General features: G+C 35.6%; 2 protein-coding genes across 2 annotated transcripts; one reads left to right on the forward strand and one right to left on the reverse strand.

Annotated features, from left to right (window-relative positions):
* The first annotated feature begins 50,247 nt into the window (after positions 1-50,247).
* Positions 50,248-68,145, forward strand: LOC129262244 (RNA-binding protein 8A-like). The gene is made up of 6 exons (XM_054900330.2): positions 50,248-50,349; positions 57,255-57,314; positions 58,938-59,012; positions 59,839-59,975; positions 63,256-63,398; positions 64,845-68,145. The coding sequence occupies exons 1-6, from the start codon at positions 50,280-50,282 to the stop codon at positions 64,861-64,863; spliced, it is 504 nt and encodes a 167-aa protein (XP_054756305.1). The 5' UTR covers positions 50,248-50,279; the 3' UTR covers positions 64,864-68,145.
* Positions 68,146-78,717: 10,572 nt separating this feature from the next.
* Positions 78,718-112,486, reverse strand: LOC129262242 (DNA polymerase subunit gamma-1-like). The gene is made up of 23 exons (XM_064100065.1): positions 112,401-112,486; positions 108,009-108,741; positions 107,409-107,537; positions 105,273-105,468; positions 104,452-104,613; positions 102,996-103,139; positions 102,294-102,373; positions 101,493-101,675; positions 100,535-100,777; positions 99,888-100,109; positions 98,890-98,980; positions 98,251-98,340; positions 97,469-97,626; positions 96,659-96,830; positions 92,919-93,054; positions 90,338-90,444; positions 89,657-89,796; positions 88,669-88,791; positions 87,899-87,961; positions 86,653-86,767; positions 84,388-84,639; positions 82,969-83,086; positions 78,718-82,649 (listed from the first exon to the last, which is right to left on the reverse strand). The coding sequence occupies exons 2-23, from the start codon at positions 108,701-108,703 to the stop codon at positions 82,516-82,518; spliced, it is 3,753 nt and encodes a 1,250-aa protein (XP_063956135.1). The 5' UTR covers positions 108,704-108,741; positions 112,401-112,486; the 3' UTR covers positions 78,718-82,515.
* Positions 112,487-120,098: the final 7,612 nt, after the last annotated feature.

Here is a 120,098-nt window from a genome sequence, read left to right on the forward strand (position 1 = left end):
ACAATAATTTATTCTTTCACCCACTAAAATGAAATAAACATTTTCTTTACACCATCACACTAAAAATTTGAGTGTGACTTAAGTGGGACTTTAATTCCAGTTGTGTGTTGTATATTACGTAACGCATTACTGCGGGCTAATGACATTGTGCAATCAATATTATGTGCACGTGGACATATAAAGCGTGAGGTTGAGTCGCACTTAAATCTTTGTGATACACACCACAGGTTGTAGAATCAAATCACAGGGAAAACGGAGATGATTCAAGACTAATGTAAAAAGTAAAAAACTTACAATATATTTGTGTGTATATATATAAAGATATATTTTCGACTTCACTATCTTTCTTTTCGACTTAACATAAGTAATTCTGATAGGTCCAATGTTTCACTCATCTTGTCAATATTTTGCATGTACATGTACATCTGTCTGAAGTCTTGCGAAAAACGGTCCTAAAATTAAAAGAAAATAAATATTTTCTTTACACCATCACACTAAAGTAAAGAAAAACAAAAAAGAGAAGTCATTTCTTCTTATCTTTAAAAGTTTTATGATCACATATTAACCTTACACTTATTACCCTTGTAAGGGATGACAGATACATTAAAAAACAAACAAATAAATAGATAAATGAATAAAGAAATAAATAAATAAGTAAGCAAATAGACAAAAAAACATTGTATATTTGTCATTTCATGAATACAAAAGTGGGTTCGTGGCACTGTCGCATCGGCTTTAAACTTTGTATACCTATTCTGATAAATATATCTTTGTTTTTTTTAACATTAAAAACTTTCTAAAGTCTTAAATATCGTATCTTGTATCATATTTCAATGTCTTAACCGTTTTGATCGTTTTCTCTTTCGTTTAAATGAACTTGTTGTTGGAGTGGACTTGGCCTTTAATAAAACATATACACAAGATTGAGAATTCGCATATGACGTTAATTTCATGCATATTGATATCTTGGCGTACTTTAAGCAGTGTGTCCAATTCTGATTTTTTTTTTATTCCTTTTGGTAGTTTTGTGGTAATATTTTCATCGGTGCATAAATTTGTATGGCGCTTTAACATAATTGCATTTCAAGAGGGACGTCTTTAGTCATTGAACATGTAACAAACAAACTAAAGAGAGCTTTAATAATTACGAAAGGTAATAAGAAAGAAAATTATAACTATCATTTGATTACTTTAACAAGAGAACATTATGTACATCCAACTCCGTAAGAACTTAATTCGAACATACATTTCATTTTGCATTTTTAACACACAACAGTCAATGGATTGATTGGCCCATTTATCTAATTTAATTGCTTTTGTGTGCCCTTTTCTATTTATTCATTGGATTATTTCTCTCTTCATTTGCATTCTGTTCTCAAGTATAATTATGTAGCAATAAATGTTTTCTATCATTATGTACATGAGAAAATGAATCGTACTAGGATAGTAGAAAAGCTATAAAGGTGTGTGGAGTGCGTGAGGAGGCGTAGGATATCGTGCGTTTGGGTCCATCCTCTCATTTTCCCCATCTCCCTCTTTCCCACCCCTCCCCCTCTCCCTCTCTCTGTTTCTATTATGTCCCTCCATTCTCTATACCTCTCGTTTTCTCTCCATCTTTTGCACCCACACTCTCTTTCATATCTAACCCTCGCTGGCTCTTCAAGTCAATGGATTTATGAATTTCATATCTCCTTATAAATGTACAATGGGAGCGCCAGATAAGGTAATGCAATGCAGCATGCAATATTTCTGGTGAGTATGAGTCGTTCATTAATATTTGTTTGTTAGAGTAATAAGATATCCTTCCAAAATAGTTTCGATCATCGCTGGCCTTTGAAGTGGCCGAGGGAACATCTCCCTCTTTCTAGTATAGGAGAGATTTCCAATCCAATAGACTACCAAGTATATACTGAAAGATGAGCACACGAGGTCACACGCAATCAAGATCAAAATAAAGGATAATTCGCTGGTCGTGTCTCTTGCCCGATAGGATTAAAGTTACAAACGTTACCGTATTTTACACCTATTTTCCATTCATTTTCATTGAATTTCTAATATTAGAATTTAATACCTCTGCCGAAAGCTTTAATTCTTATAACGGGGCTAGTACACTTTATTCTCATTGAGCAGATCAAGACCAGAATCGGTAAATATTCCATATCACTCTGCTGCTGTTTAAAAGGGTTTTGGTGTTTCATTCAGCATAAAGAATACTTACGCTCACTTTCTCGACTTTGCACAAATTTACATCTTTTAAGTAACTGGTAGTGCATAGAATTCTAAAGAGCAAGTCAATGGTTTCAATTATTTTTTATATCATTTTCTTTTTTTCGCCCTTTCCATGTTTACTAAATTTATATAGTAATCTGTTTCTTATCCATAAATTTCCCGTCAGTAATATAAACATATGTTCTCTAAGGTAAAATAGGTAGGTAGACGCAATAAAATGTCAATATTGATACAAACCTGTAATTAACTTTCTTCCTTAATCTTGTATGTTGTTCAAAAGGTTTGGAGTTGTTTAATGTATAAAATGTATCCCCTTAATTTGGAGATATTCACTTAAAATAAACAATTAGAATTTTTGCAGAAGTAAGCAAGTGAGAGAAAGAAATTGTTATCTATCGTAATATTCAGAGACTATCTTGAAATCGACAAACAGGTGGCTGGCTAGCTGTCATTGTTTTATCGCGAGATTTAGCTGGAAAATTTCCGAACAAATTCAATCAAAACGTGTGCGATAAGTATATCACAAGCAAGATTTGTACATTTTAAGTTAATGAAAATGTATATCAACCATCATGGTATAACTTTCAATTTCAAGAGTATTTTATCTCTTATTACGTCAAGCTGAATCTTAAACTACTGCTGTCGTCGTTGCTTTTAATAGGACTAATATATTTCTTCTTCTTCTTCTTCTTCTACTACTACTACTACTACTACTACTACTTCTACTGCTGCTGCTGCTGCTGCTGCTTCTACTACTACTACTACGACTACTACTAGTAATTCTAATACTACTATACTACTTCTACTATTGCTACTACACTACGACTGCTGCTGCTAATTGGACTACACGGACCTACTACTTTTACTATTTATATACTACAACTTCTACTACTATTACTCCTCCTCCTCCTACGTCTACTACTACTATACTACTAATAAAACCATCATTAGAACCATCACTACTAATGGTATTATTGCTTCCCTTCTATTTGTATTTTTTCCGATGCTAGTGCACTTAAATGCAGCTACTAGAATCATTATTATATTACCATTGTTTTACTTTCTAAACTCCTTAAGGATTTTTCATAAACTCCTTATTTCAATTTCAGTAAAAACAGAAAATAAAGTGTCTTTCTCCCAACCAGCTACGTAATTTTCCTACGGAATAACTTTTTTTTGTTCCAAATGTTCGTTATTCCTAAACACGCGAATATTGCAAACATTATATACATGATGATCAATAATCATCTCACTATCTGAACATGTTGTTCAAGAGTCTTTCCGATACAATATTTTTCTCGCAGGAATGTTCAATAATCTCCCGCAATGACATGATTCGACCTCAATGAAAACAATGAAGGTGAAACTATCAACTATCTCATTGAAAATTCTGGGAAACATGTTTATATCCTTCTCAATGAATAATGCTGAAAATATAAGACTGTATAATCCTTTTCATCGTTAAAGCTAAATTTTTTAGTTTTCATTCTGATATGACCTTTCCTCCCATGCACATTTTCAAAAGCTGACAGGAATATTTCTCATGCACGGAAGTCCCAGAAGTTCTGATATTTATGAGGGTCCTCTGTGTAAAGCAGAAAGGATCTTCCCCGAAGAAAAATGAATATGATGGGAAAGCACAGGGAACGCACTACAAAGGGACAGGAGGCGACAGTCCCCCCCCCCCCCCCCCCCATCCACATGAGTTTTTAGCAGTGAAAAGGGAAAAGGGGATGGAGGAAATTAAAACAAATGGGAAGCAAGAAGAAAGAAAAATTGAGAATAAAAAAATAAAGGAATGAGTCGTGTAACTGTATTTACCCTCTAATTCAATGGGAGGGAGAAATATATTATGTTCAGGTTGACTTGTTCTCCCACCTCTTCTAAAAAATACCCTAGCACCGCCCCTTGAAATGCAATTATAAAATCACTATCAAGTTCTTGAATAGAAAAGTGATAAGAAATGCCCTACCCCCTTCACAACACACACATATTCTAGCACCCTCTCTCACCCGTACACCTAATCATGCACCCACACACACCTTAACATTATGTGCTCGTATCACGTAAACATGGTGAATTGCGATGTTCTAGTTTAGAACGATATACACGTAATCCCTGAAAAAAAAAATCAAATTACAAGATAAAATATGTATTAATTACAATTAGCTTTTTAAAAATTGTTATAAAGACCATTCAGAAAGCGAATTCAGTGCTTCACAGGGGCGGATTCAATTTTTTAAGGGGGTGTGCATTTTTGTTCAGAAAAATCTGACAAGCAAAAAAAATTAATGTCTCCACTCTTTCATGTATTTGTCACGAAAAAAAAATTATTGGCAAACAAATTGGTCTTCACTTGCGTATGCCCGATATTTTTTTTCTATTACAAATATGTGGGCTGGATGTGCCTTCCCCATTAGATCCTTCACTTCTGCTTCATATTCGTCTTGCACAAGACCAAATAATTCTTCCAAGACTATATACTAACGAATCCACACAACTAAATTATAAAGAACATATCAATTGGTGATACAGGGATAGGAGGGCCTCCAGTTAATACTGATTGAATTCGCTGCCTAGGCATCAGAGATTACCAAATAATAAAGAATTAATGAAAATATTTTTAAAGCATTCATTATAAAGAAGGCAGGGGACATTACCATGGTATAATCAGGATACGAAAAGGTTGTTCTGGATATATATAGTTCTTGTGGTATCTCTTGCACACGAATGAAAGGAAGGGGGTAACATGGAATTAAGAAACGGAAATGTAATCATTTTGAAGATTTAAGTAGGAAAATGTTAAAGTGAAAGTTGTTTTTAAGCATTGAGGTTTTTGTGTAGCGGGATGGTCGTACAAACCACTATTAACGACGGGAGGATGCGACCCACTTCCCTTCGAATTTTTATATACCGGTATACGGCAAGCTATGGGGGTGAGTTATCTTATCCCTCACTCCATCTAGCCCCCCCCCCCTTAAGGGACGAAATTTTCGCTATATTGCCGCGCATGCTAACATCGCAAAAGGTTAGAATTGGAGATCGAGGACTTATAATCCCATGTTGAACACCCCCCCCCCCCCCGATTCTTTTTTTTTTTTCGTTTTTAGCAAAGTGTTATATTGGGTTTAATGTCCTCTTTTCGCTTATGTTTCCTTTTTGAGAGAGGAACCACAATCCCGGGACAATGGTAACAACATGTGAGGGGTTAATCTTAGTGGCATCCTTGAGTGTATATCTTACTTTCCATTTGTTGGGTGACTCCCTGCCCACCCACCCCCCCCCCCCCCTTCTCCAAAGATCCTTGCGAAGGCGAAGGTCTGACTTTATCAGATTAAGAATTGGAGATTATACATTGTGTAATGGATTCAGAGCGATTAGTGTATAACTTAGCATTTAATGACATTTTTTGTGGGGAAATCTATGTCATTTTCATTTAGCAACAGTCTTATTAAGTAGAAAGTTCAGACTTGAAATAATAAGTAGGCGTATTTCACATTCTCGCTTTATCTTCTATAAAAGGCATTCTTGGACAACCGTTTATGTGAAGAATATACTGAACAAACCAAATTCAAGCAAGAAATTAAACTCATTTCACAAATGAAATTCACTTAAAATTATATTCCGGAATCCGAAATTCCGAACTCTCTCTCTCTATATATATATATATATATATTAAGAACGTGATAGGATACGGTAGGCATCCTACTTTACTGCCACAATAGTCTGTAATTACAGACCGCTTCTGACGAAGTCTTAATAAAGACGAAAGCTAAAGCTAAGAATGGTTTCATTCGTTATCTTGTATCTATTATCTATTAATGACCTCATGTCATTATATATAAATATATATATATATAGCCCACATCCGTGAAAGATTTTCCTATATGTTCTTGATGAATAAAGATTCATTTTTAGATAGGTACACCATTTCTCTATACCATTGCTGACAACAATTATTAAACTGTTATCATAATTGGCAATAAGTGTCTTATATAAAATGGAAAATTTGTTCATTATTATTTTTCGAATAATGATTACAATTTTTGATGCATTTTCAAATCAAAGATAGCATAACGATCTGCCTAGGTTAAGTTTCTTTTATCAGCAACCATGCAGTATACCAAACTGAAAGTTATGTCAATATTCTTAGAACATTTTATTCTAATTGGTTAATTGCTTGTATTAAAAAATAATGGATGGGTACAAAAGTATCTACTGAGTAGATTATTTTTTCCACCATGCTTTGAAATTTATGAAGGTAGACGTGTGTTGATATATTACAGGTAGGTAATGTGGGGTGCGAGAAGAAGATGCTACTTATGAGAAAATGTCAAGAGTCCGGTAAGGAGAACTCTGCTCTGAATAGCTGCACTATATAGATTCCTAAGTATTCCAGTCTCATCCATCTTTCATTGAAATGTTTTAGCAAAACAATGAAGCCAACTATTTAGTTTTTCCCCATTTTACATAACATCTCTTTCCTAATTATTTTGCCATTTTACCATTTTTGGCTCCCAATTTTTCTTTTCCCTTTCTTATGTTTTTGTTGTTAATGTTTTTGAAGTGTTCTCACTTTTCTGCTGACACAGATTTTTAAAATGACTTTTTGTCCCCTCTCCAAGAATCTGAAATTTAATTACTTTCTATTATGTAAATACCAAGTCATCGGGTCACCATAGTAAGCTGCGGTAAATGAACACTCTAGACACGTCACCCCCATTATTCTTTCACAGCTCACATTCTCTTCATGAAGAAAGACCAAAATTATATGTAAATGCCAACCAAAACTCCCGGCATTATGATCCAGTTGGTTGAAAATGTGGTCAGGAAATACAATGATCCGGGGTTGAAGCAAATAATGCTAGATCCCTCATAGAAGACGAAAATCGTCGACCATCATGTTATATGATATATATAATATAAACATTCATGATGATTCGTGAGCCATAATGTATAACATTGGCAAACAAAAAATAATTAGATCTATATCCTCATTAATTGAGGTAACACCGCCCCCAACACACACACACACACCCGCGCATCCACACGTGCATCCCCATTTATATTCACCGCGCACTCACGCACACCCTCACCACCCCTCCCCACACGCACACAACACACACACTAATCCATACATGCGTACCATGGTCCATGGAGCTATTGTTAGTAGCTCCATGCGCGTACATTGTGATGATAGTTGTTATTATAAAAACACCTACTCCAAAAGACTGCATTTGTTTTGAAGGGTTTTTTAAGATGGGATAGAAGAAAATGAGACGATGATAGAGGATGGGAGAAAAATAGCTTATTATCTTACCCCTTTTTGTCTTGAAGTAACTTGTATGATTCTCTCGCAATATTGGAAACATCGCATCATGCAAGGGAGAATGTTCATGATTTTCATTTTTGCCGAAAGGACTCGAAGAGACATGAGAGAGGTGGCGCCCTTGCGGATGAGTGTTATCTCGGCAATAGGATCTTTCTAGCAGGTGTTTCTACATCTATTGGCAAATAATGATTCCAAGTTCACAATAATGATAACAAAATGAAATTACGAACGTCAGGTTTACATGATAAAAACAATAGATAATAGATATGATTCCTATCAAACAAATGCAAATAATTTGAAGGCAATGGCAAGCTATCGTTAGCAAAAATCGTGAATGAATAACAGTCAAGGGAAAAGGCTACATGAAAACCATATGAAACAATACACGAATCTCTATTACAAAATTGGTGTCATTTGTATATATTACTTAAACATAACCACACACAAATGTATGTTGAGCTTTTGTCTTGGTGGAAACCGTTAGTGACTATGGAAAGATTTTGCCTTAAAAAAAACACAAACATGACCATGACGGATCGGATACAATTTTATAAGAGAAAATGTTTAATAAGACCTTGCATTAAATAAAGCGATTCGCATTCTTTTCCTTTGAATATTGATACATAAAAAGTGGTCAGTCTATTTCTTATAAATATTCATTATAAACATGTCCGCTTTGACGATAACTTAGATTTAGGACATATCTTACCACTTAAGAAGGGATATTCTTCACTTGTTCCTTCGACCCCCCCCCCCCCTGAATTTGGAAGGATTTGTTTTTATTTCTTTCTCTTCGTCTCGCTCACTATTTTACCCTCTGATCGGTCGTCTTTTGGGGAGATTTATTAATATCCGGGAGCGCGAGAGGAGAGAAAGATGAATGTCTTAGTTTGGCCTTTTCCAGCCACCGTGTCTTCCTTCGCCACTCGCAATATAGCAATAAGATGAGGAATATCTCCGAGAATAAGTAATAGCCAGAGAATGATTGCGTGACACTGATCAAGATATATGGAGGAAATACACTTGCTTTCAAGGTTCCAGTGATTCTTCACTCTCCCGATGCATGGTCTTACATCTCCAATTCTAACTTATTCCCATTATTTGAACATGCTGTATCAATTTTTACGTTCTGCTCTTCTCTTTGCCATTCTAGGAGGCTTTCGTCGTCGATTTAATTCATTTTTTTTCATTGGCAATTGGAGTTTAAGTTGGTACTTTAGTTGTTGGTTTGCTAGATGAAGTTTGTTGGCAAGGTGGTTCATTATTTATTTCGTTAGTGAATTGGTTATTTAGTTTGATAATTCATTTATTATAGTAAGTTGGGGAGTATAGGATATTTAAATAATAAAATGGTTACTTTTACTAACTATACTTCTTTCTTACATAATTACTTTCATACTTAAATGTTTACCTTTTAGTACTTAGCTTGTCAGTTAGTTCGTTGTACTTACAATACTTTCAAATGTATTTGTAATGTAATTGTTAAGCAGTTGTTTAGATAGTTAGTTAGTTAATTGACTACTTAGCAGGTTAGTTTCATGGTATGCTGGTTAATTCTTTGTATTCTTTTTTTTTCGTTTTGACCATTTCAAGTATGGTATTGGATATCGCAATTGTCTTCCATCATGTCTTCATCCTGAGGCTTCTTCGAGTTTTACACTGCTTTCAGACCAGGCCCGCGTTAACCCGTAAAACTTTGAGCTTATGAATGGCGCCTGCTAAAAGAGCCAGCACAATTCCGGGGCTATTTTGGCGCTGCTAGGCACCATCATAAAAAGTGGCATGGCTATACTACTGTTACTAAACGCTTGTGGTGCGGATTATTAGTGCGGGCCTGGTGCGGACCAAAAAAATCATGATTTAATACTGAAAACGGTATCAGGTACCTAAATCAATTTAGATGCGTCTTTCATGGAGAATTCTGGTCCGAATCTTTTGATTCATAATGCTCCAGTTTTTTTCAATAAAATTTTGGGGATCAGGGAAGCCGCTGTGGCATGTAGCGAGACAAAGGGTTAAGCCTTTTCGGGCATGTCGGGAGTACTAGTACATTAAATCTTGGTTTGTTCATTACTTACATCCCTGCATGCATCTATTATCATGATAATGAACAGATGACAATGAGTGAATAGTTTTTCGAAAGGGAAAGATTTTTTATTATTATTTTATGAATAATTGTATAAGTCTTAGTATTCATAACGAAGGTGGAAAAAGTTATGCGCATGTAATATTGATGATTGATATGAATGTATATCAAGGGGGTTTCTTATTTGATCCTTTTGTGCAGTTTTATTTTGTTTTCAAATTATAAATTGATTTATATGTATTGCCTCTCTGAAAAGAAAGCAATCAATATCACTTCCTTTGGCCGAGACAGTGCGATTTAACTTGACCTATCCTTAGAAACCACAACAAACACTGACAAAGTTTTAGATCTACATCTGAACCCCCCCCCCCCCACCACCACCACCAAAAAATCCTTCTGGTTTTCCCTTAGCCATATTTTACAATTACATAACCTAAATATTTCGATAAATTCTAATAAAACCTGTGTTGCAAAGGCCTATATTGGTAAACATGAACCTATGGATATTTCAAATGCCACATAATTATATTCCCCAAAGTTGTCATCTACCTGTGTGTGCAATAGCTCGGTTACAAATTACGACAATCAATTCAATATATCATTCGGTGTCGAGACGCAGCTATTCATATAATTCCCCGGCGTGCAGGTTTGGTTAACCATTAATCTATATTTGTTCTTTTCTATGCTGAGAATATAGGTTCCAATAATATCAAAACAATGTATGAATTAATCAGATTTGTCAAAATTGTTTCGGAGCACGTTGCCAGTATTTGGAAATGACTCGAATCTGTTAAGAAAACGCTGGAATGGCAAAAAAAAATGTTTGGAAAAAATAAGGGAAAAAGTAATAAGTGCAGAATTGTGCGAATTGATTTTCTGTTCGGTTAAGCTCGGACGGTTTGCGGCCGATGGGGGGGATACCTTAGATCTGAAAGAGGTTGCATTGTTAGACAAATTAACCGATGTGTAAGAGATTGTGTTAGACCTAAAACGTCGTCAAAATCAACAAAAAAGTTTTCACCAGTAAATGCAGTAATAATTACCACTATCTTTACCTAATTTTTTTGTGGGGCACAATCATATTCACCAGCAAATTTTAACCAATATAGTTTTTTAAAGATGGTATATTCAGTTTAAAATTTGTATCACTTTTAAAGATGTGGTCATAAGATTTCTAATGAATTCGTTTTTATTTTGATTTGTCTTTCTATCTGTCTTTCTGACTGTGATTAAAAGCTCCCTAGCAGCTACATATTTGTTTTTTGTTTTTTCAGGACCTCACACATTCTCTTTCCTCCAGTGCTGAATATCAATACGTGTGTTCTTAATTTTGTAGCTCATAAAATATATTCAGTTACTCTTGGATGGAAATTTATAATATCCCGATTCTTGGTACTGATGTATCCACTGGAGATAGGTGAATCTATTTTAAAATAAGCTTGGTGTTCCTCAAATATGGTTGATCTGCCCCCTGAAATTGCACATTCAAATAAGCAGAGCTGATAAATTATGCACCCCCCCCCCCCCCACCCAAAAAAAAGGTGCATTTACAACACGTGTCCTCACCTACTTGAACATGGTGAATAAAAAACATCTGAACTGTCTTAGCCTGTGATTACATTAACTAGAGAGCTAGGGCGTAAGGTAATAGAGATGATATCTCCCAGTAGAATAGAATGAAAACAATACGTTCGAGTCCTTGGGAGTACCCTTGACCATGGCCTATATCTTGGGAGTATTTAGAAAGAGCGTCGGAACCCTAGGTAGTGTTTCCTTTTAAGTACTCTATTTATAGGAAACTGAGAGCTCTCCTGACACTGATATTGCCTGGGACTCACCACATAGGACGACATTTGGTTATTTTCATGATTAATGTTGGCGGGATATCTTGGTTGGTGTTAGTTATGAATGATGATTTCGGGTCTTTCGTTTCTTTATGATGATTCAGAAATGTCAGGATCATGCATCTTCTCCCCTCTTTTTTAGTAACAGGCTTGCAATGCAGCAGGCAGCGAGCAGTACGAAAGGGAGATACAGACAAAGTGGACGATTGGAGAGGAAGTGGGGAGAGCGGGGAGGTTAGATGGACAATACTCAAGTAGGAAGGGTAACCTAGAACGTGCGAAGGGGTTATGCGGAAAGCATCGGGCAAGGACAATAAAGTAAGAAAGAAACCAAGATCTTATAAGAAAGAATCAGAGCAACAAAGAAATGAAGAAACATATGGAGCGACAAGAATAAAAATGTATAGGAAATACAGAAAAAAGGAACAGAAAATCTTCAGGGAGATAGCAGTTCATTCAAGGTAGGGAAATGACATAGAAAAGTGACCTATAAATAATTATATTTTCATATTTTGTCTAAAAAGAATCCCTCAATGCATGATTGATTAACTGTAAACATAAGCAAAGCAGAACAAACAATATATCTCTTTTCTTACATTTTTATGCTCAGCAATTTCGTTTGAAATGCAGCAAAAAATACAAATGAAATGAAGCTTAATATATTTCGATCAATTTTAGTTCAAATTGGTGACGCCATCAGTGGTCATAGTTTTGAAAGCGACTTATCAAACGCAAATCACTTGACAGAAACCGATTGAAGTGCACAGATTAAAAGGCACTTCTAGAATAAATTGTTTGAAATATATCCCTGGCTCTGTATATTTCCTATTTGGACAGGCGTTACGCGTTGATTTCTAATCACTATAATGGAGGGAAAAGAAGAACTGGTTGACTTGAGATGGACCTTAATTGAAAGAAAGACGGATGAGACGGAACAGAAGGGGACCTCTTGGCGCTGGTATTGATCGGTGGTGAGGGGTTGAGAGAGGGACGGAGAAACAAACAAAAGTGTCGCCGGAGTGAAGAGAAAAATCGAAGGGTTGATTGGCTTGAAGAATTAGCCTACAAACATTGGCGAAGATTATGACAAAGATGGCTGCAGGGTAAAACCGTGAACCCTTTTTTACCTGATGGCCTACCTTGCACAAACACAACACGCAGAGTCCCATTTTAAGGGTAAACTAGGGTAGGATTCTGCAATGGTATCATATTTGACTTTGATTGAACTTTGAATGTTTCACGGAGGTAACCAGGACTGTGTAATCAGCAAAAGGTATACCTGACAAGCAGTTTGATCATATAGGATAATACCCCCTGCCTGCCCGGCCGTAGCCTTTCCAAAGTGAAATGATTAATTGTTCTTAGTTGAACCTTTGCCTCAGATCTGTCTCAAAGATCTGAGATCTGACTACAAGATCAAAGATGTAGGGGAAGAAAATAATCTGGTAACTAAGTTAAGTGCGTAGGAAATTCATCCTGATCTTCTTTTTTAGATAAAATCCAGTTTGTGAACTATAAACATGTTCAGTCAGTGTATTTGATATCATTATTATTCTTAATCACATTGTTACTGTCAAACGATAAATTTCTCTTAGACTGATGAAGTGGTCCTATTCTGAAGTGTGGTATAATATAATCCATGGTCAATGTATTTAAATTATGGGAAGCCAAAAGTTTCATAATTACATTTACACTGTATGTTTCCTATTTTCACTTGGCTCTTTTCCGATGTAAATTATGAAGTTAACAATTTCAGTAATTATTCTCAGTCAGTTATGAATGATTTTCGGTGGGTAATGAGCTGACAAATTGAACTTGTACAGTGTGAGAGACACCTGTCATGATTGGCTATCCATAGTTAAACCAAAATTTTAGACCAGAGTTTAAATTAAATCCGAGTTCAGAATACGGGATAAATCAAATTAACAAGTGGAACGCCTCTGGCAGTCTCGCCTGCATTACGCAATTCGATATAGCAGAAGTGCTGCCTTTGAAAACAGCTAATGAATTGTTATTCACATAAGAAAACACTAATATGATAATAAAATATTATGTCCATTGTCCCAAAATGACCTTTGACCATGATCATGTGACCTAAGACATGCGCAAAGCAGTCATTCATACGTGATTACCCTCATGTCGATGTTTCATGAGCTACATCCATAAACTTTAGAAATTATGATGCCAATTCAACACATACTCCCAACACGGCCAGAGTTTATTGACCTTTAAATGACCTTTCATCTTGGCCATGTTCTTGAAACGCGCACAGGGTATTCAGTGATACATTTCTGCTCTTATGTCCAAGTTTCATAAACTAGATCCATAGAATTTCAAAGTTATGATGGCAATTCCTCAAATACCCGCAAACATGGCAAAAGTTCGTTGACCCTATTAAAAGTGACCTTTTACCTTAATCATGTGACCTGAAACTCAGGAAAGATCTTTAGTGATACGCTATTACCCTTATGTCTCAGTTTTATGAAATAGGTCCATATACTTTCGAAGTTATGAAAACAATTCAAAAAATTAACCTTGGTTAAGATTTCGATATTTATTCCCAAACATTGTCTAAGTTCATTGACGCTAAAAGACCTTTGACATTGATCATGTGACCTGAAACTCAGAAACTCAGGATGTTAAGTAATACTTGATTTCCCTTATGTCTATGTTTCCTGAACTAGGTTTCTATACTTTCTAAGCTATGATGACATTTCAAAAACTTAACCTTGGTTAAGATTTCAATGTTGACGACGCCGCCGCCGTCGGAAAAGCGGAGCCTATACTATAGTCTCGTCTGCTATGCAGGCGAGACAAAAAAAATAGCTTATAATATTGGAACAAGAGTTACACGCAAGGCTGTGCAAAATACATTAGTGTGGGTGGGGTGTATGTGTGTTTCTTGGTTACAATTACACAATCCGGTTGCAATTGAGTAAATAACGCTCATTATCATTCGATCACTGGACAAAACGAAATTCACTTTTTATAGCATAGATTTTTCACTTCAATTTCAATTCCTTTATTTATTCAACCATCAAGAGGATAAAAACAGTACAATATACAGTAATAACAAAGTATAAAAAAAAGTCGCAAAGAATAATGCAGAAAATTCAGTGTAAACAATCAGTCATTAAATTGTTTCCTCAATAAATGATTCACTGTTATGTAAAAAAAATATCAGTAACTGTTATTGTTATTATTTTTGGAACTATAAATGTAAATATATAAATATATTGAGAGTTATATCGAGCAGAGATATTGACTTGTATAATAAATGTAAGATGTATGACGTCCTAGAAAACTGGTTGGGATGCTCCCTAAGAATTATTTATGATGATTATATCAGAAATTAAAGTTTTCTCAAAGATTCTATCAAAAAATGGTCATAACCTATATATTGAAGAGTAATTACATAAATGCTTAGGAAAAGAGTATTTATTATTTGACCCTATGGCTAGAGATAAATCTGGGGATCGAGCCTTTGCTCATGCCGGACCAGCCCTGTGGAATTCACTACCACAGGAGCTGAAGAACCCAAACTCTGCAACAACCTTTAAGGGCAACCTTAAATTGCATTTGTTCACCAGCAGGTATTGAAGACAGACATTTATTTGTAATTTACCATTTCTTGTACATCTCTAAGTTATCTTTACTTTTATGTTTTGCTTTCTTCTAAGCGCCTTGAGCATTTAATCAAAATGGAAATGACGCTAAATCATATGTATTATTTATTATTAGGTGGTCTGTCATGAATATGACAGATCACCTTTTATATTCGTCAGAATTTTCTTTATTTTTATTGCCAAATCTTTGTCCCACTTTATCTCAAAAATCGGGCATGTCAATTTTCTTGATTTTCATGTCATGTATGGACATCATTATGGACATGGGAAACGAAACTTTTCAAGGTTATCAAATTATGATGACGTCATCTAGGCGCCATTTTGTAAAATTAAATGATTGATCATATCATCGCAACTAATCATCAAAAATCATTCATATTTGCATCATATCAAGTTCAGGTGACAGGTCATCAGGACATGTCATCAGAGGTCATGCACAGGTCACGACGCGCACGTATGCGCGCGTCAAAATTTTAAAATTCCCCAAATCGACCGTGGTCAAATTTGGGTACGTTTCAGGTCATTTTGAGCATGTCAAGAATTTGCGCGCGCACAGGTATGCGTGCGCGTTCTTGCACCTACCATCGGCATGCATCTACGAGTCACCATCTATTTTATGTCTGTCCATTGTCCATTATCTTCTGATTAATTTGATACCTCACTCAGCCTCTTCCAACCAATAATACGGGAATGCGCGTCCATTCAAATTTGCATTACTCGCGCGTGCAAACTCGCAAAATAAGTCATAAATGGGCAAAAATATACCTATATAAAATTCACTGTAGCTCTTCAGGGAGTCCGTTGACCCCCCAATTTTTTTTCATATTTGAATAGACTATGAATAGGACATATGATTTCATGCCACATTTGACCCTTAAAAACATCGTGACGTCATCAAAATGGCGTCGGAACTAAAAATTAGCGTTTTCTGTTTCATGATGTCACCACACTCATGTAAATTGATTCTAATTCCGTAGATATTGGTCCTTTCTCGCCAAATTTTCATTATGTTTTAGCTTAGAATGTACCCTTTAGACAATATGTCCATTGCTTCATTTTAAAGTTTGTACTATTCTTAAAACGAGAACTTTTAGAGGTTTGTCATCATGTCAACTTTGCCTTTGCAAAAATTTACATTGACAATGTTTCCTGTTTTGCTCTTGCTGTCTGTCGGAAAAATTGTGGTCGACTGGATAACGCAACCTGACTGGTAAAGCGGGGATCGGTGGTACAAACCTCGTATGACTTCTTTTTTTTTCCTTTTTAGGTGGTCTGTCATGAATATGACAGATCACCTTTTATATTCGTCAGAATTTTCTTTATTTTTATTGCCAAATCTTTGTCCCACTTTATCTCAAAAATCGGGCATGTCAATTTTCTTGATTTTCATGTCATGTATGGACATCATTATGGACATGGGAAACGAAACTTTTCAAGGTTATCAAATTATGATGACGTCATCTAGGCGCCATTTTGTAAAATTAAATGATTGATCATATCATCGCAACTAATCATCAAAAATCATTCATATTTGCATCATATCAAGTTCAGGTGACAGGTCATCAGGACATGTCATCAGAGGTCATGCAAAGGTCACGACGCGCACGTACGCGCGCGTCAAAATTTTAAAAATTCCCCAAATCGACCGTGGTCAAGTTTGGGTACGTTTCAGGTCATTTTGAGCATGTCAAGAATTTGCACGCGCACAGGTATGCGTGCGCGTTCTTGCACCTACCATCGGCATGCATCTTCGAGTCACCATCTATTTTATGTCTGTCCATTGTCCATTATCTTCTGATTAATTTGATACCTCACTCAGCCTCTTCCAACCAATAATACGGGAATGCGCGTCTATTCAAATTTGCATTACTCGCGCGTGCAAACTCGCAAAATAAGTCATAAATGGGCAAATATATGCCTATATAAAATTCACTGTAGCTCTTCAGGGAGTCCGTTGACCCCCAATTTTTCCTCACTCTTGGATATAGTCAATATCTCATTTGGAGATTTCGTAATTACGTCAAAATTAAGTTATTAGTGAAAATTACATATTTTTGCAACATACGTCAACGTATTTGATTGTATCTTCGTTATTACTGGACAGTTTTCTCCCAAATTTTGATATGATGTAGTGAAGACATTTCTCTACAATAACGTGGGAATAATTTTCACTTTTGATCACAGCATTAATGTCATGACTTGTTTAAGTTTTTTCAAATTTTTTCTGGACCTAATTTTTGAGAAATTTTTAAAGGACATTTTTTATTGATCAATTGTACGGTCTTGCTGAAAATTTCAAACCCCCTTGCTTTGCGGTTTTTTATGTAGGACATTTTTTGAAATTTTGCCTGAACTTTTTAAGGGGTAATTTTAACATTGTAAAACATTATTTATGCATTTTTTAGGAAACACTGCTATATTGAGACGTTATTGGGATGAAAAATTTCATTTTTACTAACTTTTACGTATAACAAATTTTCAGGTACCTTCTGTGAAATGAAAAATTTTGCAATTTCGTTAATTACACATTTTCCCGAAATTTTACGGGAAAATCGCTAGTATTTGAATCTTTTACCTTACGTTTTTTAGCAAAAATCATCAAGAAATAATTTTCAAGTAAATGCCGAAGTCTTACACAATTAATATATGGATATTGAAAATTCTTGACGGACAATATTATGTGAAATGTTTAGAAATTTGCAGAAATTTTGCAAACATTTACCCAAAAAAATTATACTTAATTCTTTTATCAAATACATCACTGATTTGTAATGAAGTGAATGCTGTGAAATTGTAGCATTGTAAAACTTCTCATTAAAGATTATTGAAATTTAGCAGAAATTTTGAATGAAAATATTAAAGATATTTTAGTTTTCAAAAAGTATCACCTATGAATTTTCAAATATTCTGTGAAATTCATACCCACTGATATTGTAAAAATTCTTGCTTGAAATCTTTTTTAAAAAATTGCTGACAGTACAAAGAATTTTTCAAAAGATTTTGCATAAAAAACATTAAGTACTGTCGATTAAAAATTAGCTGCTGTGAAAATGAAGGCGCCTTTCATTGCGCAATTTTGAAAAACAAATTTTGGTAAAATCGTCTGAAAATTTTAAGGAGTTTTTAAGGCGTTTTACGTGCTCCAAACTTCATTTCGTATTTACCGTTTTGCATTATCACCACCATCATTATAATCATCCGCGATTGTCATCACCATATTAATAATCACATTAAGCAATGGTCAAAATTTATTCCTATGATGTCTATGATCAAGATTATCAATCATATCTAAGTGATTCATTCCATTCAACATTAGCCGACACTGAATGAAAAATCATGACAGACCACCTAATTCGTCCGCATGACGAATTAAAATCTAGATATTATTTATTTATTTATTTCATCAACTTTTTCGCCTGTCAGGGGGGCGTTTCAACATTTTTGTCCGACAAGTTGTCAGATCTGACAACTTTCCTTGATTTTGATTGGCTGAGGAGCACTGTTACTATGGTAACTGTCGGATAAAACGTCCGACAAGTCCTTTCATGAAACGCCCCCCAGTTCTGAAAACTTTTCTTAATTTTGATTGGCTGAGGAGCACTGTTAGTTACAATGGTAACTGTCGGATAAAACTTCCGACTAATCCTTTCATGAAACGCTCTCCAGTTATTACAATTGATACCTTTTTTCGTTTCAATGTAACAGATAAAATTATACAAAATCTTTCTATACGAATTCATATAAATTCACAACTTTTTGTTTTTATTCAAACTAACTATTCATTTTTACTTCGTGCATCCAAGCTTCATATTGTCTAATAACTCTATATATTTTATCCAAAACAGAATCAACTTTTGTTTCTAATTCTGACAAAAAAAAATCTTTTGTATCTTTTTTTATGAACTAAGGATGGCTTGATCTTCTTTACCACAAACATGTATTTTTTTTAATATCCAATCAGCATGGATCGCACTATTATTTTCTTTAAAAAAGGATACTTTGTGTCTTGTGACTCCGTTTGTGTATTAGGCCTACAAATTCAGCCACAACAGATTTTCGTTACTTCAATATGCTACAATAAGTACATCGCATGCAACACGGCAAAATAAATTATTTCGAAACACTGCCCTCTTTGTAGCATACCGGTACGCAACACCTCAAATTGCGGGCAATTCAAAGACACATGACACTGGATTTTGCACTCATAGCTCAACATTTAACTAATTACACAAATAAATACTTCAGAATATGAATAATGAATATTTCTGGATTTAAACTCACTCTTATGGCTGCGTGAATACTGGACGGGAATGCATAATGGAAACTTTTTGTCCCACTGGACTGTATTTCTGACTTGGCTTCCGAATGAATGAAAAATGTGTGATGTGGTGTCTTCAAAAAATCAAATTGGCATGGAAGATAAATCTAAGACAATCCTATAGAAACTTATGTTTCAACGGAAAGTCACTATAGGTCACTTAGTAATTATTTGATGATGACGATGATGATAATGATGATGATGATGATGATGATGATGGTGGTGGTGGTGGTAGTGGTAGTGGTGGTGATGGTGGCGGTGGTTGTGGTGGTGATGTTAGTGGTGGTTGTGGTAGTGACAATGGTGAAATGATACTGATGACATGGATGATAAATCTAAAACAGTCCTACAGAAACTTATGTTTCAATGAAAAGTCACTGTACTTAGTAATTTATTGATGATGACGAAATGATGATGATGAAGTAGTAATGGAGGTGGTCTTAAAATATTCGAAGAGCATTTTGAAATCTTTTACATGGCTTGGTTTGTTTCATTCGATTTAAATGGAGCGGCAGGTGGAATTACAGTCTTTTTTAGGAAAATCGCGAAATTTAAGGGCACATTTTCTAGTATATGAAATATGAAATGAATGTCATTTTTTCATTTGATCTGGACTATGGGCAAAAGCAAGCGTGTGATTTTCTTTAATCAAATCAGTTAGGCTGACCTAATTCAATACGATTCATTCAAGCAATAATTCGTTATTCGTTCATCTGTCTCTCTCTCTCTCCCAATATGTCGCTCTGTAAGTCATTTTCTGTCTCTCTATAGCACGATATTTTCCTTACTTCACTTTCATCTTGCCTCTCAATAATGGTCATTCCTATACCGCTACAAAGCCTTCTTATCTATTGGAGAAAAATGACACAAAAGAGATTAATTTTATGTACAGTAGTTGTTTATCTAAAAGGTTTCACATTTCAGATTTTGCAGATATAAGTTTTGTTCCTAGAAAGTCATACTCTTTCTTTTAAAAAAAGTCAAAATTGTTTAGTTGTGCATTTTGATAATTTTGGGTTGGTAATGGAGAAAAAGGCTTTATAATGGGACCAACGAAATTGAATCACATAACTATATAGTGAGCAACTTCGCATATCAAAAGGCACGTCGTTAGATGGCGTTCTGTCATTGTACATCTTTGTCAAATAGTATAGCGACAGCTCACAATTTGCACTCCAAATATCAATATCGCTGTTATTACGTCAATACAAGTAATTTTAAGGATAAATCGCAATATAGCCATGATATAAAAAAAAAATTCCCACCCCTTCACAGTGCCATAACTTTCTAATAAATGAATTATTATGAAAAAAAATATTCGATGGAGTGCTCCATCACCAATCAACTTACTTCTTGATTTGATTTGCTAAGTCATGCATGAGAAGAACATGTGTCTCTTTTCAAAAGACACATCGGTCATTACTTATGCTGAATTAACAGTATATGAAAGCATTTCGCGCTTAAAACTCATCTGTGGTCTATACTATGGCCATACATGAAAATTTAGTTATTAAAAAAATATATATTTTTCGTGTTTTATAAGTAATAAATTACAAAATCTGAATGGTAGGAGGGAATTTATAATAACTTAACGGTAAAGTGACAAAAGTGTTAGAAAATGTATTAAAGGGGCTCATTAGTATACGACTTACATTTATATCTGCTCAATCATACTTCAGAAAGCTTTGCCATTTATGATTCACTCATACATGACTTGACAGATACTGACCATATTTTTATTCAGAAGTTAATGATGTTGCTGTGAACAGGGATTTTTTTTTCTTTCTTGGGTTTTAGTGTTCGGTTCTAGTAGCACTTGCTCACCCTCAATAGAACTATTTCATAATGCTCTGATTCAGAAATATCTGAAACTCATCCAACGATTTTTTTTTCTACAACACCGTAGAGGGACTCTAGAACATCCCAGATCCTTTAGTAATACTATTATAAACTCAAATTCAAAATAGACTAAAAGAGAGAAGGAAAGAAAATGATGAAAAATAAGAGGAAGAGAGAAGATAGTATGGTTAGTGTAACTCTATATTAACCCTGGTACATAATTGCAAATAAAATGACGCCATAATGATATTCAGGTCGAGTTAATCCCTCCCCATCAAAATATACTAGGCCCCCCCCCCCCCCTTGGATATAGAGCTCGGATGTAGATCGTCTAAAAGTTTAGAATTTATCTTCTGAGACAGACATAATAGATATTCGAAAGAACCGGGGAGTGGGAAAGGACATGGTGGCTTACCTTCCAAAACCCATCCATACATTCATCTTCATTCATTTAGTGTCATGACTAGACTGTGTTACATGAAAATGATCATCATCCCGTCCTTCAGTCCCCCTGTTATAAATCTAATTCCCATCTCATTCGTATATCCCAACTTTGATTACAAACAAACACATGATGCTTGATTGCATATCACATTATTAATGCATGGTTCAAATCCCTGTTTTCAAGGACACAAATTTCGTTTCGAAGGTGTCATCTTATCGCATGTGACCGACCCTTTGGGATTTCAGAAGGGTTACGAATTAACATCGGGCCGTGGGCAATGCTCTTCTCCCCTTTCGGTCTAAATTACATTATGCATCCATGTTTCTTAATGTCATAGGATCAAACTATAGGTATCCTCACACATAATGTTATCAATCTAAAGGGTGTCTTGTCCGATCTCTCTCTTTTCCCACGCCCATGGCGTATTATGAAACAGAAAATAAAGCGTCTTCTTACAACATGTAAATGTGTAGACCTAAAAGTTAATCCGGACCTTTCGTTTGAGGACGCGCACGCTTATTTACGACGTTAGTTGATTTTGGAAGAGACTTTTTGGGCCCGTCATCATGGTCGTCCTGCAATGCAAATTGTGTGACATGAGATTTTTTTTTCGTTTCGCATCTGCGACGGAAACATTCAATATGCGTTTCGTGTGCAAAATTTTGGTTGCTACTATGGTAACAGCGATATATCTCATTGAGGACGACTTTCCAAAGCCACATTTGACTCCTCCTAGAGCTCGAGAGGCCGCCCGGGGGGCCCACTTCCATTGATTAGTGGATCCCAGGAGCGACCACGCGTAAAAGGGGACAGAGTGGGCAGGTACGTTACGTATAGGCCTATGTAACGTTATAAGGGTGTCAAAACGATGTTTAAAATGCTGACAAAAAAGGGATATCCAATACTTGTAGGGTTTCACAAGCCAAATTCTTGTTAAGAGATGCATTTTCATAATCTGGAAAAGAATTACTTCCCAGCTTGTTTAGGGTATTTTTCGAAACCCCATGGTCGTGCCTGGTATCCACTCATTAATGGAAGTGGTCCCCCCGGAATTTGAATCTAATCCCCATTTCTGGGGGAAGTAAAACATAATGCCCATTACATCGTGTGCGAGAGGCATATCGTTTGTGTAGAAGGAATAAACAAAAGAAACAAAAGAAACAAAAAGAAACGAGTTCAAATGTATTACATAATGGTGTGCACATATCAACTCACGCGAAATGTTCGACTGGAGAGGTTGATCTGACCCATGAAATCAATTGCCAGTGATACACCAATAATCCACATTAAATGTAATATCGATTCGATGGACTGTAATGATCTATATCTAAGCCTTCATTCAGTAAGTTTTTCCTCACTCAATATGTACTCGATTTGTTTGAAAAACCACTTTCTTATCCATGTCATAATCTATTTTAGGTCTTCATTTCGAATATCTCAAACCATCAGTCGTAATATACATGCTATGTATGGTGCGAGTGTCGCAGAAAAGGATTTTGCACACGAAAAGCAGATCTGTAGGGCCTGTAACCCCCCTGTAACACAAAGTTTAGCATTGATTGTAGAGCAGTTTTCTACATTTGATTCTATTGACTATAATGCACATTCAATCTTAAAAATCAAGTGTATGATTAAGCGTTAACTTTTGTGTTAGGGGACCCTAATATTAGCGTCCGTGAGGATTGCGAAAGGTCCCAATTGTCTCGCCTGACGAAGTTCGGAAGAGACCTTACTTTTCCTGTCGGTCTGTTAGTCTGTTGGTCTGTTCGAAAATGTTAATTTCTCCCATTTCTTCATTTCTACATCATTTTTTTTATAAATTCTGGATCAATTTTGTTTACACTTGTACAATGACCCTCGGGTAATACCACATGTGTGACCATGAGGACGATGGGTTCAGAGGTCATCTAGGGTCAAAAGGTCAACTTCCTCTCATTTCTTTATTTCTACATCAATTATGTTTACACTTGGTACAAACGATCCTTGGGTAATACCACATGTGTGTCCATGAGGACGATGGGGTCAGAGGTCATCTAGGGGTCAAAAGGTCAAATGATAAGAGGTCATGTTCATCCTTTTTAGTTTTTGTTCAACTTGCTATATTTCTTTATTTCAGCATCAATTTTTATCATACTTGGCTAAAATGATTCTAGAGTAATGCCACATGTGTGTTGTTGAGGAAGATGGGGTCAAAGGTCATCTAGGGGTCAAAAGGTCAAGTTTTTTTCAAATTGCTCTCATAATATATGCATTTATGTTCATACTTGTTACAAATGATCTTTGGGTAATACCACATATTTTTATGATTTTATATTGGGAATTTTTTATCAGTACTTCCTCATTTGTGAATATTCATATAAATTCATTTGCTTTGGCTCATGTTCAAAAGAAAGATACAAATTGCACATCGACTGTCCATCATTTGGTTGATAAAAGTAACAAAGCAATCCCCATCCCCACTGAAAAAGCGCTCGCACACCCACGCATACACTCACATCCTTAAATAATATCAGTATCACCTATATTCATAGTCCCATACAGACCTTCGCGCACACACACCGCCCTAAGCGTTTCCGAGCACAGTTTTACAAACACATATTTTCATGCATACCCTCACTCACACGGAAAAGAACTACACACACCCACACGCACGCCCTAACACAAGCTTTGCTTTTGAAAAACAAAATAAACGCAGACCCACCCACACCATACCTTAAAAATAAACATCTTCAATACGCGTACACACCCTTACGCTCACACTGATGCTGCCATATCCGGTCCTACCCCCCCCCCTCACACACACACACTTCCACACACCCACACGCACACCCGCACACATATTCGACACACACTGTTTAGATTACTTATCTTTGTTATTTTCTTACAAATAAGAAAATTCGATATCATCCGGTCAATATTCACCGCGAGGCTCAAAAACTTCAAGAGTGATATTTAAGAAGCATTGTGAAGGTCGCAATATAACCTTGAACAATAATCGTTTTATTCCCACGCAAAGTTTATGCATTCAAATACGAAGTGGGTTTCCGATCCCATGTCTAGAATAGAAAATGCGAAACTGAATATATATAAGTCAAGAAATCGAAATAGTGCTTTTCTTGCAAGGAAACTTTTCTTAACTTATGTGATTTTATAAACTCAATTCAACTTCTGAAAAAAAAGAGAAAATACGTGTCTATACATCAGATTGCCACTCCATACAATGCCATGTAAGATAGAAAGGCCAAGAGGCCAAACATGTCGCATGGTGGGGGGGCAAGGGCGGAAATCTCTCCCCAAAGGTAGGGGGACCAAAGGCTGGAAAATTTGACAAGGAAAAAAAGGGTTATCTCCCCAAAATGTAAGGTCATTTCGACCATAATAAATTTGACAAGCAAAAAAAAAGGTTATCACCAAAAAAGTAAGGTCATCTCGTCCAAAATACATGTTTTATTACGATTTGGAATGATGTATTTCTTTCCATCTTCAAAGACCAAAAATAATAGGGGGACATCTGATATTGTGTCCCCCTTACTAGTTTGGGTAGGGGGACGGGTACCCACTGTCCCCCCTGGGATTTCCGCCCATGTCGGAGGTGGGACAATTTTTGATCAAGTAAGCACAATCTGTTGAAGGGGGTTGTATCTTTTGAAACATTATTTAGAAAAAAATGTATCATATCATCTTTGTCCATTTCTTTGGGTTTGTTTGGGTTTTTTTTTTTTTTTTTTTTGCTTTTTTTGGGGGGTGGTCGTTTTCTTTATTTTCTTGATCGTGGACCTTTGGCATGTTTGGAGGCTCAGGTGCTTTTAGTTAATACACACTATATATGTGGTGTCATCGAAGTCATTGGTTAAAAATGAGTCTGATCAGCCTTCCAACTGTGGGTGATATGGCAAGTAATCTTTTTTGGAAATACACAAAACAAATATAGGTCGGTTTCTGCGTGGCTGAGAGAGAAAGAGGTAAGTCACGCACCTCACGCATCCTTAAAATGAAACTGAGTGGCATCAGCTCACCTTCCTCTTTTACCTAAGGTTGGAGCAAAATATATCACGAAATATGGTGTTCATCACCCTTAAGTAGGAAAGATAATAAGAAGGTGACAAATCTGCCCTTTTTGTGATGCACCAATCAATGGAGGCTTTAATCTAGAACTCTATTCAACGTTCGGGGGGCAACTGGCATAGAAGGCATCGGAAGGAGCAAAACTGCACTCTTTTGTTCATTTGTGGGATTCTGATGTTATTTTATCAAACTGCTTGAAAACCAGTAAGACACACGACCAATAGAATGATTCAGGAGCTAGAATTATTCAGTGTTCTTTTGGTAAAAAGACTTTTAATACCACTTCACTATTTATCCATCATACTGTAATGTTGGAGAGTCGAAGACTTTACTCGCATCCATCTTATTTCCCTGAATCTGCTCCTTATGAGAGGTGAGGGACAATAAATTGGATTACAAATTCGATTGAAACCCGAATTAGTAGTATTTCTCTAAGGAGAACACCTTATCTCGGTTTGTAGGTCTTGTGTATCCACAGGCGCCATTCTCAGTCACTAGACACAATACCATGGCCTAATTCACTGGGTAACCAGTGTGGAATTGTTTTCATTTAAAGTTAATCTAAATTTACCGATAGATGAGCAGGAATTTCCCTCGAAAGAACAGAAAGGATTCCTACTTTGACCCCTTTCGCCTCTAATCTCATCTCCTTTATCTTTACTCGATTCCCCCTCTTTCATCCCTTCTCTCATTCTTCTTGAACGCTTTTAATTCGACTTATTATATTTAAACTTCTTCTTATCGTACTCACAACTCTTCTGGGGTCTGTTTATAGGGGCGTTATGCTCGGCTGTCTACCATGCAGTTAATATTCCAAGATTTTAATGATTATCCGAAATACATATCAGACAGCGTTTGGCTCATTGCGCCATAACCAAAGAAGATGATTGGTTCTCCAAATCTGTTCTCTTTTACATCTGAATTCTAAAAAGTAGCATTCCCCACCCAGCAAACTTTGTGGCCTCTCATACCCTATCAGCCTTCTACTGACTCCAAATAAGAGATGACGATTGATATCCCCAATCGTTATGCATGTCGCCATTCAATACTGGTCCACAGCTAACATTTGTCTTTCCTCTCCATGCTCTTTCTAAAGGGTCGTGTGCGCTGGTCCCAGGTGCTTCTCCCTTTTTATCGATAGGTGATTACGTTTCCCCCTCGATGCTCAAGGCGTCAGCAAGTTCGCCATTCAACTCTAAATTCCTTTCTTTATTTTTGAACCACATGTCCTTTCTCAATTTGAAAAAAACATTCAGAATTCGAAAAGGAAAAGAATATTCAGTCAGTGGCACTATATGGCAGATAAGATTTCACATGAAGGTGTCATCCAATTATGACGTGCATTGTAATCCGAACTGCTGTGTTACTCAGGTGGTAACATATTTGTACTTGGACCCCTTCCCCCTCCTTTTTTCTCTCTCTTTCTCTATTTTATCTGATTATCTCTTTCAATCTCTCTCTATAAATATCTAAATATATATATATATATATATATATATATATATATATATATATATATATATATATAAATGTATAAAGTCATACATGTACAACAGCTTTGGCAACTCTTTTATTTAAATATTGTAAAGAAATGGATGAAGAGAACAATATATATATCTCTCTCTCTCTCTATATATATATATATATATATATATATCTCTCTATATATATATATATGTATATATATATATATATATAATATATATATAAATTAAATACATACATATATATATATACATACATATATATATATATATAGAGAGAGAGAGAGAGAGAGAGAGGGAGATATATATGTATATGTATATTTGTATATATTACGATTCCCTTTTGTCATCGGGAGATTCCTTTAAAGAATTAATCTTTCCCTCTGTGTTTTTTTTTATTCAATATTGTTTTTTGTGCAATCTGTGGCAGTGACTGTAGATCTATTTCAGATTCCCGCCTTACTTTGAAAAAACGAAATGTACTCCAAAGTATGTGTTTTTATGTCTTTACAGAAATCCATCTCTGCATATCGACTTCATTACCCATGAAATCAGTATAATCAGTGCATCGTGAAATGTTCACCAGTCAATTGGAAAATGTTATCTAAAATATCGTTGACCTAAAAGTGGTTGCTAGATGTAGATGTTGCACACGGTGAGCACCGCTCAAGAAAATGCTTCGCAAGAAAAAGGAAAGATTAAAGATCTGTTATCCATACCATCAAAGGTGCATTTCCGAAACTAGGGCTACTGTTTGCCCACTGTCGCTCTGTAATAACACGGCTAGAAGACCGAGTCTTCATCTGTTTGTTCTCTCCTTAACGTAGGATCTGAAATCAATATCACTCCTAACTTGATGCGCATTTTCACTGTCACTGCGATCTATTTCACTGAGATGGTCTATATGAAAGGATGTCACTCAGTGCCATTGAACGAAATACCTTAGTCCCCATCCCTTCTAGATTTGTAATGAATTCATCTACATTTTACTAAAGAGAACATCCTTGAGTTAACAAAATGCTCTACCCTAGATGAAAAATAATAACTTATATCATATTTCTTCTGTGTTTTAGGGTAGGTTTCTGTTTTTGTTTATCTCTATGTGTCAGTTAAGTTGTTTCGCTATGCTCTAGGCCTAAGGATTATTTATATTCATGGGGGCTTTGCAGATGAATGTTGAATTAAAGCTTCGAATTTGTGTATGCCATTCAAATTGAAATGGACAAACTACAAACATTTTTCGATAGTTTTCAAGAATAATTGTTTATATAACATTCATCAAGGATAAACTATCAATAAAACAATAATTTTCATTCAATCCTGAGAGAGTTTTTTTTTCTTCAATATTCATATTTACTCAGGTTACAAATTAGTCAACTTATCAAAAAAGAAATATTATGAAGTGAGATTATGAATACAGGAGCATAGACAAAATAGGAATGTTCGCGCAAACGCGACATACAACATAAACGCCATAAACTACATAAATCAAATAGATTATAACAAATTGCGCCAAGCTGAGTGGTGAAACTAGTAAAACTAAGGACCTTGTCGCTGCTATCTTCGATTAATTTACATATTTTCATGAATTTTGCACTTTTTTCGAGGAGAGAAACAGATTTTTTTTTTAAGTCATTCAGAAAAAAAAATTAGATAAAAATCAAAATATGTTTACCAAAGATCTTTATTCATATCATACAATATATATATATATATATATATATATATGGGCATATAGCTCTGGGGAACCTTGATATAAGCTACGCCTACCATTGTTCTCTTCATCCATTTCTTTCACAAAATATTTAAATAAAGTTGCCAAAGCTGTTGTACATGTAAAATTTCACACATTTATATACTTTCTCTCATACGTGTATTGTATCAAAGCAATAGCTTTGATCCAGCGGCGGATCCAGCTGAGGCATGGCGGCTTGCCATTGTTCAAAACCCACCTACACCCGACAAAGGAAATTGTAATTGGTATAGTGTCGAAAATTTGTCTATCTGTCGGTCAATCGGATCGGGATCGCCCTAGCCACTAACCCGTCTCTGTGGTCTAGTGGTTAAGGCACCGGCGTTCAAAGCTGGGGGCCCGGGTTCAATTCCCGGCAGAGACATTTTTTCGGCATTACCAATTTTTCCAAAGGGCAGATAGCTCTGGGGAACCTTGATTTAAGCTACGCCTACCATTGTTCTCTTCATCCATTATTTCACAAAATATTTAAATAAAAGAGTTGCCAAAACTGTTGTACATGTAAATTTTCATATATATATATATATATATAATGTGATGACAAGTTTACTTGTACCAAACGCTCTTGAGGTGTGAGTATGAAACATATTGTGATGAGGCCAACTCAAAAGATGACGCAGGACACCAAATGATGTCCTGCGTCATCTTTTGAGTTGGCCTCATCACAATATATACAGTGCGCTTCCTCCATCTTCAGCGCATTGATTTCTTTGAAAGGTGAGTTTCACAATCCGTATGCTCATGAACAGACGTGTTTTTCACGACTGTTTCAGAAACGGATTTTGAATTCTCTTTTTTTTGTCACATCATGGGCACTGACGAAGAGTGTGACTTTACCTTTCATTTTTGAGAGCTATGCTCCTTTTAAAATCTACGATTTTATTTTTACGGCATTTACTAAACCTTTTGTGATTATTTTATTCCTTATGCCGAAGCAGACTATTTCTATTTTACTCATATATATATATATATATATATATATATATACCAAGAATTCTTAAAATGTGGGCAACATACTGTCCACACAGCACTTGGTTAAAACTTTATCCAATTATGGGGAGTTTTAAACCAATAATTTGTGCTCTGGGTGAAAACTACAAAGTAATGGTTGATAACTACTCAGATTTTACATGTACAACAGCTTTGGCAACTTTATTTAAATATTTTGTGAAAGAAATGGATGAAGAGAACAATGGTTGGCGTAGCTTAAATCAAGGTTCCCCAGAGCTATCTGCCCATATATATATATATATATATATATATAAATATAAATATTTATATATATATATATATATATAATGTGATGACAAGTTTACTTATACCAAACGCTCTTGAGGTGTGAGTATGAAACATATTTTGATGAGGCCAACTCAAAAGATGACGCAGGACACCAATGTCCTGCGTCATCTTTTGAGTTGGCCTCATCACAATATATATATATATATATATATATATATATATATATATATATATATATACCAAGAACTCTTAAAATGTGGGCAATACTGTCCACACAGCACTTGGTTAAAACTTTATCCAATTATGGGGAGTTTTAAACCAATAATTTGTGCTCTGGGTGAAAACTACACATTAATGGTTGATAACTACTCAGAGTTGGATAATTTTTATAACCAATTGTTGTGTGGACAGTACTATGTTGCCCAACATTTTATGAGTGTGGGAAGCTTAACATATACAAACACTGATTGATTATGCAATCACATACCTGAATAAACATCTTAGTTTGAAACCCTGACAAATTTTAGTCGGGGAGATCCTGGTTGGCTTGAAAAGGGGCCTCTTCACACGTGAATCTTGAATTGTAATGATGATTGTTATTGTAATCGTGACTGTGATTAGGGTTCGTGATTCTAATCATGTTTAAGTTTGGTTTCACACGTGCTTAATATTTGTCATTAGCTTTATTTTTCACTGGAATCATTCATTCAAATTACCAAAAAAAAATCGTGTGAAAGGGCGGCTAGTCTTTTATACCTCAGCCAAATTTGCTCTATGGCGCGGCGGCTGTACGGCGAGTCGAAAACAGCCATTTAACTTTTTTTGTAATAGCTACATAATAGGTGGTTTGAATAAAAAATGAATAAAACGGCTTTTTCGACTCGCCTTATACGGCCGCCGTAGAGCAAATGTGACTGAGGTATAAACGTTTAGATATCATCAATTGGTGTGATGGTACTATTTATGAATGGTGTGATATGGACGTATTAAATAAATCCAATATCCATATCAGCTCGGGTTTGAATTAATCAAATCATCCCCTGTGTCAAAAAAAAAACGAATCGGAAGTATTGAAGGTCGAGTCCACAAAAAGAAATGTTGATCTTAATCAATAGAGAAAATAAAACGAGCATAACACTGAAAATTTTATCAAAATCGGATGTAAAATAGGAAAGTTATAACTCAGTGATGTACAAATGAGAGAGTCGCTGATTGATGTCTCTCACCATGGACCTACTTCTTTTGTTAAAACGGTTGAATTATACAATATTCCAATTTTTACAGATTTAACAATAAGGACCACTTGACTACTAATGTTAAAGTAATAGGGTCCTGCCACATGTTCAGGGAGGAATACTTGTTTGCACAGGACAACGGGATGAAATTTGAATATTTCATATTTTATATACATGTAATAAAATTCAAAATAAATACTGAGTGGGTGATGTCACCAGTCCCCTAAATTGCAAACCGACCAGAATAACTGTTTTGTGAAATTAAGCGAAACTTAAAAATTTCATAACTTTCTTATTTTACATCCGATTTTGATGTGAAAGTTTTAGCGTTACGCTTGTTCTCTTTTATTAAAATCAACTTTTTATTGGGTTGGACTTGTCCTTTAAAGATCACAGTGAAACTGGTCATTGGCAATGATGGTCTGGTGATTCCGATTTTGAAAACGAAAATGGCAAAAACACATTTTTAAGAACATGAATAGTGTACAAAACTTACCTGTTTAGCTCATTTTATCAATGATTTCTGTGTTCGTTTGCTATTTTGTTTCCTCCTTCTTTTCACATGAGCACTTTGAGAATCCCTAACGAGATGGATATGGCGCCTAATGAATTGCATTTATTATTGTTATTAAAATGTACACATGCAAAAAACAGCATCAATAAAAGGAAATAAGCAAAAAAATAAGAAAATCATGCAAACAGTAACCATATAGGGGCAAAGGTAAAATCGAACTCATATGCAGAAATCGGAAATAGAAAATGATCACAAGTCAGAATTTGATTCCACAAGATTGAAACCATGATACTGGTAGAAATGATTCCATAAAATGCCGAAAATCCAAGACCATTATCAAGAGCTTTATAAAAGGAAATATCTTAATAGTAGAGCGGATTAGCCGAACAATTGTGCAAATTATGACTAAAGCATGAAACTTTCACAAGTATTAGTATATGCCGTAAGATTTATTTTAAAGATGGGAGGTAAATTTATAAATGCCATTTTCGGCCGTTGCCATGGCAACGGATTAATTTCTCCAAAATAACATACATTCCCATGTAAATGGTAAATAAACATGATATAGATGACCAAAATGATCATTTTCAGGTCCCAATTGAATACATATGAAATTTAGAAATATTCAAGATCATCAAGAAAGTTCCAATTGGTCCGTTGCCATGGCAACGGCTTGTTTTTCCCCAGAAAAGTAAAAAATTTGATTTAAAAAACGTTGTAGAATATGATTTATCTTTAATTTCCCCTAACTTTACAGTGCTTATCGAAGATATTTTGGTTGCTAAATGTGTAAATTACATCTCAAGCCATTGCCATGGCAACCAAATAACATCTAATTTACAAAAATAACATGTTTGACAAGACAATGGACAGGTGGAAAATACAAGTGGAATTAACTTAATCTGTATGCTTAAGATTTGACCCCCTCATTTGAACAAAAAATACAGAAAGTGTTCTGCAGGAGTTCTTTATAAAGATAAAAATTAATGTTGCCTTGGTAAAGCTTGAATTAAATTTAAAAATAAACAATTTTGCAAAGGACCCGTTGCCATGGCAACATCTTATTTCCCTCTAGAAAAGTAAAAATATTGATAAAAATGTAAAATACATGTACAGTAAGATCATCATTCCATTTTCCCTAATTTCAAGGTACTAATCGAGATATGTTTGTGACTAAATTTTATAAATATAACATCTTAAGCCATTGCCATGGCAACCAAATAACATCTAATTTTTTTAAAAAGTGGATGATAAGGTTAAAAACAGGTGAAAGATACAATGAATATTAACTTAATGTGCATACGTAAGGTCTGACCTACTCAATTAATTTAGGGGAAAATAATACAGTCAGTGTTCTGCATGAACTAAATTAGAATGATAAACATTGATGTTGCCTTGGTAATACTTGAATTCAACAATAAATATCAATATTCAAAATGGCCTGTTGCCATAGCAACAGATCATTTAGTATCAGTTTTGATTAAAAAAGGGACTGTAGAATCTGATTTTTCTTGCATTTCCCCTAATCTTTGTGTGCTAAACATCGATATGTTTGATGCAAAATGTATAAATAACATCTGAAGCTATTGCCATGGCAACCAGATAATATTTAATACTAAAAAATAATGATTTGGATGACAAGATTTTGGACAGGTGGAAAATACAAATACAAATAACTCAATATGCGAAAGGTTTGGCCGGTCATTTAATTTCGAACAAAAATTTCAGTAAGAGTTCTGTATGAGTTCATCAGAATAATAAAATTATGTTGCCTCGGTAATACTTGAATTTAATGATAAATATTAGTGTTTCAAATGTCCCGTTGCCATGGCAACAGCTCATTCCCCCAGAAAAGTATCATGTTTGATAAACAAAAAAATTGTAAAATCTGATTTTTATTTCATTTGCCCCAATTTTAGGGAGCTAAGCATATATATGCTTGCTGTTAATAAATAAATAACATCTTCAGCCATTGCCATGGCAACCAATTAGGATATAATTTTTAAAACAAACTAACACAGTTGTAATGATAATGGACAGGTGGAATGTAAAGTAAAGATTTACTTAATCTACATAAGGTTTGACTTTGACCAGTCATTAAGTTTTGAACAAAAAATAAATACAGTAAGTGTTCCGCATGAGTTCATTAGCATGATAAAAACTGATGTTGCCTTGGTAATGCTTGAATTCATTGATATCAATGTTTACAAATGTATGTTCTGTTCCCATGGCAACGGGTCATTTTATTCCCCCTAAAATACCATCTTTGATAAAAAATACCTTGTAGAATCTTATTTTTCATTCAATTCTACTAAATTTAGGGTGCCAAACATACACGTATATGTCTGTTGTTTAATGTATAAATAACATCTTAAGGCATTACCATGGCAATAAAATAACATTTAATTTACCAAAAAATAACATGGCTGACAAGATAATGGACAGGTGGAAAATACAATAAAATTAACTTAATATGCGTAAGGTTTGACCTACTCTTTTAATTTTAAAATCACATTAAGTGTTATGCATGATTTCTTACGATATGTTGATTTGGTAATGCTTGAACATAATGATAAATATCAATGTTGCCAATGGTCCCTTAAAAGTACAAATTTTGATAAAAATAATATGTTTATTTTATTTCCTTGTCCCTTATTTGAGGGTGCTGAACATAAATATGCTAAATGATAAGCACCATCTTATTTCATTATACATGGCATCGAAATAAGACCTACAAAAATCATATCAGACTTTTTTGGGCTCAAATAAATTCCCGAAACTCTAATTTCGAGGCTGGTCAATTTCGTTCAAAGTATTCGCAGGCTGCCATTTTGAAGAAAGCGTCTTGGTGTGATTTGTGCTTTAAGGCCGTTCATCATATCAATATATAAGGGGATAATAGGCGTTGATAAATCAAAATCAAAAGTCTATCTGAGGAGTTGACATGGTCTTGAGCTCCTAATCAATGTAAATACAGTAAATCAACTTTTACATGGAAATCATTAAAATTTTGCTTCGTCTGACTGTTTTAGCATAATACTTGGCTCGAAATTTGATGACAAAGAATTATCAAGTATCATCTGCTAGTACGCATTTTAATTTCTGCATATATCAGAAAATTGTTACTTTTTGAAAATTCCCATCATTTCTTGAAAATTGCCGAAAATTCAAAAAATTCCCACCAATTTCCCGTTTATTCCCATGAAAAGATTCCATCAAGAAAATTCCCGGAAATTCTGCAACCCTACTCCCCCAAAAAAAAAATCATTACCAAGAAAAAAATAAAGAGAACCTGAAAGAGAGATGGATAAAATATGATTATTTTACGAATACTATACCCAAAGTCTTTTACAAAATTTTATTTTTGTAAAAAAAATGAAAAATTTCGAAAGTTTTACTCTTTCGCTGGGCTAGCTGACAACTTTTAAAATAAATTTTACTCAATACATCATATTTGGACCCCTCAAAATTACACTACAGATTTTGACGAAGAAGATTTTGAAATACTGTGATAATTTTTAAATTAACATAATTATGAATCTAATCAACATGAAGTATAATCTATTCACTGCTAATTTTGCATGATAAGTAGACTTATTAAAATATTTAAATCTTTAAAAATACCCTTACTGGTTGAAAGGTTGAAAAGAAAAATTAAGTACTCCAGGGTAACAGGAAAATCCAAGATGGTGCCCTCACTGGCTGCCGTAGGCTAAAAATCCACAACTCATCCATTACTTGATAAAATGGCTTTAATTTGTTTTTTATTCATTGGTTATTAAGGATCAATAGTACATAGGGCCAAGTTACAGGGACAGCCAGTGGTCTGGAATGTCCAAAAACATAAGTTGGCTTCAAAAAATTGAATCTAAAATGGTTGCTGATACCTAAAGTGGACGTAGCTCATTTCATATTGGCCTAGGGGAAGTGATTTTGACTTTAAATCATCGGTTTCAAGAGTCTAATAATATTAGGACAAGTTACAACGACAGTCAAGTATGTCCGAAAATCCAATATGGCTTCCGAAAATAATTATAAAATGGCTGCTGATACTTAAAAGTGGAATAGCTCATTTTATATTCACATGTGAGATATGATTTTGGTGTCTAAATTATGATTTCAAAGGCGAATAATACATTAGGACAAGCTACGCGGACAGTCGGTGGTCTTGTATGTCCAAAATTCCAAGATGGCTTCCAAAAAAGATATAAAACAATGTCTAATGTTGCTTACAAATAAACATAGTTTGTTCAATATCTGTCTGGGGAATATGATTTTGGTGTCTAAACCATATTTTAAAGGGTCAAGTAATGCATTAGGACAAGTTACAAGGACAGTCGGTGGTTTGGTATGTTAAAAAACGCAAGATGGCTTACAAAATGGGGTCTAAAATTGACTGTTGTTACTTAAAAATTGGCAGAGCTCATTCTATATCCGCCTGTGAGATGTGATTCTGGTGTCTAAACCATATTTTCAAGAGTCAAATAATAAATTAGGACATAGTTTGTTCAATATCTGTCTGGGGAATATGATTTTGATGTCTAAACCATAATCATAAAACCATAGTTTAATGCATTAGAACAAGTTACGAGGACAGTCAGTGGACTGGTATGTTAAAAAATCCAAGATGGCCTCCAAAATGGGGTCTAAATTGACTGTTGGTACTTCAATATGGACATAATATAGTTCATTAATAATATACATTGGGGATATGATTTTGGTGTCTACACTAGTATTTAAAGGGTCAAGTAATACTGTACATTTGGTCAAGTTGAAAGGACAGTCAGGTGTCATTATTGTGTCAAAAAATTCAAAGATGGCTTGAAAAATGGGGGTTATAATGTTACTAAAAAATGGACATAGTACATCAAAAATACACCTGGTGATATTATTTTGGTGTCTACACTAGGGTTTCAAGGATCAAATTATACTTTGGGACTGGTTACAATTGTCCATTTTGCCTGAAAATCCAAGATGGCTTCCATAAATGGGTTCTAAAATAACAACTGTTACTTTGAAGTGGATGTAATATCCACTTGTGAGAAATAATTTTGGTGCCTACACTATGATACAAAATGCAAGCAGGTAAGAGTTGGCAACAGCACCCATTGATGTAATTTTAGAATCTACCTTGGATTTTGGACAAAATTGATAACTAACCATCCTTGTTACTTGTCCTAATGTAATAGTGGACCCTTCATACCACAGTGTAGACACCAAAAATGTTTCTCACCTGTTGATGTTGTATGAACTCAGATAATTTCTGAGTGATATAAGTCATTTTAGATGCCATTTTGAAAATCCTCTTGGATTTTTAGGAAAAAATGGACAACTGGATATCATTGTAACCAGTCTAAACATATTTTTAAAACCTTGAAACCAAAGTGTGAACACCAAAATAATTTTTTCTTGGTGGATTTTAAATGAACTATGTCAATTTTTAAGTAACAGACTCCGATTAGACTCCAATTGTCGGAAGCCATCTTGGATTTTTAGACACACTGGATTACGGACTGTCCTTGTAACTTGTTCAAATGTACATGATGTATTTACTGACATATATTTTACGAAATATGTCCATTTGTTAGTAACAGGAGCTATTCCATTTTTGGAAGCCACCTTGGATTTTTGGACAAACTTGACCACTGACTGTCCTTGTTACTTGTCCTAATGTATTATTTGACCCATTTAACCATGACATAAACATATTCCAGGATATCAAACAAACTACTTTTTTAATGCAGCAACAGCAATTTTAGACTCCATTTTTGGAAGCCATCTTGGATTTTTTTATATAATGGACAACTGACTGTCCATTCAACTTGTGATAGTGTATTATTTGACCATTGAAACCATGGTCTAGACACCAAAATCATATATCTCAGATTGATAGGAAATGACCTATATGTCCATTTATATATCAACAGCCATTTCAAACTCCATTTTTGGAAGCCGTCTTAGGGTTTTGGACACGTCAGGCCACTGGCTGTCCTTGTAACTAGCCACTGAAATTAGATGTTATTTGGTTGTCATGGCAATGGCTGAAGGTATTTGTACATCAACAGCAAACATATCTATGCTTTGCATCCTAAAATTAGGGGAAATTTATGACAAAATGCAGATTTTAAACTGTTTTTCGATCAAATTTGGTGCTTTTCTTGGGAAAAAAGAGTCGTTGCCATGGCAACGGCCCATTTGCAACATTGATATTTATCATTAACTTCAAGCATTACCAAGGAAACCTCAAATTTCATCATTCTAATGAACTAATGCGAAACATTGTAATCTTTGTTCAAAATTAAATGACTGGGTCAAACCTTGAGTTAATTGTTATAAATTGCATTTTCCACCTGTCCATTATCATGTCAACCATGTTATATTTTTTTTCAAATTAGATGTTACTTGGTTGCCATGACAATGGATTTATATGTTATTTGCATGTTAACAGCAAACATATCTATTCTTACCCTAAAGTTAAGGGAAATGAAAGAAAAATCAGATTATACATTCCTTTTAAAAAATCAAAACTGCTACTGTTCTTGGGTAAATGATCCGTTGCTATGGCAACAGGCCATTTGGAACATTGATATTTATCGTTGAATTCAAGTATTACCAAGGCAACATCAATGTTTATTATTTTAATTAGTTCATGCAGAACACTGACTGTATTATTTTCCCCTAAATTAGTTGAGTAGGTCAGGCCTTACGAATGCACATTAAGTTAATATTCATTGTATCTTTCACCTGTTTTTAACCTTATCATCCACTTTCTTAAAAAATTAGATGTTATTTGGTTGCCATGGCAATGGCTTAAGATGTTATATTTATAAATTTAGTCACGAACATATCTCGATTAGTACCTTGAAATTAGGGAAAATGGAATGATGATCATACCGTACATGTATTCTACATTTTTATCAATATTTTTACCTTTCTAGAGGGAAATAAGCTGTTGCCATGGCAACGGGCCCTTTGTAAAATTGTTCCTTTTTAAATTCAATTCAAGCATTTCCAAAGCAACATAATATTTTATCTTTATAAAGAACTCCTGCAGAACAATTTTGTATTTTTTGTTCAAATGAGGGGGTCAAAACTTAAGCATACAGATTAAGTCAATTCCAATTGTATTTTCCACCTATCCATTGTCTTGACAACCATGTTATTTTTGTAAATTAGATGTTATTTGGTTGCCATGGCAATGGCTTGAGATGTAATTTACACATTTAGCCACCAAAATATCTTTGTTAAGCACTGTAAAATTAGGGGAAATTAAAGATATATCATATTCTACAACTTTTTTTAATCAAAATTTTTATTTTTCTGGGGAAAAACAAGTCGTTGCCATGGCAACGGACCAATTGGAACTATCTTCAAGATCTTGAATATTTCTAAATTTCATATGTTTTCAATCGGGAGCCTGAAAATGATCATTTTGGTCATCTATATCATGTTTATTTACCATTTATCTGGGAATGTATGTTGTTTTGGAGAAATTAATCCGTTGCCATGGCAACGGCCGAAAATGGCATTTATAAATTTACCTCCCATCTTTAAAATAAATCTTATGGCATATACTAATACTTGTGAAAGTTTTATGCTTTAGTCAAAATTTGCACAATTGTTGTGATTTTTGGAGCTAATCCGCTCTACTATAAGGACGTTCCACAGTTATGTTTGTGCGCATTATAATCTGCGCATATTTTACACTCTGCGCGCTGACGTCACAATGGATGAACAGGTGATTGATTAGCTGTGGGTACGAGCTGATTTTTCTCATCATCTGCACTGTAACTGCAGATCCGATGCGTTATTTTATGAAGCTAAAAAATTTGAATTATTCCATGGACCATTTTAAAAATATCTCTACAATTCCAAAATACTTTACTCTGCAGTGCTGCCAAAAATCACGAATATAACCCCGAGTTTGAATAAATGGTAGAGTGGTTTTGATTTTTTTCTTCACATAGATACAAAGCATTTGGCGCATTTTTTGTGTTTTAAAAAGCACATTTGCTCAAATAAAAATGCTGATAGTTTGAGAACAAGCACATGAACCCCTGTTTTTTAATGTTTGTACCTCTTAGGTATACCTTCCTCTACAACTTCGCAAATTTTGGTGAAAATGACATGGATTTTGAATAAAGTGCAGCATTTATTGTACTTTTGTAGTTTGTTACTGAAATTTCACATTTTTGAGATTGGGTTTTTGTTATCTTTTACGTCATTTTTAAGAACTGACAGTGCTGTTAGACTTAAAATTGCAAACAAATAGCACTATAAATAAATTCTCCATTCTAACGATACAATTATTAACTCTCTTGCGAAATTTGATGACTCTTTCATGTATTTTGACTGAGTAATAGAGGTTTAAACTCGTTGTAGTGATCTTGCGAGGTCTAAAAATGCCAAATTCTTTTGAATGCGCAATTCTTAAGAACATCAATTTGGGTGAACTTTGAAGCTCCATAGCAAAAAATCAAGCACATGGACCTATGTTAATTTTTGCCTATTTCAAATATTAAGGTTCTAAAGTATCTATGTGCAAAGTTTGGTGAAAATGACATGGATTTCACTTTAACTGTGGAACGTCCTTAAGTGATCAGAATTACCAGATACCTCGATCCCCACCCCTTCAATATAATAACAATAACGACTTCAGTTTCGGCTATACACCCGCTGATGGTTTCGTAAAATTAATGTTATGTCAGGACCAGAATAGGTTACACTTCGTAATTCCGAAGGTTCGTATTTCCGAAGGTTCTTTATTCCGAAGGTTCGTAATTCTGAAACACGTAAATTGCCTATACCTCGATGTTCGTTAATCCGAAAACGAAAAAGGGTTCGTTAATCCGAACATTTGTGGCGTTATTCCGAAAACGAAATAAGGTTCGTTGTTCCGAAGGTTCGTTAATCCGAAAACGAAATAAGGTTCGTTGTTCTGAAGGTTCGACAATCCGAAAACTATATAAGGTTCGTTGTTCCAAAGATTCGTTAATCCGAAAACGAAATAAGGTTCGTTGTTCCGAAGGTTCGTTAATCCGAAAACTATATAAGGTTCGTTGTTCCAAAGATTCGTTAATCCGAAAACGAAATAAGGTTCGTTGTTCTGAAGGTTCGACAATCCGAAAACTATATAAGGTTCGTTGTTCCGAAGATTCGTTAATCCGAAAACGAAATAAGGTTCGTTGTTCCGAAGGTTCGTTAATCCGAAAACGAAATAAGGTTCTTTATTCCGAAGGTTCGTTATTCCGAAAAATGAAAACCGGGAAAGCAGAGGAAGGGCATGTGTGGTGGTGGGGGGGGAGGGGGAGAAACACCATTGCTGTTCAATTGTTATGAGGATGGGAAGGCAAGGGCGGCCGAATGAATTTTCGCTTGGGGAGCAAAGCCATAAATGACACTCGTACGTCAAAATGGGCACTTTGGTGATATTTTCACAATGAAGTCATTGTTTGTTTTATAGTAATTAAGTAGAGAAAGGCCTTTTTTAAGTGACTTCTAATTATGGAAAAATGTATGTGTAGGCTTTATTTTTCGCGAGAGAGTATAATGAGCGAGCGGTTTTGAAAAAAAATCAAAGCTGAAGTTGTAAAACTCGATTTTGGGGTCAATTACTGTTAAAATGTCATTATTGCGAGCGAGAATCACAAGCTCAAAATTTAGGGCATTTCAAAAAAGAAATTAAAAAAAAACATGGGCCCTAGGGTCCATGATCTAACTAAAGAATTAACACGAGCGCAAAGCGCGAGCTTAAATATACTGACCAGAAAAGGAACCTGTTAAGGACTGCATTTAGTGACCTCTTTAAGATACATAATTATTTTACCAATCGAATAATGCGAGTGCGAAGCGCGAGCTGAAAAATTATAATATTCCAGCCTGAAAATTAATCTAAAATGTATACTCTAAAAAGAGTATTTATTTTGAAAAAAGTGAATTTCCCATTTTGGAAAAATAGCGTTTTCCTGTTATTTATTTTGGGGTGCAAGTGCCCCCTACCCCCCCCCCCCCCCACCCCCCGGCGGATCCAACTTTCGCCAATAGGGGGGGTAATTTCCCCGATCGGCAGCTCAAAGTTTATTTTTGTTTCTTTGTTTCTTTGAAAGGGTAGTCCTAACAGCCAATAATTAGCTTTATTATTATAAAATAAAGTAAATATGTAATAATATCATAAGCCCTTTTGAATAATGCTAGCGCGAAGCGCGAGCTATATTTTTTGTTAAAAATATGATGGGCAATATGTTTGTGATCTTCAAAACAAGATGCCTATGTAACTCGATAACAACTGCGAGCAAGAAGCGCGAGCAGAAATTTTTAAATATAAGCTCTCATCTTATCCAAAGGGACATGTTAAGGAATTTTTGCAGTTAGCCATGAAGACGATACATGTTTCAACCAGGGGCGGCGGAACGTATTTTCCTTGGGGGGGGCAAAGCCAAAAAAGGTGGACTTATATGCCAAAACGGTCATTTTGGTGCAAACGGATATTTTCACCATGAGATTATCATCTGTGTAAAGTTGTGTGTTTTGTCGTAATTAAGTTGAGCAAAGTTTTATTACTTAATTTTTGATTGATAAGATAAATATTTAGGTTTTATTTTCAGGAGCAAGCGGTTTGGAAAAAATCAAATCTGAAGTTGTAAAACTCGCTTTTGGGTCAAGTATGGACCTAATTACTGTTAAAAGGGCATCCTTGTGAGATATTGCGAGCGAATCACGAGCTCAAACTTTGGAAATTTCATGTAGGCCTAATAAGACATAATAATAATAATAATAATAATGGTATTATCTACCAAGGGAAGCCACTTCAGTTCTAAAAACTGTTCTCCCAGCGGGCCCTGCTATTATTATTACCCCGGCTTTAGCTGGGCTGCCTAGGCGCCCAAAGGAAGGCATTTAATTAATTTCTTCCTACCGGGTACCCATTCACCATTCAAAAGGGATGAACATTGTTAACACTAGGCGTAACGATCAATAAAATTTTATTAACATTTATATTCTTTATCACAATTTTTATAATAATCGTTTGGGATTATCATGATCATCATTAGTATTATTTTTATTACCAGCAGAAGCTCTTATTAAAATGACATCCCCTCCAATACAAATCATATCATCTGGAGGTTACTCGCACGCGACCAACACACTTTAAACCATTTGCTTGGGCAGCAATTGCTCAGATAAAATCAAAATTATGCGTATGCTTGATCCGGCCGCCTATTCTTAATGCAGTACATGCTTTGGCCACAACACACACATGTATCATCGTTCGTTATTTTATTATTGCATAATATCATGTTATCTTGTAAGGACAATTAATTAATTTTATTTTCGGAAATACGAACCTTATTTAATTTTCGGATTACGAACCTTATTTCGTTTTCGGACTAACGAACCTTCGGAATAACGAACCTTCGGAACTACGAATGTATGCGATATCACCGTACCACAAAAGTTTGTCATAAATATCAATGGCCAATCAACGCGAGAAAGATCATTGCTTCATACTGCATTCTGTCAAATTACTTTACATTTATAAAACAATTCAGACGTTAGTTTTCTCACTTGTATGCGAATTCATGTTTAATATCAAATCAAACAAACTTATATGCAATTTATCATGACAAACTGATGTGTAACTATGACCCAAACATTTTCAAGACCCCATCGTCTACAGCGAATTAATTTTCATCCTAGAAATTCACCCAGACATCAATATCTACCAACTTAATAAAGCAAGCATCTGTAAGGCTACCAATTCCCTTTAAATCAAAGATCAATCGAATGCAATCATGAATTTGATAAGCAATCTATTCCTGGTGAGCAGTCCTCTCCTCTCACCGCCAATTTATACCAGTGCCCTATTTAGCTGCCCGAATGGATCCTTCTCTTTCTCGGAAAGAAATCCGTCGATATGTCTTCTTCGCTTGCATGTGAAATACGATATTCAAACTAATCCTTCTTCTTCCTCTTAATGTGATTACGTTACTATTCCAACGGGTCTGTGATTTCATGTTAAAAGTGGTTGGTGTTAATTTCATACCAATCTTTTCACATATGCAGAATGTCCATAATGTATATGACTCAGTACGGGGCTTAGCTATAGATGTTATTGTTTCTTGATTTGTATTTTAAAAAGGGAAATTGTTGTTTACATGTATTCTCTACTTGGACCAACTCCATCCATTCTCTGCATGTCTTCATCTCTATACAGTAGACTTAATATTGGACATTGTTAACGATATTTTTTAGACATTCATTTCATCTCAAAGGCTTTTTGTTGTTGCGTATTTCCATCGTTTTCAAAGTAGATAAACATTCTTTAATTTTGAAAAGATTTTTATCAAAATGCCATTCCATTTCAAATCTTGATTTAAATCAGAAATTTAAGCAAACAAATTCAGTGTAAATAGCGTGATCTCATTTTAACTGCCAATATAATTGACTGAATCTTATTACGTAAATGAAAATGTGAAGGTAAAAAATAAGTGTTTGAAGAAACGTAAGCCTATCGGTCGCAGATATACACAAGACAGCCCGTATAATTTTTACACAGAACATATTTATATAAATGTCATGTTAAGGTAGTAAGTTATGAAATGATAGATTAACAAAGAAAATATTAATATACCTCACTAGCTCAACACAGAATCATGTACAACTGTACACATTTTAATTGAATTACTAATAATGAAAAATGGTTGCTTAAAAGCAGTCAATCGGTCTTTGTGTTTCAAACTGATTGCATGGATCCTGGCACTGAAATGCACAATGCGGGAAAATACTTGTTTATAATGATGCCAAGATGTTTACCATAATCTGATATAATGCATGAAATTTTCAGTGTTTTGCTTGTTGGATTTTTCTCCTTTTTTTCAAATCAACTTTTTGTTGGGGTGGACTTGTCCTTTGAGTTGACATGGCAAGATAAAAGTATCTCGCCATGTCTTCAAATCGATGGCATTTTAAAGGCTCCGTACTAGGGGTATATTATCCGGGGTAATTGTCTGGAGGGTAAATTTCCGGGGGGCCGGGGTAACAGTAAAAATATGGGGATAATATTTTCCTTGAAGTAGTTGTAAGGGGCGATTGCCTTAATTGGGTTATTGTTAGAACCCTGGCGCGGATCCAGGATTTCGTGAAATTAAAAAAATAATAATAATATTAAAATTGGGGGTGGGTAGAAGTTTAAGAAAATCTGAGATTTTTTCTTAAAAACACATTGAAGTATGTCACAAGGCATTAATAAATAATGCAAACGCGAAGCGCGATCTGATTTATTTTAATTTTTCATGGATTTTATCCTGAAAGCTTAAGTAGTTATGATGAACACGATGCCTATCTAATTTTAAGAAATGAATGCGAGCGCGAAGCGCTAGCTGAAAACTTTGAAAATGATGAAATGAAAAGGACACTTTCAGTTGTCAGGTAAGAATATCAAATATTTTCAGCTCGCGCTTCTCGTTCGCATAAAAACTGTGAGGACGGGATGCATATATAACTTAACAATTGATGCGAGGGCGAAGCACGAGCTTATAATTAACAATATAAATGCGAGCGCGAGCTGAATTTTTTTATTTTCCAACTTTTAGACCCGAAATTTTTTAGCACTTTTTGTAACCATGAACAGAATAGGTATCTCACTAATTTTCCGACTGGAAAACTAAAAATGTGCTTCTCGTAATCATTAAAAAGGTAAGTATCAAAGTCAACAATTTATGCAAAACGATTGAAATGAAGCGTGGTGTGACTTATTTTTTTAATTTTCCGACCTGAAAATCGGATAATCTGAGCACTTTTGACAGGATTGATACCTAATTAACAATTTGTGCGAGAACAAATCACGAGCTAAACTTGGGAAAATGGGACATCTATGCACTTTTCATGCTTTTTCTAACAATGGAAAGGAAGAGGTATTTTCACTAAATAAGTGACGCGAGCTCGAAGAGCGAACCCAAAAAAAATTATATTCCGATATTAAAAAATGACATTTAAATCGTTTTTTACTAAAGTACACAAAGTGTAACCCATCCCGGAAAAACGGGATATTTTAATTCAGCCGCATGCATTTAACCTTTTTTGGCAGGACATGTAATTCACTATAAACAGGCAATACGAGCAATGTTGCGCCCCCGGTCGAACATGAATAGGCATGGAGCCCCCAAAGTTTAAGGTCAATTTGGCGCCTCGGTTGAACATGAATTTAGCGCCCCTATGTGAAATATAACTTGAAATATATTTGTCGCCTCTTGTCAAACATCAAAATGGCGCTCCCCTAATTCGAACATCAATTTGGCGCCCCCTAGTTCAAACATCAATTTGGCGGACACCCCCTCCCCCCACCAATTTCGAACATCAATTGGGCGCCCTCCTTAGTTCGAACATCAATTTGGCACCCCTAGTTCGAACATCAATTTGATACCCCCTAGTTCATGTAGTTCGAACATCAATTTGACACCCCCTAGTTCGAACATCAATTGGACGTCTCCTCCTAGTTCGAACATTAATTCGCCCCCTATACTTCAAACCAATTCGGCGCCCCATAGTTCGAACATCAAATCTACGCCCCGGTCAATATCTCCCTCTTTCTTTTCCCATCTCATTTTCTTTCTTTTTTCTTTCTCTTTTCCTCATTCCCCTTCTCTCTTTCTTTCACCCTCTTCCTCTCTTTTTTTCTCTCTTCTTTCCCACTTTTCCTCTCTGTTTTATTCTCTTTCTTTCCCCCTCTTCCTCCCTCTTTTTTCGGGGGGGGGCATGGATTCGTGCCTGATAGAACCCCATGGTCTCGTATCATTTGACCTTTTGACCTCTCGATGACATTTGATCTCACTATATCCTGATCATAATTTTACACACACTGCGGACTATCGGACCCGCGGACTATCGGACCTGCGGACTATCGGACCCGCGGACTAACGGACCTGCGGACTATCGGACCTGCGGACTATCGGACCCGCGGACTAACGGACCCACGGACTATCGGGATGTATAAAGTATTTAAAAAATTGTTTCAAATTATGATATCTATATTTTGATGTTAATTGATGCTCTGAAATCTTATCTTTGAAATGCAATTTTAAAAAATAAATTTTGTTCATGCTTGAGCGAACACGGGACGTTTTTGTCGGGGTTCAAAAAGAGGCTTGCGCCAGAATGGCAGAATACGAGTATGATGATCAGACTTCTTGCTAATCAGCAGACTTCCTCTTAACCTTTTTATTATCTGTGCCATAATTTTCGAATTATGCTGTCAAATTTTATTTACAAATTTATTTATTTAATTGAAAATATTTTGTTTGTTTTTTTCATTTAAACTTCTTTTACCTTTGAATTTTCCTTCATAAGAAAGAAAAGAAGACTTTTTTGTCAACCCAAGCAAGAAGATTTGCATTATTAATTGGGATAACTTGTAACTATTCAAATCTTTTTATCTTGTGAAACAAATTATGTTATGGTACCTTTAGAAGACATGAATCCATTTTTCAAGGGGTTATTGATTCCTTGACCAAGTTTAATTATATGCTCGACAGGACAAACAGGAAGGAATTCATGTATTTCAATGGCAATGGTGTATCGAGTCAATTTTGAAGAAGCTAGATATGGTAGATCAGGTAAAATGTATTAAAAAGTTGTGAGCGAGCGAAGCGAGCACGCAAATATTCCCACTTTTTTATTACAATATCAAATTTTGTGATAGATTTTGACATAATATTCAGAAAATAATATCATATTTTACTTTCTATCTTTCCTTTTATTTCCTTTCCACTTGTTTTCTTGGTCATGATTTTTTGTATTGAGCATCCCCGAGCCCCCGTCCATCTGTATGGCACTGATCAAAATGCACCATAACCTTAGTAGCACACAATGAAAAGATTTATAAAAAATACACGCTCTCCCATACTTCGGTTGGAAAAAAAATTGTTTTGCTTGAAGAAGGAATATTCAAAGCTAAAAGACAACACATTAAAAGGAAACAACAACAGAACAATTCAAGCAAATAAATAGATTTGAAAATGAATTTTGACCGCATAATTTGAAAATTATGGCAAAGATAATGAAAAGGTTAAGAGGAAGTCTGCTGATTAGCAAGAAGTCCGATCATTATCATTTTATGCCATTTTGGAGCAAGCCTCCTTTTTAACCCCGGACAAAAACATTCCGTGCTCGCTCAAGCATGAACAAAACTAAATTTTGTTAATGGCATTTAAAAGATAAGAATTCAGAGCACCTATTAAAACCAAAATATAGACATCATAATTTGAAACCAAAATTTTATAGACTTTTCAAATCTGTCCCGTTTTTTTATACGCACTGTATATTGTGATTAACCGATTTCTAAATGACAATGAGGTAGGGAAAATGCCACAAAGGTAGACATGGCCAGCTCCCCCCCCCCCCCCTTCAACCCCACTTTCAAAACCGTTCTGCGGCCCCTGCCACTATCTTCCGGTTTTCTCACGGTGCTACTTACTCGTACCAACTACGATGACTTTTACCCTTAGGCAAGGTGTTAATACACCATGGAGTTTCAACACAAATCAAATAGTGAAAGTGTTTTACTTTAATTGTGTTGATTCTACTTTGTGTTGAATTAACACCATGAATTTAACACCGATGTATTCTTGTACGGAATATATATATATTTTTTTTTTACATAGGCACAATGAAGCCTTCTCTTGTCAATGCTTAACCAGTCTGCAGTTTTCCGTGTTATAAAGAGAAAATTCCTCTTCGGTGTTCTTAAATTCAAGTTCCCTTTTCTTAGGTAAGGATTTTTTTGCAGCATATTTTATGTGACGCCACCCCCCCCCCCTCCCTTCCCCTAATCCAGGGTTTCTGCTGGATGGGCGTATGTGGGGTGGGGGCAAGAAAATTGTTCAAGCTAATAAAGTTTTTTAAAAAGTTATGTAAGGAAATGGTGTGGGTTTTCATAGTTTTTAAATAAATACTGGAAATCAAGACCATGAAAAGAAATTTCACTAATACTTGTAAGTTCCCTTCCTTTGCAGTTGGGTGAAATTGTGAAGCTTCTTAAATAGATAACTGGTCCTCTCCATAACACAGATAGAAAGAGGATGAGGAAGCTAAGGGAGGTTGAAAAGATAAGAGGGTCATCGTCCTTTACAGACGTTCCGCAGTTAAAATGAAATCCATGTAGCTTTCACCAAATTTTGCTCAGAGTTATTTTAGCACCTGAATATTTCAAATATACAAAAAAATGACGTGGGTTCATGTGCTTGATTTTTTTGCTATTGAGCTTTGAATTTCATCCAATTGAAGTTCTCGAGAATTGCGCATTCACTAAGAATTTTGCATTTTTATTAGACCCCACGAGATTACGAGGTTAAACCTGTATACCAAGTAAAATTTCAGTAAATTTCATCAAATTATTGAATACAGAGGATGGAGAATTCATTCATATTACTATTCGTTTGCCCTTTTAGGCAAGCAGCACCTTCATTTTCAAATGAAAGATGACAAAAACGTGAGTTCAAAAGGCTAAAATTTCTATAACAAATCTGAGAGGTACAATGAATGCTGCACTTTATTCTAAATCCATGTTATTTTCACCAAAATTTGCAATTAAGCTTGTAGCAGTGTAAAGGAAGGTGTAGCGGTGTAAACGTTAAAATATTGAGTATACCTACTCGGTATACTTGGTAGATTAGCCCTTAATTTCTAAGGGAAGGGCTCTCAATAGTTCATTGAAGGTAGCCACTGTAGGTGCAGATACACTTCGTCTGGAAGTTTGTTACACTGATGGACCCGACTCTCTTGCAGAAGTGGCCCGTTAGTCGGGTTCTGGAACGAATTTGGAACAATGATATAAGTTCAAGAATGACCTCTAAGAACTATTTAGGTTGAGAGAAGAAACTCTGGGCTGAATTTCCTTAATACCCATTTGAATATAAAATCTGCTTTAATTCTCCTCTCCTTCAAAGATTCAGATGGAATTCGCTTTTTTGCCAAGACGTAGACATTTATTTTCGATCTGTACCGGTGTACCTTATCTAGTTTTCGAGTTTTGAGGCGATGTTCCAAAAAAGATGGGGCAAGAGGTAAGGAGAGGAAGAGAGTTTTCCGCTCTTCAAAATTTGAAGAGTTTTTAGGGGCTTGATGATTTCATTCTGTACAACCCCTTGAACCCCCCCCCCCCCCCCACCCCCCTGGAAAATGCGGAGGATCGAAATTCATCAAACATTATTTTTGTAAAGCAATAATTTTTTCGGCGGCGCGACCTCTACGTCAGAGAGAAAAAAAACCCTTACGATGGCGGACGTTTTGGACATTCACGAAGCAGAAGGAGATGAAGAATTTCAGGTTGACGAGGAATCTGATCGTAAGTAATGAATGCTTGATGCTCCAATATCAATAAATTTCATTATATTTAATTATTATTCAATTTAAAATGACAGATCTAGAATTCTTTCGTAAATCATGATAGTTCACTTTGACCATGTTGACATGGTTGTTTTGATCAGTCCCACGTATGCGCTTCTGTGTCTGTAAACGGTAATTACGTGTGTCGGACGTCGGTCTTCAGTAACGTTAGAGGCGCTGGTCAGAAAATTGGGATCGTCCCAGTTTACAGGGACTGTCTCAATTTTCAAAGATTTCTCTACACAAGAAATCTAGGAAAGTTCATTCACCTGTCAAGTGCCGACACCGATCAAGTGTGCTAGTCAATGTAAACAAAAAGGTTTCACTTTCAAGTTTCATAACATCGATTAACAAGATGATTGGAAGACGGCAAGTCATGAAAAATAGATGGTGAACCGGGGGGAATTGAGGTCACTTAGAGGCTGTTCACACCGCAAGGGGGGACCGTGGGCGGACCGTGGATCGCGCTATCGTAGCGCGATCCACGGTCCGCCCATTGGCATTCGCCGGATTCACACCGCAGTGAGATAGCGCGGTCTATCGTAGCACCCCCTTTTTTGAGAGGTCCTGTTGCCATGACGCGTGACGTCATGAGGTCAGAGCGGTCAAAGATTTCGCGCGCTATTACGAACCCGTACTAGTTAGTTGAGAGCTCGATATCGCTGTGCCTATTATGCTAGCCGGCCTACGTTTATTTCATGGCGTTGTATACATTGTGCATGTATTTCTAATTTGAATGAGTATAAAATTCCCCGCGTGTAGAACGATGACTTCCGGCGTGCTATCATAGCTCGGGTTCACACCGGCAGAGATAGCGCGATCTAGCGCGCGCTAGACCGCGCTATCTCTCGTGGACCACCCCCAAGAGGTGCTCCAGTTGCACGCCGTTTTGGCTCGCCGTGGCTCGCTGTTGGGCGGACCGAAACGACGTTGTACCTTCCACACCGCAGAGATAGCGCGATCTAGCGCGCGCTAGATCGCGCTATCTCTGCCGGTCTGAACAGGCTCTGAATCTATTTTTAGCACTCTCAATTTCCCTAATTGCCGTCTCTGACCGCTGATTGGTCTATCGCGCAGATCACGTCATGACCACATGGTCACCAAAATAATTTGTTAACTTTAGGCCGTGTGTGCGGAAGTATCATTAGTGATAACGATATCTATGATATCCGGTCACATTGTCTACACATGAAATGGTCTTGGTTCGTGAGCGGATCGCTAAGTATCGATCGAAAGTTATCAAGATTCAGAAATTTTCATATTCATGCGACGCTCCGAAACCCGGAATCGATTGACTTTGAGCACGTTGAGATAGATTCTACGAACTCTAAACACGATGCAATATCGACGCTACTTCGTAAGATTTTGATGGAAAAAAAAAAGAAGTAATCAAAATTCGCTCACTTGTGCGGTACCGGTAAGAAAACAGATCCTCCGAAAATACATTTCATAATTCATATAAAATATAGGAAAAAAGTGAAACTCCAGGTCGATTTTGGTACGAGATGATGAGAATTGCAGACTTGTTTTGATGGAATACGGTGTGGGGCACTGGGAGGCTTGCACTGCGCTTGCTTAATATATTTTCATTCATGAATTGGCTTGCGGCAGTGGCTTGATGACATTACGTAACCAAAGTGTTGTTGCCCCCTCGCGGTGAACGCGATGCTGTCTTTTCTATACAATTTGCCGATGTGCCCCCTCTCCGCGAAGTTTTCGATGTCCCATCAAATTCAATTCAAAAGAAGATGTCTCTAGCGTATGAAAACATGTTATTCCTCTTACCGCGTGGAAGCTAAATATTTTTAATCTTTAAAACAGAAAAGAGCATTCATTGTGTGGTATAAAATGCCTACCTTGGTCACATTAGCCACATTATTTATCATTAAAGTAAAAGTAGGCACCTGAAGAATCAAAAGTATTTTATAATGATTATTTTCTTTCATCACTGTAATTGTAAAGGGGAAGTATTACTATTCACATAAGTAACTTTCCTTTTCCAAATAGTGCACGAGGCTTGCAGAAATCAGCTGTCAAAGATTATATATTTTCAGTCCATATTTCTGCCTTCATCGGTTTTCCATCGAGGTACTTCATGAGTGAAGTCACACCGTACAAAGCTGACAGCAGAGCTCTAATAATTGTATCATTCACATTTTACATATTCGCATCTAATCTCAAGCAGTGTCTGTAAGATAGGGTGTCCAAACTTTAGACATTTAAAACATACTTGTATTCATTATGCTACATGCAAAATTCACTGAGAAAATATTTACATTTTATACAAAACCAGTTCAATTGATACTTACCAAATTGATGGCAAGACTGTAAACTAAACAAATTTGACAAGTAGATCAAGGTGGAGGGGTTTTGCAGGTATCGTAATCTAAAATCGTTTTGCAATCAACGAGTACGTGTGATGGATTACCATTCTGAAAAGTGTGATCTAACTTTGTGGACAAAAGTTTTGTGGGGATTTAAACTAAAACTCGGAAGACTGCAAAATTATATAGAATCAGTCAGTAAATCTCACTCAAGAGTTTGTGCAAGATTGGAGATGACACTGGCATGGCATGACCATGCACCACTCGATCAAGTCACAACATTCAATGCCATCTACATGTATTGCACAATGCACTGTAGTTGAATTACATGAGCTCTGATCATGGGCTGGAGAATGGAGGGAGAGAGCATACAACTTGTTATCATAGCAAAGTTGCAATAACAGTTTAAAGCTATGGAAATCATTCAATTTGATTGACTGATCTAGTAAAATTGTATTGGGAATCTGTTATAACAAGTCTTTATGAAATGGGACCCAGAGGGAAGAAAGTCATCAGTACAGGGAGAGAGCGAAAGAGACAGGACAAGTACAACGATACACCATCCCGGTGAATTGTACTTTCACAAATGGTGATAAGAGAAAAAGGATCCCTGACCTCTTTTTCAAATCTGGGATTCAGACACATGCTTTCTGTGCAGGCAACTGGCAGCAGCGTACATACCACAGGCACTTTTCAACAAACACTGCAGCACTGGTGGAAAATAACCAGTACTATCAAAGTCCAAACTCAGGATTTACACTTAATAATTCATTAAAAACTGGTAAAATAACACAATTGCTGCTCTTTATAGTGTGTGAAGATGTCAAAACTAAGAGTGAATATCCAATGACATGGAAGGAAAAACAAATCAGCAAGGGGAATGCATGCATGCATATGCCTTGAGTAGGTCGGTTGTAAATTGTATGATGTCATCATTGAGACTGTTTCCGATCATGTTTTGTCTGTATTTAGGGGGCTGAGAAGGGTCTCTAATAATTGCATTTCTTGCTTTTCCATGACATCTCTAAGACTTTTAAGTGACATATTTGTGAATAATAAGACAAGACCTTGTCATCCATATATAATTTGTCTATAATTATCATTTATCATGAATTTTCTTCAGGTGGATACTTTAACCCGCGAAACAGAATAGAAGATGGGTAGATCTAGTCCTTCCCACGAATAGCATTGAACGTTGAAGCTCTGAAATTTCAAAATTTCTCTGAAACTTTAACCTGCTCTAAATCATTTGATTTTTCTTAGATTATAAAACTCAATTTTGAAGAAAAGAGAAGTTTTCCTTTTCCATGCACGTGAAGCAAGGAAAACTCTGTGATGTATTTTGGAAAAAAATCTGTAAATTCACTTACATTAAGCGCTTCCTTCTGTTTGTATATGAAATTTGAGTGAAATTCAAAATTTCAAATTAATGGCACAAAACAAGACAGGAGATGGATGTGCAGCGATGTGGAATAAAGTTTCATCGTATATACTTTTGCATAAAAGCACAGTACAAATTTTGTGCCTGCCCCTTTGAGCAGATACTTGCCAAAAATTGCGTGCTAAAAAACTGAAGATATAGCATATTGGGACTTGGAAAGTGGCGGTACTGTTAACCCACTCTGATTGGAAGAGAATAAATTTTGTGTCAATGTAATTATTTTATTAAAAAAAATTGTAGCTTACACCAAACGTATACTAAAGTTATAATTTCTTACAAAAAAATGCACAAGTCCCATAGCCATGGAGGGAAAAAACGTAAGAAAAACTGGTAAGGAAAATAAATGGGAAAGTCAATTTTGATATTTCCCGCGCAGAGCATAGAAGCAAATTTTTGTATGAAGAGAGCTCTAGAAGAGCATCTCATTTAGGTTTTTATTCTTTTGACAAAAAAACAAGGATAAACAATATAAAGTCTATACCCTTCTTCCTATTTCTCCCTTCGCTTATTCTTTTTTCTCTATCAAGGAAACTCAATAATTTTGTTTTGAAATACACTACTCAAAAAAAGTTAAGGACCACTTTTTAATGTGTGTATACAATTTTCAAACCGGGTGTTGTATTTCTAGAAATACCCGAATATGGCTGTCTTGAATCTCCTCAAACACCCTGTAACAATTTCACACATGGGTGGTTTCAGTTGTTGCATGATGTCTCTCGCATTATTGCATATCCTGAAAAGTGGGCCCATTGTGAAGTGGTACAAATGTGGATTCAAATGCATTTTCTGTCTTTAGTCTCTACAATCAACAAATTGCTGACAACAGCAATGCCAAGATACAGCTGTCCAGGATGCCATCAAACACAATGAAATCAATTTCACACATGCAGTTCTTTCATGTCTCTTGCATCATTGCAATGTGCCCGTACAAAAGTGGCTTCCAAAGCATTTTCTGTCTTTAGTCTCTACAATCAACAACTTGCTGACAATAGCAATGCCAAGATACAGCTGTCCAGAATGCCATCAAACACAATGACATCAATTTCACACATGCAGTTCTTTCATGATGTCTCTGGCATCATTGCAGTGGGCCATAAGACAAGTGTCTTCCAAAGCATTTTCCGTCTTTAGTCTGTACAATCAACAACTTGCCTACAACAGCAATGCCAAGACACCACCTAAGTGAAACAGATGTAGCCAGAGCCCTAGGGATGCTGGAAGCTGGCCTCAGTCAGCGAAGAGTAGCCAGAATGATGGGCGTGTCACACAGTGTCATTAGCAGAGCAAATCAAAGACACCGAGAGACAGGGCTATACTCCGAGAGACCCCGCAGTGGCCGACCAGTTTCGACAACCCCTAGAGATGATCGCTACTTGACGAATCTCAGCCTCCGCAACCGCTTTCACAGTGCACGCCGCCTCAACAATGACTTCGCTGCAGCAACTGGAGTGATTGTTTCCACTCAAACAATCCGTAACCGACTTCACAGAGCCAATATGCATGCCAGACGGCCAGCTCAGTGTGTCCCACTCACCCCTGCTCACAGAAGAATTCGTCTCAACTGGGCCCGGGAGCATGTCAGATGGACCAGACAGCAATGGCGTAGAGTTCTGTTCACAGATGAGAGCAGATTTTCCCTTGACCACAATGATGGACGTTCGAGAGTCTGGAGGCGACCAGGAGAGAGATTTGCAGACCCCTGTATTGCAGAACATGACCGTTATGGGGGAGGCAGCGTCATGGTGTGGGGAGGCATCACCTACGCCAACCGTACTCATCTCTACGTGGTCCCAGGGGGAGCAATGACAGGAGTGAGGTACAGGGATGAGGTCCTTGAACCTATAGTGGTGCCATTTGCAGAAAATGTGGGACAAAACATCATTTTCATGGATGACAATGCCCGTGCCCACCGAGCTAGGGTGGTGACCGAGTTCCTTGAGGGCCAGGGGATTGAGCGTATGGAGTGGCCAGCGAGGTCCCCGGACTTAAACCCGATAGAGCACGTCTGGGACATGATGGGGAGGAGTCTCGAGCAGCTCGAAGCCCATCCACTTGGACTGCAGCAGCTGGGTGTGGCTCTGGAGGCTGCATGGGATGCACTGGACGTCAGAGACATCAATCGCCTCATCAGCTCCATGAGACAGCGCTGTGAAGCCGTTATTGCTGCAGGAGGTGGTCACACTCGTTACTGAACTGCCTGAAAAACACTCAGACATTCGTTTTTACCACTTCATGTCGGTAGCTGATACCCCTCGGGGCCCACTTTTCAGGATGTGCAGTGATGCGAGAGACATTGTGCAACAACTGAAACCACCCATGCGTGAAATTGATTACAGCGTGTTTAAGGACATTTAGGACAGTTGTACTGAGGTATTTCCAGAAATAAAACACCTTGTATAAAATCTTTGTGTACGTTTTAAAAAGTGGTCCTTAACTTTTTTTGAGTAGTGTATAACATTTCATAAGAAATATACCCAACAAAATAAATCATGAAAAATAATTAGGTTGATTATGTCATTATTGGACAATAAATCAATTTTTTCAATGTTAGCACTACAGATACTATTCCACACAATAAAAGAGAATGAAATATCAATTTAATTAAAAATTGGTGAGGAATTGTCTCGCACAATTGCTCTATTCTTTGCAATAAAACTTAAATTTAAGAATACAATCAGAGTACTACTACAAGCCAGTTCAAATGCTTCATATGGTCAGATTGGAATAATCTCAGAAGGAAATATCAGGCAATACCTTCTTAGCATGATTCAAGCAATGTGCTGAAATGATTGTAAAAATGCAGTGGAAGAAAGATAGCTTTGAAATTAGGAAATACAAATATATCCTTTCATTTCTTGATCCTTTTTTGTTCTTATTTCTTATCAATGCAATCTTATTACTGCAAAAAAATATGTGGATGAAGGCTGAGTGTCTTTTGGGGGAAATCATGTTATTGCCCAAAATTCAGATAGTTACATCACATACATGTTAGGCTGGCACAATTTGGATTAAGACCACTAATTCCCAGCTGGAATGATGCTTGTGGAGTTTCACCTAACTTCTTACTCATTCTTCTTTCTTTGTATTCTAAACTTGCAGAAAGTATTCAGAAGCTGAGGCAAAGCGTAAAAAAGAGGAAAGGGAGAGGATTTGGCGCTGGTAAGTACAATATCAAACTACAATTTTAACCAAGTTGTATTCTATAAGAAATGGTTTTAAAATACTAGAATGCTTTAATATTAGGTCAAGAGTCAAGTCTGTCAGTCAGCTGGTCCTGAACCAATGCACTGTCAGTCAAAAGTGAAATTTTGGGCACACTGGTGGACATATGAGATAAATAATATAACAGTTAAACACTTAAAGGACAAGTCCACCCCAATAAAAAGTTGATTTGAATAAAAAGAGAAAATCCAACAAGCATAACATTAAAAATTTCATCAATATCGGATGTAAAATAAGAAAATTATGACATTTTAAAGTTTTGCTTGATTTCACAAAACAGTTATATGCACATCCTGGCTGGTATGCAAATTAGGAGACTATGACGTCATCCACTCTTTTGTATTTCATTATATGAAATATGAAATATTCTAATTTTCTCCTCATTGTCAAGTGATACAACGATTAATTCCTCCCTTAGCATGTGGAATTAGCATTGTTGAATACTATATGGTTCAGTCAAGTTGGTCCTTATTGTCAAATCTATAAAAAATGAGATATTGTATAATTCAAACAATAAAATACAAAAGAAATAGTGAGTGATGGACATCATCGACTGACTCACCAAGTTTTGCATATCACTGTTTTGTGAAAAATAAGCGAAACTTTAAAATGTCATAACTTTCTTATTTTACATCCGATTTTGATGAAATTTTCAGCACTATGCTGGTTTGATTTTTCTCTATTTATTCAAGTCAGCATTTTCCTGGGGTGGAATTGACCTTTTAGATTTACATTTCCTGAAATTTCACAATATATTTCAAGCCACAAATCAACCATTTCGACTATTGGAAGTACAGTTTTCAATTTCCTTCCTTGAATTTTTATTATATTGTTGCACTCTGTGTAGCAAACGCTGCCATATTTCTTTTCAACTACTAGGAATCTTCACTTTCCTTAGATAGCAAGAACCCCAGTGAAGCAATAAAAGTTGCAAAAAACAGAATATATCTGGCCATGCTCTCACAATGCAAGAATATCACGTTGTTACTGGCTGATGAACTCAAGCAAGAAGATTGAGAAATCGCGATTGGTAGTCTCATTTCCAATAGTGCCATCTGTTTATTAAAGGTTTTGACCCTTTTTTTATGAGAAATTTTACATCCTTATCTGATTTTGAAATTTTCTGGTGATATTGAATTTCTTATCAGCAATTGCTGGTCTGTGCCAAAGATCATCAGTGAACAATAGTAAAAAAATATATAATACTTAGGCTTAATACTTATATTTTTAAAATTACAAGAAGTGCATACTGTATCACCGAATATTCAGTTTCTAGATAATATGTTTTTAATGCATGGAATTTATCAAACTTATGCTTCTTCTCTTTTAGTTGAGGTATGCAATGATTCTCTGATCCAGGAACTCATATCATAAAGGAATTTACAACTGTTGTAACTTTGCCATTATGGCAACGACCATGTTAACAGGACTCAGCAGCCAGTAACAATCAGAGTTTCCATGGTAGCTACCTTAATTGCAAAGTTACAATAATTCTAACTTTTAACGAAACGGGCACCAGATGATAGCGCAGTGAATTACATTTTTATTGTATATCTACAGAGGGAGGAATCCGTACTGCTGATGATGAATTCCAGGGTCTTGAGATTGATACAAGTGAAACAGGGCCTCAAAGATGTAAGTAAAAATAATACTTTTGAATAGTTTTATATACTTTTTTTCCATTATTGATGGAGGAATTATTTTCTCTTGTTGTTTGTCCATCCTGCTTTTGTTCTTACAACAACTAAAGAGGTTGTTTGATGGATCAGTTTCAAACATATAGGGGTGACAATGATGTGGTTTTGTTTGGGGGAGATAAAGGTCTAAGGTCATAGAATTCTTCATATAGTATATCAACTAACAGGATCCTAAATTTTTAATTAATTGTAAGAAAACTTTAAAATTAGTAACATTTTATGAAAATGATTGCTCTTAGCTTTCCAAAGATACATGCACCTGAATAGGTATTCTAGGACTAGACACCACTGAGTACCTTTGTTCTAAAAAGGCAATTTAAAAAATAATTGATCTTTCACATTCGCTGCTTATTAAATACATGTAAAAGTGAATTGTTTGTGTGATGCATGGCCATATCACTGCACTTTTATTCATTATTTTCAGTTTAATTCTTGTATTTTTGTCAAGGAATTCTATTTTTCATTAATTGATTAATGATTGGAGTGCTTTCTATTCATTCAATCAATTATTTATTTTTGTATTCATCCATTTATTCTCTGAGTTACTGTTTCCACTGTTTGTCAAATCAAGATTTGTGAGATTTTATGAATATTTATGATGATGTTGTGTGCCATTTTCTGTTCAACTGTACAGGGCTGGATATTACTTATATTATTGTATACATTCATTTATTCTCACAGTTATTCAATGTTTCCACAGATGTAAAATCATGATTTGTGAGATTATTTGTAATAACTATTTTGTCTACCATTGCATGTTTCAGCTGTAGAAGGCTGGATATTATTTGTGACCGGAGTGCATGAAGAGGCTACAGAGGAGGACGTAAGGGATAAATTTGCTGATTATGGAGAGATAAAGAACACACATGTCAACCTTGACAGGAGAACAGGTTACCTCAAGGTCAGTCATTAAAATATTGACCCCCCCCCACATCAAAATCCACAATAAGTCGTCCAAAATTGATTTTATTTTTTATTAAGTTTAGAAAAAGCAATTTAGTTTCTTTAATTCTTGCCCGTCAAAATTGATCACCAATTATCACATGCAACAACTTTATACAATGAAGAAGATTTTCAGTCATAGCTTCAAAAAATAAGGAGAAAACAGGGTTGAAATTTTTGGATCACTCAAGCATGGCACAAGCAAACTGGGTTAAACGTCCAGCACTACAGAAAAAGTGGTGTTTTTGAAACCCTTGAATCTTGTGTATAGTCTGACTTAACAACTTTGAATTATGACGTAATGATGAAAGGGAATTTATTCTTTCAGATCAATTTCTCGAGATCAATTTGCTATTTTGGCAAATTGCAGAAAAAACCTTGCCTGATGACTTTTTTTTTTTTTTTTTTTTTTTGGTGGAGTTCTCAAATTACACAACCAGTATCACTTTGAATATAAAATTTTACTATTTTGATGAATTCCCACTATGAATAGCTAATATTGAAACCTTTTTTTTTCTACTGCTGTTTAGATACCTTCATATCAAGTTTATTATGCAACTGAACTATTAGCTGTGTTACATAAAGTGTAGCAGTTGATACATGTATTTGCAATCAATAATTACTCATTTTTACATGGGTTTTTATTGACTTTACAATTAAAATATGTTGTATGATGGATTGTGTCTGTAATGATACAGGGTCCTGAGTCTCTCTGATTGTCATGGAGACTGTCTGAATATTACATGATTGTAAAATGAAAAACATCTCCGTGGTTCATACACTGATAACCTCAATTTGATTGTTCATATTTGAGAAGGACCTCCTTATTTGCTCAGTAAATTTTCCCCGAAACTAAGGTGAATAATGAAAGTTAAGACTCTGGATTCTTCAAGTTATTCTGACCCATGTATTTTGTAGCAATTATTGTTCCATTTTGGCATGGAAAACATGAGAAACTGGGAAGTTAGATATAGGTAAGATTAGGGCTATCCTGTTTTATATTACACCTAGATAGATCCTTGTCATTTTATTGGTTGTTTGATATCAATAATTCAGCCAATTTCACAATGACATCAACATTCATGCAATATGGGATCCCAACTATTTGTCCATTACACACTCGCAGAGATCACTGGCACTAAAGGTAAAAACACTTACGTTTGCAGCATGTAAAGCTGTTATGGAACAATCAGCAGACTGCACTCACTTTAGTACTTATGCATCCAAAGCAATAAATGTCAAATGAAAAGGATCTATTATTTGGGCTCCTAAAAAACAATGATTTTTTTTTTATTCGTGCAATGGATAGCATACTTCATTCGGTGAAAGATGAAATTTTCTGTCCATTGCACTCATAAGCATGCATTACTTATATTACATATTAGTTTTTGTCTCACCTGCATAGCAGAGTGAGACTATAGGCGCCGCTTTTCCGACGGCGGCGGCGACGGCGGCGGCGGCGGCGACGGCGGCGTCAACACCAAATCTTAACCTGAGGTTAAGTTTTTGAAATGACAGCATAACTTAGAAAGTATATGGACCTAGTTCATGAAACTTGGCCATAAGGTTAATCAAGTATTACTGAACATCCTGCCTGAGTTTCATGTCACATGACCAAGGTCAAAGGTCATTTAGGGTCAATGAACTTAGACCATGTTGGGGGAATCAACATCAAAATCTTAACCTAAGGTTAAGTTTTTGAAATGTCATCATAACTTAGAAAATATATGGACCTAGTTCATGAAACTTATACATAAGGTTAATCAAGTATCACTGAACATCCTGCATGAGTTTCACATCACATGACCAAGGTCAAAGGTCATTTAGGGTCAATGAACTTTGGCCGAATTGGGGGTATCTGTTGAATTACCATCATAACTTTGAAAGTTTATGGATCTGATTCATGAAACTTGGACATAATAGTAATCAAGTATTACTGAACATCCTGTGCAAGTTTCAGGTCACATGATCAAGGTCAAAGGTCATTTAGGGTCAATGAACTTTGGCCAAATTGGGGTATTTGTTGAATTACAGCCATAAATTTGAAAGTGTGTTGGTCTAGTTCATAAAACTTGGACATAATAGTAATCAAGTATCACTGAACATCCTGTGCGAGTTTCAGGTCACATGATCAAGGTCAAAGGTCATGTAAGGTCAAAGAACTTTGGCCACGTTGGGGGTATTTGTTGAATTGCCATCATATCTCTATAAGTGTATTGGTCTAGTTCATAAAACATGGAAATAAGAGTAACAAAGTATCACTGAACATCTTGTGCGAGTTATAGTAGTTTTCAAAATCAGCACTGCTGCTATATTGAATCGCGTGATGCAGGTGAGACGGCCAGAGGCATTCCACTTGTTGTTAGATTATATTGGAAGTTGACTAAACAGCAAGCCATCATTTTAATTTGTGTCTTGGGTTTGCTCATCTTTTTCACTATTTGAAAATATGTCCTGTAGGGCAATTCCATAAAATGATCAACCTTTTTGTACGTCCGACCCCCATTTTTCTCAAGTCTTACTTCACTTCATAAACTGACCAAGTTATGGTCCTTTGAGAACTTTACAGACTGTAAAAAGAGCAAGAAATCGAAGACAGAAAATTTCATTAAGGTCCCACATATAGGGGGTCGGACGTACATATTTTATGGAATTGCCCTGTAGATATATGAGACTCTTAAATTGCTATTTTCAATTGACAACTCATATTTACACCATTCTGAGATATCAACAAGAGCATGTTATGAATCTAAATACGGAACACTCTTGGTCACATGTGTGACAGAAATTATGACTAATCTTGACTTTAATTAATAATAAATCTAAAATTTTGAAATTCACAGGAATTTCCAAATGAAATTAAATTTTCAAAATCATGCTTCTGTTTGAAGTCGCACGTGTGACCCACTTCTTTTGACCTCTGACCTTGAACCTGCATATTGTAGAAAGCAAAAAACATTCTCAAATGATAGCTAACTTAAAACATGTTCATTTTACATAACCCCATCTCTAAAACTTTTAGATTTATAACTAATTAAAGTCAAGATTTGTCATAATTTCAGTCACACACATGGCCAAGAATGGCCCAAATGTTGACCAATCACTTTAAGCTCATTTCAGGATAGATTTGTTTTCTGTTGTTAAGATATAACTGTCTATTTTTTTTCTTCCGAATACTTTAACTCTCTTATGTTTGAACCTTCAGACAGAATAATGCATTATTAACTGTCCCATTTCAGGGCTACGTGTTGGTGGAATTTGAAACATTCAAAGAAGCACAGAAAGCTATGGATGCCTTAAACGGTGAAGAGATCTTAGGTCAAACAATCAACGTTGACTGGGCTTTCGTCAGGGGACCACATGAAGTAGGATCAAAGAAAAGGTATGTCTCTCATAGAATTTCATTATTGTGTATGGAGATGGATCCTTTAAGCTAGGGTTACATCGGAACCAAATCAACTGCAAATCCATCCGAATACACGTAGTCTGGTGGTTTTGGGAGTATTCTGTTCTCCCTCTGCGAATGCTAGAAAACTCGGGAGTGGTTCGTAACTGTCCGAGCTCGGCGCATTCGGCCATGTTAGTTTCGATTCGGGTCAAAATTTGGATCATCATTTGGCTGTAATCGGAACAATCTGGCCACATTCGGCACTATTCGGGTGGCATTCGGCTTTATTATGGATGGTCAGAATTGATTTGGGGCAATTCTTGGAGATTCTGCGCTAAATGGGGACCTATTCGGGACCCTTTTATCTCTATTCTGGGAGCTCCCTGAATCAGAGACGAATGAGTTCCGAGACCATCTGAATCAGGCCATATTCGGGCAGTATCGGTCCAAATTTATTCAGGAGAATACGGTTTTGGTGTAACCCTAGCTTCAGCCATAAAAGTTTTATATTCTTAATTCAAGAATATCAAATTAGCCATTTGATATTCACTCAACTTTTAAAATCATGAATAATTGTAGTCCTAAAGAAAGTGAAGCTTGAAAATTTGACAAAGTTATATAAGATGTGTGTATATCCTTCTGATATTGACTGCCTCTGTGTCTGTTGTATTCTGGTGACCAAGAAAAGGTAATTGTATTGTAGAAACGTTGTCGTTATAGGGAGAAAATATTATACAAAACAGAAATGTCACCATTCTACAATTTGATCCTTTTTTTTTTTGCATTTAAATAATGTGAACACTCCCCCCCCCCCCCATTTCCTTCTGATATTGGTTTTCTGAAATGCTATATACCCTAGTTTTACACATCAGGGCTCTGTTTCATAAAGACTTGTTATAATAACAAATGCAAGATTTCTATAACAAATTTAGTATCAGCCGATCAGATTGAAGGATTTCAGTGGCTTATAACTGTTATTGTATAAAATTTGTTATTGTAACAAGATTTATGAAACGGACCCCTGAACTTATATTCGGATGCATAAGTTATAGCGAAAGTAACTTTTTAAGCGGATACAGTACACCTCCTGTGAGTCAAAAAAATGTTTTAGATCCCACTCACTTGGACTGTGGCTTCCAGAAGGAAATAGTATTAATAAATTCATTTCATGATTTGTGCATCTCTTGATACATCCTGAAATACAACAAGTACAAACTTGCCTGACCTAATTTAACCACTATGTTTGTTATAGAAAGTAATGTTATTCATTATTTGAAGTGACTTTATTTCTCACTGTCGAGTTAGGTATTATTTCAAATAAATTATCAATTATTTGTAAACGTCTCTGTCCTGATGATTTTTTTTATTTCTATGATTGAATTAATCTATTGCTGTTTTCTGTATTGTTTTGTTTGTCTATATCTTTTTCTATGTATACAGGAGTGGGAGAAGGCGTTAACACACGTATTGAAGGAGTATAGGATCTTTGTAAAAAATTTCTTGTTGTATATGCCTCAACCATGTGACCCAGTGGAGAGGAAAAGCTGATCATCTGGGTTTTTGTAAAAAAATTTAGCAATCTTGAACCTACTGCATAAAAACTGGCATTGATAGTAACTTTCCCATCAGTGGTCACTATCATGGTGATAACGCTAGCCAAGTTAATGTGGACATCAAGAGTCTTTCTTAAGCTGTGATAAAGAGTCTATAATGTGACGTTTACTTGAGTATCATCCAATATTCCAATCTCACCAAAGTGTTGTGGTTTTGTTTTTTGTTTTGTTTTTAGAAATAATTTTTCTTACAAAATCAGTGATTTGATATAAGAAAGTTAATACAAATGGTTATATCGAAAGTAAAATACAAATGATTATATCCGAAATTTCAGCCCATTCCACGCTTGAGAAGTGATGTTTATAAAAAGGGAAAAAATGTTCAGATATTTTTGTTTTCATCAGGCACTTGATGAAAAATAGATATTTCTTCAAAATTGCAAATTTCAAGGGCTGAGTCGTTTTTTATATCATACCTTTCTTTCCATAATAGTTTTAGGACATGCACATTCATATTATGTTGTAATGGACTGGAACAATGATGTACACTCTTACCAAAACTCGAGAGAGACTTTAATTAACATTGATGGCAAAGCTACTTTCGATGTTTTGTTTCAAGCAATGCTCTCTTCCTGAACAGAACAGTTCTCTATTAATGCAGAGGTATTTCACAAAGAATTGCATTGGAATGGAATTGCTGCATGCACTACAAATGCATTACTGACTGCATTGGATACATTGTGCCCACGGTAAGTGTGTTGGCAATCCATCAAAGAAATCAATATTGCATGCATACTTTGTATTACACATTACTCAATATATTCTCTTGACTCTCTGTGAAACTCCTTTATCTTCTTCCAAGGCCAAGGTATTTGTACAGAACATGTTATTGTAATGCTGGGACTTCTAATCAATTCAGAAAGTGCAGTCACATTTGATGGATGCATGGTCCATTCATCACATTGAAAATCGGTTAAAAAAAAAAATATGAGAGATGCTAGCAAGTAAACAATGAATGCTCAGCAAATGCCTAACATTCTTTTAGTGCTGTACAAATGAGCAAAGAATGTTGAAAGTGAATATACAATGTACTTGACTTATTGGTATTTTTGTTTTCATTATGCTGGCTATGTCACTTTTGTGTGACTTCCATTTATTTCTACCTAATATTGGCAATTTGTATCAAATCTTTTATAATTAAAAGTATCAATTCTTCCTTTGCTGTCCGGTGCATATGGTCTTTGAAACCACTTGGCCACAAAAAAAAAACAATGTTAGAGACACAAGGGGTCAAGCCCTCAGGTAGCTTCATGAGTTTAATTTTGCATACTCTACACATCTTGAAAAAGCAAAATGTCTGCCGTTACCCAATCATGAATTTGAATCCACGGTATTCTCCCTGTAAGATTGATGCAGCTATAACTACTCCATCCCAGCTTGGTTCAATTTCAGATCATAGCCTGCTTTTTGGTGTATGAAGTAGATCATTTTACTACGAAGTAAATTATTGAAGGTTGCTATGGTTCGTTCTAAAAGGTATCAGCAATCTTACCCAAAAAAAAAGAGTTTTGTAATGGCTCCTTCGATTGTTCAGACACACAAATCATATTGGAAGCTTTTGTCATATTTTGTATGATCAGTGGTATTATTGAACATTAGAATTCCAAGTAAGATATTATATGTTTTGAAATGTTTCCTGTAAATACTTTGATACATGTATGCCAATATAGTTGGCTACATTTTGTTATTTGATTGTTCTACAAAGTCTGAAACAATTTACTTTCTTTTTTTAATTATTATTTTTGTGTATGAACTTCTGTATGAAAAGATTATTGGATCATATAAACTGGATGTGTTTCCATTGTGAGACATTTTATTGGCATTTACAGTGAACTCCTATCCCTGCCACAGCTTTGAAAACATGACAATTTTCTTGATTCTTCATATTAGGTTTCAAGTTTATTTACATCCATATTTCGAAGTATCAGTATCAAAGACACTATGTTATTGGTATGCACATGTATTTCTGTCCATATTAAAAAAATATAGGGCATATTTATCATGTTGCTTATGGCATTTTCACTTGTGTGTACATTCATCTTGTGGAAGGGCGTGAGTTAAAGAGAGATCTGGGCCTGGTATCACAAAGAGCTGTAATTGATCAAATTTTCACAACTATAGAAAGCCAGGAACGTCAACATCTAAATGCATGTCTGTTCAAAATATTTTTAGATATGCTGTGTATTTATGCATACATTATCTGTTGGAAATTTAGTGTGCTTCTTTGTTTGAAAAGGACATTGTGCAAATTTCCTGTAGAAAAACTTATATTGATAGATTTCCGTAAAATTGAGGCTGATCGGATCAATCATAGGTTATTCATAGCAGTTTGTAAAACAGGACCCTGGTGTATACTTGTATTGGTTTTTTCAAATGTTATTATGCAGATCATGAAATGGACGATGGTAATATTAGGGCAATTCCATAATATCTGATTCTCAATGTGTCAGAAACTCCTGAAATAATTTGACAATCTTTGCTGCTTCGTGTTGTCAAAGGATTATGGCTTGATTTGAACCATTCTTAAAGTAATGTTAGAATGGATTAAAATGGCGGCCGGAAGCTCAAAAAGGTTGATTAGTTTATGAAATTGCCCTAATAGTTAACTTATTTTTATCTTTTTCATGTTGTTGCTCTTTAATGTGTCGCAGAAAATCCATCCTTTTTCCATGTTAACTTGTTGATAGTATTAAGACTTTTTACACTTGTTTGCAAGTGGTCATTATGGGTAGGAGAATTTTTACACCATTTCTGACATTACTTTGGACTTTTCTATGTATTTAACAGTCTTTGATCATTCATGAGAGCTCTGAATATCATTTCCCCAGCATTGTTGATGTCTTTATCAATTATATAAAAAAAATCATTAAAATTCAAAATTTCCAACCAATGTTGTAATTAGTGTGATGTCAGCAAATCTTTTAGAAATCACCTGATCTCAGTATAATTGATTTCCTTGGGATAATGATCGGAATCACATTTGTAAAATATTTTGATGCCAAAAATGTGAAATGAAATCGCAGTACATGTTCACACATCCTTTCCAGTGGTTACAAATAATTTGTTCAACCTTTTTATGTAAAATTCAGATAAAAATAAAAAGAAATAAACACAATCTTTTTATCAGACAGTGCATTTTTTTTCTTTTTTGGTGGCTTGTAGAGGACCAAAGTATTCACTCTTTGAATATTATCACTAATTATCGTCAAATTCAGAACTCATAACTGAGGTTTACTTCAAAATCATTCAAGCGGAGGGCAAACTTGAAAAGTTTGTGGTTTATTGCGATTATCAGACCTCGTGTGTGTTGAGGAAAAAGAGCATGTGTGGAAAGGTAATTATGCTTGTGAGTGTTGGTACTTGGGATGTGTCCAATGTTTACTCCTTGTGTGTATTTTGTTTTTGGAGAGGTGCAAATTAAGACAGAGAGGGAGACATACGAGTGTTTGACCATTTTTTTAGTTTGTCCCAATACGCAACGAGCCCATTTTGTCTTCAGCATTTTAATATTTTACTCAAACTGATTATATTTGGTGAAACTGATCTGTGTTGCAAGTAAAAGAATTACATTTATAGCCAATCATAATCTATGAATAAATTGATGATCAACAAACTTGCAAATAATTGAGGCATACTGTTAAATAATGAAACACAGGAAAATATATAGAGATTGATGAGTAGATGAATAGATGGGTAGAAAGGTACGCAGATTGATAAAGAAAATTATAGTTATGCTAAAAAAGTTAGTGAACCCCACCAAAAAATTAACTCCATGCCGAGTGTTGAATATAGACAACACTACAATGTCTGGCAAGCCCAGAGAAACAAACGAATGTAATATTTTATCGCCTCACTTCATGACTAAATATCTAAAAACATGGCAGAACTTGAACACTTTCAATATGTATTTTCTGGTGGGGTTCACTAACTTTCAAGCACCAATGTAGTTGTAAAAATAGAGAGTGGATATATAGTATATACAGTTGAGGCCAAAAGTCTACATACGCCAATGGAATTCAGCGAAATTTGTTCGCTTGCCAAACATCGTACAATTTACTATATCCTAAGAAATATAAATACTACCATGACGAATTTGGTATCAAATAAAAGAGCATTTTAAGCTCTTTCACATGATTGGGATGCCGTTGGGATTAAAGTATATTTCAGGTGAAATTTTCTTTGAAGGCAAAAATTCATATTCATGCCAAATGTATTCTATTGTTTATCATATTTTCAAACATTTCATAGAAATGTCAAATCTATGATTCATATTACACTTTCTATCATGATACGTCACCACTGAAAAAAAATTATAATCTGAAATGTTTGTGTTGAGAAGTAACTAGCACAAATATGAAAGTTTTTTGTCAAATTTTTAATTTGTCTAAAATATGAAGATTCTTAGGGAAAAATTACACCTAAATATTTTTCAGCTCCTGATGATAAAGCAATGTAATGAAGGGGCATTACATACTCATTTGTTTGATATCAAATCAGTCATGATAGCACAAATATTTTATAAGATACAGTAAATTTTACGATGTTTGGCAAAAGTCAACTTTCGTTTGAATTTCCTGGGTTTATGCAAACTTCTGGCCTCAACTTTACATGTAGGTATACTGATGGGAGAGTTAAGATTGATACAAAGGTAGAAACACATAAAGTTAGAGAGGGAGATATGCATGGATGATAGAAAGATATACAAGTATGGATTGGTTGGTTGATTGAATGATTGATATAGATTTACAGTAAATAGTGGTAGTAAAATACGAGTTGTGATTGGCTAAGGTTGGTACCACGTGACCTCCCTTCAAAAAGTTATATTGTACATATGTACAACATAACTTTGGATATTTGGAGGGTAAAACCTGTGTTAAATGAATGGGGAAAATATCGAATAAAGGCAATGCACATTCAGCCAGTCAGTCCTGTGCGTCTGCATTTACTAAAAAGCGCATGTAATGCGTTGAATCATAATAATTTCTATAGTGATGTCTCCTTTTCCTGACTTGTGCAACTTAACATTATGGACGGTACATTTTGGATAGTACGTGTGCAAAGGTAAGAATGTTTGACATTCTTCAGCCTCCCATTTGCTCGCGTACAAGCTAAGTAGGCGTTGTACAATTTACTAGAATAAGCAGTGAATGTTCTATCATACAATATTACTGGACTACTGCTAGTATATGAACTCCAAGTACAGAATTATCCCTCGTGCATGTCTATTTCACTCGGCCTTCGTCCTCGGTGAAATAAACCTGCACTCGGGATAATTTTATATTTGTCTTACATATAAACCAGTATATTGTACAATAGGGAGAGGTACAGTTGAGGGAGACATGTAATTCTCTTCTTTCCTTGCTTTCTTTAACCCCCTCCCCCCTCTCTCTCCCTCTCTTTTCATTTCACTTGTCTCTTGCTCTTTCTCCATGACATTTGTCTATATTTGTTTGCTCAAGCCTTTCTCCTTTCTTGCTGGTCAATGTTTTTTTTCTCCTATACATTCTCCTCTCCACTTTTCCTTTTCAGCTAAAATCACACAGAGATCATTCAAACAACCGAGTTCTGACATATGGTATAGCACATTGCTTTAATAATATAGACATTTGGTAATCATACAGCTTAATGTACACAGCATTTACACTCATATATTAAAAAATAAAATAATCCTATCAACAATATTTGCATAATCATAAAGAATTTTAAAAAAATATTAGGCCCAAATATATTTTCTTAAAACTTCACAAAAAGAAATAACAAAAATAAGAGTTGCATACTTACATAAAATTACAAAATGCACTTTGTATCATGTGCTTGATATAAAACAGTTCAAAGAAGTAAATATGTCATCCTTCCATCCCAACAATGAATGCCCAAGAATGTAATTCAACTCCAATTTGTCTATTTCAATCATTTTAAATTATAAAAGGCACTACTGAATTAAGAGTTAATAAACTAGAAACATACTCTTAATGCATCTTTTTAATAAGGGTATTGTTTTAGAAAAAGAAGTCAAATTGTTTTGATCCCAAAGTCTCAACCACCCACTATTGACCAACTACTGTACCTCCAATTCCTTTAAACAGTTGTAGCTACCTCTGGCATCCCTCACCCCCTGCCCAACCCTTGTGGATAATCATTTGCAATAAATTGTGGCTAGTTTCATGCAAAGGGATGTTCGTACAGAGATTCTGATAAAGAAGAAAACACTATCGAAATCAACCTCATTCCAAGTCGTGATGGTTGGAGAGCACCTGGCTCTAGGAAGGGGTCCAGTTGCTTCATGTAGTCTAAAAGGATGAGGAGACTGAACCGGTATGGACGATTGATGGGAAGATTTATTGCACGCTTAAGAAGAACCCGAACGAGTAATACATGCTGACAACTCCGGATGAGCTCTTTCGCAAACTCGGTTGGGGAGAAGAAAATCTGAAAAAGGCTGGACTCTCCTAGAACTTAGTTCAGGATAGCTAGGAGGGTTTCGACTCCCTTTTGGATTTGGAATTTGGATATACCCATCCGACTTGGATTACCAGCTTGAATGTGAATGGACTATCCAGTAAGTTGAATGAAGGGATTTCGGAAGTTAACTGTAGTGATTATGACATTGTTTGCATTTTTAAAAAGCAAAGCAAAAATCTCAGCATCGGCAAACAGGAAAATATGGTGGTTATCACAGAATGTGTATTCTGGTGAAAAAGGAGATCTTTTAATTTTACAGAATTATTCCCTAATACCTGTTCTGACTCGGTACTTCGGGTCAAAGTAAAGAATAATATATTTGGTTTTGAATTCACTTTAGCAGCGGTTTATATTCCATGTGATGGGTTACTTCATTCAAGTAATGATGCTTTTGATAATCTGATTCAAGATTTGATAGATATGAAGAGTAGATTTGATTTATCTGTCTGTTTAATTGGTGACTTCAATGCTAGAACTGGTCTTCAAGATGACTTTGCAGTTTAAACACAACTGTGATTAATGAGCAATTTGACTTGAGCCCAAATGATATTGATTTACGTGAATTTTTAAGTAACAATGGGTTCGTTGTTGATAGGTACAATAGAGATACCACTCTGAATAAGTCTGGGAAATTGATTGACATTTGTCAGAGTTTTGATTTAAAAATTGTAAATGGTCGATTGAGGATGATGAAAATCAAGGTAACTTGACTTGCTATACTCGTGCATGATGTAGCACCATTGATATGCTATTGTATCTCATTCATTTTTTGAAATATTTATGATTTCAAAGTTGATATTTTTGACAAGTGTTTGTCTGATGTTCATTGTCCCATTCATTTGTTTTTATTGGGGTAGCCTTCCAATTCCTTTGTTTGTAACAAGAATGACTAACCAATTTAATTTAAAACCTGGTCATTTCGCTTTCAAATGGTCTTTAGATTGTGCAGGGGTTTTCAGTCAGCATGTGAGTAAATTGTTAGATGTGCTTTCTTTAGGTATAGATTGCCTGGAAGTTGATGTGACAAGTGAAAAAGTGGATAATATTTGTACTGAATTAAGGTTTTTTAGATTCAGTGAAGGAAGTTGGTGTGCGTACATATATGACAGAAGAGCAGTGGAAAGGAAAATAAAGTAAATAAATCATGGTTTGATAAAGAATGCCAGAAAGTTAGAAGGGAATATTTGAATAAAAAGAATAGGTATTAAAAAAATAAGAGCAAAGTTTCTCTTTTTTTCAGCAGAGGATGATTTTTGTGAAGCCAGCAAGTGTTATAGAAGATTATTGAGACGAATAAAGGAGGTTGTATTTTAAACAGCAAAATGAGTCAATGCGGGAATTAAGAAATAATTATTCAGCTCAATATTGGTCCTTTTTTAAGTCTGGCGAACACAATAATACAGTTTGAGGCTTCAGTTGAATTGTCTGATTTTGTTGAACACTTTAGAAAGATTGTCAATAGGAACATTTCATTATTTAAGATCCATTAATAGTGATGCAATTTTTTTTACAAGAATGTCATTCTTCTTCCAAGGATGAATCCTTTTGAAAGCAACAGTGGAGTCAGAGAGCTTTCTTTTCAAGCTAGACTAGGGGGGTCGCTATCTTTACACGTAATCATCTTTCTTTTGTTTAAACTCCTTATTTGCTGATCCAAATAGAACATATTTGATATTGTCATTGGTAATAAACAACCTCCCTTTAACCTTAACAAATATTTATGGTCCCAACAATGATGATCCTAACTTTTTTCTGGATGTCTTTGCCAAAGTTGAACAATTCAATCATTCTCTCTTGATTTGTGCTGGTGATTTCAATGCAGTCCTTTCCATTTAAGATTATCAGGGTGGTAGACAAGAGTCATACAAACTCTAAATCTGTCGACATGATCTCAACTTTAATGGAAGAATTCAACCTTCTTTATATTTGGCGGGAATTCCATCCTCACTTAAAAAAGTATACTAGACATCAAACAAATCCTAGGATCCTTTTAAGATTAGATTTTATTTTGTTTTTTGGTTCATAATTGTTTAAGTTCAAAGATTATTCCTGGTGTTCAATCTGATAATTCAATTGTCATGTTGAATTTCAAAGACTCGAAGCAAAAAAGGGGGTCCAGGGTTCTAGAAACTTAATTGCACAATGATTCAGAGTTCAACATATAGTAAAGAAGAAAATTGAAGATTTTAAATCAATTCAACTCGACACTGAATGTAATTCCAATATTGGTTGGGATGCCCAAAGTGTACAATTACAGCTGCTTGTATTGAATACAGTTCTAGGAAGAAAAAGGAAAGGAATTCAAAAAAGGAAATTGAGGAGCTTAACCTGAAAATAAGTCAAGATACAGATAAATACAAGATCTGATAATATGGTTAAATTATTTATAGAGCTCATACTTGATAATAGTGAGTTAATGAGAAATTATCTCAGGTCAGGCTAGCTGGTCAATGACATGTCCCCATCAGTATGCTATGATCTATAGTATCATCACTCAGGTGCTGACAGCCATCCAACCGTTGATTGTGCAGTCAATGACTGCTGCAGTGACGGCAGCCATAGAAGCATACATTTCTACTCAGCAAGTCAAGCCTGCACCAGCACCTAGCCGAGATTTGGAAGCGTTTTCGGAGATTGAGAGATTGGAGCAATATGGAAGGCGTGACAACGTTAGAATCTTTGGCCTGGAGGAAACCAGAGGTGAGCTAGGACATCAATACAAAAGTTGTCCAATTAGCTGCTGATGCTGGAGTCAAGATATCAACCAAAGACATCAGTATCAGCCATCGCCTGCCGATGTCCACTTCAGTGAATAAAGCTATCGGAAAAGCAGCAACAGCAAGGCCGATCATTGTCGAGTTCGTGCGCCGATCAACCAAGCAACTTCTGATGAGGAATAAGAAAGAGCTGAGAAAGGAGGAGGCTCGTAAAGGAGTTTATATAGAAGAGGATCTGACACCTATGAGAAGCAGGATCATCCATTCGCTATGGAGGCAAGACAACGTAAAGGCTACTTGGTCTATTGATTGATAAGTGTCTGCCAATCATCAAAATGAATCAGCCAGAGAGGTATGAGTTGATGAAGTCCAATAGAGCTTGTTTTAGCTGCCTGAAACGAGCTGGAAAAAAACATTGTATGACCACATGTAGGAGAAGGAAGAAGTGTGATCAATGTTCTTCGTTCCATCATCCTTTGCACCAATCAATAGAAATCAAGAAGGCCACGGTGGATGTTGCCAGTATTGGAACTAGTGAGACTCTTGTACAGATACTATCAGTGAAGGTTCAAGGTCCGAAAGAGGCACAGATTATTGGATTGTAGAATTATTGGATCAAATGCTTCTAACATGACTTGATTTTTTTCAAAAATACATAATAAAACCTTATCATATCCCTTCTATTTAGTTCTTGCATTTGGCTACAGCACACATGAAAAGTTTTCGTCACAAATCTGAGAGCAGGAGAATAATGACTATGGCTGTGATATACATGAAGTAATTATCATAATCCAGACCGCTGCCAGTCTGGATTAGCATAATGGTCTGTACATTAGCTGTGCCGGTGAATGCCAAGCAGCACAGCTTGTAATTGAAACTTAACTCAGAACTCAAAAGTCAATGTGTAATTTGGTTTTAGATATGGTTTATGATCACACAGGAGATACAATTTTAATCATATTACGGTAAGCTTTTGATCGAGGATTTTAGTCGGTTTATTCAGCAAATTATATATGATAATTGAATTGTGTAGCCTGCACGTTGTAATTTATCATCCTGATAGAAACTGCAGCACCTCTGAGTCCAGCGGAAGCCACACTTGGCCTGACCAGAAACAGTTATTTAGACCAAGACACTGGGTCTGGACCATCTACCAATATCCGCAAAAATAAATTTTTAAAATAAAATACAAGCTCTCGCTTAAATTACTTACCAACAATCTGAAAAAAAAACAGTGTGGAATCGGGTCTAGATCATTATGCAGAAAATTTAATTCCATAAGGGCCTTTCATACAGGATTATTCAAATTATACCTAACAAGTAACACGGTGAGTCAAGTTAGTTAGCCTGCGCGTTTACAATTTGATTTTGAGTACAACTGCAGCAGCGCAACGGACCTCTCGTTAACTGCAGTCAGGTAGAAGCCAACTCCTTCCCCCTAAAAAAAGGGGGAAAAAATCCACAAACATAAAACACAAAGACACAAGCACCAATTTTGCCAGTATGCCTCCATTGCAGGCATTGGTGCAGAGGTTAGACAATCCCCTTCACATTATGCACCAAGTTCCAGAAAATCATAAGAAATGACTCAACAATTGAAGGTGACGGAAAGCAACCCAACAGAATAGAGAGTTATAATAATCACACACAGACCAGTTGAGACAATTTTGTGTGTTTATTTTTTTTTGTATGGTGAACCAATATCCTGACAGGGGCAACCGCCAGTAACAAGAGCAATGTTATTCACAAGATAGCGAGGGTAGCCAAAGCCAACAAATGGTGTAACCTACTCTTTGAGGGTAGCTGCTGTTTCTCATCTATTTTTTTAGTTGGACATAATACATGGACATGTGATTTTAACAGGCATTACCTTTGTACCTCTGGGATGATTTTTGACTACATGTAAGTACTTTCGATTTCAATTTCTCCCCTCCTGCAACTCGACCATTCTGCATTCTACATTCCTCCTTTCCTCCACCTTCTTAACATAACACATTACTTTTGGTCATGGAAGGTCACAAGAATAGAAAGGTGGTCTGTGCTCGTACTTACACCACTACTAGTCTCAATTCAGACCTAGCTGTTTCACTGAAGGAGCTCTTAACTGAAGCTGAATTCGTCGAGGCTCTTGAGAAATGTGTTGCCAAAATCCTCAAAGCGAGGATTGAAAAGAATGAGGAAAGAATAGATAAGCAGGAGGGTGAGATCCAAGACTTGAGGGTTGACCTAGCTATGAAGGAGAAGGAGATCAAGTCTCTCAAGTAGTCTGTGGAAAAACTGGAGTCAAGGATGGTTTGTCAACAAAATAAAAAAGGAGGTGGTGTTGCGCTTTATATTAGAGAGGGTCTTGAATATAAAATTCGCGATGATCTGTCAAAAGTAACATTGGACTACGAATCTATATACATAGAATTTGTTGTGAATAATGTTAAGACTGTTGTTGGATGTGTATATCGAGCACCTGACAATGATGTGAGGTCATTTGTTTTTTACTTTGAACAAGACTTGAAAGTTCTTAGTAGCGCAAATAGTAATACTTATATTATGGGTGATTTTAATACTAATTTGTTGCGTTCAATGTATTGCAATATTGCTTGGGGGCATACATAAAGGACTCATGTACGTAAACTAGTTCTTCAAAAGAAAGCTATAAGATATGTAACAAATTCAATTTATCTGGCTCCGAGTTCCCCACTTTTTTTGCAGTTTAATATGTTACCATTTAATGAAATGGTCTCGCTGAATTGTGTTATTTTCATGTGTAAATACCAATCCCTGCATTGTTCTTTTTTACAAGAAACTTTTGTGGTTAATTCTAAGATTTATAATTGTAACACATATCAGAGACATCTTATTCACCAACCCTTTGCTAGAATTAATGCTACTTTAAAATCCTTCAGAACAATTTGCGTTAAAGAATGGAATATGTGTCCTGCTGATATAAGGAGTAGCAGTACCCTGTCTCGGTTTAAGAAATTATGTCATAAATACCTACTTGATAAATTTAAGACCAGTTGCTAGTTGCACCTGGGGGTGACATGTTTGGAGTGTGAATGTGTGTGTTTGTCTGTGTGAGTGAGTGTATGCTTGCATGTGGGTAATGTTTCTGTTGTGATCTTTAAACACCTTGTATTTTTTTTTATCATAGTTATTCCATGTTTGAGTAAAATATCATATGCAGGGGCCCCTGATTACAAGCTGTGCTTCTTTGGGGTCCCAAACCTGTCATTTTTCAGTTCTTTATTTTCGTAACCATTTATTTTCTTTGTACTTTGCTCTCCTTTTGACTGGTTTGAATAAATTCAATTCAATTCAATAAATTCAATTCAATTCAATTCAAATCAGATGAAATGACCACTCATATAAAGGCAACCAAAAACAACCCAACAGGTTAAAAGAGAATTATGATAAAAAGCTTAAGGGAAGATCAACCTCAACAAACAATTAGTTTGATTATATAGAGAATAAACATAACATAGAAATCTATGGAAAAAGGAAGTAGTTGCGAAAGACTTCAGAATGGATGGGGATTGGGCATGACCCCCTCCAACTCCTTCCCCCTAAAAAAGGGGGGGAAATCCACAAACATAAAACACAAAGACACAAGCACCAGTTTTGCAAGTATGCCTCCATTGCAGGCATTGGTGCAGAGGTTAGACAATCCCCTTCACATTATGCAACAAGTTAACGAAAATCAAAAGAAATGGCTCAACAACTGAAGGTGACGGAAAGCAACCCGACAGAATAAGAGAATAATAATAATCACACAGAGACCAGTTGAGACAGTTTTGTGTGTTTTATTTTTTTACTACGGTGAACCAATATCAGGAAAGAGGCAACCACCAGTAACAAGAGCATACCGGTATCTGCATTGTGGCGTAACATGCCAGAGACTTGACAACCATCTAAATGTTATTCATAAGGTAGCGAGGAAATCAGATGAAATGACCATCCATCTAAAGGCCAACAAATATCAACCCAACAGGTTAAAAGAGAATCATGATAATAAGCTTCAGGGATGATCAACCTCAACAAACAATTAGTTTGATTATATAAAGAGTAATCATACCGTAGAAATCTATGGAAAAGGAAGCAGTTGGGAAGATAGACCTTAACCCTCAATCTCCCGGGGTATTTTGATTCTTGTCAATCCCGGGGGGGGGCCATTATGGCCCCCCCTTAAGATCTCGGCCGCCGATTGCGCGAGCGACGCAAAAATTTGCACACTGGTAGTGTGCGATGTAATCTACAAGGCTGTATGGCAAAATTTTCCAAAATAATGAGATTTTATTTTATATGAATTAATTATGCTAATTTATGCATAAATCATACTTTTTGCTATAATTCACTAAATAAAGCTCCTAGAATGCTAATTTTTGGTAAAAAAATTCTTTGTAGCAATCTTAACAATCGCAATTAAAAAAACTTCGGTTCGGAAATCAATTTCTTATGTATTTTATTGTTTTATGAATTTCTTATGTATTTCTTTGTTTTTTTACTTTTTGTTTTTTATTGTTTTTTCAATGGAAATCATTCCAGACTTAGTTCTGATCATAAACAAGGCAAAATTAATTCAGTTTAATCAGTAAAAGTAGAAATAATGATACATTTATGAATTTTGGCTAAATACACAATTTGCATTGGATTTGTACATGAAATCACGTTTATGAGCAATTTTGGGTCTGACATGCACTTACATAATGTTGCGTAATGTCGTAACCGTGTACCCGGGCGTCACAAATTTGGTCTCAAAATTTGCGCGAGACTTGAAAGTAAAAAGTCAGTGAGCGGCGAGGTCAAAAAAATTTGCGCAGCAGATATATCGCGAAAATTGTCAAGGGGGGGAGAATTAGGGTTAAGGGACGATCAACCCCAACAAACATTTAGTTTGATAATATAGAGAATAATCAAACACCCATACGGCAGAAATTTATGAAAAAAAAAAAAAATAGCACATCAATGATGTGGAGCTCATCCGGCATCTCGCAACGAAATTTAACACAATTTTAATTTCAGCCAAGTTGACACTGTAGTGAATTATATTGGTGACATAAATTGAGGATATAGAATTGAAATTGATGAAAAAATAGAATAATAGAAACATAGAAGCATTTTTTGTGATCTATGAATAAATTTCATATAAATTAAACATAAATAATTTTCTAGTCAAAATTTCTAAACTCTGTGAAGAACCTTGGTAAACTTCATATAGCTCTCAGATGGAACAAAAATAATCAAAATCAATCAACAAATAAATAAGTACTTTTTGTGAGTTTTGAAAATATATGAATAAATTAGCATATTTAATGATTTTCAAAATTCTGTGTTGAAATTTTGTATCACCACCTCTAGCTATCATATAAAGCAAACAAAATTTTTGTGATTTATGAATAAATTTTGCATAAATCAGCATAAATAATTTTCTAGACAAAATTTCAAAATTTTGTGCACAAGTTTGATGAACCTCATGCAGCTCTATTAGATGGAAGGAAAAAAATCAAATCGGTCAACAAATAAGAAAAAGAGGCATTTTCTGTGATTTATGAATAAATTTAGAAGAAATTAGCATAAATAATTTTCTACCGAAAATTTCAAAATTCTGTGTAGAAGTTTGGTGAACCTCATGAAGTTCTACCAGATGTAAGAAAAAAATCATGATCGATCGACAATTAAAGAAGAAGCATTTTATGTGAATTTTTAAAAATAAGCATAAATTAGCATATTTAATGAGTTTCAAAATTCTGTGTAGAAGTTTTGAATCCCCCACCTAATGCTATCATATAAAGCAAACAGAATTAAAATCAGACTTGAAAAGACGAAGAAGAAGCATTTTGAAATTCAGTCAACAAATAAAGAGGCATATTCTATGATTTATGAATTTTGCATAAATTAGCATAAATAATTTTGTACTCCTATTCAAAAATTCTGTGTAGAAGTTTGGTGAACCTTATAAAGCTCTACCAGATGGAAGAAAAAAAATCAAAATCGGTCAACAGATAAAGAAGAAGCATTTTATGTAAATTTTTAAAAATATGCATGAATTAATTTTGCATAAAAATTGTTCTAGGCAAAATTTCAAAATTCTGTGTAGAAGTTTGGTGAACCTCAAGAAGCTCTACCAGATGGAAGCAAAAATTCAAAATCGGTCACCAAATAAAGAAGCATTATTTGTTAATTTTTAAAAAATGCGCATAAATTAGCATATTTAATGAGATTCAAAATTCTGTGTAGAAATTTTGAATCCCCCACCTAGTGCTATCATATAAAGCAAACAGACTTGAAATCGGGACTTGAAATGGCGAAGAAGCATTTTGAAATTGTGGACGGACGACGGACACTACGCTACGGCATAGGCTCATCTGGCCCAAAGGGCCAGATGAGCTAAAAAGTAGTTGCATCACCTAGCCCCTCTAACACCCTCACCACCCCCCCCCCCCCCCAAAAAAAAAAAAAAAATCCACAAACAAGAAAAGGAGAAACAGACAGGACACTTTAGTATGTAAAAACCATGACAGGGCTCAATTTAACATCTCTTCATGTGGGCAACATAAAAAGGAAAATGTGTTCAAATGGTAGAAGTAGAAACATGGTCAGCAAAGTTAACACTGTGACAAGTGTAGAGGAAAGTTGTTTGGAAATCAGAATTACAAAGAGGGAGTTACAGATGGTAAAGTGTGGAAAATGAAATCAAGAAAAAGTGGGATGGGAAGTTTTGTTGCTATTGAGTTGTATAGTTGGTCTAGAAAGCAAGGTTTGAGAATCAAGTATTTTTCATGGCTTCTCATACCCAATTATTTTGACGCTGGAAAAGTTGAGGGTGACAGAGCACAAGAAGTCTAGAAAGTAGATTAAAGAAGCAGTGGGTTGGCACTGAACAGTGGAATGAAAGGCCGGAGATTGCCCAAGATGTTTTTGTAGTTACTATGAAAAATACTGAAGAGGCCAAAGTGGATATAAAGCCCCATCAAAAAAAGAAGAAAGAATGCCTAAAAGAAAACAAGTTTAAAAGACTGGTGTGAAAGCAAATTATTAAAAAAATTTATTACGAAGTTTGAATCGGCCTGAAGCATTAAGCTACATGCCGTAAGCTTTGGCAGACTCAATTGTTTCTAAGGGTGACTGAAACCAAATAAAAAGGGAAAAGAATGACACTAAAAAACAAAGGAGAAATGATTTCACAAATTAATAAATATACTGATGCAAAAAAGAAAGCAATCTATTCATTAGAGACGAGATCAAAGAAAAATATGAATATAGAATGAAAGAGAAAAGAAATGAAAACAGGAGCAAAGATGTCTGTTACCTAAAAAAAAAGAGGAAGGATCTCCCCCAAAAAGAAGTTATCAGAATAAGGAACAGTTGAGAAAATAAATTTTAAAAAGTTGAAGAGGCTGAAAACATTACAACAAAAAGTAAAGAATGAGCAGATCAATTCATCGAAAATTTATCAAAATGGCTGAGGGACACAATCGTCATCTCCTGTGAGTGTGGATCCCTTTGTTGATTTTTTTCGAAATGCAATTTAAAAAAAGTTTAGATTCAAAAGAATGAAGTCAACAGGATAGCATATATGCTACATCATGCAGACATGGAGAGAAAGACAACAAGAAAAAGGGCTCGCCAAAGGAATGCCATGTGGACGGATGGACAAGTCTCCTCCGACCATGGTGAGCCAACACTGACAAACTGAAAGCGATGCTGAGAACAAAGGAGACAATGAGGGTGAAGGCAGCTAGGTAGCCGGGGCTGGAAGAGAAGTTTATCACCTGGGTTAGAGAGAAGCGCAATGAAGGCAATGCACTATCAACCATGGAGTTTTGCATCAAAGGTGCACATACATGTAGCTGAGGCAGAAATTGGGGGTGCAGTTAATCCATGGGTGCAGATAACAATTTGTTACTTTACAGTATTCTACTTTTTTACCTCTTTCATTACTGCGGACACCATATCAGAAGGAGAAATTTACCTCAATAACTTTTGATTAAGAACCTTAAAAAATATATGCAAGATACAAAGAAAAGTGATGAATAGGACTGACAACACATTAACATATCTCTTTTTGAATCATTTATAATTAATGTTTGGAGATGGGTAATCTGAAAATAAAAATAAGCCTTGAGATCCTTCACAAATTACACAAAAAAACAGAAAATAAAAATGGCATATTTCTATCAACATTTTGTTTCAACTTTTAAAAATTTGAACCACAAATAAAAGCTATATCAACTGTGATAAAGGCAGATGACACAATGTAGCATTGCCAATTTGAGGAGTACCACGACCAACTTTAGCCGTTAATATATCTTATGATGAAGGGGTTCAGCCAGCTGCCTTGACTGCATGTGGTCTACCATCCCTGTGTGTTTCTTGGTTCTTGTTGCTGGTTGATGATATTCTTGTCAGAGATCCATTGTTTGTTAGCTTCAAGATATCATAGATGTCCAAAGCTTCTCCTGACCAGACACATAGAGAAACATAACAAAGTATAAGATTAATCAAGAGCTCATAGAAGTGTCGAGGAAGAATTTTTACTCTTCTTTCTCTTTTTCTTGCTGGTATTAAAAGGGACCTTTGTGTGTCTACTGGATCTCCAAGATTTGCTGTCCAAGAAATGGTGACGTTGCAATTTAAAGCTTTTTTTTTTCTTTGCACAAGAACAAAAAGAAATTAAATACTATATACTACCCCTCCCAGCCCATCCCCCTCTCCCTCATTCTATCTCTGCCTCCTGTCCCCTCCCCTTCATCTCTTTAAGAGTGAAGCTTTTCTTACCTTTTGGTATACCATATCCCTTGTGTAGCCCATGAGGGTTAGATGGTGTCTTACAATCCATACTGACTTCTTTCCTCAATACAGTATCAATGTCCACAGCACTGAAGAATGCTACAGACTGTAAACAAGATCAAAGATGATTCTTACTCATTTTTTTATTAACTGTACCTCTTTTTTTTTAAGGATTTCTCAAAGTCTTCAATTTGGAATGAATTATCAAAGGTTTATTGAAATGTACAGTAAAGTTGCATTTAGATTTACACAAACATGGAGAAAAATTAATACACAAAATTTTTTACACCTCTCGAGAAGCAGAATGTCAGTCAGTGGTCAACGTTAGCTTTAAATTACAATGTTAATATTAGTCCGCTAAATTGGTCCACTGCTAAGCTGAAAAACAAGCTGAACACCTTCCTGAAGACTGTTGCATCTGTTGACGAGGCTCTTACGGTCCATTTATGTTGTGAATGAAATTTGACTGTTTTTTTATTGCTTAACTGGTCCCTTTTGAGATGTAAGAACTGTAGAATGGTAATGCATTGGGAGCCCACCTAAAAATACCTTGCTAGCTCCAAAGTTCTCCTACTACAGGCAGTGACCTGTATTCTGAAGTCTGTTTTAACTTTGGCCATGGTCTAACTCTGTGCTTAAATTATGGGAAGCCAAACTTGTCAAAATTTGGTTTGCATTGTATTTTTCTTTTCTTTATTGAGCCCTTTCCTCATACTTTTATGGTGGAGAAAACTATTTTAGATATCATTCCTGAACATTTATGAAAGATTTGAGTGTCAAATGTGCTAATAAACTGAACCTGTACCTTTAGAGATTTGTGTCAAAAGTGGCTATCCATAGTTAAACCACAACTTTAGACCAGAATATAAATCAAACCAGAGTTCAGAATACAAGGTTCTGAAGTGATTTTTCAGAAAAATCGAGTTGGATTCTTGATTGTCAAAGGATGTACACTCAGTGCCCTCTCCAGATCTAAGTCTTGTTAATTGTCCACTTAACCTCCCTCAAATACTAATGAACTTTTTTGCTGCATGAATGTGTTATTCATAGATGAGTGAAATAGTAACATATGTTTGTACTATTGATAAGTGTTATTTTTTTTGTTATATGGTGGCCCCTTTTATAGACCTTGCTTCTCTGGGGTCACCTTCCCATCATTGTACTTAATTTTGTTGTCAATTTGTTTGTATTGTTTTCATATTTGATGGAGGGTTGTGTGGTCTAGTACAGTCAGCCACTATTACTGATTAACCTATATGTAAAATGTTTCAGCTCTGTAATTGGTTATATGCCAGCTTGGCGTTGATGCAGCTGAAAGCTGCTTTGCAGAGTTCCTATGGGAGTTACCCAAACAGATTCAGAAACAATAAATTGGATTGAATAAATAATGACTGAATTATTAGTTACCTGCGGAAGATCATTCATGCCCATGTTATAAGCAAAGACAGCTCTGGTGAGGAGATTGGTGATTTGCAGGGCCAAGGCTGCCCGATATCTATCTTCACTCTTAACCAGATAACGCACTTCATCGTGGATACTGATGCAGAATCGGCCATCAATGTTGTACATTTCAAACAACCAACGCATGCACACCAGCATCAGATGGAGGTAGTCCACTGCTGAACTCTGTACAACCCAGTTCACTCGGCTTGTTAAAAACTGCAAAGAGATTAAAACAGTTGACATGATTGGTATGCTTTTGTCAGACTTTCTAACCTTAGGTACCTTCATAAACAAGCATACTAAGGTAATGTCTTATTACCACAGCAAGTACAGTCCGACCTCTCGTATCCGGCCTCCCCTTATCCGGATCTTTCTATTATCCGGACGCACACTTGCCAAGATGTTTTTATTCAATCTTGTATGTACAAGGGGAGATGAGATTTGAATCTAAAATCATAATTCCTACCCAAACTCACTTCCATTACATACATATTCAAATAGTCTACCTACAACCACATTATTTTTTATGAAAATATCTTACCCAAATCACCGAAAAAACTTAGACAGTATAATTTTCCAGTAAATCAGGGCACAGCGCAACCATTTTTATCACATTCTTTTTTTCTTTGCTGGGGGAAAAAACAACACATGTCTAGCTAGCTAGTGCTAGGCCTCGATACGAACATGCCATCTATCATATTTGAGCCTACAGTCTAACAATGGCTGACTTTGCCAAGCTGCGATGCCAGCTACGATGATCCAATTTTCAGACTTAGTTTCATCGAGTCATTCTCTTTTTTTCGAGGGCAACCAATCAATTTTATTTCAGTACAAAAACACCTACACTTTGCACTGACACTGCAGTGAATACTGCACACCCACTACAGAAGGCATTGGGGAGGCACAGCTGCGTGTATTGAAGATTGAGTCTTCCAGATCCGGATAAATCCTTATCCGGATTGGTGATGGTCCAAAGTGTCTGGATAAGAGTAGTCAGACTGTATGGGGATCTGGTTATGAAGACCACATTCTTTCAAGTTGAAGAAGGGTTACAAGAACAAGTGATTTTGCAGTTTTTCTTATGCTTTTGTGGTGGGACAGCTAATCTTTGAGGATGGAAGTGTTAATATGGTCTACAATGGTGAAGATTGGAAGTGCTTTTAAGGTAGTGGTTTTGACTCAAATACAATAGCACACATCCTGCTGTCCTGGGTGGGTCTTTTTGTAAAGTGTGATAATGGAACAATGAGCCATTGAACTCTTGTTCTAAGTGATAATCTCTCTATTATAGAGTTTCAGCAAAGTAGTTTCAATGGTTTCACTGTAAACCATTTATTCTTTTGTTGGTCCAGAAATGGACCAGCCAAATTCTTTGAGAATGGTGTAGGTGGAGTGTAGAGTTTGGGTGGTCCTTTTCAGGACCAACACACGTCCACAAAAGAATACATGGTATTCTGTGAATGCACTCAACTCTTCTTCTTGGCCATAGAAACCTTCATCAGTTATTAACATAGAATTCTCCCAATAAAACAGTAATTTGAATTTTCACACATGTGAACATAACAAGAGTGAGCTACATGACATGCACATGTATTACTTTATGTCAAGATTACAATCATACATTTTTTAGAAAGAAAGTACTTGGTAATCACATGTTAAATATCAATTGTGAAATAAATGGAAAGAGAAAAAAAACTGCTAATGATGAGGACAGAGAAAAGGTGAAAAGTGGGCGCAAAGAAAAAAACCTTACAAGTACTGGGGGTAAGGGAATTACATTAAACATAATACCAGTTGTGGCAACGATTTCAAAATGAGTTCATACAGAATCTAATAAAATGACCACCTAGGTGTCTGTTTTCATAAATAAAAAATATGCGCCAAAGATTGTAGAAGAAATAGTGTAATTGCTGAGAAATAAGCAAAATAAGCATTCGAGCAACATACCGTTTTTTTAAGCAATAATAAAACATTGTCCCACATGCTTAAATTTGTGTTGGCGATCTACAGAATGATTGTTTTTCAGCTTAGATTTCAGCAGCAGATCAAGATCCATGATGTTAAAGTGACAATTAATCCTGGTTTTACAGACTTTCTTGTGAAATCAGTGTTTACTGTAACTATTTACAATTTGATCTAATGGCATGTTCATAATATCAGGAAACTAAAAATTTCATATACATTTTGATTTATTTAGTTCATACAATATGACAAGCTACCTTGGCATACCTCATTATTAACTGTATCTGGTTGAAGGGCTCTGCTGATACTGCACTGTAAGACTGGTGTCTGAGGATTTTCTGACTGTGCTATCTCTTCTAACCCATTAAACATGGCTGACTCACTGAAGAAAAAAAATACAGCAGTCATCACTAAGAAGAAATTTTTCACTCATGAAAAGATTATATTATTTTCTGACTATGTCATTTCTTCCATCCAATCACATGATTGACTCATCAAAGGCCCGATCCCACTGGCCGATAGACACAACACGTATGCATAAATGACACAGCGGACAAACAAAATTTTGGAGGTGGCTCTATCCGCTCCAGAAATTGACAAAATTGACGGAAACTCTTGAAAACATAAAAGAACGGACATGAGTAGTATGTAGCGGGGATGTTCATCGAAAGCCTAGCGGATGAAAGCCGAAGAACGAGGATGACGGCTACGCAGGTGTTCCTGTGGGTTTTGAATACATTATATAAGAAATGCATACGCTTACATCCCTTCTATTTCCGTGCTACTAGCGATGTACTGACATTACATGTACCTTATCTTTCCCCCTCTTTCTGTTTTCAGCAGCAGTGGATGTGAGTTGCAATAATGCTCAGAGAATGCAGAGAGGATACAGCAGGCGTTCAATGGATTATAACGGACATAGAACGTATCTTGCTTTTATATGTTGCAGATTTACATCGTTAACAGCAAAAAGTTTACCCATTCTAAAAGTTTTAAGCAGCTCAAAACTTTTTTTGCGCAGATTAAATCACAGTGGACGGATGCTCAATAAATAAAGCGTATCAAACGCGTACGCAAGTACACAACAGATGCATAGCATTTCCCAACGGATGGCAAGAATTTTTTGTTTTACATCCTCTTTGCATTTGTAAGTGTAGTGGGACCAGGCCTTAAACAAGATAAAACACAGCATTCAGCATTGAATTAAAACTATGGTATTTTTATACATGAAACTGTGACAAATTGTGTATAATTTTTTCATAATTTACTTCATGCAAATCACATTTTTAGGAAGTCAGACTCCCTTGATATCCAACAGCTAGAACATTGAACAATTCAAAATGTTTAAGAAAATAACTGAAAATTCACTGGGAACTCTCTTCATACTGATATCCACAACGTTAGAACTTATGGGTGGAAGAAAACTCAACATATATGTGTTTTGAAAATTATTACTTTAAATCATGCCCTTTCTTTAAGTCCGTACTCAATGGCATAAAAGATCTTTATTTACCTTCCTCCTTCCCACTTCCTGCCATCTGTGATCTCAATGTGTTGTGGACTGGTATATATAGGCCTAGATATCAATCAACAAGAAGCATGGGAGAAATTTGTAATTTTTAGAGAAATAATCATTGTTCAAATATGTACACAACAAATAAAATCACAAGTCAATTTTACTGCATTGCAAGATTTACAATACAAAACAATACAAATAATACCAAGACAAATTATTTTCATCTTCAATTTTCATGTTTTCTTATGACGGAGCTTGTTACACTTGGGTGGGGGGAGAGTTCATCTTATTCTAATGCATGGTCAGTATAAGGGTAACTTCAGATTTTCTGAACATGAGGGCATTTCCAAATTAACCAGTTTTAAGGAATACAGATATTTGAAGGCGAGATCTTGATAATTTTCAGGTTGAAGTATGGGGAAAAAGAAAAGATGTAACTCTGAATTTGATACTTCAGAAATGTGTCATGACTAAAATATAAATTGTTTCTAATTACTTGTACTGAAAATGGTGAAAATCGAGCCTGAAAGAGCTTTAAGAAACCTTATCAAACGTCTAAGTTGCGTCTTTCTCGCAGGAATCCTGCAAGCAGCTTTTCATTATCAATACTCACACTTCGTCAAAGACAAAAAAATCGAGAATGCAGGAAAGTTGCAATGAAAAGACGCAGAGCACCCATATAGCGAGATTCCCATTAAAAGATGCAGCACAATATTTTGACAAGTTAAATAACTTGAATTTGCCAAAATAACGAAAATCAGACTCACTCTTTAATTTGTGATTTCTTGGCCAATATCTTGAGTTCTTCAAGTGAAACCCAACCATCACCCTCCTCTGTATCCAAATCAACCTGCTCGGCTAAGCTCTGACCAGTAGCTGAAAGATGATACCTACACACGATATGACATCAAAGTCATTACTGTACACACACGGTGTTTCACAGCTTAAAATCACCATATTTCATGTAAATACACAGGGTTCCCAGTTTTTCAAGAAAACAAAATTCCCTGATTTTCCCTGATGAAGTTTAAAAATTCCCCGATAATTATTTAAACCTATTCCCAGTTTTGCATGTTTTCTAAAGTTGTTGCAGTGAATTACATGTATTTTCAGCAGAAAAACAATACTGTAAAACTAATTAGTACCACCATAACCAGTCATTCAATGGATGTTGTTTTGATATGCAACAAAATATAACAAAGTCTGACTGACTACCGTGCTTTCGACTTTTGGGCTGATCAAATTCCCTGATTTTTCCCTCATTTAAGCATTTTACCTTGATTTAAGGAATTTTTAAAATCAAATTCCCTGGGAACCCTGATACAAGTTGTACAATAATACAAAAAATCTCATGTCAGTTTTTATAATATACAGTTGAGTTACCCAAATAACAGTGATAATTAAAAAGGAAAAATATGCACTTTTACAGTTTAATATTAACACATATGATATCATAATCAGAAGTGAATAGAAACAAATTCAAACAGTGATAATGCAACATTTACATTTGAGCAGATTGAAAACACAGACAGAAGTTTGATTTACATATTAAGTGCCACATGCTAGAGAGCACTAAATCATGAACATACAAAGAACTTCATATAATAACAATATAATTGTATTTTTACACCTTACATTGTAAAATGCTTTATTTTACTCATGTTCTGACAATATTATGATGTCTTCTATGTTTTATTATTAATCATTGTTGTTATTTATTATTAACATCTAAGAAAAATGAAAGAGTGAACTCACAGTCTTCTTCCTTTGGTTGCTATGTAGATATCCCTTGCTTTCTGCCGAGCTTCATCCTGAGTTAGCCTGTGATTGAACTGGATTAAGAGCCTCAGGGCAAACTTCTCTCCTGCTCCATAGATACGACCATAGTTGATAACCTTGGCAACATAACATATACAACACATGGTGTTACTTAGCTCTTTGTTCTGTACATTTTATGAAAGCAAATGCTGCCTGATTATTTTGAAGGTGGTGTGGCCAACATTAACATAGTGTCGAATCACTTTGAAAACAAGAAAACAATTAAAAGAGTAATAAAGTATAATTTTTTGGGGAGTGAGAATGTGATCAAAAACTCATATTACACAAAAATGCAGTGGTGCAATGAGCCCAAACAAATTTTGGCCAAACAGGGCGTAGGTAGCAAAATTTCTTAAAAGTCACAAGCAAGTAAGCAAAAAGTTTGTGATCTTTTTAAATTGAAAATTTAATTTTTTGATAGATATTGACAAAGTATTCAGAGAATATACCCCTGTCCCTTTCCCTCCCTCCTCACTCCCCCCTCCCTTCTTTTCCCTTATTTTTAAATTGTTTTTCTTGGACATGGAACCTTTTTGAGGGCCCCATCTGTACACCAGTGCACACACACCCTCTCCTCCACTCTTGCAAGATAATATCCTCATAAGAACAGAGCCTTACTTTAGCATGATCTCTGCTGATACCAACAGTCGAAGCAGTCATACTATGCATGTCTGTGCCTTCGCTCTTCTTCCCTTGTAACATCATCCAACTAAATGCTGTACAACCTGAATACAAACAAATTGACAAAACACTGAGAGAATATTCAACTACAGTGCATAGTTACTCATCCAGAGACAAACCAACTCGATTTTTATAAGGTTTTGGAATCTATATATTTTACCCACTCACAGCACCATAGATTAGATGGCAAACATCGTTTAGGACATTTTTTTTCAGCCAATCAAAGGCATGTATTTAGAATTTGAGTTTTAATTCAAAGAGTTATCCAACTTGCCAGAGAATGCTTACTTTCAATGCAAGCATATTGCCGGCTGTCATCCGAACCGTCGTATCGGTCAATTTTGGTTTTAAAAAATCGATTTTGAGATTTTTGCAGAAAATAAAAATACAAGTCCTACTTTATTCATAACCTAATTCTTAGGCAGCAACTTATTTTATTTTCTGAGATATGAGAGGATTTTCACAGCGATGCCATACAAATTTTTAATAAAATGCGCAATACCATTGGAAACATGTACTGTAACAGAGTGATACGATGTATTGACTGACCGCGATTTCAATGCGCGTGGTCAACCAAACCGTCGTATCGGCACTGGGCACTGCATTGACCTTGCACGTGAAAAGCGATACGTTTTGACAGATCGCGCACATTGAAATCGCGGTCAGTCAAAACGTCGTATCGCGTTTACCCTATGGCGTTTTTGTACAGGGAAAATCTAAGTCGCTCAAACCGAAATTACAAGCATGTAGCTCTTTTGCCATATTTTCTTGGATCCTTACTTTTGTGTAAAGATAAAGATACCAATGTCAGGCAATTTTCTTGGTCTTTCCAACCATGTATTTTTCAAGCAATGAATATGTTGTAAGGCTGGGGAACTAAGTGTGAAAATTATGGCAAACTTTGAAGTCGATTTACTCTGAAATGGGTTTGCACCGTCGTATGTGTGATACGACGGTTCGCATGACCCCGGATGATATGGTAAGCTTTCAAAGAGCAGATTGGTGGGAAAAGACAAAAGGATCAGATGAAATGATGGAACTGCATGACATGTCCTCAATTATTTAATTATAAAAAAAAAAAATTCTTCTTCATCTTTCTTGAGAGGGGGAGGATATTCAACTCCTGGCTCAACTGAAAATCTTATTTCCAACAAGTGGAATGCCTCTGGCCGTCTCACCTGCATCACGCGATTCAATATAGCAGCAGTGCTGATTTTGAAAACTACTATAACTCGCACAAGATGTTCAGTGATACTTGGTTACTCTTATTTCCACGTTTTATGAACTAGACCAATACACTTATAGAGATATGATGGCAATTCAACAAATACCCCCAACGTGGCCAAAGTTCTTTGACCTTACATGACCTTTGACCTTGATCATGTGACCTGAAACTCGCACAGGATGTTCAGTGATACTTGATTACTATTATGTCCAAGTTTTATGAACTAGACCAACACACTTTCAAATTTATGGCTGTAATTCAACAAATACCCCAATTTGGCCAAAGTTCATTGACCCTAAATGACATTTGACCTTGATCATGTGACCTGAAACTTGCACAGGATGTTCAGTAATACTTGATTACTATTATGTCCAAGTTTCATGAATCAGATCCATAAACTTTCAAAGTTATGATGGTAATTCAACAGATACCCCCAATTCGGCCAAAGTTCATTGACCCTAAATGACCTTTGACCTTGGTCATGTGATGTGAAACTCATGCAGGATGTTCAGTGATACTTGATTAACCTTATGTATAAGTTTCATGAACTAGGTCCATATATTTTCTAAGTTATGATGACATTTCAAAAACTTAACCTTAGGTTAAGATTTTGATGTTGATTCCCCCAACATGGTCTAAGTTCATTGACCCTAAATGACCTTTGACCTTGGTCATGTGACATGAAACTCAGGCAGGATGTTCAGTAATACTTGATTAACCTTATGGCCAAGTTTCATGAACTAGGTCCATATACTTTCTAAGTTATGCTGTCATTTCAAAAACTTAACCTCAGGTTAAGATTTGGTGTTGACGCCGCCGTCGCCGCCGTCGCCGTCGGAAAAGCGGCGCCTATAGTCTCACTCTGCTATGCAGGTGAGACAAAAATCATACCTATCGCAATTAATACAGTGTCAGCATGGTTGCTAATTCACCTTGGTCATGCATAGCAACAACAAAAAAACAGGAAAATGTCCTGCCAAATGACATAAGCAATGTGGTAGGATATCAACTTGGTAACTGGCGGTTTACAGTCAAATAACTTGTCAATTAAACCATAGCACCTCTATGATGTTGAAAATATTCTGAGAGCTTATTATTTCTTATTGTATTTTGAGAGGGGAAATAAAAGGATTATTGATGCTGGTCATTATTCTACAGATATCATGCAAGTATAAGAGCTGAGGCCATTTCCCTCATTATCACCACAAAATAATGAATCATATAACAATTATTCAAATTGTCACTTAAATGGGATGGACGAGCTAATCATCAAATATTTGGATATAACATTACCATGGAAACCAGCAAATGTTTTATCTCCCAGGAGTGCTGCTATCCAGAGTTCTTGAGAGTCAACGTCTGCTCCTACAAAATGATATCCCGGAGGACACTGGACCATGGACTTTAACTCACTCCCTACTCGATCAGTCTACAATGAATAACATTCAGAAAACAATGTCAGTAAGATTTAAGATTCATTAAGATGAAACATATCTTAAGTCTGAGTCACTTTTGAAAAAGATAATCAGTCAGACCGCAGGTCCCTATGCTAATGAGCAAAAAGGCCATATTCATCCAAATCATCTCATGGCTGAATATTCCTCCTTGCAAAATCTCGTGATTCGTGAGATTTTCTTCTCTAAGAATTTACCTGTTTTAACCTCAAGTTAAATGAAATATTATTGCGTCATCAGATAGAGTAAATGTTACTCTTTCATATTGGTCATTTATTTTGTATACAATATTTTGTTAAATAAGTAAATTTCTGGCCTGAAAATGTGCCTCAAAACTGAATTTTCTTCCTCTGTTTTCTTTTGCAAATTGTGCAAAACTTTTTATTTTGACCCTCAATGATATCTATATCACCATAAAGCTGAACTTCTGTACTTTCTCACAATGCCACTCTTGATATGCGGCACCTTTTAATCGGGTCAAGTTCACACTTTTCCCACCAAGGTACAAGACGAGATTTCTGAAATTTTGTACTTGCATGAAATCCAGAGTTCTGATTGGCTGGATAAGGTTGACATAACAACAGGCGCGGGGTACTGTATAAGCTGTTATTTTCGCGGGGGTTTTATTTTCGCGGATTTCGCGAATTGCCGATCGGCCGCGAACTTAACAACACGCGAAAATATTGAAACATTTCTTAGTCAGTGCCAATGTCCCTAACAGCAAAGCTTTGTTATTGAAAACATCCTTTGTAATGAGTTAGTGGAGATATGCACCTCTATATGTACAAAAAATAAGGCTAAGAAAGTACAGTTAGTGATTCAAAAAGTTAGCTAGAATTTCACTTTTTTAAATTTCTGAAACAAAATCAGAGCCTAAACTATTTTGTAACATTATTTTATCAATATTTATTCACTCACTGTAATATTAAAATGTATTTTCCATGAAATAATTTGATTTTATTGCCAATTGATTGACTCTATACACACGTATTGGCAACTCATTAATATTCATAAGTCACATGACCAGAGCTTTCAGAGGTGAAGATTCTGTTCACAAAATTCCAAATTTTTGCACCTATATCAACTTTTTGAAAAAATGAATCGAACAAAACACAAATTCCAAAGATTGCTTTACCCTTTGGATTACAGATCAAACTGTGGCATGATGAATTTTCAGATCTAAAGGTAAAAAAATGAAATTTAAGTCACCTTTTTCCACAGTTTGTAACTGTTTTTACAGGGACATATCTTTGTACAAAGCACACATCAGCATGAAACTTTGAAGGATTATAGATTTGTACATGATTTGCACTAGTTTTGCTTCTTTGAAATGCAGTGGAAGTCTTTTGCACATCTTCCGATCGCGAATTTAACATCCCGCGAAAATGTGGGACCCCTGCGATTCGAAAAATTCTGTACGCGAAAATAACAGCTTGTACAGTATTTGAGAAGATTACCACATGGGAAGTGTGACCTTCCCATGAACCCAGGCACTGGAACTGTTGGAATTTGCCAGTGTGTGGTCTATTTGACCAATCAGAGTACAGTATTCTTATTTTCAAGCTGCTTTATGTACTTGGCAAAGGAAAAGTGTGATCTTGACCCGATTAAACCAATTCTTATTTTGAAACCTATATCATTTTAAAGCATACATATTCAGCTTTATCATGATCTAAAAATCATTTGGGCTCAAACAAAAATAAAGTGTGAAAATAGCAGCTTTTGTCAGGTGAAAATAATTATTTTGTAGCATATTTTAGATCAAAATTTTAACCTATATTACAAAATATTTGAATAAATTCAAACACATGACCTGAAACAATGATTCTTCTTCTTTACAATGATATTAAATTCATGAAATTCGATGCACAATTAGAGCAGCAATGACCGAATGAAATGAGGTGTTTTGGTCCGCATCAAGCTCATTAAATATGCAAAACATCTCAAGTCATGAATATCACTTGGATGAAAGAAACCACTTTCTTGGGACCTGCCGTCTGACTGTAATACAAGCGGAAGATCGAACAGTATATAGAGCGCGCAATGAAACGCTTGGGAAGAGCGCCCGACAGCGTTGAGTAAGTAACAACCTTTTTTTACTTTTGCGTATGATTTGTGTACAAAACATATGAGAGAAATGGTGAAGGGGTGAAGTAATACACGATTTTTACATTTTAAGATTTTTTTTTCTTCAAATATTTTTTTCTTAAATTAGAGATGAATATATTTCAGATTTTTCTGGGTAATAAAAGGTGGGATTATTCCCATACACCCCCATTGTGCCCTCTCCCAAATCCCTTCTCTCATTTCCCCCATATGTTTCATACACAGCAGCGTGCCAATGTGCGATGGTTTACTTACCGGTACTCAACGCTAGTGGGCGCCCTTCCCCATGAGCATTTATTGAGTGTTTCAAAAAATCGCCGAAGTGTCCGATCTTTGCTTTTGATAGTAGTATCTTTGCTTTTGATCATATTATTCAGCAGGAATCCAGATTCATAGGCACCTTGTCGAAAGTCAGAGCTGCTTCTTTTTTGCAGGAATCCTGCCAGAAGTCTTTAATTACAAATAATATCAAAATAACCATAGAAAAAAAACAATGGAGATGGCAATGAAGAAAGCCGCAATGAAGAGACACATAACATCCTTATAGCGGGATTCCTGCTATAAGACATGGCAGACTTTTTGACAAGTTGTTTTAAAGACAGAGGGCAATTGGAAAGTTGATGTGAAATTCCAAATGTGGTGAAGCCAGTGAAAGTTGATCTATCTGACTTTTGCTAAGCAACATTCAATCAATATCAGTATGCATGTGTTGCAGGGAAAGTACACGGATAAACTTAAAATGAAACCACTGAAAATTAAATAGCCATTCTATTAAGCAATAACAACCTAGCTACAGCTATTATCAATTTCTATGAAATGCTGAACGAACTCCTAAAAATAGTGATTTCCGTAATCAAAGGTCAAGTCCACTCCAGGAAAATGTAGATTTGAATGAATAGAGAAAAATCAAACAAACACAACACTAAAAATTTCATCAAAATCGAATGTAAAATAAGAAAGTTATGACATTTAAAAGTTTCACTTACTTTTCACAAAACAGTTATATGCACAACTCGGTGATATGCAAATGTGAAAGTCGACGATATCCCTCACTCATTATTTCTTTTGTCTTTTATTTGAATCATACAATATTTCGATTTTTACAGTTTTGACAATAAGAACCAGTTTGAATGAACCATGAAATGTTAAAATAAAGGTAATACTACATGTTCAGGGTGGAACAAAACTTTGTTTCACAGGACAATGAGGAGAAAAAATAAGAATATTTCATATTTCATGTAGTAAAATACAAAAGAAATAGTGAGTGGGTGACGTCATCAGTCTCCTCATTTGCGTACTGACCAGAATATGCATATAACTATTTTGTGAAATTAAGCGAAACTTCAAAATATTATAACTTTCCTATCTTATATCCGATTTTCATGAAATTTTCAGTGTTATGCTTGTTGGATTTTCTCTTTTTATTCAAATAAACTTTTTGTTGGGTTAGACTTGTCCTTTAAGTGAACTTACTCTGGCATTACTGGCAGTCAGCCATGTTGGTTCTACAGCTCTCCTAGTAACCGTTCCTGCGGTGATGACCCTTGGTATGATAGCTCCGTAGAAACCATCATCATCGTAATCAGGATTCCTCCGAACTGAAAGTGGTAGATCACCTCTTTCAAGGCCTACAACCATCTGAGAACTAAATATCAATTAACAATATGGTTCATGGATAATCAGCAGGGAAACGCAATGCTCATTCAATTTTGCTAACAGCATTAACTCCTTGATTCAAGGAGTGTCTGGATACCTACTGCACCTCAGATAAACCCCTCAGCACAGATTAATCATAAATGCCTGCTGTGGCAATGATCTGAAAATGAGTTCAATCAGAATCCCAAAAAATGAAAAAAATAATTATATACATATATTTGTATAAATAACAATATTTGCCAAATTATTCTGGTAAAAAATGTGTGATTATTGAGAAATTGATGAAACAGGCATGGCATTCCAGCCAGGTGTTGGGTCTTTTTCTGAAACAATTCACTGTCCCACATGTGCTAATTTGTGTTGGTGAGCTCAAGTGTGGTCATTATCTAGCTCAGATTTCGTGATTTCACAGAGTGAGATGAATATAAATAAACCATATCAAGATTTAGCATACTATGTTATGGTCACAATTAACCTTGATTTCGAATATTTTCTCATGAAATCATTGTTTCCTAAACTCCTCTCTGCAGCTTTAACAAAACTTAGAACAGCTAAAGACAGATGGGGTAACCATTCTAGGTGTCTCAATTTGGGTTAATAACAAGAATAAAGAACTGTTTCTGTTACCTAATCCTCTTCTGTGCATTCCTCCAGAATGAGATGAACTTGTTGATTTCCAGGATCCTGTTGGCCTGAGCCCCGCCCCCAGATCCCAGGGTTCCATCTTCTACCTTGTTCAAGAAGTCCTTAGCGAGAGGATTACCCACATTGAACTCGGCTCCATCCTATACGACATACAACATCATGTTAAGCCCTCTCCAGAGAAGCCCAAAAATATCATGAACAAGAAGCCTTTCTTTTATCATACATGTTATAGAAATATCAATGGCTGTTAACTAAAGAAAGATTTGAAAGATTGATTTGTATGGGCAAAAATTATGGGGCCCTACCGGCCAGTTGCATAACAGTGCGCAATCATACCGAACTTAAAGGTCAAATGCAAATGATGTACAATAAAATATCGACTGTTTGATTGATTGTAACATGAAATGATACAGTCCCCATTTTCAGGCGACCCCACATACTCCAGAAGGGGATTACCCATATCAAACTAAGAGCAATCATAATTTCAATAGCATGGTGGTCCCTGCTCTACATCTCTACATGTCATAGTAATCCACAATATAGTGATTAAACATGATCAGGTTTGAAGAACAAACAGAATACTTTGTAACAAATCTATGGTCAACCATGTAAAGCCTATAGACAATCTGCGATTTTTAACTACAGTAATGATGTTGCTGTTAAAAGAGTTAACAGGGTGAAAATAAGCTGCTGAACTAAACTCTAACATCTACGTTCAACATTGTACTTGAAGTGACCCAATATAGGAGTGAAATAACTTATACCTTGTGAGGTAGTTTGTAGAACCAGCATCCTGGCATGTTGACGTCTTTGACAGGAAGTCTTCCACTGTGACTTGGAGGTGATCTTGATATCTAAACAACAAACATACAATAATATATTTATGAAACAATATCTCCTCTAATCCAATTAAAATCATTCCAGGATTAAAAAGTACAAATACAAGATGTTCAGAGAATGTGTTAGAGCATGCTGACACAGAATTGAGCCATAGCCATCACAATACTTGTTTGTTTCTGCTATGGAAAGGTGTATGGTGAAGGATTTATATATACAAACAAAATAATTTTATACACAAATTATTCTGAAGAAGTGTAAATCAAATAATAAATTACACTTTAACTATAGATCATATAATATATTCATTATTGAGAGAAGAGTACATGTAGATATGCCAGCAAACTTACTCTTGCATCAAAGCATAGTAAGGGAAACATAATAATAAAGGATGATAAAATATATCACTTCTTTTTATTTCAAGTTGAATTTTGACAAGGAAATAAGAAAATTGCAGTAGATTTATGTTTTGGACATTATATCAATAAACTAGAATTAGTGAGGTTTACCTTCACATATATAAGCCATTTTATTTTATTATTTTACTACCCCAAACTGAGTCATACCTTGGAAGTTATTCCCTTTGCAGTAATTTCATCAGCACTGTCATCACTGGAAACATTATCAGTCTGGGAAGACATCATGTCTTGCAGACTCCTACAGGAATAAATCAATAACGGTGAAGTGTCTTTGACAGCGATTGCCACTGACATATGTTATAAGCTATTGAAATGATTGCATGTGATTGGCTGAGAGCATATTTGTAAGTCAGCCAACTGAGGAGAGGATGCATACAACTATCCACAGAAAGATTGGTATAGACATTAATCATTGTATATTATGGAAACTCAATGTTTCATGTTTAACATAAATACTGTATTCCGTCTACTATTATTCCATCATGGCATCAACTCAAAGTGAATGGGCATCTCTTATTCAGAGGAAAATAAGAGCTTATATAACACAATATATCTATATATTTATATATCACCCTCAATTTGAAGAATGAAGAAAACCCTATGTCAGATTGAGATACAATGTTTCAAACCATTTCATTTTTTAAAGTAAAATAAAACAACAATTTTGTACATTTGCATACACTATCATTATCCAATCATGTCAGTTCTGGGACCCATCTTACAAAGAGTTGCGATTGATCCCATCAATCGCAACTATGGAAGGCCAGCAAAGTGAACATCTAAAAAAAATGTTTGTTCAAAATATTTTCTAAAAAAATGACATATATTCATACATTCACTGTTTTCTTGACAATTCAGTATGCTTTTCTTTTTTTTCAAAGGACATTGAGCAAATTCCTGAAGAAATTATGAAAATTATGGATTTCCAAATACATGTACTTGAGATTGATCAAATCAATCGTAACTCTTTGTAAGACAGGGCCCTGGACCCCACAGCACAAAGCTTAGTAAGTGATCCTGGGGCTTTATTTTATGATTGATCATACATAATAATCAATGCAATCAATTGTAAAAAATAAGCCTCAGTCACTTGCTAAGCTTTAGGTTACAGGGTGCTGATTATAGATCAATTCTATCACACTCACTTCAAAGGGAAGGAGGGTCCAGGGTCAGTTCTGGGTTGATATTTACTCTCTGGTCTGCCTGGCACCAAGTAGCCCCACCCATGCTTGCTGGTGTAGTGTAATGGATAGCCATCCCACGTAAGACGCAATAGCTTAGGAGTGATCCTAGTCTGTGAGCTGATCAGAGAAGGCCCAGGAGACCAGTCAGCATGGGACTTCTTGGGGCATAGCTCTCGGAACCAACTGCAATGAAGACAATTATAGTAAATACACATCAAACTGTGAGGTTAGGAAGATGGGTCAACAGTATGTCGAACAGTTTTAACGATGTTTTAATAATTGTTGATGTAGAAATCAATGATGAAGCATCAACTCTTCTAGCCTCACTGCATTAAAGTCAGTCATTCCTGAAGGGTTTGAGAAAGCAAACATGTTTCATAACATATGCTACCTATGATAATTCATCATGGAAAATCTGCACTATCAGCCCAACATACAAACCAAACACAATCCTAATTCTCATATTAATTTTGAACCCAAATCCAAAAATACTATCACCATGTTTTCTGAAATAGTACGACAAGAGCAAATGTTGCAGGAGCAAAATTACCTATTCTTCTGAATAGGAAAATATCTTGCACTCAGTTGTGCCATTTCCTACCACTTACACAGGATATCCAGTCATATGCTGATTCACTTTAGGAATCCTTACTGCCGTCTTTAGTACATCAGCAACGCAAGTCTCTTCTGCATCTTCCTCACTTTCTTCCTCTTCACCTTTCACTTCTTTCTCCTTGGAACACTCCTCCTGTTCATCTTTCTTCTTTCTTTCTGATTGAGGGATGGTCTTCCTGAGCCTGTAATCATCCACTGACCAATCTAATTCCCAGAGCCATGGATCTTCACGGTACCTGCATCAATTACACAAAAAATGCATCTTTGCTATTGCTTTTTCTTTATCCAGAACTTTTGAATGATAAACAAAACTTGTTATATTTCTCATGAATAGATGCAGAAGGTGCTTAATCAAACACAGAATAAATGCAAAGTGGTGATATTAAGCTTTTGGTAGTGAAGATTTGGTATTTGGTATTTTGGCATTTGGAAATCCCACAACTATTAAATCATATTTACTATGTAATTTCAAGAAGATGCTAGCAATAACGGGTAAATATGAACTTAGTCTTTTGGTGTCTCCTGGATATAACAATAAAGCAAGCGATAAAAAAAGCAATATCGAAATCTACAAATATGAAATAACCAAACTGGCTTTAGTTAAACCTGGGTTAACCTAAAATACAAGTTTATGGACTGCCAGTTGCCCACTCGTTCACCAATCAACAATACTTATCACGCAACAACAAAACAAAAATTTGTTAAAAAATTGAGTCATGAAATGCCAATAGGAACATACAAAAATATTATAATTTAAATACATTAATTGATACATTATAGTTGCCATGAATATTGAAGAAATATTATGAAGCCCAGCATTCCAGAGAAGTGTGGTTTCAAATTCTAGTTTAGTTCACCTTGGTTTAATTATCAGAATACCACCGGTAGTCCATATGTCTTGAGGACATATGCTGCAAGACTCAAAGACATTATGTATAAAGGATGACTCACTTATCCTGATGTAGCATGTTGCAAGCATCATTAGCAATGTGCATCAATGATTGTTTCATCTCTTGTTGCAGGTTGTCATAGGTCTCATGGGCATCCCTCAGGTACCTGTCCCAGTTCTGATTGATAGGCAGGTAAGCCTGTCCCATCTCTAACATGGCTGCAAAGGTTACAGGGTGAGGGAACCTGGAAAATGCCATTACACAGAAAGACATTAATAATAATAATAATAGTAATAATAACATCAACAACTATAATAATAAAAAACAATTCTTGTATCAAGCAAATCACAAGATTTAACATCTCTAGATCTATGCGCTTCAAAAAGACCTAGATATAATAACCCCGGCTTTAGCCTAGCGACATTCCAATGCACAAGTATTTCTAGGAATTAATTCCTGCCAGGTACCCATTTCCCTCACCTGGGTTGAGTGGAACACAATGTGGATCAATTTCTTGCTGACGGAAATTACACCAAGGCTGGGACCCGGGGCTGGGATTTGAACCCACAACCCTCTCTTGGGATGATGTTCACAAGTGACCTTTGACCTGCATGAACTTTCAGCATTCTTCTGGTCTTCATGTGCTGCTATAACAGAATTCCCTTTCAGGGAATCGCAATTTTGATGACTTAGCATTGTTCTGGAGCTTACCATGAATACCAACAATATACTGGGACAGGTTTGTATTCCTTAAAGTCTTGGATAATTATACAAATATAAATGGATGTACAAGATCAGGCTTTCCTAAATGATTTTTGTATTGTTATCCATTTTCTTATCCTGCAGTGGCATACCTATTTACCTTTCAAGAAACATAGGAAGAAGCTTGCTGATAATCTTGTGTGTTGCAGCAACATCTTGAGCACAGTATGTCATTAGAGACTATTAAAGAATAAAATTAAAACAAATGAAATACATATTTGGAGAGACTAGTCTACAAGAACAAAGAAAAATCTGTTGAAATATATTTACATCACATTTGGAATGGACAAAGGACTATAAATTTACTGAGAATAGGTGGAGAATTGGCCATCTCATGGAAAGTTACATAGGCCTAAATAACATTTTCTCTTTGCTACACCTTGTCTACAGGTCTAGGTTTAATTATGAGTTCAATGGATTCTGTAGAAAATGAAGCATTTCTTTTTTCTTTTTTCTTTCAGATCACTTGATTTTGCAATAATTCCCCTCCCCATATCTTTTTTTTTGTCTTTGTTTCATTGGTGGAGCAATTTCACCTCCCCACTATTTTGAACATGCTTAAAAAATGAAACAAATCATTCATATTTATATACACAAGGGAATGTGATAAAAGATTAAACAAACATATTTCAAAGTAAAAGGATGTTTTACTCTGGAAAAAGAGTTGAAACATTGAACATGTTTGATAATTTCAAACAGAAAAAAAACACATTAATCTATTGAATGAAATCTCTTTGGATGCATGAATGTGCTTTGAAAAGCTTGACATTTGATATTGATAATGAGTGTTAAATATAATCACCTGAAAGTCTGATCGAATATCAGCCATGCTCCCAGTGACAAAAGTGTCCCTCTTGCTCTTATCAAGTAGGCTGCCATCTTCATTATACAATCTGTACACATCCGCTAGATTGTTAGGACTGCTTTCTGCTAACCATGCAGTGGCCTGTATACCAAACAATTGAATTAATGTGTTATTATAGATATATATATACCCCTCACTGCATTCGCCGCACAGACACTACACATTACACAACACCTACCAAACCCTCCCCATCCTCCTTTCAAGGTAACTTGCAAATATTATTTTCACTTTCCGTTAAACATCTTTTAGCTAAAAATATGTTTCCTTTAATTATTATTAAGTTTTATTTAAGTTACACAATTGTTTTCTTTTGTTTTGTTTCTGTTGCATGCTTGTTTAGATTGTGCTTCTGTTGCATGACATCCTCATTTTCGTTTATATTCGTTTGTATTCTTTTGTGTCCCTCAAAGCCCTGAGGAAGACCGGTAACACGGTCAAAAGCTTGGCCTAATAAAGGAGTTGGACAATATTGCTACATCTTGCAGCCTCTCTTTTTTTTAAAAATCACACTTATATATATATATATATATGGATGGATTATCATTAATTTGTTAACCCTTTGAACCCGAACAGTGAACGCGCATATACCCGATAGGCCGGTATTCAACCATGTGACTTCAAAAACATGGATTCTAAATGTCAGGTGATCTTTTAAAATGACGTCATCTTTCTAGTACATATAGGAATATTTAGTCCATAATTTCAGTCAAGATTTGCAATGATTTCGGAAGGATTTAGCATAAAAAATGGCCAAAATATGCCACTTTTCTGCGGTTGCTCGTGTCCTATGTGCGGTAATACAGGGTGTAATACGCGGCGAGTCACATGCTTACTATGAGGAAGCAATTGATATATCTGACTTTGGTGAAAACAGTGATTTTGAGACCAAAACAGACACTGAAGTTGATATTTCTGTTTGTAGACTAGGTCTACAAGAAGGTAAACAACTTCAGCCAGCTCAGTCCGGGTACTAGCGGGGGAAGATGCCGTTTGGTCTTGAATCATGGGATTTTGCCAATGTGGTCGATACGTGCAAATAATTCAGGTATGGGTCACCGCCGCCCCTAATAATTTTTTTGTCCTACAATGGATTTTCCTTGCTTGATTTTTTTCTTGATTAGATGTACTCCTGCTTCTGAGAAGCTAGATTCTAAATTACGAGGGTATTCTGGAGAGCATTTCATCAACATTTGTTGTCAGATCTGCCAACTTTTCTTCATTTTGATTGGCTGAGAAGCACAGTTTCTATGGAAACTGTTGGATAAAAAGTCAGACAGGTCCTTTGGTGAAATACTCCCCAGATTGAAATAACGCAATCATTAATAAAAGATTATCAGCCTTCCACGAATACCAAAGTGAAAGTAATCCCTAAAATCACACAAAAAAAACTTACTGGAGTCCCAAAGGATTTCTTATTGTGCTTTTTCTGGATCCAGGGTGCAGCAGTACGCCCTCCCCCTCGTTCATTGACCTGCCACAGCGCCCTCTGGAGGGTGGTCTGACCTGATACACACATATGAAGGCTCAGAGTGTCCAGGAAACGAGTCTTTGTACCCTGGCAAGAAATCAGAAATGTTTAATGAATACAATGTAGGAGAAGTGTAATCATTTTTCAATAGACTCAAAATAAGAACAAATTCACATACAACCTTATGATGATGAAAAGTTTTTCTTCATTATTAGTTCTTTAACACAAGTAAAGTTTCAAAACCTTTTTAACTGATTTAATTACTCTAAATGACATTTGCTGCAACAATCTAAGAAACTTTTAACAGAATCCAATAAAAATAATCATCCAAGTGTTGTACATATGTGCCAAATTACTCTTGTAGAAAATTTGTAATTTCTGGACAAAATAAGCATTGCATTCCAGTGAGGTGCCAGGTCTTTTTCCAAGCATTACAAATACACTGTCAACAATTCAATCTTCAGTGTGATAGTTTTACAGTTTAGATTTTGTTGTTCCACAGTGTTACTTAGAGAATGGAAGAGAAAAGGGGGTAAATAAAGAGAACGTGTGAGAGCATTTAGGTACCTTGTAAAAAGTCTGTGCTGCGTCTATTAGCAAGAATCCCACTCTAAAGGCACTTTGTGTTTTTTCATAGTGGCTTTCCAGCATTCTCCATTGTTTTGTCAATGATGAAATGTGAGAATTCATAATGACAGGGTACTTTACAGAGAAAGTGGTCTTGAGTGTAACAATATGTCTCTAACCTGCAAGAGATACTGTTCTTTGATAAAGCTTCTGTCAAAGCTGACATTATGTCCAACTATCAATCTCTCTGTCCATTTCTTACTGGGTGGTTTAATGGAGCCTTTTTTAGTCTCTAAAGGAATGAGATCTGGCAGGGTCATCTTCTGAGATAGGGAAAGATGATCTTCAATCAGTCGAGGACTACACCATGAATACCTGATGAAACAATAAAAAACAAAAATAACTCCCATGTACAGTCTTAGACTGGACATCTGAACACTTGACAAGTGTGAATGGCATCCAACAATTGCTAATAACAATGGTACTTGGTATATCATCACTCTGTCAGGTAATTGTTGCTGCAGAATTGGTTAGCAAGTCTTCAGAACATTAGAAGATCGTTTTACGTTGAAATCTGAGAACTTCAATCAAATCAGAGAAATAACAATGAAAAGGAAAAGGGACTGTATAATTCAAACTACCTTGCACAGGATCTAGCAAAGCAAGAAATGAGGTCAATAATAAAAAAAAAATTAAAAAAGGCCATAAAGAATATTGGCCTTGATCATGTGACCTAAGATGTGTGCAAAACAATCATTCATACTTGATTACCCTTATGTTTATGTTTCATGAACAAGTGTAGATCCATAAACTTTAGAAGTTATGATGCCAACTCAACAAATACCCCAAACACAGCTAAACTTGACTTTAAATGGCCTTTGATCTTGGTCATGTGACCTGAAATGTGCCCAGGATATTCAGGGATACATGACTGCTCTTATATCCAAGTTTCATGAACTAGATCAAAAAACTTTTAAGTTATGACAATTCCATATATATACCCCCAACAATACTAAAGTTTGTTGACCCTAAATGACCTTTGACCTTGGTCATGTGACCTGAAACTCAGACAAGATGTTCAGTAATACTTGATTACCCCTATTACCCCAAATTTCATAAACTAGGTCTATATACTTTCTAAGTTACGATGACATTTCAAAAACTTAACCTTGGTTAAGATTTCAATGTTGACGATGGCGCCTATAGTCTCTGCTATGCAGGCATGACAATAATTGAAAAGAAAAAATTGCCATATCACACAGTAATTCTTCCTCTTCATACTGTCAAAATTTGAAATTGTATAGTTAAGTAAAAAAAGAAATACAAGAGTTTAGTGTGTAGTGGGTTTCACAGATGTCATGTGACTTATCCAGCCAATCAGAGACATGTACCCTGCCAGGTACCGTCCATACGGCATCTTGATAGAGTATATAAAACTTGCTTTTATAAACTTTTGCTCAATCTCATGAAGACGACAAGAACACACTAGTCGAAATGTCGAGTTTGGGTGGTCCATTTCAGGAACAATTGCCCACGAAAGATACACGGTTTTCCGTGAAACCCACTACACTCTTCTTCTTCGCCATGGAAACCTTCAGAAGTTACATCATTCGTCTCTACGGGAGCAGACATACAAAAGTTTATCTGGACTGCTTGGAAGTTTCAGAGACTGCACAGTGTGTACTTCTCATGCTTGAATGAACCTGAACTTTGAACCTTGTTTTCTCCTTATTCTAAGAAGATGTAGATACAATCAATCAAGTACCTTTATTGTTGACTAATGTTGACAAGTTATAGTTTTAAAGCTTAGGATGTGCTTTTCACACTAAATAAAAATCTCAAAATTCATCTGGGTCACTCATACCACCCTTTCACACAATAATAAAATTGTAATTTGATTCAAATTTTGCGTGTGAAAGGCTTGACCTCCAAAACATCTTTTGGGGGTGGAGCTTTTGTGACCTTTCAAGCACTTCCGTAGATAATTAAATTGTCATCAACTCATAGTAGTTTGTATTTGCGATGCAGTGCTTTGATTGACAAGTCACAAAGGACACATACTGCCTTCACTCGGGAATTCGAATTCAAATCACAGTTTTCAAGTGAGCATGTGAAAGGTCCAATGATTCTAAAGACCAATTGCAATCAATATTACCATGATGATTCAAGATTCATGGGTGAAAAGGCCCATAGTTGGGTTAGGAGTGGAAACCCCATACTAAATCTCAAAATGTTTTTGGAGAGAATGTAAAGAAGAAATAAGATTTCATTCCCTACTTAATCCTCACTTTATAATTGTGTGCTCTTTATTTTACCATGCGCTTGTTGAAACTGCTACAGCCAACGTAGGATAATTGCCTTCAGCAACGCAACACTCCATATCAAAGACAAGACTTTGGTCTTCTGGAAAATCAACAGGAACAGGTGTCTCATTTTCAACGTACCTAGTCATGACAAAAATGTGAGAAATATTTTGGTGTACATGTAAATCTAGTAATCTTAAAATAGTTGTCAAGTCCATCATATAATCACTTCATGCCTTTTTTCAGACCAAAAAAACATCATCATGGGACCCTGAATTGAATTACCCATAAAGAGATTACACTCCTTCCTATTATAAAATAATCAACTGCCACTAGGAAGTCAAGTAAAATCAGAATAGAACGAAAAAATAAATCATCACTAATGTTCAACTTGCATGAGCCCACCTAAATGACTGTTGTCTTGGCATGTAATTAAAGTGGTAATTGAAAAAAGATTAAACAAAAATAAACAGGCCTCAGTAGATGAACTACCAACTAAACGAAAACAAATAATTGGTGCCTTAACTTTAACAAGCTTAAAGCATCTATCTCCATTTTATTTTATTTTTTATGGATGAAATAACATTACTTGTACTTAATAAAAACACTCACTTTGTCCATCCTTCACTGAAAATCCAGTCTTCAGGCATGGGAGGAGGGAGTGTTTCTGCAAGTTCCTGAGCCATGTCAAGATAGGAAACACTCTGCTTGTTGGCAAGAATCTGGAAATGCTCATCAATGCTACTACCAAAGAGTCTTGGAAGTTTGAAATCAACATCCGGTAAGATGGAACCTTCTTTTCCCCACAGCCCATGCTTCTGAAGATGTTGCTTGGTTTTCTCCAAGAGCTTGTCATTAATGGATTCCACAACCCCTTTGACCATTGACCTGCTTGAAGCCTTCCTGCGTTGGAAGTTGAATATCTGTTGATGAAGCTCTTTTGAAAGCATCTGAATGTTGATTGCATTCATTCTCAGTTGGGAGGAGTCTGATGGCGAATCAGCAGGTGTTGATGATGATGGTGATGATGATGATGACGATGATGAATACGATTCCACTTGTTTGGAACTTGCACTGTCATCACTGGGCAAGTGTTTTCTGACAGATGTTGTTGACAATGGTAATGAACCTGTGGATCCATTTAACTTTGGTAGTATTTTCCTAAGCACCACAGCATTAGGCGAGCGGTAGAGTTGACTGTTATGGATCAATCTGCAGAAAGTGCATGTACTAACCATTGATTTCTTACAACTGTTACCAACAATAGACATGTTGAGGATGAAGAGTGAGCCAGGCAGTTGAAGCATCTGTTGCTGATAAGGGGTTTATCATTATCTGTTTATCCCTAGTGAATTAAAAAGGGAAAACAGGCATCAATCGCTATTCACCTCATAAGATCGCCCAGAGGCTTTCACAAATTCAACAACTGTCGAACAACAAATCATCACAAACTGGACCCTCAAAAAAAGGAAAAGCTCTATCTCGTTTGTTCTCCTTCTTTCAAAATTGAAAACAAAATGGCCGATCGATACCGCACGACGAACGCGACATGGAGGTCTAACTTTTCCTTTTTTGAGGGTCCAGTTGGTGCCTCGATGTCAGGATTCTGTGTCACGATAGACCTTCATCTATATAATCGAGGTAAGTGCATAATTTATGTTTTACCCTTTTATTTGGAGTGCTATTGCGACCCCATTCTACCCCATTTTGGAGAGGACCATGTATTACACAGACGAGTCCTGGGGCAGTATTCTGAAAACGTTCTTATCTTAATTTTGTTCTTATCTACGTCACGATCTCAAATTGGTTTTCTGAAAATGTTCTTATCTTTTTCTTATTATCTTTTTCTTATCTTGCTTTCCATCCTATGCTGAGTGTATAAATTTATTACTCGCGCATAATAAAAGCGCACTGAAAAGATAAGAACAAAATGAAGATAAGTGGTATTCTGAAAACGTTCTTATCTTTTCTCTTTCTTATATTTATGATGCTATTTAAGGTAGCTAGAGAGTTGTCACATCTCACGATGTCTGCGTTCTTTCTTGCTCAAAATCGATGGCCACTAGTAGTAACAAGTCTCACCTGCATTACGCGATTCCATATAGCAGCAGTGCTGACTTTGAAAACAGATACTGAATAATTATTCACAAGAGAAAACACTCATATGATAATAAAATACTGTGTCCATTGACCAAAAATGAAGTTTGACCATGATTATGTGACCTAAGACGTGTGCAAAATATTCATTCATACTATATTGCCCTTATGTCTATGTTTCATGAACTATGTGTAGATATCCATAACCTTTCTAAGCTATAATGCCAATTCAACAAATACCCGAACATGGTCGAAATTCATTGACCTTTGATCTTGGTCATGTGACCTGAAATGCGCACAGGATGTTCAGGTATACATGGCTACTCTTATGTCCAAGTTTCACGAATTAGATCCATAAACTTTTAAAGTTATGACAATTCTACAAATACCCTCAACATTATCAAAGCTCATTGACCCTAAATGACCTTTGACCTTGGTCATGTGACCTGAAACTCGCACAGGATGTTCAGGGTTATGTAATTTCTCTTAAGTCAAAGTTTCATGAACTAGATCCATAAAATTTAAAAGTTATGACGACAATTCCACAAATTCCCCCAACATGGCCAAAGTTAATTGACCCTTGGTAATGTGACCTGAAACTCAAGCAAGATCTTTAGTGATACACTATTACCCTTATGTCTAAGATTCATGAACTAGGTCCATATAGTTATGATGACATTTCAAAAATCTTGTTAAAAATTTTTTCTTATCTTGCTTTCCATCCTATGCTGAGTGTATAAATTTATTACTCGCGCATAATAAAAGTGCACTGAAAAGATAAGAACAAAATGAAGATAAGTGGTATTCTGAAAACGTTCTTATCTTTTCTCTTTCTTATATTTATGATGCTATTTAAGGTAGCTAGAGAGTTGTCACATCTCACGATGTCTGCGTTCTTTCTTGCTCAAAATCGATGGCCACTAGTAGTAACAAGTACTCCTCCCACCCTTTCTTTCATTCACCCTTTATTTTGCCCGTCTCTTTTTTCTATTCCTTCTTTCTTTCTTTCTTTCTTTCTTTATTTTCTCTTTTTCTTCCTTTCTATCTGTCTGTTTTTCTTCCTATCTGTCTTTCTTCTTTTCTTTCATTCTTCATTTATATCTTTTGTTTTATTCTGTTTTCATTTATTCTTCATTTTTATTCCTTTTTTATTTTCCCTTTTCGTTTTTCCCTTTCTTTTTTCTTAACTAAGTCTGTATTTCTGCTTTACCCCCTTTTCTCTCTTCCTTTCCTTTTCTTTCTTTTTTCCTTTTTCTTTATTTCTTCCTTCACTTTTTTGTAATCTTTTTTTTCTTCCTTATTTTTTTTTCTTTCATTCTTTCGTCTTTATATATGCTTTTCCTTTTTTTATTCATTCATTTTATTTTTCCCTTTTTCTTTTTCTTCCTTCCCTTAATCTTTAATTTTTCTTTCTTTAAATTTTTTTCGTTTATTTTTTGGTTCTTTTTTTGTTAGTTCATTTGTTCTTTCTTTTTTTTATTTCTGCTTTCTGACACTTTTTTTGTCTTATTTACTTTCTTTTTTCTTTTTTATTCCTTATTTTGCTCATTCTTTTTTGTTCGTTCTTTATTTACTCTTTCTTCACTTTCTTTCTTCTCTCTGTCTTTCTTCTATTAATTCTTAAATTTTTTTCAATTTATTCTTTCCATTAATATTTTTATTTTTCTTTTCCCTGCCTTTTTATTTTCTCTTTTCGTTCTTTTTATTTCTTTCTTTGAATTTACCTTTCTTTCCTTTATCTTTCTGTAGTCTTTATTTTTGCGTCAATTTTCCTTTCATTTTTTCTCTCTCATCTTTATTTCTGTTTCATTTTCCTTTTTTCTCTCTTCCCTCACTTTTTACATTTTTTATTCCCTTTTTTCTCTTTCTTTCTTTCTTACTTTCTTTCATTCGTTTTTTTAACTTTTTTCTTTTTGCGGTTCCTTATTCATTTATGTTATCCTTTTTAATCTTTTTATTTTGTCCTTTTTCTTTTTTTGTTCCTTTAAGTTTTTTCTTTTCTTTTCTTTCTTTATTTTTTCCTTCATTTTTTTCTTCTTCACTTTATCACTGATAATCGTTCTATTTCTTTCTCCATTTTCCTTCTTTTGTTCATTCTTTTTCTTTCTTTTTTCTTTTTTTTAAGTTCTTTTTGTTTGCTTTCTTTTGTTAACTGTTTATTTTTTTCATTATTTTCTGCTTTGTTCCTTTAATCTTTTTTTTATTTCTGCTTTATTTACTTTTCTTTTCTTTCTTTCTTTACTTTGTGCACGTGTCTCGAAATAATAAAATCAGTCATTGCATATAAAATGCCTATTTCGCGCAATGGGCCAGAAACAGTGTACGCGCAGCGCCCATGACGATATTCTCTTCACATAACAAGTCATAAGGAACGCTTCTATTCACTATTGTTAAACTGCCAATAAAAAGTGCATTTTGATTGGTAATAATAATTAGGCCTAGTATAAAATAGTATTAGTAATATCTATTAAAAAATGGGCATGTTGAAGATAAGGGGGCAGTCCTAACAACACAGTGACAGAGCAGAGATAAGAACGCGTTAAGAAGATTTTCAGAATACCGATTTGCAATGATTTTAGCGTCTTCTTATGTCAGTGAGAAAATATAAAAGATGAGAACAAAGATAAGAACGTTTTCAGATTATCACCCCTGTCTGAGCTCCGGCCCGCAAAGCGGGCCGTAGCTCCTTGGGTTATACACGGACGAGTCCTGGCTTGCCTTGGGCTTGGGCTCCAGCCCGGCCCGCGAAAGTTGCTGCATGCAGTAAGGGCTAAGGCGACCACTTTCTAAAGCTTTCTAAACCTCCATACATCCACACAAATTTGGGAGAATATTTAAATCTATAAATATTCATGCAAATATATTACAAGAGATTTCTATAATTTGGAAAACATACACTTTTCTTACCGTTTTCAGCTCAGGAATGGCCACGATCACTGAGACCACGATCCTACCTTTTTTTTCAACGAGAGCGCGCTAAGGTATCTTACAGCAACAAAAGAAAATCTAAATTACTGTCTAAATTGATCCAGGGCCATAGAGATGTATACTAAATACGTTATTAGTATACATCTCTATGTCCAGGGCCCATATGGGAACGATTTTTCCTGGGGGGGGGGGGGGCAGTCAAATATATTGCTGTACACATGCGTGACCAAATCATTTCCAAACACCCCCTTACGAGTTTTTTTTTTCTCTGCGTGCAAAATAACCCCCTAAACAAATTTTTTGCGGGCTTTATTTACATTTTGGCCCCTAAAAAAGTTGTCGCCAGAATATGACCCCAGGGAAAAGCTTGGTGAAAAAAAACATACCCTTAACAGCTTTGGCTAGTCTTAAAAAAAAAGCTTTGGAAAAAAAACATACCCTAAATACGTTTGACCCCGCGATTGACCCTTAATTGCTGACCAGTCTTTCACTGAACCACCCTTTTTCTTGAAAATCGTAGTTTTTTTATATCCTTAACGAGTGCACGTGCAGCCCGCGTCCAAAACTGAACACCCCTATAAGTATAAACTCGGCTGTTTTTTACTGACCCCCCCCCCCGGGATTTTTTTTTCATTGGGGGTGCTGACATGGGATCTCTCCTAAAAGATATGTCCCGGATATACGTATATAAATATATACATGTATATATCATGGAGGTAGTATATATATATATATATATATATACCCGGTATATATATTAGGGGCAGATCTGGACAGCTTTCGCCAGGAAATTTTTTTCACCTTTTTTTTCACTATTGACCATGCAAAGTTGATTTTTATTTTTATTTTGTTTTCTTTAAAGGGGTATAGTCCTCCTAACAGTAACTTCTTAGCTTTATTCTTGTAAAAAAAAAACATAATATAGATTTTTTTTTAGTCTATTTAAATAGTGTGAGCGCGAAGCGCTGAGCTAAAATTTTCGGAAATTTCATGATTTTGTCCTGAAAATTGAACATTCTGGGTATAACGTCATATGTTTGTGATCCCGAACAAGTTGCATATGTAACTAAATAATTAGACATTTTTAATAGGCCTATACGTTTTCTTGGCCTGATCGAAAAGCGATCTGTACGTTAAGGACTGTTTGCCATGCCATTCAGTTAGTCATGAAGACGATACATATATTCTAATAATCAAATAATGCGAGCGCGAAGCACGGGCTGAAAAAATTTGACATTCCGACCAGCATTTTTTGCATAATGGGCATTTGCTCATGCAGATCTCGCGCTCGCACTCCGTCGTCTACAACACGCAGATTTTGCATGAACACAATATGCGAGTAAACGCAATGACCCCTCTTTGAATATCAGACATGTGCTATATCATACCATTTCGGATGGAATTATAGTAATAATAATGATAATAATAGCCAATTTGTATAAAGCGCTTTTCCCCCCTTTTCCCAGAATGGCTCAAAGCGCGTTACAGCATATTATTATAATTATGCGGGGGAATTATGATATAATGATATTCGTTCCATTGATGTTAATTTTCATGGTAGATTTAAACGGGAACCCTTAGTTTTTTAACTTTAAAAATTGGATGAACATTACTGGATTCGAGAGAAGTCTATGGAGATCACAGGGAAATCCCAGTTGTAGGCGATTCCGTCACACTTAACACATGTGTAGAATAGTAGAAAGCATCGACGATGTGCTATTGTGTGGTTTCGGACGCCAAAGGAAAGCTTATTTTCTTCTCTTTCGACTGATGATACATATGTTTTGATTGATGCTTGAAAACACTTACCATATAATCAAAAGACACATAATTTCACCCTAGACCTATTGAGCAAGATGCATCGAAGACATCGAACATGTAATGCGAGCGCGAAGCGCGAGGGGATTTTTTTATAGTGATATGAAAGATTCAATTTTTTTATTTTTTTTTATTTTCCAAGTCTTCCCCCTCACCATATTTTATTCATTCGTTTTCCTTCTCTTTTTTTCCTCTTCTTTTTTCTCTTCTCTTTTCTCTTTTCCTTTTTTATTCTTTCCCTTTTTTTCTTTTTTTTGCTCCGCCAATAGGGGGGCGGGCCCCTCGCCCCCCCCCTGTATCCGCCTACCTATATATATATATATACAGTGTCTACATCAAAATCACTGAAAAAAATAGTGGATGGCCTATAATGAAACTCACAAATTTGTAACCTGGCTTTTATAAACTTATATGAAAGAATAATTTAATAATCTGTTCGAACCTAATCATGCTAGCAAAAACTGTGACAAAACCGATTAAATTGAATTACAATCAATTTGATTAATTTGTTTCAGAGTGTGTTGATCTATTGTAGGGCGACGCAATTAACCAGGACCAGGGGCAGGGGGCGACAGTTTATGGAAACAGAATACTATGGCCAATATTCTCGACTTTCGCACATAGAAAAACGTGCTATAGGCCGGGGAAGACAGAATTGGTAATTTAAATGTCGGAACTTATAAAATAGAAAAAAATTGAAATATATGAAAGAAAATATGCGAGATAAGAATCGTTAACAAAAATTACGCCCCGATATAATAGCCGTTTCTTTGTATAGCGTCAACAAGAGTTCATTATTCAACACATTTTGTGTATGTATCAACTCAATAACACTATCTTGTCGAATCGTTTGTCATAATATTACCTTCTTGTTACAGGCCAGGCCTGAAATAAGAAGGTAATATTATCTTTCAATTAACAAGAACGTAAATGACATCTGTTTCGGCAACAAATTTATATTCATGACATGCATGGAAAGTATTGAAATTAATTATTAGCCACAAAATAAATTATTATCTTAAACCTGCATACCTTTTTCCAGGTTGTGCTGCTATCATATGGTATGGGGATTGGTTATATTTAAAGATCCATTTTTAAATTGGAATTGAAATGATAAGGAAGCTTTAAAGCCAAATTGCCATGACGTGACGAGATGGCGACATATAATTTTACCTTATTCAAGTCGACTTATGATAGCTTATTGATATCTTTCCAATTCTTTCCAATCTTTCCAAATTGATTTGCTACATGGAGAGATACGCAGTATGTCCTATCTCGCTATCGACATAAAACCATTTGGGGGCCAACTTGGCAAGATCTCACCACGACGACGTATAACTTGCGAACTTTAATCTCTCTTTTCTAATTTCCTTTTCAATTTTATTTCCCCCTATTTCCTTTTAATTTAACTGGTTCATGCTCAAGTTGTTATTTTGATTTTTATACGCTACAAGAATATTTATTAGGAGGCTGCACTCTACAAGCTCCGCTTTTTAGCAGCCTCCTCCATTTCCAACCTGAAATGTAATAATCTTGAATATAAGTTTTTGTACAGGAATACTTGAAATATGTTTTGTTATTTATAATTATGTTAAAATGTACAAAATATAACTGTATTTGTTGAAAATGGAAATAAACGAAATGAAATGAAATGAACTTTTATTAGTCAACTTAGTTATTAACTCATCTCGCCACGTTGACATAATACTAGTAATGACAAAAGAAAATATCTCGCCATCTCGGCGAGTCGATTCCTATTTAACGCTTATGTGAAATAATGATATCAAGTGTCGTGTTTAAAGCATTTTCTTTGATAGAGAAATTATTGGAATAGAACAAAAATAATATTATAATGCTTGCTGATCAGTGGCGCACCGTGAAGGGTCACGGCATTGGGGGGCACCAGCAATGTTTTCTGTTTCGCGCGCTCATTTGCCAGGTATAATGACATAATAGATATATTTCAAAGACTGTACCATTAAAAAAAAAATATGTAACTCACTGATCAAATAATGCGAGCGTGAAGCGCAAACTGTTTTTTCTTATATTCAGACCTAAAAAAGGGAAATTTTAAGCAAATGTATGTTATCATGATACGTACCTGTCGCACTAAACAAACAATTAATGCGCGAGCTGAAATTTTTCATATATATTGACCCCAAACAGGGACTTGTTAAGGAATATCTTTTAGGAATTCATGATCATATCTCACCATATCATCTAATGCGAGCGCCAAGCGCTTGCCGATTTTGTTAGAATTACACCTAAACACATAAATCACTTTTTATATTCATTGTAAACGTTAACACAAATGGTATCTCACTACTCAAATATTGCGCGCGAAGCGCGAAATGAATTTTTTTTTTAAATTCAGACCAGAAGAGGGGCATTCTAAGGCTTGTTTGTAGGAATTCACTAACCAATAATTGATGCAAGCACCAAGCGCGAGCCGAACATTTGTGATATACAGACCAGAAAAAGGGACATTTAAAGTACTGTTTAAGAATTCATGAAGAGCAGACATATATCACCAATCCACTAATGCGAACGTAAGCAGGGACTGAAAATGTTTCATATTCAGACCTTAAAAGGGGGCAATCACTTTAAGTCGTCATGAAAACGGAAGCATATATCACTACGTAAACATGGTAAAACAATAATAACTCGGAGTGCGAGGAAATATATTTGGTAAATATTGACTTGAAAACGGGATTTGACATATAAGTGCCCTTCTTTTTAATTTGCCCTGCCCCCCAAACGAGAATACGTCCCGCCGCCCCTGCCTTCCCATCCTCATAACAATAACTTGAACAGCAACGGTGTTTCTACCCCCTCTCCTCCACGCTTACCCTTCCTGTTTCCTGGCTTCGCGGCCACAGTTATTTCATTTTTCGGATTAACGAACCTTCGGAAAAATGAACCTTATTTCATTTTTAAATTAACGAACCTTATTTTGTTTTTGGACTAACGAACATTCGGCATAACAAACCTTATTTCGTTTTCAGACTAATGAACCTTCGGAATAACGATTCTTATTTCGTTTACGGACTAACGAACCATCGGAATTACGAACCTTTAGAATAACAAACCTTCGGAATATTCGAACCTTCGGATTAACGAACGTAATCCGCATATTCGGCCCGTGCCACCCCTTGAAAACTACAGCATTGAATTAATTATTTATCTATCTATTTGTTTATTTATTGATCTATTTATTTATTTATTCATTGATCTATCTATTCATTTATTTATTTATCTATCTATTTATTTATTTATCTATTTATTTCCACATTTCAAAGAAATAACGATACAAACAGTGCAGAGATGGTATTACAGAATACAGTACAATATAATGCATATGAATATTCCAATGCAAAAAAATACATTACTACATGAAAAATAAACCGAAATCTAAACAATACTTATTTACAAACAGACAAACAGTATAAAATAAGGGGGATCAATCAAAACTTTAATAACTTATAAAATAATTCAAATTTTGTCAATAAAAAGTTTGAGTTTTGCAGAGAAAGACTTGGGAGGGGGATACAATGAAACTGAGTTAACTTAGTCTAGGAAATTAAATCAAAATCAAATTTTGGTGAAAACCTCTCTTTTTTGTCTTGTCACTTTTTTATCGGGAAATGTGCCCCCCCCCCCCCCCCCCCCCCCCTCTTGGGAAATCCATGATCCGCCCCTGCATGCAGGTGATCGCTTCAGGAAACACTGGACGTCGTATTCAATCAACGTGATTAAGGACATCTCAAATTGTATTTATTTATTCATTGGTGATTATTTATTCTACACTCACGGTTAGCATATTATAGCACTAATATAGTCTTTATGGTCCCTTCCATGAACGAAGACCGAGTTTCGGGTCACTGAAATTGAGAATAATGAAAATGAAATAAAGTTATCAGTATTATATTAATAAATGATGATACATTTTGATCGAAATAATGATGATTAAAGAATATCTTTGATAGTAAAAATTATTCATTGATTAAATTGAAAAAAAGAATTGACAGAAAGTGGGGTTGGGAAAATTACCCTATATCGAATACAGGCATATTTTCTGTCATCGCAAGAATAAGAAAAGAAGAATGGAAAACCACAAACAAAGGAATATGGCAAAGCAATGTTACCAATGTGGAAATGTTTTTAACGCCTCGTCAACAACACAAAAATAATTAGCAAGAGTTTAATGGGAAGCATAACTAGAAGCATTATACGAAACACTCACTGGCTGACCCGGGGGGGGGGGCACAGCCGGTCCGTGCCCCCCTCTCTTTCAAGAATTTACACCTATATAGTTAATATCAATAATTTTGACAGGCGTTTAATACAGATATTTCTAAGAGCTCTTTTTTTTTGCTATTGACTAATTACATGGATTGTAAAAAAGTGTACAATTTATAATCAAGAAATGTATAAATTACCAATCTCCAAAGAGATTTGCAGAAAAGTACAGGCCTATAATAAAATTTAATAAAAATAGTAAATTTTGCATAAGATATCGCTGAGACGTCGACTCTCTTCATGCGTTATCAGCTGTGTTGTGTATAGGGCGTACGCTCTAAAAAAATACCCAATATTGGGTAAAAGGGAACATGAATGGTGGTTGGGAAAGAGTTACCAAACATTTTGTAGGCCTATATAATTCATGTAGGTAATGGAGTAAGAAGGGAACAAGGGAACATATAGTGGACAGACCTTGGCGGATTCAATTTGTGTGGGGCGATTAAAAATCCTCCACATTTTCCGTTCGCAGTGCTATAGCTGTTTGATTATTGTTGTTGTTTCCCATGTTGTTTGAAGGGCTCGATGGGGCCCATCATGGGGGTAGTCCAACTACTAGCATGCGACCAAGAAGCAGGAGCTTACTTTTCGTCTTCCTTGTTCAGACCTAAATAAGAAAGACTCTAAGTCAGAGGCGTAGACAGCCTGGCTGGGGATGAATCCCCAAACCCCCCAGGTTTCAATGTGGATTTTTTTTTTGAAAATGTAATGATATTTTATACAAACTTATAGGCCTTATTATCATTGTCATCCTCATTAATTAATAATGATATTGTTATCGTGATCATCATTATATCTTGTACATTAAACAGGGGCGGCACAGTGCAACCTCCCCACTTTTTGAAGCACTGAATAGGTGTCCTTTTTACGCAAGAAAAAATGCCCCCTCACGAACTTGTACTGTGCACACTTTACCTAAGGAGGTGCCCTTTCTCGTATATAGGCGCCAATTTATTTTTTAAATGCCCCCTCTCGGCTCTCGAACGTGTTCTGTGCCCCTTTCATGCACCTGAAAACATGGAGAATGACCCATTTTATATGTGAGCAGTGCCCTCTTGTCTTCTTATAGGTGCCCTTCCTCGTATCAGTGTCCCTTTTTACCCAAGAAAGGTGCCCCTTATGAACGTGTTCTGTGCCCCTTTTAACCGAGAAGGACCCGTTTTATAACGAGTGCCCCTTACCTTCTCATAATAGTGCCTGTTCTTTATTAGTTACCCATAAAAACATTCTTTTCGTGCCCGATGAGCACTTTATTTAACGTTCTGCTTCCTTCTGCAAGTGCATCTTTTAATCGCATAATTCCTTTCAAAATATTATTTGCCTCTTTCGCTTTTTCTTATGATAATGAAATTCACCTCCTTTTAACCTCTAATTAAATGCCGTATTTCAATATGCCCTTATTTCATTTTGTTAAATGTCCCTTTTCTTCCAACGTTTATATTACTTTGGCAAATTCCCTAAAAGAAACAGCATTATTGGTGAGAAACAAGAAAACATATTGTTTTTATGTTTTATACTACGGTACTTATAAAGGAAAAAATATAAGAATAATCCTACGTG

Source organism: Lytechinus pictus, chromosome 5 (genome assembly GCF_037042905.1).
Source record: "Lytechinus pictus isolate F3 Inbred chromosome 5, Lp3.0, whole genome shotgun sequence".
NCBI lineage: Eukaryota > Metazoa > Echinodermata > Echinoidea > Temnopleuroida > Toxopneustidae > Lytechinus > Lytechinus pictus.

Bases quoted from the DNA above. Each gene is read 5' to 3' on its own strand.
- LOC129262244 (XM_054900330.2), top strand. From the start codon at position 50,280: ATGGCGGACGTTTTGGACATTCACGAAGCAGAAGGAGATGAAGAATTT. The intron at 50,350-57,254 runs GTAAGTAATGAA...CTAAACTTGCAG, and splicing joins GGTTGACGAGGAATCTGATC to AAAGTATTCAGAAGCTGAGG. The intron at 59,013-59,838 runs GTAAGTAAAAAT...TGCATGTTTCAG, and splicing joins TGAAACAGGGCCTCAAAGAT to CTGTAGAAGGCTGGATATTA.
- LOC129262242 (XM_064100065.1), bottom strand. From the start codon at position 108,703: ATGCTTCAACTGCCTGGCTCACTCTTCATCCTCAACATGTCTATTGTT. The intron at 104,614-105,272 runs GTTAGAGACATA...ATTTCTTGCCAG, and splicing joins AAGAACAGTATCTCTTGCAG to GGTACAAAGACTCGTTTCCT. The intron at 86,768-87,898 runs GTAAATAAAGAT...TTTTTTCTTCAG, and splicing joins AGGAAGTGGGAAGGAGGAAG to TGAGTCAGCCATGTTTAATG.